General features: G+C 38.4%; 6 protein-coding genes across 13 annotated transcripts; 3 read left to right on the forward strand and 3 right to left on the reverse strand.

Annotated features, from left to right (window-relative positions):
• Nucleotides 1-1,935: 1,935 nt before the first annotated feature.
• Nucleotides 1,936-28,681, forward strand: myom1b (myomesin 1b). 4 transcript variants are annotated; one of them, XM_079471008.1, is made up of 37 exons: nucleotides 1,936-2,027; nucleotides 2,715-2,916; nucleotides 5,531-5,665; nucleotides 6,116-6,281; nucleotides 7,316-7,473; nucleotides 8,699-8,791; nucleotides 9,015-9,103; nucleotides 9,206-9,250; nucleotides 10,038-10,196; nucleotides 11,136-11,297; nucleotides 12,330-12,471; nucleotides 13,340-13,536; nucleotides 13,625-13,678; nucleotides 14,348-14,472; nucleotides 14,551-14,734; nucleotides 14,818-14,992; nucleotides 15,125-15,246; nucleotides 19,208-19,404; nucleotides 19,528-19,654; nucleotides 19,752-19,936; nucleotides 20,020-20,134; nucleotides 20,319-20,475; nucleotides 21,277-21,383; nucleotides 21,471-21,515; nucleotides 21,622-21,758; nucleotides 21,846-21,990; nucleotides 22,075-22,134; nucleotides 23,790-23,857; nucleotides 24,290-24,403; nucleotides 24,639-24,726; nucleotides 24,833-24,871; nucleotides 24,964-25,069; nucleotides 25,670-25,833; nucleotides 26,551-26,587; nucleotides 26,681-26,703; nucleotides 26,918-26,973; nucleotides 27,543-28,675. In XM_079471008.1, exons 2-37 carry the CDS (start codon nucleotides 2,774-2,776, stop codon nucleotides 27,816-27,818), a joined length of 4,395 nt encoding a protein of 1,464 aa, XP_079327134.1. In that variant the 5' UTR covers nucleotides 1,936-2,027; nucleotides 2,715-2,773; the 3' UTR covers nucleotides 27,819-28,675. The 4 variants fall into 4 exon arrangements, with proteins under 4 accessions (XP_079327134.1, XP_079327135.1, XP_079327136.1 ...); XM_079471007.1 differs by lacking the exon at nucleotides 1,936-2,027 and adding an exon at nucleotides 9,399-9,422; XM_079471009.1 differs by lacking the exons at nucleotides 2,715-2,916; nucleotides 5,531-5,665; nucleotides 6,116-6,281 and adding an exon at nucleotides 9,399-9,422 and having other exon boundaries at nucleotides 1,954-2,027; nucleotides 27,543-28,681.
• An 8,042-nt stretch (nucleotides 28,682-36,723) lies between these two features.
• Nucleotides 36,724-51,503, forward strand: LOC306912211 (phosphatidate phosphatase LPIN2-like). 3 transcript variants are annotated; one of them, XR_013788309.1, is made up of 21 exons: nucleotides 36,724-36,842; nucleotides 40,916-41,116; nucleotides 41,958-42,053; nucleotides 42,126-42,328; nucleotides 42,472-42,552; nucleotides 43,117-43,237; nucleotides 44,136-44,571; nucleotides 44,998-45,097; nucleotides 45,268-45,446; nucleotides 45,542-45,635; nucleotides 46,928-46,997; nucleotides 47,077-47,151; nucleotides 47,254-47,333; nucleotides 47,433-47,550; nucleotides 47,642-47,790; nucleotides 47,864-47,950; nucleotides 48,890-49,042; nucleotides 49,242-49,356; nucleotides 49,576-49,679; nucleotides 49,762-50,265; nucleotides 50,334-51,355. XR_013788309.1 is itself a non-coding variant. In XM_079488166.1 (20 exons), exons 2-20 carry the CDS (start codon nucleotides 40,925-40,927, stop codon nucleotides 51,379-51,381), a joined length of 2,487 nt encoding a protein of 828 aa, XP_079344292.1. In that variant the 5' UTR covers nucleotides 36,724-36,842; nucleotides 40,916-40,924; the 3' UTR covers nucleotides 51,382-51,503. The 3 variants fall into 3 exon arrangements, 2 of the variants coding, with proteins under 2 accessions (XP_079344292.1, XP_079344291.1); XM_079488166.1 differs by lacking the exon at nucleotides 49,762-50,265 and having other exon boundaries at nucleotides 51,348-51,503; XM_079488165.1 differs by having other exon boundaries at nucleotides 49,762-51,355.
• On the reverse strand, nucleotides 51,415-61,377 carry emilin2b (elastin microfibril interfacer 2b; the record flags this gene model as incomplete). Its single annotated transcript, XM_079463129.1, has 9 exons — nucleotides 51,415-51,731; nucleotides 51,824-51,955; nucleotides 52,030-52,065; nucleotides 52,512-52,559; nucleotides 52,646-52,822; nucleotides 57,307-58,737; nucleotides 58,817-58,998; nucleotides 60,572-60,697; nucleotides 61,232-61,377. 9 exons carry the CDS (start codon nucleotides 61,375-61,377, stop codon nucleotides 51,415-51,417), a joined length of 2,595 nt encoding a protein of 864 aa, XP_079319255.1.
• Nucleotides 61,378-62,667: 1,290 nt separating this feature from the next.
• smchd1 (structural maintenance of chromosomes flexible hinge domain containing 1) lies at nucleotides 62,668-96,597 on the reverse strand. 2 transcript variants are annotated; one of them, XR_013787040.1, is made up of 49 exons: nucleotides 96,098-96,597; nucleotides 95,889-95,964; nucleotides 94,131-94,289; nucleotides 93,961-94,043; nucleotides 93,507-93,640; nucleotides 92,846-92,960; nucleotides 91,932-92,051; nucleotides 91,683-91,849; nucleotides 91,411-91,501; nucleotides 91,111-91,324; nucleotides 90,727-90,844; nucleotides 88,954-89,137; nucleotides 88,777-88,848; nucleotides 88,475-88,600; nucleotides 88,226-88,339; nucleotides 87,862-87,968; nucleotides 86,379-86,461; nucleotides 86,181-86,288; nucleotides 86,020-86,097; nucleotides 85,715-85,834; nucleotides 84,771-84,915; nucleotides 82,397-82,490; nucleotides 82,008-82,080; nucleotides 81,142-81,284; nucleotides 80,516-80,650; nucleotides 80,148-80,378; nucleotides 79,629-79,774; nucleotides 79,409-79,494; nucleotides 75,516-75,634; nucleotides 74,766-74,927; nucleotides 73,660-73,788; nucleotides 72,589-72,668; nucleotides 72,338-72,495; nucleotides 72,138-72,253; nucleotides 70,691-70,752; nucleotides 70,448-70,535; nucleotides 70,195-70,326; nucleotides 69,966-70,106; nucleotides 69,689-69,815; nucleotides 68,493-68,612; nucleotides 68,178-68,258; nucleotides 67,938-68,060; nucleotides 67,682-67,863; nucleotides 67,496-67,605; nucleotides 66,710-66,780; nucleotides 66,455-66,629; nucleotides 66,223-66,381; nucleotides 63,008-63,121; nucleotides 62,668-62,889 (listed from the first exon to the last, which is right to left on the reverse strand). XR_013787040.1 is itself a non-coding variant. In XM_079462906.1 (49 exons), the coding sequence occupies exons 1-49, from the start codon at nucleotides 96,257-96,259 to the stop codon at nucleotides 62,882-62,884; spliced, it is 5,946 nt and encodes a 1,981-aa protein (XP_079319032.1). In that variant the 5' UTR covers nucleotides 96,260-96,597; the 3' UTR covers nucleotides 62,668-62,881. The 2 variants fall into 2 exon arrangements, 1 of the variants encoding a protein (XP_079319032.1); XM_079462906.1 differs by having other exon boundaries at nucleotides 68,178-68,263.
• Nucleotides 96,598-99,710: 3,113 nt separating this feature from the next.
• Nucleotides 99,711-102,769, forward strand: mettl4 (methyltransferase 4, N6-adenosine). The gene is made up of 9 exons (XM_079451114.1): nucleotides 99,711-99,793; nucleotides 99,891-100,107; nucleotides 100,219-100,284; nucleotides 100,478-100,835; nucleotides 101,004-101,073; nucleotides 101,572-101,746; nucleotides 101,831-101,931; nucleotides 101,998-102,083; nucleotides 102,185-102,769. Exons 1-9 carry the CDS (start codon nucleotides 99,732-99,734, stop codon nucleotides 102,373-102,375), a joined length of 1,326 nt encoding a protein of 441 aa, XP_079307240.1. The 5' UTR covers nucleotides 99,711-99,731; the 3' UTR covers nucleotides 102,376-102,769.
• A 35,291-nt stretch (nucleotides 102,770-138,060) lies between these two features.
• Nucleotides 138,061-142,107, reverse strand: adcyap1a (adenylate cyclase activating polypeptide 1a). Of its 2 annotated transcripts, none has more exons than XM_079454226.1 (7): nucleotides 141,723-141,984; nucleotides 141,309-141,404; nucleotides 140,952-141,083; nucleotides 140,688-140,792; nucleotides 139,952-140,083; nucleotides 139,133-139,253; nucleotides 138,061-138,587 (listed from the first exon to the last, which is right to left on the reverse strand). In XM_079454226.1, the coding sequence occupies exons 2-7, from the start codon at nucleotides 141,401-141,403 to the stop codon at nucleotides 138,579-138,581; spliced, it is 594 nt and encodes a 197-aa protein (XP_079310352.1). In that variant the 5' UTR covers nucleotide 141,404; nucleotides 141,723-141,984; the 3' UTR covers nucleotides 138,061-138,578. The 2 variants fall into 2 exon arrangements, with proteins under 2 accessions (XP_079310352.1, XP_079310351.1); XM_079454225.1 differs by having other exon boundaries at nucleotides 138,068-138,587; nucleotides 141,966-142,107.
• Between the last annotated feature and the right edge of the window lie 2,072 nt (nucleotides 142,108-144,179).

Below are 144,179 nucleotides of genomic sequence, written 5' to 3' on the forward strand. Positions count from 1 at the left end.
CCAAAAACTGCAGCCCATTCATTTCAGTGTCTCCCAAACTCATCTGCTGTACAGTTGGCGAAATAACGGCATGTTTATACATTTTAACGAGTAGATATTATATTCATATTATTCCACAGACAAAATGCTGCTATAAATACAGTCAACGTAGCATAAAATGTACAAAATGTGCTAATTTTATGCAAGTATAGTTGCTGTTGTCTGTCCTGCTAAAATCCATTCAATAGGTTAATAGCACGGATGTGTTTGGAACTATAAAGCGCTCCACGAACCACGTGACCACACGGAGGCGAGATTGAGTGTCGTAACTCTGTTTTTCAACGGCTCTGAGTTCAAGTGTTGTGTTTGCAGGTTGGACACGATGGAAATATATTGATTTCGTTTTTTAAGTAGTGATAATACAGAGCAGGGGATAGCTAGCCACTCTTTTTGTTGTTGTTGTACTCTTTGTTAATCAAACATATATCTACTGTAGCCTATATATAAATGTACGTACCAACTTCATTCAGGTAAATATTCATGCATTATACTGTATGGTCACAAGAGTGCGTACTTGTGCTGTTTTAGAAGCAACTCTTAACAGTATTTCTGTGTCCCATGCTTTTGTCATTTTGAGGACAGAGTTGCAGTCATTATCAAAAGGTTGAATGGTTGTTTTGTAGCATAGATGGCGCCTAGCAGAATTATAATCTTTAAAACGTTATGAGCAAAGTATGTGTAGTTCATGGTACATATAACATGATATGATGACAGCCATGCATATAGTTTCATTGCATGATATTTTGTAGTTTTAGGTCTCTAGGGCTGTAGTTGTTTTGTAGGCAGTGTGGAAGCCTTGTGTAAACACATGCGACCTCAGGAACAGCCAACATGTGTTCTTCCAATAATACAAAGCTTCTTTGATGAGGGACGAAAATACGCAGTCGTGACAGAATCAAACAGTCATATAAACTTTAACAGCTGGTCTGAATATGCATCTGTACACACAAAGCATTTTCCCTCTGTTTGATTCACAGTGATGTAACATTACCTGTTACTGTAATCTCAGGTGAATAGGAACATGTAGGTCTCATCCACTAACATCTCATAGTAGAGAAGTTAAGATCGAGTTTTGTAAACTTAAACAAGTTGCAAGTCACATTGCATGGAAAAACAACAAGCACGGACAGCATTGATACCTGAAGACATTGCAGCCATCTGTCCCATGATAGAAGATATGTGGTGCAATTGTGCCACACACACAGGCTGCAGATGGTATGCGTTGTATGAGCCCGAGATAACAATAGCAAGTCTATTGTTAGTGTAGACCACAGCTGAGATGCATTGTACATCTTTGAACAAGTGTCAGAGCAGCTTTCCAATCCAGACTAAACTATGTGACGTTTGTTGGGAGAAATGTTATGTGTAAGTGCTATTATGTAGGTTGGTTTCACAGGTGGTTAACAGGTCAACACAACAAAAACACACTAGGATACACTCATTCAACAACACTCAACTTGTCGGAAAGATTTGAGGAGAAACATTGAAACTTTCTTTAATATAGGGGATGTTTTTCTCCAGTTTAAAGCAGTTTGCTGTGTGTTTGCGTTATTTTGATATGCAATGTATTAATTTCTGTATAGGCCAAAGCAATGCTTTTATATTTTCTTTCAGATTTTAATTTTAGATTTGTTGACCAAAGTTTTATATTGTTTGATGGCGACTTTTCCTTTTCACTTAAAATAAAAAAACGAATCCTCCGACCAGCATTCACCGCAGTAAGAGGTGTGACAACTTGCCCCGTACAGCGCAGATATAACCTGTAAAATGCCTCGATCGTCCGGTGCTCTGTGTCTATATTTATCGGACTCTCTCGCCATAGAAGGTCGTGAGAGTAGCTCGGACATTCCTGACAGCGCCAACATTATTTTTGTTGTGCGGCCCGCAGCTCCCGTTGGGTGCGCGCTGCGCGTTCGCGCTTGGGTTCGAGTGCCTGACGCGCGTCTCTTTGCACACCGGCTCACTTTGGACTGCGGGCGTTTGGCAAGGTGAGACCCTCAAACACATATGTTTAATGATGCGTTTCAATTATGTAGTTTCAATTAATATAGTTAATAAAGTAGTATAGTAGCTTATATTGCGTCATGATAGGAGTAGAGGACTTACTTTTTTTTGGATAGGCACATACCTGACAATCTACTGTACCTTACAGTGTTGCAGTCTTAAACATTTTTAACATCATTTAAAAGATAAGGTTGATTTTTAGCATTGACCTTTTAGTGCAACTCGTTTTTATAGTATGGATCAGTCATTGTTGACAAGTTGGAACTTAAACTAAGAAAAAATACAAACAATAACTTGTGTTAGGAATGGATACATCTAAAAAACGAAAATATATGAAATATATCTAATTTCTTTTTCACTACATTAAAACAATAAAACAATTAATGAAACGGTACTAAAAATATATGTCAAATATTGAAAACATACACTGTGCTTACTGAATTATTAGTATGAACTGAAAACAAAATGGTATTTGTGGAAAAAAAACATTGTCCGGATAGTTTAGCTGCGTTTTGACAATATTGTATTATCCCCACTAGGCCTACATTGAATGTATACTAGTGTATTCTTATTATGTTCACTTGTACATCCAACAGCCAACACAAAAATATGATGATGATGTACATTTTCTGAAATCACTGGGAGTAATTATTAATATTGTGCGAGTTTAGAAACTTCAGACTAAAAGAGCTTGAGAACAGAGGACAGTGTCTGAGCTAAAGCGGACAATATGTCGGGATCCATACCGTTTTACCAGAAACATCACCGTCACTATGATCGTGGCTACCGTAGCCGGGAGACAGAGTCTGCTATTAGCCAATACCAGGAGAGCTCCAGCCGTTATTCCTCACGTAGCAGCAATAGCACGCAGGGGTAAGAGACCACCATCGACTTCTCAAACCCTCACCGCTTCTGTGGTCCTCTGACTCAACCCCGTAACTTCTCCACCCGAAGACCCGATAATATACTCTTATCCTTAACATCCATTGCTTTACCTCCGTATTGAATCTAATCATAACTTTTAAAACCACTTTTTAGCCATTATGTGAATTCTGCATGCACTTGTGAATCCCCCTAATGCCATTCTCCCTGAGATGTTATTAGTTTGACTAATCACACTCAGTAAAATGTGCATCAAGAGATATCTGGTATTGGTATTTTGTGTTTTTGGCAATAGTGTTGCTGCAAGGTCAGTTTTGAATATGCGTTGTCTTAAATAGTGCTGTTTAGATTCAAGCTTTTTAGGGGTTATGTTTCTATGCCTACATTTCTTTCATTGACTCTCTCTGGTTATGTGACCTTTGGATCATATTTGTCCTGGCAGTTATTCATTGGGTGGACGTAATCTATCTACTGTCTTGTTATGGTACGGCTGTACGACTGTACCCTCGTGACCACAAGATCCTTCAACAGCATGTTCAAATTGTCATGTTTAAAGATCCATTATGGTTTTATTGGTTTTCTAGCTTTCTTTATTTGAGTTTCATGTTTGCATGTAAATGACATTCGTAACATAACTTGGCACTCTGCGTTCTTGACGTCATGCGTGTATTTATAGCCGTTACATTAGAAGATCTGCTGCTGTTGCTTACAGTAATGATTGAGTAATGGATGATGAGTTGAAAATGAATTATATAATCTGTTTTAATGAGTTTTATTGCCAATTGTAGTCTCAATAAGTGTGGATTTTATCAATATGCCACAGATGAGCAGCCATGGCCATTTTAAAACAACAATAATGATAATATGTTTGTTCGCATTGTGCATTTTACATTTTGAAGTGGCTTGTTGGATGTGAATGTTTCAATATCCCATTTGGTATTCCTCCATAAAGCAACATCTGGAAAAGCAGAACACAGACAGATGTGATGGTTATCCGTTGTTATTTTGTGGCGTGATCTACAGCTGCTGTCTGGTCAACTCACATGATCAGACACACGCATGACCGACCCTGTCTTTAGCATGAACTGATCCCTCTCTTATGAGTGGAGGGTTTTAATCTATGTTTTACCTCCCAAGAACGTCATGAATCATGCCATCCAATGATTTATGTTCGATTATAATCTTTCTGTGTTAGGAAGAGAATGTTTATGTCGTAGTGTTGGATCGCTTTAGCTGCCCCCAATCTCTTCTTGACTCTTGAGGGTCTATTTATAACACATGCTCATGAGAACATGGAGATATGTGAAGAAGGTTATGTACGTGTTCTTTCGTTTGAAGCCTCTGATCTCTCCTGCGATTGAAGAATACTCAGAAAAGATTACGTACAGGTCTGAATGTAAGATTGTTGCTTCTGTTTTACATGTGTTCATTTGGCCACTTACAAATGAGGACACCAAATGGAAAAAGTGTCATCTGAGTCTCAGATGTTTATCTTGAGAAGGAAGAGTCAGAAATCTCACAAATGTCATTCGTTTCAGAAGAGATGTCAACAATGTGTCAAACTGAGCTCAGATGATTTTACCATCGGCATTCATTTTGAAGTTTTAAAGAAACTTGCTCATCTCTTAAATTACTTTTGTGTTCACCGAGTTGAAATATGTGTTGATATTATAGTACAATGGTCTGTTGGTGGGGTTTCATATTGACTTTGCAATTGTTCAGTTAGTAGTTTATTGGAAAGATTTTAAAATGTTTTTTTGAAGATTATGAGGGATTCGGATCGGATGAACAGATATATTCTGAAAGATTATTTCTTCTGCGAAAGAATAGACAACATGGAAGTTTAAGAAGTATAAGAATAATTTTGCACCCCATCATGGTGACAGTGCTCATCCGCAGAACAACACTTACGAAAGTTAAAGGGATAGTTAATGAAAGGGATAGAAATGTTAAATTCTATCATCATTTACTCGCCCTCAGATTGTTCTCAATCCGTATACATTTATTTGTTATGCTCAAACAGATTTCACTCCCCATTGACTCCCATAGTATTTATTTTCCCTACTGTGACAGTAAATGGGGGATGAGATCTGTTTGCTTACTGACATTCTTTCAAATATCTTCCTTTGTGTTTAGCAGAACAAACACATTTTTACAGATTTGGAACAACCCGAGGTTGAGTAAATGATGACAGAATTTTCATTTGACTGTAGTAAAATTGCAGATTATTTAGCATTTGTATAGCCGCAACAAATGCCATAGTAAAACTATGGTAAAACCGTAGGAAAACTGTGTTTGATTGTGGTTTACGGGAGAGACTTCTGGAGGCGATGTAAGCTTGTCAAAGTGTGTAGCAAGGTGCAAACATCCTTAGACCTAATAGGCAGTGAATAAAAACCGCTGGAGTGACTTTGACTCGTGATGTTTCTTTGAAAGGTTTTGATGCATCTGCTATGGAATCTCCTTCCAAGCCCTTACTTTAACCTTCCTCAATCTTATACCCTCTCTAAATAATATCCCTTCTCCGTGACATCACCCTCTTTCAAATATCTTAATAGTGTGTGGATACTCACCGATGTCTGTGTATGTTCCTACACAATTGTAGCTTAAGAGCTGCCACATACACTGCACTAGATGAGGGGGGCATCAGCCCCCTGCCCAAGAGAGCCAAACCCACCTATCTGGCCGTGGACAAGGAGAACCAGATCATCGGTTATGTGGTGCCCATCTTCAGGGGCAGGTAAAGCAACAGAATGATAGTGTTGAAAGCATTACACTCTTAAGAAAAATGTGCTACAAAATGTTCTTCGATGACATAGAAGAACCTTTTGGTTTCATAATGAACCTTTAACATCTGAAGAGCCTTTCTGTTTCACTGTTTGTGGCCAAAGGGTTCCTTAGATTATAAAAAAGTAAGAAAGAGATGGTTCTTCAAAGAACCTTTGGCTGAATGGTTCTTTGCAGAACCAAAATTGTTTCTTCTAAGGAATCGCTGTGAAGAACCTCTTAAGCAATTGTAATAACTTTGTTGTCAAACTGAAGAACCAAAGATCATTTATTGGTTCTCATGATGGAGACGTAAAATGGCATTCAGGTTGTTTTATGAACTTGCGTGTGTTTGCAAAATATGTGGCCGTTTTTAGTTCAGGAGATGTTTAAATGTGATGCTACAACATGGTCTCGTCCTCAGTCGTGGGTTTGAAAGTGGTCTGTCAGACACAGAGGATGCACGCGCTAAAGAGAGCGCCGGATATCTGGCACGCCGTGACTTCACTAGCGGCTTGGAGCGCACAGAACACAAGTCCCACCGAACCGTCATGAGAGAGTCTGCCGAGCGCATCTCGCTTAGCAAAAGGGTTAGTGGAGATCCTGGACCTGCTCATAACCACATAACCCCACATTTGAAGGTGTATGATGAACTAACAATGTGCTTTGAACAGGGTAAACATTTAACATTTGTGCGTCTTTTATACTCTGAAACAGGGGTTCTCAACCTTTTTGACTCCAAGGCCCCCCATTGTATTAAACAATATTCAAAGGCCCACTTTCAAAAAGAAAAAATTCAGAGCTTGTCAATAACTAGAATTTTTATTATTCATTATAAAAGTGGCCAAATAATAAGACATATATTGGTTTTTAGTTTTTTTTTTGTAATATGAATTATCTTGATGCAACTTTAGAAGTCAGCTGGGGCCCCCTTGTGGGCCCCCCCCCGTTGAGAATTACTGCTCTAAAACTTGTTTAACTATTGGGTTTAAAATGAACCTGTTTTAACCCATGGTTGGGTTAAATATAGACAGACCCAGCTGTTAGTTTGATAAAATGTCTTTAAACAATAAAAAACATGTCATGTGTATCCAAACATCCCACGTGCCATACGTGAAGATGCTTCTACACAGATTAACAGTTAACCCATAGACCGAAAATGAGCTGTGTGTTTTCGAAGAAAACGTTCAGCGAAGTTCTCTATTATTAGACCGAAAGAAAAATCGAAGAAAGGATTAAGACACTGTCTTTATTTAGTTCTGACCCTCGAGCCAGCAAATTATGCCACCCCGGTGCCAGATTTCAATGGTTGTAATGTTTTATGTGGATGTGTTGGAGTGTGTTAATCTGTTCGACTATGAAACTGCTGTTGTCAACAAGTGTTGTGCTGAGACCTCAAGGAGATTCAGGTTACTCTGACATCACTAGACGATTAAAACCTGTTATATCAATGAAGGATGTTCTGCTGACCGCTTACAACATTCAACACGTTTCCAAAGGCCTATAGATTTCACGAGGAGATTTTACTAAGCGTTTTGCATCATGTCATTTTGCAAAACGACCGTTAATGTGTCACGTTTGGTTTGCAGTGTATCGAATAACGCATTTGTGTGCACGCTTGCAGATTCATGAGAACGAGGAGTATCACAAGCGTCTGAACGAGGACAGCCTGATGCACACGCCCGAGTTTGTGATCAAGCCCCGTTCACACACTGTGTGGGAGAAACAGTGTGTGCGGCTGCACTGTACCATCACGGGATGGCCTGAACCACGCGTGGTGTGGTGAGCTGGATTGAAACGCACATCAATACACGAAACACACAAATGTTTACGACTAGTGCCATTTTTTTGTCTCATTATTTTCAAAATTAATATCTGTATGTGATCTGTATTATATCGTGACAGACTGTTCTCAACTTCTTTATTTTTTTTATTATAGTTTCTTTGGTCGTATTGTTTCTTGTTGTTTTAAACATTGAAATCGATCAAAATACCACATGACGGGCTGAATGATATGCAGAATTAAAACATGCGTCATGTTTTCGTTTTTGCATAGATTTGTTTGCATTTTTCAAAGATGACAGCATGATGTCACACATGTCCATGTTGACATCTACAGTATTTCATTTGGCTGCTTGTGAGCCACTGTAAAATGTATTTATGGGAACTTTTGTCTTGCTTGCTTGCAAAAAAAATAAAACGCACCTGCTTGAATAGTCTTGTTTTCAAAAACTATTTTTCAGTTAAGTTAAGTCCGTTTTTGCTGTTGTCTGTCAGTGAGGTAAGAAAAATTATTTTGGTCCCATTAAATCAGATTTGATATCCCCATATTCTTTTTCAGAAAACAAGCCTTAAAGGGACAGTTCATAAAAGTGAACATTCTGTCATCATTCACCCTCTTGTCATTTCAAACCTGTATAAATGTATTTGTTCTGCTGAACGTAAAGAAGATATTTGGAAGAATGTCAGTAACCAAACATCTCATCTCATCTCCCATTGACTCCCATAGTATTTATTTTCCCTACTATGGCAGTATGGAGGATGAGATCTCTTTGGTTACTGACATTCTTCCAAATATCTTCCTTTGCGTTCAGAAAAACAAAGAAATGAAACAACCCGAGGGTGAGTAAATGACGACCGAATTCTAATTTTTGGGCGAACTATCCCCTTCATCTAGCTTTGGCTTGAAGAAAGGTTTCTATATTTGAGGATGTTTAGATATTTGTACTGGATAAGAAGATCGTTTCAGTTACATCAACTAATTGAATTACGTTTTAAACCCGCAGTCAAATCTGCCTCAATTTTGTTGGCATCGCCCAACCTTCAACGATCCAGTCATTTCTGAACAGATGAAATCAAGTCATTATTTTCTAATTTCAGAAGTCGTTTCACTCGGGTATCTGCACGATAGGGAAAAAGACAACCGTTACTTCTTTTTTATGCCAACTTTAACCTTTTAAGTGCTGATTGGCGGTTTTCTTCTTTTTCAACTCACATACATCTTCAGGTACAAGAACAATGTCTCCATTGACCCCATGGCCCACCCAGGGAAGTACAAACTGGAGGCCAGCTATAATGTTCACTTCCTGGAGATTAACAGGTGAAAACATGCACAAACTCTAAAATACAATTGCACAAAAACGGTTTGCTTTGCACGTATGCTGCAATCTCGAGTTCAATATGCAGAAGAGTGTCATTTTAGACAAATGTCAAAGAAAGACCTAATAGCTGCAATCTCTGTTTGAAACTTAAAATTAATGTTCATTTTCATTTTTGAAATCATACTGTACATATTTTGTCTAATGGTTCATGTGTATGTCCAGGTGTGATTTTGATGACACTGCACAGTACCGTGTGTCCGCTATGAACAGCAAGGGCGAGAACTCTGCATACGCTTCCGTCGTCGTCAAAAGTACGTTGTTTATAATTTTTAAGAAGAATATGTTCAACTCTTGTCAATGTCAATGTCAACTCAATGTCCTAATTCATGCGTTTTATTTCATATAACATTTAGGGTTCAAAGGAGAGATGGATGAGTTTCTGCCTCCTCCCAAACACCGTAAGTATTTATAAAGTCGAGCTCATTTCTTTTTGTTTTGACATGTAATGTATATGAGCTTTGCTTAACTGTGGAGCGGTGAGCATGAGACCGAATGTTTAATGTCAGCTGGTTAATGGCTGTTTTGTCTCAAACTCGTTGGGTGCAGATAGCAGAAGGTTCGGATACGAAGGTAACCCGCGTGAAGGTCTTCATTTCATTTCCATGCTCTGTTTTACTCTCGTCTCGTCGCCTTCTGGATGTCCGCAGTGCATGATCATCTCTTATCACTCATCTGTTTTCCTTCTTGACCTGAATCGGGTCTTTCCACACCCTGAACACGCATCATACACACCCGTCGGACGTGTTTATACAGAGTCTCCTTATGTTTAGCTTTCTTTCATTTACTTATAATTTAATGTAGGAACAAAGCCTGTTGGATTGGATTTCAGTGTCCTCTAGGACATCAAATATCTTATATAAGATACAGTCTTATATAAATGTCATGTTTACATTTTTGTGTCCACAGTTCTTCAATGCATGCAAGTTTGACATCTTTCCTTGTCCGAGCATTCTTATTGCAAAAGTCTTTATGCACATTATAACCTCTACTTTCATCCTGTTGAATGTCGGTTTTAATGTATTTTGTCAGATCACATCTGTGGTCTCAATGTCTGTCTTATTTCTTATTTAGTAAATCAAATGTCAGTGTGAATTATGTGTATGTTGTGGGTATGTCACACAAGGTAACTCTTGGAGGCAGATATGTGAAATGTTTCCATAACTTGCGTGTGTTTGTTTGCTGTAGTGCCCTGTCTGGAGTACGGTGTCACCTTTGAGACGCACATCGTGGAGAAGTTTGGAGTGGCGTTCGGCCGCGAGGGAGAGACTCTGAGTTTCGGCTGCAATGTCATCATCTATCCATCACTGCAGCGCTTTCAGCCGGAGATCGAGTGGTACAGAGATGGTGAGATTGTGTGCCACACAATTCTGTAATTTCAAAGCAGGTTTGCCAGTAACTTACTGTAGATTTGATGTACAATGATAACACAATAAAAAACATGTTTATGAGTTATCTCATTTTGGAACCAAACTCTTCCAATGAAGACAAACAGGGTTTCAGAAGGACAGCGAAAATCTGATCCTGATTCCCACAAATCATCAGTGCAGGATATTTTGTTCGATGTATCGCTTTTAAAGGAATAGTTCACCCAAAAAAAGAATTTCTGTCATTATTCATTCAACCTCATGTGGTTCAAAACCTGTTGGCTATATGACTCTTTCTTCTGTGGAACACGAAATAAGATATTTTGAGGAAAGGTTTTGTGTGTTCATACAATGTCCAATTGTGGCCAATGTTGCTGCCTACCAACATTCTTCAAAATATCTTCTTTTGTGTGAAAGAAAGTCATACAGGTTTAAAATAACACGAGGGTGAATAAATGATCAAAGAATTTTCGTTTTGGGTGAACTTTTCGTTTTAAAGAGCACGACTGTGAAACACAAAGTGTAGTCCAGACATACACATGCACAAGACATCGTCAGCATGTCCGACAGTAACATGCCTAACACACTGATGTAAGTTATGTAGTGTATGTAATCATGAAATGAGAGATGAAAGTGCTCACCGGAGACACATTTGTTGACGTTTGTTGACAGCAGATGCACACTCAGTCTCGGGCGAATCCTTTGAGACAGACGGATGTTAACACCATGTGTAAACTGGGGTTCTCTGACCGGGTGCTTTCTGCCTTTCATGTCTATAACATCGATCTTTCTGCTAATGCATTCAGACATCTGGTTTCTTCTTTTTAAAATGCCGTGTTCCGGATACGTCCTCCATCATTTGAAGAGCATTGACACTCATGACAGTCATACATGAATGTGTTGTGTGTGTTTGTGTTAGATAAACTGCTGGTGCCGTCTAAATGGAGTCAGATGCACTGGAGCGGAGACAGAGCTACACTCACGCTCACACACCTCAACAAAGAGGACGAGGGGCTGTACACACTCCGCGTCATCACCAAATCTGGATTTGAGACTCACTCCGCTTATGTGTTTGTTAGAGGTGAGAACCAATATAATCATTGCAATATGAATCAGTATCACAAATTAACATAGTATTAGAAAAAGGTTTTACACAAATATTTAAAAATATTTAACCAGTCAAACTTTCTCAAACTTTTTCTTTGAGTTTGCTTGTGTGGCCCCCCAAATAAAGACTCATGATCTTAAACTTTTTATTAAACCAAAGACATATTCAATTCTACAATGCTGGAACATCAATTCTTAGTTTTTCAGATGTTTTATTGCTCAAAACATATGATTTCATAAAATGCCGCAAAAACTGGGGCCCCCCCTGTTCCCATCTTGGGGCCCCCCCTGGTCTAAATAATTCACATTCTCGTCGGCATAATGAATATGAATATTATACCTTACTGTTCAATAGTTTAAGAACACTTTCTCGTTCTCTGTTTTTGTCCACATTTAAGAATTATTTTTAAGAACTTAACTTTTACGCTAGCATGAAAAGAATAACAATGACCATTGAATGTGTAAATATTAAACAGTTCAAGGTACTGTTCAGAGGAATAACTGAACTTTCTTCTTGTGTTTTAATTCTTTGAACTACAGTAAAGTACACAGCACATTTGTGAACAGAGTTCTTCACTGTTTGCAGTGTGTGTCTCAGTGTGGGTTTGTAAATTTAGACCATTTAAATATGACACGCGCACACACACGTACACAATCTCAAGGTCAGAATATCTCACACACCTCCAGTTTATTTTGGAAAGTTTGCTTACGTTTTTCTTTTTCATAAATCAAGGACTAGGTTTTGTTTTTATGACTAGTTTTTTGCTATATGTGAACTGTCTTAAAATGTCACCTGCCAGTAAATGTTTCGTTCTAAATGTAGTTCCTGTAGTGTCTGTGTGAAGGTTCAAGTCACTATAATGACAAGAAGAGACCTTCTATTCTATATAAACTTGAATTACCTTCAGAAGGACCTTTAGTCACAGACCTCTGCTATAGCATTCATCGCAAGATTTGTATATTTAATATGAATTCGACATGGATTTTATTTGTGTGTTCCTGTTAGATTGTGATGCTGAGGTTGCAGGTGCACCCGGAGCTCCTTTAGATGTACAGTGTCAGGAGGCCAATAAGGATTACGTCATCGTTACCTGGAAACAGCCAGCCGTGGACGGCGGGAGTCCCATCTTCGGCTACTTTGTTGACAGGTCACTGCATCTCCAAATCATTTAGGTCAAGGGTTTTCAAACCTTATGATGCAGAGGCAAGAACCCTCAAATTAGATGAACCTTTTGTAAAGGACCCCCTTTCTAAAATACATGTCCATTTATACATTTATATGTAAACCGATACATCTAAACTTTGTTAGATAAAGTGTAAATGTGCTATTATTAAGACAACATATCGTTTCCGAACTTAAAGGGATAGTTCACCCAAAAATTTAAATTCTGTCATCATTAACTCACACTTAAGTTGTATAGATTTCTTTGTTCTGCTAAACACAAGGGCATATATTTGGAAGAACCAAACATTCATCCAAAAAACTTCCTTTTATGCAGACATTTATGCAGATTTGGAACAATCTTAGGGTAAATGACCCTTACATTGTAAATTATGACAGAATTACAATTTTGGGTGAACTGTTCCTTAAAATAATTGGCGACACTTTTTGAATGAACTATGAAGAGAATTTCTTTTAATTCATATGTATTTGAACTGTCAAAACTCTTATTTTGGGAGCAAAAAAAGGAACTGTGGTGTAAAAAAAACCACTAGTAAAATACAATTATAAACAATTCTGGAAACTATGCACCTAGCAAAGAAGAGAAAGCCTCAAAATAAAACAATTAGACATTATTTTATCGAAAATGTTCTGGGGACCTCTTGCAACCTTCTGGGGGTCCCCGTTCCCCAGTTTGAAAACCCCTGATTTAGGTTACACAAATCTTTCGGCTAAACAAATCTTTTAATCTTGGCTTTAATTAGTAATGTTTACTGTATATACAGCAGCAGAAATAGCAGATGGTGTTTATCAGTTTCATTTCAGTGTTATTCTCTGTTTGTGTTTTTCTTCAGATGTGAGGTTGGCACTACTCATTGGGCTCAATGTAATGACACTCCGGTGAAGTTTGCTCGTTTCCCCGTTACCGGTCTGGTGGAGGGACGCAGCTACACGTTTCGTGTACGTGCGGTGAACAAGGCCGGTATGAGTCACCCGTCCCGTGTGTCTGAACCGGTAGCTGCCATGGACCCTGCTGATCGTGCACGGAAAGGTTTGCGTGACTTGCAGAACGAAAACACAAATTAATTACAATTTTTCTTTGCTTTTTCTTGATTGCTTTTTCGTGTTTTGTCATCCAGGTACATCTGCTCCCTGGACCGGCCAGATTATTGTGACCGAAGAAGAGCCTGTAGGTGAGAAATGTCAAAGAATAAATAAAATCCATATCAGAATTCATGGAAAACTTGAAATGTGATTTCCAGGCTTGGAAAAAACATCCTTTCTCGATTTTTAAATGTCTGGTTTAATATAAATTTAGAAAAATTATACTAAAATATTGGAAAAATATGAACACATACAGTTAGGGAGTAAGTGTCCAAAGACGTTTGACCGGTAGTGTATATTCATGATATATAGGTCATGAAAATTGGTCAAAGGTTAAAAGTTGAAATCTTAAGAGTCGTGTAAATTGATGAAATAGTAAGTTATGGAAATTGATAACATTTTATATGATAAAATCTCTATAAAGTCTTAGAACTCATGTAAATGATTATTTTGATCAGATAAAATCAAAAAAGAGAAATTGAACAAAATATTAAGTCAATGTTACAATACAATATTTGGGACACAAATGAATGAGAATAATGATATAAAGACATTACTTGTCAGAATTTGTACCTGACTTACAAAATGAAATCTGTCCTATCAGTCTGTTTAAAATCCTTCTCCAGTATTCATGAATGACTGTATGTCTGTTTTTACTCTTTATCACTGTGAACATTCCTCTCACAGTCAATGACACGACACGGATCAGTAAACAGCCAATCACGACACACGCTTTGTTTTATCTTGATTGACTCTAGAGGGAGTCGTTCCCAGCCGACCTTGTGACCTCAGTGTCATTGAAGCCACTAAAAACTATGTCGTACTGAGCTGGAAGCCCCCGGGTGAGAAGGGTCATGAAGGGGTCATGTATTATGTTGAGAAGGTGAGATCCCCAAATATAATTGACCCCGAAATGATCCGTTCAGTCCGTTTTTAAATCATTTTTAATATGTGTGTGAAGTGCGTTTCTGGCACAGACAGCTGGCAGCGAGTAAACACTGAAATCCCGGTGAAATCTCCACGCTTCGCTCTCTTCGATCTGGCGGAGGGCAAATCGTATCGCTTCCGTGTTCGCTGCTGTAACTCGGCTGGTGTCGGAGAACCATCAGAACCGACCGAAGCCACCACGGTTGGAGACAAACTGGGTATGACCTCGAGAAGAATTAGGTTATTAGGTTAGAATTAGTATTTTAAATATTTTTTGTGTAATAAGTTTGTCAATCACCAGATACACCGTCAGCTCCTGGTCGTGTTGTGCCAACCCGCAACACGGACACGTCTGTGGTGGTTTCGTGGGAGGCGTCACGTGATGTTAAAGAGCTGGTGGGCTACTACATCGAGACCAGCATCGCTGGGAGCAATGCCTGGGAACCCTGCAACAACAAACCTGTGAAAGGCACCAGGTACAATAATAACAAATGATTAACACAAAACAATAATACAGCCATTGTTCATACAGAAACATCACTTATGAGCTTGTTAATACATTTCAATGAATAATAAATTATAATACATTTCTATCTTCACATGTGTAGGTTCATCTGTCACGGCCTGATCACGGGCGAGACATACGTCTTCCGTGTGCGAGCGGTGAATGCTGCAGGAATCAGTGATTTCTCACAAGAATCTGAAGCTATTGAAGTTAAAGCTGCTATTGGTGAGTCAGTGAATTCCTATTGATGTGACTTTTATACACTGTTTTTCACATCACAAATCACAAATGTCCAACTTTCACTTTTCCGATTCTGCCCGCCATACTTCACCACCCAGACTCACGCATTCCTCACGGCACTCCTGTGCCACACCCACCAAACTCTGAAGCCCCGCCCCTCCATTTCTCCCAGGAGGTGGGGTCAGGAGTTGTAGAGTTCCTCTAGTTTGGATCACGACTGATCCAACATAGCGGTGACTACAAACCAGCCCACCCGGTCTCTCACGGCCACCCCGTAATCTTCTCAGCCCTGCCCCTCAATTTCTTTAAACCTGTCCCTCTGCCCATCCTTCCCTCTTTCTTTACCCATGGTGCCTTTCTACTGATTCATGTCCCTTAACCACCATGAGACTTTGTGTTCAGCAGCTTGCTCACCTTTATGAAAAACTATCTGAGGTTTTCAACGGGGGGACCATGGCTCTCAAGGGGGCCCCAGGATGACTGATCATTTAAAATTAGACAAAATAAGCACTGGAATACATTTTAAAACAAACGAACTCTTATAAACTCTTATTTATACACATTTGGAACAACTCTCAAATGAATTCTTATTATTTGTACATTTTTATATTTTTATATTTAATCAACACCTTTCTAGTTATAGGGATACCTCCCCCAATCTGTCATCATTTACTCTCCTTCGAGTTGTTCCAAATGTGTATAAATGTATTTTTCTTGGATGAACATAGAGAAAGATATTTGGAAGAATGCTTATAACCAATTCTTCAAAATGTCATCTTTTGTGTTCAACAGAACAAAAGAATTATAAAGTATTTTTTCTGTTTGGTAGTCAATGGGTGTAAAGATCTGTTAGGTTGTTAGCATTCGTCCAAATATCTTTCTCTATGTTCATTCATTGAACGGGTCCTGTAGTTAGGTCGCAAACCGTCTGGTACATTGACATCTAGCGGTTGAGCTTGGTATCGCAGTCTAAATTCAAAATATTGGAGAGACAAGTTTAGCCAAGTAGCTTCAGGTTTCTTTTGCTTGATATCAGAAATAATCTACAGGCGCTCAGTTGTTTGTGAATGTTTATGGAAGTTAACTGCAGCCCACAGACGAACATATGAGCAGAATCGTTTTATTATGTTGTCACTTTGAGGCCGTCTAAAAAATAAACGATTGATTTATTTTACAGTAGAATGTACAACACAAACACGAATGAATGAAGTGTAAATAAAGTGCATTATTAAGTATAAAATGTAAAATTACAGTGTTTTTCATAAAGGACCAGCATGAAGAAATGCAAAAAACTAAACTGTCTTCTGTGTTTCTAAAATCTTCACAAAATCTTAAAGCTTCGTCTTTCTCTTGTTTTCTTTGCTTCTCGTAAATGAAATATACTTTAATAGTGCAGCTTGTTTTTGCATGCTTCCTGCTGAAGTTCACCTCTTAAAGATGTAAATATTAGACAGAAGTCAGTAAATGACTGACAGATGCATTGATTGTGTGTATTTTTGATCTGCCTGATGTATTTCTCTCGCTGTTTTCTCTGCTAACTGTAGGGGGCGGTATTCCTCACGGTGTGTGTCTGGAGTCAGTGGGTATTGGGGTGGCACTAACCCAGCACGGCTCTTGTGGAGTGGGCGGGCATGTGGCGTCTCACTCCTTCGCTGACGCACCTTTAACACGCTTAGCTAACGGTATTGAGGGGGCAGAGGGAGGGGTTCAAGTAGGGCATCCGTCCACCCTTAATGAGGGCAAACAGTGCAATAGGGGGATCGTAGGGCCACCCGAACCCACTAATAAGCGGGTACCTGAAATAGCAAAACGGTCTGAGAACTGTAGCCCTGAATCGTGCACACCCGACTGTATTGAGACGGTGTTGGAAACAGGATCGTCCGACAATCGTAAGTGCTCGCTTAACTCATCTGTGGAAGCAGAGAAGGCAGAAGAATGCTGGAGAGGACGAAGAGGATCAGGTGAGAGGATGAAGGTTATGTTCAAGTCCAGATCTCTGGATCATCATCATCATCATAAACACCCTCCTCAGAGTTCAGGCCTCCCCCGTCTCCTCTTTCATTCATTTCTTTGCATGATTAATCTCTTTCTTTTACTTTTTTCAACACTTCGATGTTGGTGCAGTTCATTGCAATCTGTGAGATTCATTCGGCTATGATTATTTTGCTCTTCATTGTCAATTTCTCAAATTTACGCGAGAGCTCACTCATGAAATGAGCATATTGCAGTTGTTTTCATACAGTTGTGATTCAGTAAAAATGTTCACAACATGGCAGAAACAAACACGTTCGTTTTAAGCCCTAAAGAGTCCCTTCACCCATAGACGTCTATTATACGGGGAATTTTATATTTCTTTTACAAACCGAGGGACGAGTTCCTAAACTCACATTAAACCAAAACATTCTTTATAAGGTAAGTTTTCTCTGTTATAGGTGTTTATTAACAACATCATTTTTTGTACAACTGCCAATATGCTGGACACCTTTCCTATCACACCATACGTCACCTGGTCACAGTTTGAAGAATACTGATGCACTACGCTCACCCTGCTCTCTAAAAACACAGAGACGGTGGCATGTGCTTTCTGAACATGAAGCTGTTAGACAGAGACGTTGTGTTTTGTACCAGATTGTTAGATTGTGTTTGGGAGCGTCACAGTGCCGATCAGTATTTCTACACTTCTGTGATGGCTTTGGATATATATATATATATGGCTTTGTCTGTGTGCCTGTGATTCTTAACCAGAAGAGGGCCTCAGAAAACTTGAGTAAAAATTGTATATTAAAAATAATCTATTTAGTGATATGCAACAAATAAACATGATATGTAAAATATTTTTGATCCTGGATAACGCTGCTGATGCTGTGTATGCACAAAATGGGAATTGTGTGCATTCTTATTTCTCGACTAATATATCTGGATGTATAAAGAAATAATATTTGGGGAAAAATGGCAAGTTGTATTACATTAAAATGATTAACCCAAAATTAATTTAATTCAATTATATATTACAAAAAATTGGACATTGAATAGGTTTTTACAGTATCTCAATGTTTAGTGAACTTAATATTAACATTTTAAATGTTGAATAGATTAGATGATAGTTTTTGGTATAACGACAGTCATTAGATTTAAATGATTTAACAGAAAATGTATTTGATAAACTGGTAAATGTAAAATTGGAATTTCTTTATATATGTATAGTAAATTTGATATATAATATTTATTAATTCAATATTTACATTTCAAATGTTGAATATATTAAATGTATGCAACAGGAAACTTATTTATGTAAAATATTAAACGAGTATAACATTTTATATTTCTTATAAAATCTGGGGCCTGTTGTACAAATGCAGTGTACAGTATGTACAAAATGGGAAAATTCAAATGCGCTCAATTCTCAACGAACATCTGGATTTATAAAATAAGAATATTTTTGGTGATCTGCCAAATTTAATGATTATTTCACAATTTTTTATAAAATGATGTATAAAAATATAATTGTAAAGGTTTAGTATCTGTGTAGTAAGTTGAGTTTATTAAATATTTAAATATTAAATGTTGAATGTATTAAATGTAAGCAACACGTTTAAACAAATGTAATATCATAAAAAGCAAGGGCCTGATGTTTAAATGTGTATGCGCAAAATGGGAATTAAAATGTGCGTATGCAATTCTCCAGGCCAATTTATAAAATAAATGAAAATATATACAAATACTTTATAATATTTTTGTTTAGTTTTAAAAACTGAATTTTGTGTTAAATATACAAAGCAGATCTCTAGATGATTTACAGTTGATAACTTCTGACAGCATTTCAGCAGTACAAGAGAGAAAACCCAAGTCTTTGATTTATTGTGTGTGGCAGTTAGAAAGGGTTGAGAAATACAGTGTTAAACTGTAAATCTGCCTCACTATTAACTCTCATCTTGTGCTATCCCAGCATCCCCTGCTCCTCCCTATGGCATCACTGTGTTGGAAAGTGTGCGGGACTCGATGGTGTTGGCATGGAAACAGCCCACTTTCATTGGCGGCGCTGACATTACCGGCTACTTCATAGATTACCGTGAGGTCATAGGTGGAGTGCCGGGAAAATGGCACGAGGCGAACATCAAGTCCATCAGCGAGCGAGCGTATAGAGTGAGTGTTACTGCTGCACTTTGATATAAATCTGACAACTTGAAGGTCATCTTGGAAACGTTTTGCAGTTCATATTTATACATAGTTGGAGATTTCTAACTCGCATTTATTCATTTTCTCCAGGTGTCGGACCTAAAGGAGAACATGCTGTACCAGTTCCAGCTACGCGCTGCCAATATGGCTGGCGTCGGCATCCCTTCTCTGCCCAGTGAGGTATTCAGATGTGAGGAGTGGACCATTGCTGTTCCTGGTAAAGAAAAACTCATTTAAAACATATTTAGGCAAGCCACAGTGTCCCTGTAAGATAATAAGATTGTCAAGAAGTACAATCTCTTTGTTTTTTTCAGGACCACCCCATGACCTCCAAATACAAGAGGTTCGAAAGGACTCTGTGGTGTTGCTATGGAAACCACCTGTGTACCAGGGTCGTGATGCTGTCAACGGATACTACGTTGATATGAAGGAGACCGATGCAGACTTTGAGATGTGGAGGGGTGTTAATGAGAAAGCCACTGATAAGGCGTACATGAAGGTTTGTGTGTGATGCAGCCGATGCGGTGGGCTGGTCGAGTTGTGACATCATTTGTTGGTCATTGCTTTTCTGTGCGGTTCTAGATCAAGGATCTAAAGGAGGGCGAGTCATATATGTTCCGTGTGCGAGCACAGAACAAGGCTGGTGTAGGAAAAGCATCAGAGGCCACAGAACCGGTCAAGGCCGTGACTAAACCAGGTACTACACCCGTTGGTGGAGGGAGATGTAAAAAGGGCAAAAGTATATTGTCTTCGTTCACTTCTCACAGTGACACGCAAGGGTGACAAAATGACGTTTATTGGCCTTTAAATGGTCAAAAAGAAATGAATTGGCAAAGTAAAAGAATATGAGAGTCATCACCCAGATCATTTCTTTCCTGCAGGTACTTCAGAGATCGTGGTGGAAGTGGATGACGATGGCGTCATTTCTATGAACTTCCAGTGTTCAGAACTCACCCCTGACTCCAAATTCATCTGGTCCAAGAATTATGAGGAGATGTCAGATTCTGACCGCATGACCATGGAGACCAAGGGCAACAAGTACGTGTGTGAAGTATATGTTTTGAAACAAATTGGAATTATTGAATTAAAAGTAATGGCTTCTAATCAGAGTTTAATTGTAGGTATTAAGAATTGAATTTATTTTGGTATTTTTAGTTTAAGTGTTGAAAGTCTGACATGTTATTTGGTAGTTCAGCTATTTTGTTTTGTGCTTTTTATCAATTGTATTTTTTTACAATGTTGCAGAGTGTTTTGGTAACAGTTTGGTATTTAATAACAATAATTTTTTAGATGATTATTTGAGTGACTATATAAACAATACAGTATATAATATGATTATTATATACTGTATTTAGAAACGTTTTATTACTTTAGTAATAATAATCCTGCTTCTGATGATTGTGCCCTTTTTTATCAATTACTATCGTAATTTATCAGTTTTTCCTGTTCTCTGTCAGTTCTCTCCAGTTTGTTCCCAAATTTTTTATACATTAAAAATGTATAAAAACCTTTATATTTTAACTCATTTACTTACTCATTTATTTCAATTCAAAATATATTCTTTATTTAAAAAAGGATGTGTTAAATAACACCACATTTTTGTGTTACGGGATGGAATTTTTACATAATTTTTACATACGTTTTTTGCACAATTTAAATCAATTGTAGTGTTGATTTTGTGTTAAATAAACACTAGGGACAATACCAGGTTAAATCGAAAGTAACACAAAATGTGTTGTCCTTAACTTGACACAGTTCAGGTAAAACGGATTGTGTTGTTTTTAACACTACAGTTGTTAGATTGTAATCTTTCAGTAATGGTTATGTATTGTTGTGCAGGTCTAAAGCGATCTTTAAGACGCCTTCAGAAGAGGATCTGGGGATCTACTCTTGTGTGGTCACACACACCGATGGAGTGTCAGCCAGCTACACAATCACAGAAGAAGGTAAACATCAGCATCTCTGTTTCATTTGAGAGTGTTTACCACAATACCGGTTGATCATTCATCACATCACATCACATGTTCCGACAGGTCTAAAGGATCTCTTGAAAATCAGCCACGAGCACAAGTTCCCTAGTAAGTCCTCATGTCAGTGTGCCCTTGCAAGAGTTCACATTGGAAATGTATATATGTAAGGATGTGGAGTAAACGGTGATGTCAAGGTTCTCCTGTCCTTCTGCAGTTATTCCTCTGAAGAGCGAGCTGGCCGTGGAGTTGCTGGAGAAGGGCAGAGTTCGCTTCTGGCTCCAGGCGGAGAAGATGTCTGCCAATGGAAAAGTGGAATACGTGTTCAATGACAATATGATTTCCCAGGGAGAGGTTAGAGGAAAATAAACACACGAATTAATACATTTGCACGAAATATATACAGTACATACATTTGAGGCTTTTCTCTGTATGTTGTAGAAATACAAGATGAACTTTGATAAAAACACAGGCACTATTGAAATGTTCATGGAGACTCTGAGCAAAGAAGACGAGGGAACGTTCACTTTCCAACTTCAGGACAGCAAAGCCACTAATCAGTCCAGTCTGGTGTTGATCGGAGACGGTACATATAAACATTCACGTGCATGCACAGTACACGTGTGTGATGTGTGAATTTACACTGATGATCAAATCTCATTGGTTTCAGTCTTCAAGCAGTTACAGAAGGAATCAGAGTTCCAGAGGAAGGAATGGCACAGGAAACAGGGTAAGATACAGTGTATATGTATTTTATAATAATATATGGGCTGTCAATAGATTACATTTTTTAATCGCGATTAATCACGCGCCTTTTTGTGCGATTAACTGCGATTAATCGCACACGTATAGTGAAATTAAACATACACTATTTATTTTGTTTAACATGTTTATTTTATTGCTGTCAATCGATAAAAAAAAGAATCACACATAGCTTTTATGTTTTTAAATACACTTTTACATTCTAATAATTTCACATTTGATCTGCAAATTAACTTATTTCTTTAAAAGACAACATTATAATATTGTTGGCTTTGCAACTGATGTCTTTTTTAAAATATATAATTTTTTTCTACTAATCAAAACCCATGATAATAAGTGTGGTAGGAAATAAAGTTCTCAAACACTTTACAGTCTTTACTGATTAAAACTGATCCTCACATTGATTTCTTCTTTTATTTTGTTCTTTGATTAACATCAGTGACGGGAGGTTTAAGAACGCGGCTGCTGCACTAAGCAGGTCGAATGCGCTTCCTATTTTCTCTACTCGCATTCATTTAAGACTTTATTTAACTCGTTGAAGACGTTTCTTGCGGAAACACTAGACAAAATGTGCTTTCTGGCATAACCTTGTGTGATTTTGTTCATTCAAGCATGACAGAGAAGTTAATACAGGTGCGCTGTCTGACAGATTTTGACACGGCCTTTAGCCTGTGTGTACACCAGATGGGATCACTGACGCGTTGAGCCGTGTCCCACAGCAAGAAGCTGTCAATCTGTACTGGACCGTGTCCATACAACCATTTCAAATTGTGCCTAAACAGTGTTAATGCCTTTATATAATCATGCTCTTATTCATATTATGTAACTCTAGTCAATGATGACAGAAAAAACAGATGTTGCGTTAATGCTGTTAAATATTTTTGTTAATCTGAAAAAAATAATTGAATGCTTTAACGCGTTAACGTTGACAGACCTAATATATATATATATATATATATATATATATATATATATATATAGATATAGATATAGATATAGATATATAGATATATATGGAGAGTTTCTTAAATGTAAATGTTTTTTATTTGCACAAGAAATCAAGCCAATAGCGTTAGTTCTGGCAGGTCATGTGAGTCAAGCTCGCATCAGATGATCCTCCTCTACCTATAGAAATATGACGCAATTCAGTTAAAAGAATTCAGATAATAGCAGCTTACGGCGTTGCTCAGGAGCAATTTACCCTCCTCCATCCCCAGCTCCACCTCACATTTACAATCGGGACTTGACTTCTGTTATTCTGAGTGGCAAATACACTTGAATTATGTGTTACACTTAAAGGTCTTTAAGAACTAATGACATACTAGTTCTGTTATGTTTACCATCGCTACGCCCCCTACTGTTATTCATGCTGGCTGCATGGATGTGCAGAGAGTTTTGCCCAGAACAGGATCATACCACCAATCTAAACTGTATGCTAATTGTCAATCATTTTTGACGGTAGTGAACCTGACAGAAACACTATGTAATGTGCACTTTACAATATTCCAATGCATGTTAAGTTTGTTTTTATGGTGAAAGTTATTCATTTTGCGATGATGTGATCCTCCTGTATACGTTGCTGGAAGCTGTGTGTGTTAAATCGATGTTGTGTGTTTACTATAGGTCCACACTTTGTGGAGTATCTCAGCTATGAAGTAACAGCTGAATGCTGTGTTAGACTGAAGTGCAAGGTGAGCTCTCTCGATCTCAATTCAATTTAAAGTACTTTTAGAAGAATTGTGTTATAATATTGAATTTTACATTTACATTTATTCATTTGGCAGACGCTTTTATCCAAAGCGACTTACAAGTAGTTTAATACAGTGTCACATTACTGCAGAGCAATCAGGGGTAAGGTGTCTTGCTCAAGGGCCCTTCAGTCATGACCTGCTGGCACTGAGATTAGAACCAGCAACCTTCTGATCACAAGACCAACACTCTAACCATTAGGCCACAGCTAACAAAATTGAATTCAAATAAAAATCAAGATACTGTATGTGACATGATATATAAAAGATAAAATCTGGAACAATAAGAGAAAGAGTAATAAACATGATTAAAAACCCAGTTTTTGTATTTCTCTTGCTCTCTGTTCTTTATTACTTACAAACTCCATGTTTTAGGTTGGTAACATGAAGAAAGACTCCGTGGCTCTCTGGTATAAAGACGGACGTGAGATTAAAGTCAATGAGAAACTGGATTTCTCTGAAGGAGTGTTGACTCTGGAGATCGCTCAGGTACTGTACGGCCTCTGACAATGTTTTATTAATAACTGAAATGAATAAAACTGGAGATTAAAGCTAGAATTGAATTGATAACTGTGAGCTCAGGATTAGGGTGTCTGTCAGGTGAGGTGCATGTAATGACGACTACCAAAGTAAAACTAAATAAATCCACTGAGATTTAAAATGATTTTATTGGTTTTGTGTGTGCACTGCATACTGTATGTGTTTGTTTGTTTGCGAACGGCAGATCTCAAAGAAAGATGGCGGTGTCTATGAAGTGGTTGTGAAGGACGACAGAGGCAAAGACACATCAACCCTCAATCTCACTGATCAAGGTGACATTCATATTTTATCAAAATAAATCTTCAGATTTTCTTCTGCATCATTCCAAAAACATAAAAAACCTGCTTGTTCTTTTGTAAAAGTTTGTTGTTTTTTTAGGATTTAAAGATTTGATGAATCAGGTCTTCAGTGTTATTGGTAAGACATTTTTAATATGTCGTATTGAACATCAGTCTTTACTGTATATTATAATTTAGATCAGAGTAACAGCCTATGTTCTGTTTGTTCAGCCAACTCTTCCACTCCCCTGAAGATTCAGAGCACTGAAGAGGGAATCAGACTTTACACCTTTGTCAGCTATTACAACGATGAGCTGCACGTCACCTGGCATCACAAGTGAGGCTCTGTTAAAGTCCCAGTGAAATCAAAAATGACAATTCTTATTTTTTCATGAAATATTGCTGCGTCTATAGTAATTAGCTTATCAATGTGGGTAATTTTCTTTTTACAATTCAAGTACCCTCGTAACCTTTAGTTAAAATCTGAAAATGCACTTCTGCCCTGAAATGACTATCCATCTCAAATGACGATAATTATACGTCTTAGAAGGAGCATCCATTAACTCCACCCTTTCAACTCTGCTGCCAGTTTCCTCTTAAAATCTATGCAACAGCTGTTTAAACACATCCAATCAATTTGCAGTAAAAAACGCAAGCCACGCCCACAAATGTTCTCTGAAATGCCTTCACACTCGGAAACGTGTCAAATACGGAAGTAAAAACTTCTCGGGGACATTTGTTTCCAAATATGAATATTTGTTGTGCAATTTGGGTTATAAAGAATTAACTTAAAAGTTTACTCTGAAGAAATTATAACTGAAGTAAAACTCATTCCTAATGTACAATAAAACTAATCAAAAGCAAACTAAAACTTGAATCACTTCGATCTGTCTGTGACAGCAAAGATGTTTATTTACTATGTGTGTGTTATTTAAAGGGACGCAGCGATCGCATTCACAGATCGCATTAAGAGCGGTGTGGTGGGCGAGCAGCTCTGGCTACAGATCTCTGAACCCACCGAGAAAGACAAAGGGAAGTACGCCATTGAGTTCTTCGACGGCAAAGGAGGTCTGCGCAGGACAGTGGAACTTGCAGGACAGGGTGAGGAGACACCACTAGCTGCAATGTCGTCTAGACAGCTGTCCTCAAAGACACCACCGTATCTGAAATGCAACCTAATAAAGGGATACTTCACCCAAAAATGAACATGCTGTCATCCTTTACTCTCCTTCGAGTGGTTCCCAATTTGTATAAATTTCTTTGTCATGATGAACACGTAGATAGATATTTGGAAGAATGCTTATTAGATCTTGACTCCCAAAGTGGGACAGCAAACCGTTCTGAGGCGCTTTAAACCAGCAGTGTTAACTATGTCCTACTATGGGAGTCAATGGGGGGCAAGATCTGTCTGGAACTCGAATGTTCGAAATGATGACAGCATTTTAGGTAAACTATTCCTATAAGTGACCATTCCTGTAGCTCAGTGGAAAGATCATTAACAGCGCAAGGTTGTGTGTTGGATCCCAGGGGATTGCAGACAGCTATGTATAAATGTATAGGATAATGCAATGTAAGTCACTTTGGATAAAAGCATCTGCTAAATGCCTAAATCTAATGTAAATGTAAATTTGACAAAGGACAGTAATTTTTACTTTTCCTGAAAAACTACGAATTTGGACATCCAAGGTTTTGGAAGGACAGCAGTGTTATGTTCGATACATCGGTTATGATGTCTAAACATACTCCGTCTCAGCTCATGTCCAGGTTAATGTTTGTAATGAATTTTCATGTGTGAATAAATGGATGTTTGTCTTTCAGCGTTCGATGATGCATTTGCTGAATTTCAAAGACTCAAGTAAGCATACTGGATATTAACACAAAGTTTATATAGGCCTAACTCAAATTAATGTTTATGTCTTCCACATTTAAAAAAAATGTTTTGTCGCAGGTCTGCAGCCATCGCAGAGAGAAGTGAGTAGAAGAATGCAGAAACACTCCTCTTCATCTTTCACTCCTATGAGATTCAAATTGAATCTTTGAATTAAACATTTGATGTCACACATTAAAGAAATGTCAACATCCAACATCAATATGGGCAAAGGCATATAGTTTTCCTGGTGTTGTGATCATAGTTTCCATCTGTTTCATGCTAACCGGATCTGTTTGTCTTTGTATTATTTCTCAGACCGCGCTCGTGTGGCTGGTGGGCTGCCTGACGTCGTGACTATCCAGGAAGGAAAGGTAGCGAAAAATTGCAGATGAGATCTCTCCAATTCAGTTATTTCTCCAAGAAATCAATGAGACTAAACACAGAGCAAATGGAAACTTTTGTTGAATTCTCATCTGCGTCTTAAATATTTGTCAGAAGAGATGTCAACAGTGTCTCAAACGGAGCTCAGATTTGTCACGCTTGCAATCAAAAGTCAATATTATTGAATTATCTCAATATGAACTCAAACATTTCTCATCCAATTGACCCAAATCCAGATTATTTTGCATCTACAATCTGCAACCATTTATACGGTGGCAGGGAAGAGCAAATCAAAACAACAAATCACAAAACTAATAACACATCTAAAAGCAAAATAAAAATACAAAAACACAATTACAAATCTTGTATACTCCTCCATACTCTTCATAGATTTCAGCAACTGTCCCATGTGTTATTGTTTTTATTTCCCCTAAGCAATATTAGGAGAAACATCTGAGAAACTGAGATACTAAACCTCCTGAAACTTCTGAGCAATAGCGTATCAACTTTAATGAATATGATTGTTTTACTATCTTCAGTATGTGTTTCTATCGTTCAGGCTTTGAATCTGACCTGCAACATCTCAGGAGATCCGGTGCCCGAGGTCACCTGGCTGAAGAACGAGCGCGAGATGGTTTCTGATGATCACTACATCCTCAAATTCGAGTCTGGCAAGTTTGCCAGTTTCACCATCACCGGCGTCAACACGTCCGACTCCGGCAAATACAGCATCCTGGTGAAGAACAAGTTCGGTACAGAGAGCGGCGATTTTACTGTAAGTGTCTTCATCCCAGACGGAGAAAAGGTGTCTTCATCACAGACGAAGAAAAAATAAAGCAAAGAGAAAACAAGTGAACAAAATGGGAGTTTGTTATTAAATAACTTAAAATTATATGTACGAAAAAAAGGAAAATGAACAAAATATGTAGAAAACAACCATCTCATGGGAATTCGTACATGCGAAAATGTGCGATTATTAGAAAAACGCATTTTGCATTTTGATGTTGTGTTTAAAGAAAACCTGATTCATATCATTAAGTGCATTTTGGTAGGTTTAAGTTAATATATTTATTGTTGACAGTAATGCCCCTTTATTCATTCATTTGCATTGCATTGAATATCTGAAGGTCTTTACTCGATGAAGAGTATCCTAGAATGCTGCTAATATCTTCGTTTTGCAAATAAAATTCGAAGTGTTGGTACAAAATAATGTCAAAATAATATCCCCATAAATAAGAAACAGAATTTCTGTATAGTTGCAGTTTTAAAGTAAAATTTTACAGGGTCATTTTCTCAGTTCCATGCCCGTATAGAAAGAACACAGTTCAAGTCCAGGATGTGTTGTGTTTTATTGTGCGTTTGGCTTTTCTTGTGTTATAGATTCAATGAGAAACGGATGCACTAACTGTGCATGAACCTTAGGCAGTCAGGGAGAAATGAAAGCTCTATTATTTCAGTTTATTTCCATCCTGAATATCGGGGATTCAGTCCCGGGTGGGATGTTGCACTCATTTGAGATGAAAGATTTCTGTGAATGCGTCACTAATAAATGCACTGCATGTGACATCACTCCCTCCCAAAATGGAGTCATTTTGTCAAAGCATAAAATCTGTGAATGTTACGACCTCACTTCCTGTTTTACCTCACAGAAAATCTCATGTCATTTCAAATAAATGGATCACACGTTCTCTCACCCTCCTCTCTGTGTGTGATTTCAGTGTCTTGTTGATGTTCTTTTCCCTCTGTCGTCTCCTTTTCTCCTTCACACTGCACATCCCTTCTTCCTGAATCCTGCATCTGAGACTGTGACGTCATCCTTTCACCTGAACCCTCGACACCCGACTGAACACAGTCACCAACTTTACCTTTTTCAACTCCACACCTAACCCGCACATACAATTCACAAATACGGTTGTTTTCGTAAATGAATAAAAAAATATATATTTAGGAATATAAAACTTTTATGGGAATCAAAATGGTATTGGTATAAAGGTGAAGTGTTATTTTTGTGCCACCGGTGTGCACAGTACATCTTTGCTATCTATTGTGTATTTACTCGTATAAAAAAAGAAAGTTTTCGGGATAGGGGCATATTTAAAGAAAAACACATTTTACTTTGACATAAACTCCGTTTTAAAGTTTAGGAATGTTTAATGTTTAAACACGTTTGTTTCTTTCATTACACAACTTTCGTAATGAAGGACTTGGACTGAATAGTGAACTAAAGTGAACACTGTAAAGAATTTCTGTAGAAATTACAGCATTACTGGCAACGGTTTGCAGTAACTTACTGTAGATAAACATGTATGTAATTTACTGGCAAAAGTGTGATCAAAGATAAATGATCATTAAACACTAACAAAAGTCTTTATCCATATAGGAAAAAACTATAACTAAAAGTCTCATGCACAGCATTCCGGGAACCAAAAATCCACATAAACCTTTTTCATTTTATAGTTTTTTTTCTGTAAAGATAAAGTCTTATTAATGTTAATTTATCTTTGAACAAACTGTGATAAATATAAAACTGGCAACTAGCTGCATAACTACAGCAAAAATGTTTACAGTGCAGGTTATAAGAGGTCAAAATAACACCTTTCCAAAACTAAAATGTGTGTAATTCCATAGTTTTTATGTGTTTAAAAATATTTTGAAGTGGGAAAAGTGAAAATAAGTATCTAAGTGACCCTAAACCTTTACATGAAAGTGTACATCTATGGAGTGAATAAGCATCTTTAAATGCACATAAAAACTCAGTAAGGACATTTATCAAAGATTTTTGTGACTAGAGAATCCTGTAAACGTAAAGATTACTTTCAAACTCATCCTAAAATCTGCTGCAAGTGTTTCTATACAGTATACTGTATATAATAAATGTCACAGTGTTTACACGGTGAATCGAGTGATAAGAGAATCAACTGATAAATAACTTCATAATAAATAACCAATAAGCTGTGATAGTAGAAACCGTTTTAAAGGGACAGTTCGCCCAAAAATGAGTCAGTATCAGTATAAATGTCTTTGTTGTAATGAACACAGAGGAAGATATTTGGACGAATGCGTGTAACCAAACAGTTCTTGGCACCATGGACTTCCATAGGAAAAAATACAATGGTAGTCAAAAGTGCCCCAGAACGGTTTGCTGTCCTACATTCTCCAAAATAAATGATTTGGTGTTCAACAGAACAAAGACATTTACACAGATTTGGAACAACTTGAAGGTGAGAAAATTGTGTTTATATTTATTCATTTAGCAGATGTACAGTTCAAATACAATTCTGTCACCGTTTATTCGTCCTCATGGCATATAAACTAATAAAATAAATGTATTTGGCTCTTGTGTCGAACACAGCAAAGTCATACAGGTTTTATGGGTGAATTATCTTTTAAGAGCCAAGTATAGGCATAGTTTGTCCAAGTTCATAGTACTTTACTCATTGTATATGTGCGGTAATTTTTTTCTATATATAATACGTACAGTAAGGAATAATTGACGGCAGGCCATTAAATTATTTTTTATTTCATTATTTTCCAAGAATTCAATGGACTGGAGTCGATTATTAGCTTAGGCTATACCACGACTACCACACCACAAGATGTTGTTCCGATGTCTTATCTCAAGACATTTGTAAGGTGTTTGTCCTGGAATGCATTTGTTGGTAGGACTAATTTCTCACGCATCTCATCTGAAGCCATTGCTTGAGCCTGCATATGTAGAAAACATTTGATAAAGCGATTTCTGCGCCAGCTGCGGTTCTCGCAGTGGCATGGAAAGCTTGTTGCTGTGTTTAAAGTCTCGTGTACCCATCCCACTGACTAATTTAAGCTGTTGTTTTTGTTATTTTCGTGTTATATGTTAAACACGCTGATTGTGTCATGTAGTTTCCTGTTACCTTTGATATAGGTCCTATGCTTTATGCTGGATTCACACGGTACGCGACAGTCGCGTCTGTCCAGTTCATTTTGAAAAAGGGAAACATGCGGTAAGGGGCAAAACGAAGGTCGCTTCGTTGACGGTGCAAATCGGTGCTCGTGCATACAAAATCCCGAAACTTCCTCGGGCACTGCTCTTTGCAGCCAAAGATACAAATATTTTCTCTTTGTGTGAACAGCAGCGTGGTTATACAACCAGAAATGAGTCTGCCGACCCTGGCAAATGTCATTCACATGTCATTTCATATAAGTGTATGTACTGTACCGCACTGGCCCAGGATCTGTATGTGTGTGTAATCTGTGCCACTTGCTCTTGCCAGATAAAAGTCACAGAGGATATGGGAGATTATGGGGTCATTTCATACCTGGCTGATGCTGATGGAAATGTGACTGTTGGACCTACAACACCTTTATCCACCAGTCATTCATCTAAACTTCCATCCAGATCAACACCCGCAACACTGACCCCAGTTGCACCAATATCCGCCTCAGTTACCCCAGCTACACCAACACCTGCCCCAGTAAACCCATCACCACCAACACCCACCCTAGTGACACCAGCATCACCAACACCCAGCCCAATGACCTCATCCCCACCAACACCCACCCTAGTGACACCAGCATCACCAACACCAACACCCAGCCCAATGACCTCATCACCACCAACACCCGCCCTAGCAACACCAGCATCACCAACACCCAGCCCAATGACCTCATCCCCACCAACACCCACCCTAGTGACACCAGCATCACCAACACCCAGCCCAATGACCCCATCACCACCAACACCCACCCTAGTGACACCAGCATCACCAACACCCAGCCCAATGACCTCATCCCCACCAACACCCACCCTAGTGACACCAGCATCACCAACACCCAGCCCAATGACCCCATCACCACCAACACCCACCCTAGTGACACCAGCATCACCAACACCCAGCCCAATGACCCCATCACCACCAACACCCACCCTAGTGACACCAGCATCACCAACACCCAGCCCAATGACCTCATCCCCACCAACACCCACCCTAGTGACACCAGCATCACCAACACCCAGCCCAATGACCTCATCCCCACCAACACCCACCCTAGCAACACCAGCATCACCAACATCTGCCCCAGTTACCCCAGCACCCCCACCCACCCAATCCATTCCCACACCAGAGGATCTAAAACAAAAGGCAATGACTGAAACAATCACATCATCAATGCGTAAAGGTGAGAAAGTGTGCAGAACAAAAAAAACATAAATACATGATAATCGTTATAAACAATGTGGTGCTATTTTGTTGAAGTAACGTTGTTTCGCATCGACTTTGCTGTAGAGTCAAAAACTGTTGAAGATCTCGCAGACTCCGTTCCTGCACCCGTGGTCACGTCTGCCGCAGAACCCGATCCAGAGGAGTCCACAGCCGCTCCTGGACACTAAACAATGAGCTGGTGTGAAACATTTAGAAAAACTTGAGTGCTAGAACTATATCATCTACATTATATGATCTAAATGAAACTGGTTGCTTTTGCTGTGACTGATGACTGTACCACACAAACAATAGACCTGCAGAAGCATATGACATGTTTCAGGACTTGTTGTGTACTAGAGAACATTCTGAGTCATTTAGTCATAGAGTACTTTTGAAAATAAATAAATAATCAGTTGATCAAAATGATATTGCAAACATATGATGCATGCAAGAAATCGTTTTTAGCGATTTATCTCCAGAGAATAAAGATACACCAGGTCATTCTCTCACTCAGATTAAGACACGCGTATCTAAATTAGTAAGTAGACTCAAAAGTTGGGTGTTTGGTAACATAAATTCGTTCACAAGCCAGCAGATGTTGTTTTCCGTAATTACATATATTTAACAGTTTGAGACATTTACAGCATGTAATACAAGTTTCTGTTGATTTAAATCTGTCAATAAATATTATACAACTAGAGACCATTTCAACATTTTCTTCAGATTTTCTGAATGTACTATTTTTAGGTATGTGTTTAGGTAAAACAATAATTTCTGTGAATTACTAACAATATTTCTTCCGTATTTTAAATAAAAATTAAAACTGGGAGAAACAATGGGCAAGTTAAACATTTCCTCAAATACTGCAATGAAAACAAGTTCATATTTACCTTAAAGCAATACAAGAGTCATAATTCTACACTTTAGGACAAATTAAAAACATATTTTTTATGTGTTAACCTTGATTTTTCTCACAATTTTCATACTTGCTGTCTTGCTGTCAGTCTTTCACATTGCTGTCGGATGACTTTGTCACTCCTAAGGTTTGATTTTGTTGACATTTAACAAACACTGGACTGAAATGGCCACAATACTTCTAGATATTATATTTGAATGAAATTTGGTCTCTTAATAATCTCTTATATTTTTCCCAAACATAAAGTCAGCTAACATTTCAAATGAGTTGTAGTTTGGTTATCAGTTTATGACATGATATCCTGAGTTCTCCATATGTTGGTTTTCGGCATAAATAAAAAGCTCATAAGTGTAAAAAAGGCTTCGGAAAGTCACATGAGTGCCTCAATCTCCTGACTTTATACATCTTAAGCATATACAGATCCAAACTGGGCTCTTGCAGCGATCGCATTTCAATTCTTTTTTTATCGTGATCAACTTTCTTTCTGGGAGTGAGATGCATCCTGTGAATCATCTTGAAATTAATCAGCTGGTGTTCAGGATTTTTAGATGCATTAGTCCATATAGACTCCCAACACTCCTGTCCATACTGTCTTTTGAGCCAACGCTGTTAACGTCTCTGTACCAAATCTTAACAATTGGCTGCTCTTTATAAGAGGCTTCCGAAAACACCAGGTGTAATGATGAAACCATGCCCCTACCTCGTATGAAGTTATGAGCTTATGTTAAGTGAGACGGGGAATACTAAAACCCCACCGGACACCATATGCACGCATTGCTGATCTCAGTCGCAAATAGAAGAAAAATGACCAGGTTACTGCACCTAGTAAGTTATATTGTGCACGTAAATAAGTAAATGACCGCAAACCATTGTTCACCCAAACATCAGCCAGCACATTGAACCCTCTGCCACTCCAGTCCGGGAAAACAAAAGGTTTATTTTCTTAGAGAAGTTTATGATTACGGATCAATGGAGAATGGGAAGGTCACTTGTAGTCATTGTGGGAAAACTTTGAAGCAGCCTGACAGATATACAGAAGATATGCGATTATTGGACCAGAACGTTTTTTGCACTGTTCAACGGAACATTAGACTAAATCAATCGCTGGAATGCCAAATTCAATTCAATTGGTAGCCAAGATACGGCTGAATCTGGATTTAACCATGCAAAATAAATGCCCAAAGCTTCAAATCTGGCAGTGCAAGTCCACCCGCATTTTTGTGTTGAATATTTGATCGTTCCAAATGAACGTAGAGACCAGTCTTTATAATTTAGACCAGTAATCTAATGGTGATTGCAGAAAAAACGAAAAGAAACCCGTGCTTGTAAAGAAAGGGGTAAGACCAACGAGTCCACCTCCACGAAAGTAATCACACCCTGGAAGTTTTTTAAAGCTATCGTGTGTAGACAAGGATAAATATCTAGTCAAGTCTTTGTTAGGTTTAGGTAACCATATTAGCCATATTTGCATTGTTATTAAAAGAACTGATCCCGAAAGAAAAGATCTAACTCAGGAAAGATTGACACCTTTTCATACGTATAAGAGCATCCTTCAACTCATCCAATGTAACGATGTAATGAAAGCGTCCAGAGATGTGGCCTCTGCTTCAGAGAGACGTTTTAGTGTCAAATCTTGAAGAAAGTTATCGCATCGAGTCTTTTTAAAGATCATGTCTGAACTGTATAGTTTCTGATAGAAATATTTTACATATATATTTATACTTTTAGGTTCACTTATTAACCCATTAGGAGATTGAATTGCCGTAATATTTAAGCATTTCTCATAATTCTTTAATCTAAGAGCCAAAAGATGACATGGCTTAGCATCATTAAATTTTATGTTCTTCTGACCTTATGCATTAAGAACTCAGTTATATGTCGTAACAGTGAATTTAGTTCTAAACCTAATACATTTATTTATTTTTGAACATCCTTAGAGTGGAGGTTTTGCTGATGATTCTCCAGTCTATTCAATTTAGCCTCCAAAGTGCCTATTTCTTTAAATCTAGATTTACTCAATTGGGATGCAAAAGATATAGAAAACGATCAAATGCATCCCGGTTGAAAAGAGGATCGTCCACCGTCCCATCATTTTCCCCTATAAACCAATTCAACCCTTCCCTGAGCATTGCACAGAAATCCTTGTTTTGTAACAATGTGGAATTAAAACGCCAACGTGATGCTTTATTAGGTGCAGACTCAAGAGTTTGGCTAAGACCATACTATGATCTGATAATGGACACGCTAATACATGTATTTCAACATTGTGTACTTTTGAGTATTAGAAATAAGAATATAATCCAGTCTAGAGTAACTTTTATGTCTGGGAGAGTAAAACGTATTTTGCCTCTTTGAGGGATGAAAAATTCTATATACAGTATGTCAATTAAACTAAGAGCAGACATAAACGTACAAAAATCAATCGAAGATAGATACTGTGTTGGATAATTGAACACAAGAACGAGTTAATAAGTAAATAAGTAAACAGTCTTGGATTAGAAGCAAAGTCTTGGTAAGGGTAGAAGAAAAAGATGGATCAAAATAAGAGAAATAAATGTGAAATTCTTGCCCGCAATGACCGTTTTAAAGTACGATACCTTACCTTCTTCACAACTATACATCTTTAAAAGGCTCAATGAGAGTTCATGCTTGAAACACGATCAAAGGACCCCTCGATTTACTATCAAAAGAAGAAAAACCGGCTATGTGATATAACTTATTGGAGCATTTTTGGATGTCCGATTTCTTCAGTTGTGATTCTTGGATCCACCTAATGCCTTTGCAAGTAATCCAAACATGTACGTGTTTATAATAGGATCTTATAGCGCATTAATGTTTCAAGTAGCTATATGGAGAATATCTGTTGTCATAGTTTAGCTGTAAAATAACAAAACATATTGGAATCACAGACATATAAAGTCCTGCAAAGGGAGAATTGGTAACACGGATATTATCCCTATCGCTCAGGTCCTCCAAATCTGTCATCTTTTCCTCAAAGGTCGTCGATCCGGCAGCACATTTTGTCGTAGTTTTACTCCGCCTTACCGACATGACTGTTCGAGCTGGAATATCTATCACATAGCTCTCTCACGCAATTAAAACATCTGGAAAGTTCTGACTGAATATTATCCAACTTGCAAAGTTTTAAAGTGCACATCGTCCTCGTCTCTTGCTCACCAGACGATTTGCCTTGACGGGAAGTCATGTCGTGATCCCCAACGTCAAATCATAAAACAAAGTGACGAGTAAATGTTAAAAAACATGGATGTTTAAGTGAAAAAACACTAAACTGACATCACGCTCACCGGCCATGTGACCCTTCCCGCATGTCGATCCTGAAAGCCAGTACCTTATCACAACATTGCATCTCTACAAGCCAGCCAGTTAATGGAGGTCAGGGCTTTTTAAGTATAAACAACCTCAATATACGTATAAGGTATACTCTTCATTCCCCTCATAGCGTTACCTAATAAAACTGCTGCTGACAATTTTGCTCATATTAAATAACCATGTTATTATTTGACATGAGTATACAAAGCTTGTGTCATGAAATGCAGCTCATGTATAATTGTTGTTCAGTAATAGCTCTAATCATGACTTAGGATCTTAATAATGTTGCTGTAGTCACATGCAGATTTACAGTCACATGCTTTGTGTGTGTGTGTGTGTGCGTGTGTGTTTGGTCGGTCACAGGATGCATTGAGCAGGTGCACTAAAAGTGTCTTTTATCATTCACGCTGGAGCTCAAACATCAACACCTCAGGTGAGCAGCTAATATCATTATTTTGCACGGAAACATCGCTGTTAAAATAAACAACCACGGAATTTTACAGAATTTTTCTGTTGCTGTTTATTTGATTTTTTACAGATTTTCCACGTAAAATGTAAAACAAAAAATACTGAATTTTACTATTTTTTTATGTATTTTTGAAATGCGGTCAAAAAACGTACAATTACAGAAAAAGACAGCAAATTTACAGTAACAAACTAGGGGAAATGTAATTTTACAGGGACATTTTTACGTTTATTTCTAGCGCCCCAGCTGCCAGAAAAGTTCAGTTTTTTAACAAGATTCATTTTTTACAGTTCAGTTGTTTTTTACTTGACTATTAAAGATAATCTGTCATTTCACAGGAGGGAAAAAATATTTTGCGTTATATTTCTGTTTCTCCAGCTTACAGAATTTTTTTAAGTGATTACTACAAACCATTAACAAATATAGCATAATCTGTATTTTGAACAGCGGCTGCTGTGTTGTTGTTGTTTTTGCCAGGGCAGAAGTTATGACTGTGCTATGGTCAAGCCACTAAGTTTAATGTCAATAAATAATGGAGGCAAAAATGTATTTCTGCCTAGAATAAAGAAGGATGCCAGTGTTGTTATAGGATACAGCATACAAACACATAAACACAGCCAAAAGCACAATCTGTTGTACGAAACTAGCTTACCCACGCAAACATCAGCCTATAATAAAGCATGGGCAAACCAGTCACGTCATAAAACACACTTCATGCTGCACAGCACATAGAAATCAACCCTAACGTTTCACATTCTGCCTGTGGATCCCCTTTAGGTCAAATAAAGAAATAACTGCGTGCATGCAAAACTCAGAAAGCATGAGGACGTTAATGCTCTGTAGAAAAAGTCTGAAATCCATTTGGAAAAGACCGCTCGTGACACTTGACCATCACTAACGCCGTGACGTCACCATGCACTTGTTTTGTCATTGTAACAGTAACGTTATTAAAACAAAAACAGTAACGTTATTAATGTTTTCAATGGATGTTATTGAAAAGACATTTCATTTACGGAGTGTCTATTTACACTAAGTACAAATAGCCCGCCCAAGGCAGCAATGCTCTTTACACTAACTGAAAATAGCTGTATTTTCTTTGGATTAAGCGGTAGTTAGATGCTATGGATACTTTTAAATAGTGGCAGATAACTTTATATTTTCACCTCAGTATTGTTGTGAATTAAACATTGTGCAATAATAGCAGAGTGTAAATTACATTTATAAAAATGATTACAATGATGGCAACTTATTGATATATTACATCACCCTAAATCTAAACTTTACAAATACAAATTTATTCTAAGTCTTAAATGAATTTTATTGAAAACAAATGCCTGATATTTAAAGTGATCAAAGAGCGTTTCCATCCACGTCCCGCTGCTATGGATCTGTATGTTTGTTGTTATGTTTCATTTGTTTGTGATGACTGTCAGAGAGCTCATGTCAGTTCATAGTGTTGTGGTGGAAACTATGGTTAGCGTTGTTCATATCTGACTTGTGTTTCAAATTGTGTTTTTGATTGAAGTTTTATTAAATGAACCGAGCTCAGTTTCCGTGTGGAAACAATTGAACAGAGCTGGATCTCAGTGTGTGTTGTGTTTGGTGTTTCATACACGCAGAAATGAGTTTGTGTTTCACTTCAGAGGATTTGCAGATAATCCACTAGAAAGGTATTAACCCTCCTGACCCGCTCCAACAACAACGGGGCAGAAGAAAGTGTGTCCTGACCGCTCACCTGACCGACACAAGCCAATCGAAGCCCTTTAAAAACTACAGACATGACTCACTGTTCTATTCTTGAATTAGTCCTAGAGCATCATGTCTTTAGTTTTAAAGGGTAAAGAATGAGCTTATTATTTCATACAGCACAGACGGGTGCTAGATGGCAGTTATTTCCATTGGCTTCCATTGTTTACTTCATTTGTAAGTCGCTTCGGATCAAAGCGTCTGCTTAATGACTAAATGTAAATGTTATTTCTTACTGTTATGCTATAAGCAATACAGAAGATCTGTCTTTGTCTGGTGTGAGATGGTTTGTCAGAGGATGTGGTTTGGTGTGTGTCTTGTTTCTGGATCGTGTCGTCTGTTGTGTCACGCGTCAACATGATTCATGTTTGGCATCTAGTGTATGTGAATCATATGGGTGTGCTAAAAGTATGCATGTGTTTGAATGAGAAATGTAAAAACAACTTTCTCAATGAATGCATGAGAACACAGTGGATGTCTTACTCTTCTTTTGAATACATTTCATGATTTTTCTCTATTCAGTCTTGTTCCTCAATTCAAGTACATTTTTATTGGTCGCAAAGACAACCACAAATTACATGATTCGACTCTATTCCAACAAGTTGAGATAAATGTTACATACCTTAAAAGACGAAAGGAGAAATAAAAACTGAGAAAAATTCAGAGAAATGATTGAACCGTAACTAATAATCTGTCAAGCATCATAAAACGTACGTTTTTGATATCCTCTTAATTATACTTATTTACGTTATACACACATTTACTGTTTTCTTTGGTACAAAATATAAATAATAATTCAAACTTGTGTTGCCTGTGATATAGGAACTACATGACCACACTACATGCATCAAGCTTTCTCGGTATATTAGATATAAAACAAACTGGGTTGAATAAAAACAAACAAAAATTAAAGCTGCGAGCAGCGATGTGCGGGCCCTCGGGCATGCACCGCAATCATGTTCAACCACAACCGTCGGCATGAGGAACAGTGAAATGTATGCAACTTGCAAACAGGGAGTTCCATTATAGGTTTTTCCGTGCCATATTTACTATTGCCATATGGTGGCGCTATGACTTTTGGTGAACACTGACGTGGATATGTGTTCAGGACAGGAGTCTCGTCGAACACGTGAAGTTTGAGGCCGGTCGGATATCGTGTGCCTGAGTTACTATAGCTTCATGTTTCATGGCGAAACATCAAACTTTGTCAGGCCACCACGGACATTGTTGTTTATTTTTACGTGTCATATTTCCTGTTGCCAGCTGGTGGCGCTATAACTCTATCTGAATATTACCATGTAGATGTACTCAGCCCAGGACTTTGAACAAATGTGTGAAGTCTGTGGCCTGTAGGACACTATTTGCCTGAGTTACATCAACTTCCTGTTCATGACAAAACGGCAAACTTTGGCAGGCCGCCAGGGTCACGATTCCCCATGAAAACTCTAGATCTCCGCAATTTAGCGTCGCAAAGGCCTTAAGATGAGAATGACACCAATATGACGTCGATCGGATACAAACTCTAGGAGGAGTTCGTCAAAGTACGACAGCTTGAAACTGCAAAATATTGCGCAATAACACAGAAATTTTAAGAGGCTTTTCTTCATGATCCGGGGTGTTACACGTGTCTACCAAGTTTGGTGCATGTACCTTTTGCGGATCGGTCTGGGCAGTTCTAGGTGGCGCTAGAGAGCCATTTGCCACGCCTAGTTTTAAAACCCATATCAAACGCCAAGTTCTGCAACGTCTGATGCGCGTGCAACGTATTGTGAGTTTTAGAGCATGTTTAGGCCTTCAAATTATCGATCAAAGCGGATTCGGAAGAAGAAGAATAATAAACAACACAGAAACAATAGGGCTCTGCACTGCAGAGCAAGCCGGTGGCTTGCTCTTTCGTGCTCGGGCCCTAACAAGTGAAAATGTCAAACATAATGTGTTCGTGCGGCTGCATGCTGCTGTGTTGACATTATTAATACATTTCCCGAGCCAACTTTAATATTGCCATCAGTCAGATGAATTTTACTAACAAATACTCTTGAGTAGAAATTTGGTTTCTGAAAATGTTCGCACCAAGTCACACCTATGGAAATATGAGATGAACACATCACCAGAAATAACAGGTATGAATATCAGATCTACCGTATTTATATACTGTACATTTATGCATTTTGTCTGTGGTTTGTCTGCATAAACATCAGTGAAATGGACACAATTGTCACTGGTTGCTTTTGTCCCTTTCAGGGAAATGAGTTTTGTCCGTACATATACTGAATGTGTATGTATGTGTGTCTCAGGTGGGCAGTATGAACTATGTGGGTCAGTTGGCCGGGCAGGTGTTGGTGACGGTGAAGGAACTGTATAAAGGTTTAAATCAGGCCACTCTCTCGGGCTGTATTGATGTGGTGGTGATACGACAGCCGGATGGGACGTACCTGTGCTCACCTTTCCACGTCCGCTTTGGCAAACTGAGGGTCCTGCGCTCTAGAGAGAAAGTGGTGAGTGTGTGTATCTCACAACATGCGGTGTATCTTCAAGCAGACATCAAAGTTTGATGTCTAAAAAGAGTCTGATAGCATTCATCTCAATGAGAGTAAATGAAAGTGGTCGGAGCACAAGTCTCAAACACTTTTCAGCAATATCAATTTTATGTTACAGTTACTGAAATACAGTATCAGACCAAATTTTGTGTTTAGTGTCACTTGCATTATTTATGATTAATACTCCTTAAACATAAATAACAATTACCACGTTCGATTTTTATAATAGATATATTATTACTGTCATTTTCTTCTTCTTCATCTTCTTCATTTTATATTAAAAATTGTATTTATTTAAATGACCTTAAATCTATATTTGACAATATATTAATTTTGTTTTGATTTTATATTTGTATTTCATTTAATTTGTAATGCACCCTTCTGAAACATGTTGCCACATGTTACGGAATGCAAAATAAACAAATTATAATACAAATATTATGGATAACACAAAATAACGATAATATAAAGTTTTTGCGACCTGGTGCGACGATCCCATTATAATAAGCCATTTGTTGCATCGCGCGGCGCCGCGTCTGGTGTAGACACGCTGTTAGGGTTTCTTATCACAACAGTTTTTGTTGTATTTTATGCTTTACATTATTTTGGTTCTTTACCTAAGTCAGGAGGAACATAAATATTTCTACATCATTTATGTATCGTTTGCCTGCACTTATTGAGGTCACCTCTAGTCTATCAAAGCAAATGGAGAAAATAATTCTGCAATGTAAATAAAACCGGCACTAGATTAAAATAAATGAAATTAAAATAATGAAATGAATGATCTCTTTTCATACAGGTCGATATAGAAGTCAATGGCTCACCGGTAGATCTTCATATGAAGCTGGGAGATAATGGAGAAGCATTCTTTGTACAAGAGACCCAGCAGGACAGTGTTAGTATATGATAACCTAATACTCATAATTGTTATCTTATTTCTCATCAATCTTTTTAATTCATTATACAGGAGTCAATTCCTGCCCATTTGGTGACATCACCCATCCCATCAGACTGTGACGCAGTGTTCTGGGGTGAAGAGTCAGCTGCGATTGGGTCACGCGTAGAGGGCGGGGTCGCGGAGGATGACAGCACTGTGATGAAAAAGAAAAAAAGGAAAAGAAGAAAACATAAAACGACAGAACAGAGGAAAAACCCTCCTGCGGCAAACCAGTATTTCTTTTTGACGTTAATTGAACACGAATGCTCACATCCCACCCAGAAAACTTCACATGCTCTCGTGATTTGTTAAGATTCACACAAACACACTAATAAAGTCACTCAAGGGATATCGTTGATGTGTTTTATGGTTTCAGGGTGTCGGGCGGTGAAGTAAGACAATCTCTCAGACGGTTCGACAGCTATCCTCTCTCTAATGGAGACTGGCCAACAGACAGGTGCTCATACTCATTTTCGGTCTATTCGCAAATACACAATGTGTGTCGTTCCAAAGCAGACTTTTCTAAAGAATAGTGCCTTGAAATTATTCCAAGTGAGGTGAAATAGAAACCTACAGACAATTATTTTCATAGTTATTATCACTAATGTGTATCTTATCATTTGTTTCGCAACAATACTATTTGTTTTACACTGAAAAACTTTGCTGTAGTTTTCCAGCAGGTTTGCCGGTAACTTACTGTAGATTTTTCCTCTCTAAGCATTTTTTCTTGTTTTCTTTTCAAATGTGTAAAACCTTTACAATACATTTACATAACAAGAAAAGTGACTGAGATATGAACTCTTGTTATATGAAAGAAAATATAAGAACTAGGTAAGTTTATGTTAAAAACTAAATTGTAAATTAAATCTACAGTAAGTTACTGACAATTGTTTTATAGTATATATTTCACAAATTCACTTTCATGCATTCGTTATTCTGTATGTCTCCGCACTAGTATGTATTATAAGTGCTATACACATATATTTTAATTGAATCATTGGTGACGAGTTATTTTTTTCAGAAGTATTCAGGAGGCCAGTTCTCCTATGAGTGATTCAGAACTAATGAAGAAATCCTCAGACAGATCTGATCAAGACTCACATATGCAGTGGACGTGGGGAGAACTGCCAGAATCTACAAAGGTATATATTAACTCTAATATCTGAATATCTGTGTGCGTTGTGTAGTTGGTCTCTGGGTGTAAACAGAATAGCTTAACACAGGTCAAAAACAAGAGAAAATCCACATATTAATAACTGATCTATATCTGCTCAATATTTGCTTTATTTCTTATGAGCTTTTTGTTTTTCTATGTATTTTTGTCTGAATAAGACCCCAATTCCATTCTGTCAAAAATATTTAAACGGAAATAAACTGTTAAATAATCGTTTTTCCTGTAAAATGACATGGTTTCCTGTTTGTTGTATTTTTCTGTAATTTTACGGTTTTTGGCCGTATTTAAAAAAAATGAACATTTCTAAACAAATATCAATAAAATTCAAGTTTTATGACATTATACGTAGAAAAACCTGTAAACAAAATAACGGGAAAATTCTGTAAAAACTAAAAAAATTCTGTTGACTTTTTGGCGATATATTTTTTCAAATAAATATCTTAACCAAATGTGTTTTTTGTTCATTTTGTACAATATTTCTTATTTTTACTCCATATTTAACATATCTGAATGCATACGCCATAAATATATATTGACTGAATCTATTTAGACTATATTTAAAAGCAAATATTAGTCACCTTTGGCCCCAGCTATATATAAAATATAATTATGGATTTGAAGATAGTGTGTATTGGGATAGATAATATACATCGCGTATTTTCGCATATATACTAAGCAAAAATAATAATTATGAACAGATGCATAAACTGTATTTCTGAGAAATCACAGTTGAATCTTTCAAGCTCTTATGCTTTTGTCAATTTTCAGTAGCTGCAATGTATAAAAGCAGTGTCTTACAGTCATTTTACCATGGTTTAAAATCTTCTTACCATTGCTTTCTCACTTCTTTGGCAAACATCATGCAGGTCATTCAGAGAGATCGAGCAGAATCCCTTCAGACCAGCAGCATTACTCTATCAGAGAACACACACTTCAGAGTCATCACTGATGATGTAATGACACGCGGTCTGCCGTCTACTGAACGTGTCTGTCCGATCCTCAGACCTCAACCCAGAACTCCTCAACCCCACACAAACAAACCACAGACATCTAATTCTGAACACCACACGGGACGTCCTGCATCACAGCATCAGACACATCTGAACACACACCTGAAAACACACCTGCTGGAACATCATCCGAACAAACTGACTCCACATACATCCAAACTGGAGCCTCACATTCCCAAAGCATCATCAGACCCGGTGGGCGGTCCTCAACCTTCAGATCATCCGCTGGGAGGCGTGAAGGAGATCTCACCTCAGTCTCAGAACGTCTCAGAAAAACACTGCAAGAGAAAAGGTAAGGATAAGAATATTGTCACTGCTCTTCTCTTCTGTGATGATATAAACCACGGTTATATATAGTACATATCAATATTTCAGCGCCCATTTCAAGTTTTGACCACACAATGGTCTTGTGTTTTGTATTTTTACTCATTATACCAAAACAATATTGAACAACTTAAAATTAAACAATAAAGATGGAAATTGACTGATACTATGATTGATTGATTTTTATTCAACTTAAAATAATATTGTTACCGTGATTTATTTTGTCCACAGTAATCCAAAACCCCAATTTCTTCATAAACATATTTTGCTGTACACCAGAAAAAAATAGATTTGTGACTGAAGAGCGTGCTAGAATTTCTGATCTCTTGTATTTGTGATCATGAATTGTGGGCTGTATAGCATATGTTCAGAGTAAGATGTGTGTTGTGTCGAGTTGTGAGGAAGAGAAGTCATCATCAAGGACCTGAAGACATTTACCTGGATGACCTCCATGGGCTGGAACCACACGTAGCTGCTCGCTACTTCCCCAAGAGGTACAAACAATGTGTTAATAAGACTGATGGATTCTACAATCTTCATTCGTTTCAAACCTCCATAGTCTTTATACAAAAGTAACTTAACATCCCAGATTTACTGTAAACATGACTCAGACTGTACAAAGCTTTGAAAGAGCAATCATGATGTTTTGGTGTTTTGATGTTAGTGATGTGTTTGGGGGACACTGGGAGGAAGACTGTGAACGCTCTTCATCTCCACAGTCAGTAAGCAGCGGCACAGCCGCAGACAGCGGAACAGAGTGTTCATCTGAACCGGCCGCCGATCTGCTGTCTGTGTCTCTGTCTCTGTGTGGAGGTCTGGGAGATGATGCACACATCAACAAGGGTACGAAAATCTACAACACACATAAAGACTGAAATATGAATCCACTTTAAAAGTCCTTAATGTTTGATTTGTAATGTTTGTATTGCCTTCTGTAGAGACATTTCTGGAGCATATAGTCACATATCAGGAGTTTGCAGACAATCCAAACATCATTGACAATCCAAACCTGGTGGTGAAAATCGGCAACCGGTAAAGTCAATCCTTACCTGGGTTTTACAAAACAAAACAAAACACATACAGTTTCTAACATAAATCCAAGCTGTTATTGTTAGGTCTTCCTTTTAGACTATAGACACTTAAACAAATCAATAGACTTCAGGAACGGCATAAACGTCTTTTAATGTTCACATTGCACTTGCATGTAGTTTTCAGAACACATCGCAGTAACGTCACTTTTTAGACTTTAGCAAGTTAAAGCAACAGTATGTGTGTCATACATAAGAGCTTTAGCATCTTTAAAGGTGGAGTGCCACAGTGTTTCATGCATTCTGGCGGATTCACATGTTAGACTCGTCAAAAAACGAGTTGGAGGTATGACGTAGTATTTGTGTCCACGATACACTTCCCCAGCGTTCGCAAAGTTTTTTCGAACATGAAAATCCGTTTCGTAACTTTTCTCAGTCCCTTATTGGACTATGGGGTGTATGCATATGGGATCACTTCCCTAACATCTCAGCCAGCTAGGTCACTTCCGCTCACATAGCACAAAGTGGATATCTCACCAAGTGATAACGATTAAAAAGCCATATAATTCGTGTGCCTTCATAATATAAAAATAAAATCTGAGAGTGCACTTCCTTCCTGAATGACTTGCCATTTTAAGTGACGTATTTTAGACGGCTTGGGCGGAGCATCTATTAACTCCTCCCCTTCAACTGTTTTGATCCATTTCAAAATGCAACGCCGTTTTATGCATCCAATCAAATCGCAGATACAGACGAGAGCCCCGGCCACTATTTTTCTCTTTATAAATTCCTTTTCAATCGGAAGTAAAAACAAACGCAACTTCACGGGGACTTTAAGTGCCTCTGTGATCTTTAAGTGCTCTGTGAAGTTCACTTTGCTCCTTTCATATTTGTTGATATGAAACGGATCGCCTGAAGTGCTTCTCCTTTATGGTCGATGTATTGCGAAGTGTTTGAATAATAAGACTCACGCTGTTGATCGTAATCCTTGTTCCCTATGGTGCCGGATGTAACAGCCTGGCTGGGATCTTAAAGGAAGTATGTCATCGGCTCATACAGTATGCAAATACCCGTGCATTTCCGCATTTCGGTGAAGAATGTTTTATAAACAGCGGATATAACGCGGGATTGGGAGATCATTTTTTAAAGATCATTAGAAACATTTCAGTCAAGCCTTTCCAAATTTTTGACTGGTACTGTATCAACGGTGTATAATTAAGACATAAACAAAATAAACTTTTTTTCATACATAACATTTTGTGTGTATTAACTGTATCGGATGTGTCCTGTTTACAGATATTACAACTGGATGTTGGCGGCACCGTTGATTCTCAGCATGCAAGCGTTTCAGAAGAATCTTCCCAAGGTTCGACTTTGTGATAATAAGAATGTACAAATAAAAATAATACATGACAAGCGGCTGATCAGATAATGTGTTTGTCTAGGCTACCGTGGAGGCCTGGGTTAAAGAAAAAATGCCCAAAAAGACGAAGGGCTGGTGGTTCTGGAGAAAGAATAAGGTCTGTAAAAGACTCGCAGTATATACCGTATATAAGTGCACAGCACATGCAAGAAGAACGGGTGCTTTTTGTATATTCACATTCAATCTATTCTTCTTTCAGTCACAATCCACAAAACAAGAGACAACGAATCCAGAGAACACAGGAGGATTTTACCACCCAGACGAAAACAGACCTTCACAGTGAGCTTTAGTGTTTTTATCATTCCAGTGTTCATATGGTGTAGTTACAAACACAAATACAAATCCATTGACGTGAGCTCAGATGGTGATGTTTCTCAGACAGGTGACAGCGGACAGCTCGAGTGAAGAGGAATCCAGAGAACTGAACCCAGCCGCGTCAGAAAACAATCACACTCCCTCGTATAAGAAATCCCTGCGACTCTCATCAGAGCAGATTGTGAGATCATTTTCACACACAACATCTCATATTCTCAACTTACACCTCTTACAGGCTCATGTCCGCATTTGTGCGTGTTTGTGTGTTTCAGGCCAGTCTTGGGCTCAAAGACGGACCCAATGATATTGTGTTCAGCATTACGACGCAGTTCCAGGGCACATGTCGATGTGAAGGAACCATCTACTTGTGGGCTTGGAGTGACAAGATCGTCATTTCCGATATTGACGGCACGATCACAAAGTATAAAATGTTTTAAGGAAATGATTGATCTGTGTGTGCTTTATTCAAAACCAGAGTTCTGTTTCCTTCACAGGTCTGATGTACTAGGTCAGTTTCTTCCTCAGCTCGGTAAAGACTGGACCCATCAGGGCATCGCCAAACTTTACCACACCGTACATGAGTAAGATCACACACACGGACAAATCCACAGTGTTAGAGACATAAAAAAATGCATGTGATCTATGTATTATTATGTATAGATTTTGAATGCATCACATAACTTGAATCAATTATACATATTAAGTACAGCCACAGATAAAATGAAGAGATTCAATCTTTCAAATCATCATTTCTAGATGTATTGTGGTCATTCCAGTCCACAGTTTCATTTCAACGTATTCAAACCTGTGACATGAAGTCATCCAAAAGCAATATGAAAGACCGAAAGCACGACAAGACACATGAATTCATGTGATCACATACGTTTTTAAATATTCCTAAATAAACTTATAAACATGACTGTTATATTGCTTAAAAGGGAATATTTGAACTTGTTTTCCTATATATATATGACATTTTTTTCTGTTATTATGACCCGTTTCTCAAGTTTTTATTTTATTTTAAATGTGGGAAAGATGTTGTTAATAGTTCACAGAATGAAATAAAAATGATAATTTTGCCTAAACACATATAAATAGTACATTTGGAAAAACTGAAAATAATTTAAAAGGGTCTCTTCATTTTCCCAATGCTGTATATGTACAGTTAATAACTAATGGAGAATGAAGGGACTGTTTACTAACTACTTTTTATAAGACAAGGTTTATTTTTATGTTTTTATCAAGTATAAATTGTTCTTCATCTTGACTTTGGTTTTGTTACCTGACATGTTGAAAGCAAAGGCCATTGCACATCGAGTCCGAAATTTGCGCATGTTAAAAAATAAATAGGTGTCAATCAGTTACACACGGACACCGTACAATTGAGCATCAAATACTAACAAACGCATACGAAACTGTATGAGCGAAGACATTTACATTGAAATTTTAGAAGAAACATCTAAGACTAAGTTGAAGCGACACACGGCTGTATGTATTTTTAACATGTACTATTTCTTCAGGAATGGCTATAAGTTTCTCTATTGTTCTGCACGGGCGATTGGCATGGCGGGCATGACCAGAGGTTATTTACATTGGGTTAATGAAGAAGGCATCATCTTACCAAGAGGACCCCTGATGCTGTCACCCAGCAGTCTGTTCTCTGCTTTCCACAGGTACACCGACAAGCTGGAGAATCTTATCAAAGGTTTTTACATTTCGCATCATGAATGAGGGCATGCAGAACATGTCAGCCGGTTATCATCGGAGATATATAAACACAGATGCTTTATTTGACACTTTATTTATACATTGAAATGACTGACGTGAGATAAAGTGCATTCCTCTCTCTCTCTCTCCCTCTTTCTCTATCAGGGAGGTGATTGAGAAGAAGCCGGAGATATTTAAGATTGAGTGTCTGACAGACATTAAGAATCTTTTCCCTCCGAATTCACAGCCAATCTATGCGGCCTTCGGCAATCGCCGCAATGTAAGCAGTTATTATGTACTCAATGAGAATGGCCTGAACCTTAGACAATTACAAAATTAGCAGCGTAAGATTATTAATAATGACCCTCAGATATCTCAGTATCAGTGACCCATATCGGGACACTACGCATGTACAAATTCATCTGCATCTGAGATTCACATTGTTTATCATGTTGTTGTAAAGTGGTTCAGATGTGGAATCTGTTTTTGTGTATTTCAGGATGTGTTTGCCTATAAACACACTGGTGTTCCTACATGTCGCATCTTCACAGTGAACACGAGGGGAGAAGTAAATCAGGAACAGTCCGTAACGCTCAAGACATCGTAAGATCACACCGCAACTTTCACTTTACTTTACACGTTTATTAAACATTTGTTGGACTGAATATTAATGTTTGTGTGTCAGATACAAGCGTTTGAGTGAACTGGTAGATCATGTTTTCCCCCTGCTGGACAGAGAGCAAACCTCAGCCTTCATCCACCCAGAATTCAGTTCGTTCTGCTTCTGGAGGGAACCAGTTTCTGAAGTTTGTCTGGACGATTTGCTTTGACAACAAAGAGGCACTTTTTTTCTATTTTAGATGTTGTATCCCTGATAGCACACAGCATACATCCGGCTTACGTCATGTCTGCATTTACATCTGAAAGACATCTGCAATACATAGTCTGCTCATCTGCAATACGTCTCGGAAACGTCTGCTGTCAGACGTCATGTAGACATCTAGAAGACGTTTAGGATTTAGAATGGATGTAAAGCAGCTCTTTCTAAGATGTTTGGCAGATGTTTTTACGCAGCAGATTTTTCCAGATCTTTAGCAGACGTATTACAGATGTCTCCGAGACGTATTGCAGATGAGCAAACTATGTATTCCAGATGTCTTGCAGATGTAAATGCAGACGTCAAATAGACGTAAGCCAGATGGATTGTGCTATCTGGGATGTAAATACAGAGCTGCTGGCGAAACACACTTATTGAAGCTCGTGGCAAATCTTTCCTATCACAACAACAGTAAAAAGACTGCTAGTATTGTAAACTAATACGAGCTGTATTATACAGATTATTCGAAGAATCACAAAACAAATACGCTGTTGTTAAAAGTGCTTTAATTTATAACAGGAAGCTTATTTGCAGCACTTATCATATCAATTAAAATGCCTTCGCTGGTGTACAAAGCCTAGCTGTACGTTTCTTTTCTGCACAAAATATATGAAGCTGTAAAGACACTATAAGAAGATATAAACGAGCATGACATTTAAACCAGAAAAACACATTTTGTCTGACTGGAACGATTGCAAATTCATGTTGTTTACAAAATGTCGATGAAAATAAAAATATGGAGAATCAGCAATACATTCTGCATACAGTAGTCTTGTTTGTGTACAAGTGACAGCACCAGTGATTAAATATTCAACATGACCTTATATATAAACACATAAAACATCTTTCATGAATTACTCAAATCCAGTATGTCATTCGTAAACAAAGAACTGGATGGATGGATGGATGGGTTTAAGTTATGAGTAACACTAGTAGTTTTTCTTTTCAATGGATACTCATTCTGTTAAGCTTCTGTTCCGAAAGGAAAATATAGACCACTTCGCAAGATGTAAACACTGATCAAGAAGCACTTCAGTGTCCAGATTTTTTAAATCTTACAGTATACATAAAACAAAATCAGTTTAAAACTGTTACGTGGTTATAAATCTTCTCATTGTTTGTGTAGTGTTAAAAAACAAAAACACTTCTTCTGGACCAGCGTTTCCTACGTCTCCCGAAGTGGTCTATACAAGGTCCATAAGACCAGGAGGCAGTTGGTGAAAAGGTTTCTCTTTCGCATTTTTTCAACAATGATGAAAAGTTTAAATTGAAAAACAAACTAAACAAAAAATTATTAGTTTTAAAACGATACGCGTTATTAATATTTGTTGGTTCATTCTTCTTTTACACTGACATAAACTTCACGACTCATGCCATTCAAATCTTTCTATTAGATTTTCAATCCCAGAATATCCGAAGTGGTTTTAGACGTCTGTCTGTTAAAGGAAGTGTTGCCGTTGGCTATCGTTTGGCCACTGTTGGGTAAAGCAACACGCCACTGAATGAAGACAGAATCTCACTAGACGCCGATATCGCCAGCTTCCCCGAGGTCAGCACAAGCCCCGCCCTCTGACCTCGCTTCAGATTAAGAGCAAGATTTACAGAGGCGGACCCTCCACAGATACATCCCTCACCGGCTCCGCCCCCCACTCCAGCGGTGTAGAGCTTCTGGATGCTGCGATTGGCTACTGAGAGATAGGCTTCCACTGGCTCTCCGGTCTGTGCTGTTAGAACGGCGCTGAGCAGGTACCGTCCATCCACTGGTGCTGTGAAAACACCTAGAAATGTGAAGATTCAGATTAAAATAATGATGTCGAAGATTTCACAGTAACGATTCCTTTAATGAAAACCAAGAGGAGTGTAAGTGCACCTGTTTTTGGGTCGTAATGACCTCCGTCATTTAAGAGAACGTTGTTAAATCGGATGATGGCCATTTCACCAGGAAACAGCAGAAGTGTCAGACCGGCCGAAAACGACACGCGTGTCATCGCTCGCACTTCACCTGCACAAACGCACACATTGACCGTCACCCAACGACAGATTTATTAATGTATTCTAGATAAACCTTAGTTGTACCTGAGGCTTTATGAACCGTCTTCAATGGAATCTGTGCTGTATGACAAAAAGGGAAATGAGATATTTTTGTTTCTATTGGATAAATAGAAATGTGATTTTTGTTTAGACAGTGTTGGATAGAGTACTGACCAAAGTCAGATGCAATGTAATTCAAGCGTCTGAATACAGAAAACTATATTCAAATACAAAAAGTAAATAACACTGCTAACTAGATAAACAACTCAAAGGGAATGTTTAGTAAACTGTGAAAACTCTCTATCCCTCATGGATTTGTTTACTGCCATAGTAGGGCATTTCAATATTACGGGAGTCAATGGGGGATGAGATCCGTTTGGTTACAGACGTTCTTCCAAATATCTTGGTACTACTGTAAAACAGAATCTATCTGTAAGGACTGACTAGCTTTCGACGAAATAAACGACGCTTTTAAAGGTTAACTTGGTTAGTTCCTCCCCAACACAGTCTTCGGTTGTGTTAAATACCGGACACAGAATCTGGACTGAGCCCACCCGAAGGAGACTGTGGGTAACCTGTTAACAACAACATGAAATGTTGTGAGATGACCAAATTCATTTTAAGTTTAATCGGTGGAATGAGTGCATCTGAACGCATGTACCAGGTGCTCCGGCGTAGCCCGTAACGTGCGTCATGCTCCCATTGGTGCCCTGAGGGGCGTGCAATGAGGGTTTGGTTCCAGGAGGCCCCGCCTCCCCTGACATAATCACGGGCCGCTGTGAGAGCGACAGGTCTCCTTCCATGGAAACATTTACAGCTGGTGTACCTTCATGAACACCTGGAAAAGAGCGATGACGGACAGAAAGGGTAGCAAGAAATGAATGCCTGACACTCTACAGGAGTGGCATACAACTTCAATTGCTTCAAAAAACTCCCAGCATTCAGCTGATCTGTTATTATCTAGAGACGGTCTTGGGGAAAGTTACAACAATACGTTTTTACAAGGCAATTAACATTTTTGGCCCGGTCGTCTTTTGTCCAATGGATCTAAATCTAACCTTAACAAAACTTGACAGACGAACATTTTAAGTGGATGATAACTTAAAGATGTCATCATTTGCTCTACTTACGATACTTTTTTGCTCATATTGGAATGGATCCACGTTACATCATACATTATAAAAAGAGTCAGGATATTCTTCCAACATTCATCTGTTATGAGGTTTCGAAATTTAAACAGGTTAAACATGTCACAAGGATGAGTAAACGATTACAGAGCCTTTATACTAAACTTCTTTACATTTATAGCATCACTACTTTTGGTGAGAGATTCAAATGTCACACCCTACTTGAGCTCGCTCACATGATGTCATACACGCGTGACAGACGTCTGGCACACAGCGGCATTGACTCATACACTGACATGCATATGTATGCAATTGATTCACTGAATCCTCTTCAAACGTTTGGATTTTATTTCAATGAAAAAGACAAAACAGTAGTGAAGACGGAACCGATTTTTTTTTTTATAAAGGATCTTGATCAGGTATGAGATGATTTCAGCTCATTGAACATCCACAACATTCTGCTGTGTGCATGTAAGGAATGCTGCACATACAACCCCCGTATAGCGTACACGATCAACTTGTAGCTAGCAGATCTATGCAGGTGGAGCTGGGGAAGGAGGAGGGTTTCTGAAGCGCGCTGCACTGCTACGACAATCACTTAACGCCAAGATTTAAACGTTGAGCAGCAAGCTCATTGGCTGGAACCAATCAGCTGGGCCGTGTGGTAAAGTTATATGTCCGATTGAGTTAGACTTACAGGACTGCGTCATCTAGGGTTTCGTGCCAGAACATATTGTGGAGGTAAAACAACCTGGATTTAATGAGAAATGTTCCTATTGTTCATATTGAGATCTTGAATAATATTGACTTTTGATTGCATACGTGACAAATCTGAGCCCCAGTTTGCGACATTGTTGAGATTGTATCTGAAAAAAGAATCATAGACCACACACACACACACACACACATTGTAAAGGTGTTTATCTTTAGAAAGGAATGCAATAAAGATGCCATCTGTCAATTGCAGAGAGAGAGAATGAGAGAGAGGCATTATGGGATGTCAAACAATATTGCAATAGTTCGTATCAGCATTCTGACGATAAACTAATGCACACTCTCCTAGAATAGAGCCTTCAGATAAAACGTATATAAATACGTGTATGTGTGAGCGATGAGACGGGATGTGCGGGAGGAAGTTCATCTCACAGGTCAAATGTCAGAGGTCAAGAAGAACAAGTGAGTGAAAACAAGAAGAGTGCTGTATATCTCACAGCTGCTCTCCCTCAAGCAGACACAGAACATTCATACACACACTCAGACTCATCCAAACCCAGAGATCTCAACATTTAGGCAACTTTTAAAGAAACAGTTCACCTAAAAATAGACGTTTTGTCATTTAGTCAGCATCCTCTATAACAGTAATACGGGATTGGAACGACGTGAGATTTAAGCGCCTTCAAAGTGATAGTTCACCTTCGAAACGAAAATTCTGTCATCATTTACTCACCCACTTGTCATTTTCAAACTGCGTGGTGTTCTGTCTTCTGCAGAACACAAAAGAAGATATTTTGAAGAATGTTGGTGACATAAAACCGTTGGTCCACATTGACTTGCATTGGTTTTTTGTGTTCGTACAATAGAAGTCAATGGAGACCCACAGTTTTTGGTTAATAACATGCTTCAAAATACATTTTATGATTTGGGGTGTTTGTTTGCGCACGAAACGTATCCTCGTCGCTTTATACAATTATAGCTGAACCACTGGAGGGACACGGACTATTTCAACATGTCTTTTCTCACTTTCAGCGCTTTGACGTTTGGTTACATTGCAGTCTATGGAGGAGACAGAAAGCTCCCGGACCTCTTCAAAACTATCTTTATATGCGTTCTGAAGATAAACTGAGGTCCTAGGGTTGATGAACGACTTGAGTGTGAGTAATTCATGACATATTCTCATTTTTCGGCGGAGTTCCCTTTTAAGGTTGTTAGGAGATGTTCTGGTCGTTGGAGTAACATATATTAAAGTTAAAGTTGCTGGATATTGTAAAGGGATAATTCACCCCAAAATGAAAATACTGTCATGAACTACACACTCTCTAGATGTTCCGAATCTATATTAATTAATTTGTTTGGTTGAACACGGAAAAGATATTTGGAAGAATGCTTTTAACCAAACAGTTCTTGGACCCCATCGACAACCACAGTAGGAGTGTCCCAGAAATGTCTGCTGTCCTATATTCTTCAAAATATATTTAATAAGTATTTTTTCTTACTATGGAAGTCAATGGGGTTAAAGGACTGTTTGGCTCAAATACCTTTCTTTGTGTACATCAGAAAAAATACATTTATAAAGATTTGGGACGGCTCAACGGTGAGAAAATGAAGACAGAATTTTTATTTTTAAGTGAACTATCCCTTTAATGTCTGACCCTGAATCAGTTTATGCCACCTAAAATGTTTTATATAAAGTACAGTAATGCAAAATGAGTTCAAATATAACTTTATCAGCGAATGCTCTTAACAGATATATATTGTAAACGTTTGCCTACTGTATTTGGATATCATTTTCAGCATAATTTTTAAAACCATCCTTGTTTAGGAGCAGTAACATATCATAAAAAAATCTGGAAATTACTCACGTAAAATAAGAAACTTGATCATCTGACAACCCCAGCCGAACAGAGATGAATGACTTCACTCCCATTGGGAGTCGCTCCCAACAATTACTCATTCACAGAAAAAACATATCTTTTAGCCAAATTCTACTGCAGAATTATATTTATCCTTCACGGCAAAGCCACAATACACCCGGAAAAGTTCACTACAGGAATTTAAGATGGCTGACAAATATATAGAAAAACAAATAAACTCGCACAATATTTTAAATTGAAATGGTACAATTGTGAGGGCTTTACAAATAGTAAATGATGCTTTCAAATGCAGCTGCCTAAGTACCTGTAGACAGCAGACAGCAAGGTCGTTCACTAGGTTTCAGAACAAAGCCGTAGTATGATAGCATTAACCTAAAACAGACTGGATTGAGTGTAAATAAAGGTTATATGCCCGGTTTCACAGACACGGCTTAGCTTAAGGCAGGACTATGCCTTAGTTAAATAAAGATATTTATGAAAATACCTCAGAAGAATACAATACTGGTGTGCATCTCGAGGTAAAACAATGGCAGAGATATATTTTAAGATATTTCAAGTTATATTCAGTTAAGACAGGTCACACATTCATTTTAGTCTGGGACCAGCCTTAAGCTTTGTCTGTAAAACTGTGCCTAAATCTGTTTGCCCCGGATGCTTGTAAACACTAAAGTCAAATGTCTTAAATGAACACGCGTGAATCATTGGATTTCTGTACTGAACACAAGCAAACACGAGACATATCCTCCAAGAGCCATTGTGTCTGTACTCTGGATTTACAGCACACCAAACTATTCTGAAAATCACTAGCGGTGCCATAAAAGTCTTTATTTAAACCCTGTCACCGTGTGTGTTGAAACCGTATGCATTATTCTCCACCATGGGTGGAACTCTGACTAATGTATCCAGAACATCTTAAAAATTGCCAACACAAAATCGGCAAATGAGAAGCAGATGCCCACATGCGCACACACACACAATGTTGTCGGGACAGGGGCCAGACGTTGCTCAATTCTGGAGCCCGTTCAGTTGTGACATGTGTGCATCATTACTAGACGAAGGGGAAACTCGACATCCCCCAGGAGTTACCTGCTCAAATACACACACATTCTTGTGTACGTAAAGCAAATCCCTTTGTAAACAGCAACATTAAGTACGATCGTGTAAAACACAACCTCATGTGTGGTGTTTCAGCCACCAAAACCCAGAGGAAGACAAAAACATGTGTTTTACTAGTAGCGCTAATACAAACAGACCGCGAAGCGTTCGACATCGGCGAAGACCAAGGACATCAGGATACTAAATAGTTTTTGGAAAGTTCAGTGAAGCGGTTTATCGCTGGAGAGACTTCTGCAGTTAGGAGCAGATGTGCTACTGCTGAAAAGCCACATTAAACTTCACACAAATCTATATAAACTCTCACATCGTGATGAACATCAAGGTTCTTGCACCTTATTAATCTTATCTGCGAAAGTTGCAAATTGACAATAAAAACTCGCTATTTTGGTCCTCAGCAAGACTCACAAACCTCAGGCTTCTCCAGCAGGACTGCCCTGCGTCTCCAGATGAAAGCATCACGGTTATTTCATCATCACCAGAAAACGTACCTGTATATTGTATCATGCTGATCCCGTCCTGCCTGAATCGTGATGAGTTGGCTTTAAACGTGTTAATGTCTCTCGTATGTGTGAGCACTGTGCTGTTAAGTTGGCGGACGCAGGTCCACAGGCCGTTCACGTGTTTGTTGAGTCCATCTTTAATCCGTTTCAGACTGTCTGACATTGGCTCGAAGCGGCCACAAACACCCTCGATGCTCGCCACACGTCTATCAAGGGCGTTGAGCAAGTCTTTCATTGTTGTCTCTTGTCTTTCCCTGCACTCCACCTCCAGTGTTTCAGCCTTTTGCTGCACACGTTCATTGTGACCCTCAAGAGTTCCGGACTGGTTGAGAACTGGGACGGCGTTCATCTTATGAGCAAGAGTGCCCAACTCATCCTGCAGGATTTGTGAGCGTCTCTCCAGGACTTCCAGCCGCTGGTCATGATCTGCTCCGTTCCGTTGTACATTATTGATCTTTTCTTCAAATGCTTGGTTTTGTTCTTTCTCTTCTTTAAGTCGTTCACCTCTCAACTTTTCCTCAAGGTTAAGGCAAAGTTTCTCCGCACCTCGTACATTCATCTCCAGAACACGGCCCTGTGCGTCGATCTGCTCAAGGGTGGCGTTTTGTTGCTTGATGGCATCAGTCAGGATCTGCTGGTTGTCCTTTAGCTGCTTGGTCTCAGCATTGTTCAGTCCTGGGGAGGAGGTTGTGTTAGGAAGAAGAAGACGCAAGTCTTGAATCTCTTTGCGGAGTTCGGTCTCTTTGGAGTCGAGAAGCTCAGCCAAGCTCATGTATGAAGTCTCTTGTTCCTCGCACTGCTCCTGAACCGACATCACCTTGTAGTCACATGCATTCTTCAGGTCTGATAGTTTGATGTCCATGCCTTCGAGAAGCTCTGTACGGAGGGCGGAAATCTTCTCGTCTATGTGCGACTGGCATGGACACTCATTGGGTGAAGCTGTGGAGGAAGGTTGATGTGAGGCAGTTGTCTCTGTTAGTTGATGAAGCTGTCCGTCAATTTTCTGGATCCAAACTCGCAGATCTTGGATGCTGTTTGCATTGGTATTGATCGTGTTGGAGAGGTGAGTGACTTGATTCTGGAGCTCATCTGCCACCGGTGACCCACGAAGGTCGTACGGGAGCAGGATGCTCTCAGTTCCACCCGTCTTGACATCCTGCGGTTGTCGCAAGTTCCCGAACATGCTTTCGAAGATCTTACTGGCATCTTCCTGTAATTCCATCCGCAGGTTTGCATTAGCCGATGGCATGGCAGCTTGGAGGTCAAGGACTGTCTGAGTAAGACGTTCTACTTCTTCCTCTAACACCTGAACTCGGCGACTCTCGTGTGGGTGCTGTCCTGTCTGCGTCAAGGGATCAACAGCCAGTCCGCGATGCCCATGAAGTGCCCATGGGTGTGTCCCAGAGATAACTTCTGGTCCTGAAACAACCAAGCCAAAAAAATAATAAATGATACAGTCGTACTTTTTTAGAAACCCAAAACAATTAAACATCTTTACCGAGCACGCTCTGTTGTTGTCCGTTGTTGGACTGACGTGGTTCCTCAAGGACGTGAGTTCTTGGTGGGACATCTTTCAGTTCGATACAGTCATCACCCTGAAACCCCGGGCAACACCTCCACTCCAGCTCTGTCACCTGTTTGTATCCTACTTTGTATATCGTCCTCAAACGAGTATGATACCTAAAAAAGCAATATGTTGTGATGTTAAAAGCTGGTTTGTTTCAAACCGTGGTCGGATCAAATGTAGAAAAATTTAAACGTTGGTTTAAATGAAGCTAGAAATGTTTCATATTTTACTCAACCATGGGTTGAAACAAGCCAGCATTTTGTAGAGTACAATTGTATATACTGTATATAAAAATATAATATGAACCATCTTTACAGATAAGGTTCATATTTCTGTGCATCAAATAGAAAGAAACAAACTGCTAAACTATATTTCAGCTTACCTACACTACATGCTAAATGATGTTTTGTGTACTATGCAAGACACCTTTGATGTACTAATTTCAGTGTACTATGATTTGTGACACGCGTGTTGACCTGCTTCAAACCTACACCCCATCTCAGGAAATCAACAAAGGCAGTTTACATACTTTTATCTACACGCTAATGATTTGCTATATGACGCATTCCTTTCTAGCGCCTTGTAAACAAACATTTCAGTGAAATAACAGTGAAGAATTATGTGCATCATTTATTGTGATTTACTCTTGACAGCTACACACATCTGGAGTGCAGCATTGGATTAGCTTAAGCATGTGTGCAATGTACAGCTAGAATCGCAAAACAGTTCGGAAGGGTTTCATTCAAATAAGCAATAAAAGAAATGTGCATGCAGTTTTGGGTAAGTTACTCTGAAAAGTAATTACTGGTTACTAATAACATTAGTGTAATTAGATTACTGCACAAATTACTCGCTCCAAAAAGTATTTATTACTTATTACTTTGAAATATCCAATATCAACCGTTGTTAAGTGAGTGACAAGGCTCTTAATTCATTCAAATATTATATAATATAAATAATATATAAACCACAAAGTACTGTTATTAACTGACTTAAGGTTTGGCAAATTTGAGAAAGATACATTAATGCATGCATTTTAAAGTTAGACTTTGAATTTTAATGTAAATTCCAGCAATGTATACATTGCACAGTATTTAGTTCAATTACATCCAAAGTGACTGTACTTTACATTTTTAAAGGAATAGTCATTCAATTACAGTTACTAATTACTTAGTAACCAGTCACACCCAATACCAGTATATGTACAGAAACAGAATTCCCATGGTTGACATTATTGATTTTTGAGAAGTGCTGACACATTCATACAAAGACTGTTGTCTCAGCAGCCTCTGGCAGATCAACAGTCATAAATAATTTGGATACTGATAAGATGCCCTGAAAGTCACTGGGTAGGCCTACAATTGAACTGCATTGCTTTTCCAAGCTAGAGCAATGTCATCTAATCTGATCTCTGGTCACTTCCTCTAATAAAAATACTGAAGTCTGGATGTGTGTGCCAGACACAGATCAGCGAAGATAAATGGGTGTGTGCGCGCACGATCATGAACCAACGATAGTTGGCTTCCATAACTACATATTATTTAACTGATTCACCAAACTGTCGCACCACATTTTCCAGCATTTAAATCATTTGATCAAAGGCTTCAAGCATCACACAGCCGGACGGGTTCCTTGCTGACCAGTAAAAGCCCCTCCGCCCACCGCGCGCTCCCTGGAGACACTTACATCACCCGCTGCGCGCAGTCCGGCTGATGCGGCGCGCAGGGCGCGTAATGCGGCTCCATGATGTTTTCAGTAGCCGCCAACACCGCGCACGACACGTTTCTGTGCACCACGAACGCGCACCAGTTTCTGTGGGAATCAAACATAGCAAAAAAATATAACAATCCAAATACTTCGTGTTTAGAAACTACAAATAATACACAAAAAATACATAATTTCCAACTAACCAAATAAGTATAGTATTTTAGTAATTATTATAAATATTATTCTTATATTTATTTAATTAATTCAAATCCTCTCGGATCCGAACAACCCTGAAATATACAGATGACTTTAACTCGTTTTCTTCAGTAATTGTTGGCCCAATTCATGTGCGCGTCTTTAAATAACTACGAGACCAAAGGATGCCAATAAGACGAGTTTGAGCACGTTATTATAGAGATGCTGAGTGTTCATAATAACGCAAATGGGAAGAAAAGAAGTGAGAGGGGACTGGGACCAAGTTTATTCAAATCCAAGGGCCAATTTAAGGGCCAGTATGAGGCAATCTCACGTTACGGTGCCAGCTTCTGCAGTAATATTTCAGATCCAATCGCACATACACAAAATAGCTACATCTTAATACAACCGAAGCAAAAGCTCCACTTTAAGAGGTGCACTTACTTGTTTCTTTGTCGTGAGACCGAGCCTGAATAGGGATTGCCCTGAAACAGACTGAACCTCGACGGGCTTCCATAAACCAATGGAAAGGTAAGAAAATGAATAATCCACGCACAGATGTGCACGTAGCCTCCAAGAGCGCACTTCATTTTAAATGATCTTACAGGAGTGAGCACGCATGCATTTGTGATAAACTGAAATGTTTAAACAAAGTTTCTTGAACACTTTATGAGAGTTTCAGTGATGGTAGTGAATAGAGAGACTGGCACCCCGCCCCTCAGAGCGCGCAGCTCTCCAGGGGACGCGCGTCTCGGGTTTGCTGGTTACTTTATGGTCTCCCAATAAACTTTACATGACAAACTGATTAGATTCAAGCCTCTTTCTGTTCTATTGAGATTATGTCCCACTTCCGTTGAAACCATTACTATTAAGGTTAAAACGCAGTATGTGGGATCAAGTAACAACATTTTACAACAACAAAAAACCATTCATAACAAATAGTTCAAAATGGGATTATTTGATTTGATGAATGGTGTTGAAAAAATACAATAAACCCATCACAGAAATCCAGAAAACAGATTTACTGGTTACAGTGGGTATTGTATTAGTTTGAATGGAAACAATAATGGTCTCTACTGGTAATCTTTTGGGTTATATTGGTGGGATGGGGTTCAATAGAACACCATTAAATCCTATTGGAATAAGGCATTTTTGACATGGATCCATTACTGTGCGTCTAGATGTCGTGCCGCGCGCAGCTCTCCATTACGGCGAGGTTCTGGCCTTCATTAAAATCTTCGTTTTTCGGATGTCCAGGAGAGTTATAGCGCTACTAAAGTAAAGCTGCAGTTTTTCTTCCGTTTGATGTGGGAAATTCTCATCCCATTGCGCTCCGGGCACGACAGGAATGCGCGCAACCGCTGTGCCTCGGGCAGGTACCCGCGCAACAGCTGATATTTAACTCAATTTAAAATGCTGTTTCTTTTTCATTACCTTGATCTAAATAATAAGTTAATGTCATTGTTATTTTTAGGCTACCTAATTGTACTTCATAAATCCCATCAATATATACGTTAACATGTATAGTTTGTTTAGGCGCTCAAGAGAGTTTTGCCCTAAAATTCTATCAAAGTAATTTATCTAACAAATGTATTATTTATTGATGTTTGCTCTCTAAACCCAGAGAATTTAACTACGGAGTTGATTTATTATGAGCTACAGCTGCAGAAAATGAAGAACAAAGTAAAACATAAAGGACAGTAATTTTCCTTAATGGGTGGTAATGGATGGCTGCCCTCGCCCCTCTATGACATCACACAGCCCACCACCATAAAACAATTACTGGTGGGATTGTTGTGGCTCCAGGCCATGTTTTATTTCACTTTAATAAACAGGTTTGTGCACTCAATGAACTTGTGATTAGTTGAAGACGAGCCGAAGGAGGTCAAGTCAGATTTTATTTTACAGTATAAAACATTTTCCTCTCTTGAAAAAATAGATACAAAATATATGGACACAGTCCTCTTATTTAAAATAAAACAAATCTTCTGTAAACCTAAGAGTGAAATAAAAAAAGGAGCAGGCAAAAAAATTGAAAAGTCTGTTTATGATGCTCCGAAAATTCCTTGTAAGACAAGTTTTGCAGCAGTTGTTTTAGGAATCTGCAAAACAAAATAACAAAACAGTGACAAATAACTTTATCGAAACACAAAAGCAACAAATACACATCAAAACGATGCTGTTATATATGTGCAAATGTTATATAGTTAATAAATATACCCAGTTTTTGTGTTCTGCGACGGGATCTTTTTGGAGGGATGGGGGGCTCTGGTGTTTCCGGCGCTAGACTGCGTTTCACAGTCGCAGGACCAGACGTGCGTTCAAGTGTGCTGGCTGCAAACACAAACACACACAACATGTTCTTTGTCAGCATAATATGTGCTCGGCATCACTCTGGTGTAATAAACCTCAAGTATCCAGGGGGCGATAGAACTCCCCTAATGTCTGATCTATTAAACCAGGTGTGCTTTTATTCAGGTAGCTCAGGCCTAGTCCACACATACACGGGTATTTTTATAAACAAAGTTATTCCTTCTTCCATAAGAAAAAGAAGCGCTGTCAAACGCATGCCAAACCAACAGGTGGCGAAATAAGCGTAACCATAAAGCATTGTTGGCCAATCAGAAGCAAAGGAGATGACAAAGGAGATAGCGGTGGGCATTCCAATGTCATACGCCAAATCTCCGGTATCACTGTATCCACGACTACACCGTAGGTTTAAAAAATCTTCACCCTGGCTAGCCGTGGATTATCCCCCTAATACCAGTCATTTGCCAAGTTAAAGCTGTTATTGATGCTTAGTGTGTCATTTTTTATCAAACGGGTGAAATGACTTCCGTTTGTTTAATTTCAAACATTGATCAAACGGACTGGAACTACCTGTGCATTAAACGGTTTAAATGCACACCTTCCAGCCAATCAGAACCGAGTATTTGGACAGACTAGGGTATAGAGATAATTGGGCTGAACATTCAAGAGTAGTGACAGGTTTGACCTCGAATGTCTAGAGTGGGATTTATAGCGGCCACTAGCGGTGAGTTTGAGAATTGCAACCGATCTCTCAGTACATTTACATTTACATTTATTCATTTGGCAGACGCTTTTATCCAAAGCGACTTACAAGTAGTTTTATACAGTGTCACATTACTGCAGAGCAATCAGGGGTAAGGTGCCTTGCTCAAGGGCACTTCAGTCATGACCTGCTGACACTGAGATTAGAACCTGCAACCTTCTGATCACAAGACCAACGCTCTAACCATTAGGCCACAGCTGACCCCCAGTACAAACACGACGGTGGGCACCACATTACAAAAAGATGTAGTCGGCTGAGATGGCGTTTCTTAAAAAGTAAAGAGAAAGTATTTATTACATAAAATCCACAGACCTTTTATTGTAAGTATAAAAAGGAAGGATTAAAGTCAGGGAGGAGCTAGGGTCTGCGCTAATATTATAAAGACTTTCCAGCAGAGACGCGTTGGAGAGAAAGATCGTCTAAAAATCATTCAATATATGTAGGCTTTATGTCTATAGAAATAGCTTATTCTAAGGTAATACAAACATAATGTATAATTATATCGCTTATTGCTCCCTGAATTCTTTGCAAGTTGCTTGGGATAAATGCGTCTGCTAAATGACTAAATGTAATGTAATGTTATTACGTAAGGTGTTTATACACCTCTGAAGAAATCGTTTTTAATATTATATTTTGTCACTAGATCCTCCTAAAAAATCCCACATTGCTCCTTTAATTGTCTTTACTATACAGTATAACACAACTGAGGCAGCTCATCTTTTTATTGTAAATGGTTTACCAATGTGTGTCATCCTCTTTTTAAAATTTGTGTGCCCTCGTAATCTTGAGTTAAAATCTGAAAGTCCACTTCAGTCCTGTAATGACTATCCATCTTAAATGACATATGTTAAGACGGTTTGGGTTTGCCAGTTTCCATTTCAAAATGCAACGGCTCTTTTATACATCTAATCAAATCGCAAAAATAAGACTTTAATACTAAATAAAGACTAAATACGAATTCCACGGCCACTATTTTACTCAGAAATCCGTCAAAATAAGGAAGTAAAAACGATAGCAACTTCCGGTTTACAAACTTGAGAAATTGTTTTTGAAGGCTCTAAAAACAAAACGATGACATTGATATCATATAAAAAATATAACATGTTTAGTTTTACAATTTAAAAAAACGTGTCGCATAACATTAATTTTTCATAACGTAATAAAACGTAAAATTTAACAAAGAGACTGAATGATACAGGTAAGGGCCAGATTTACTAACGCCTCTTCTGCCGTAAAAAAACCAACGTGTGTTTATTAAAGACACGCAGTGAAAATTAGCGCTGAAACGGCGTGGACATACAGTAGATGTTTTTGCAACTGACCTTATTGCATTTATAGCAGTTTCCTGTTCAGACGCACACTTAATATTAAAAATGTATATTATTAGTATTTAATCCAATCACAGAACTTGATTTATTAAAGTTTGCACTTGTCATTGTACTAGTATTTGCGGTTTAAAAAGCATGCCTTAAACACTGTGCTATTTTGCGCTGCTATTGGTAGATTGCGTTGGTCACTATGGGAATGAGGTATTGCGTCTGTGCTTTCTAATGTGCACCTTGTCCAAATCACCCGCAGAAATGTTAACTCCTATCTGGGCTTTTGTTGAAATATTTGATACTGTTTAATAAACCTGCCCCACTGTATGTGTTCTTATGAATAAATGACAGGCTACATTAAAGGTGGAATGCATGATGTCTTAAATTGCTAACTTTAGCCTGCTAGCACTAAAATCATAATCCCACCCCCCCATGCGAATCGCTTCCAAAGCCACGCCTCCCCCAAAACACCAATACATTCTTATCGAAGCATGTACATAACTGTCCAAAAGAAACAGAGCAGCCGTGGTATCGCAGTTCATACCCTTTTCCTCCCGGAGCTGTCTCAATCGCATAAAAGTTGCACCGATGTTAATTCGAGTTGTCTTTTGTTTTTTATATTTACAAGTTGGGGTTCCTCCAACAAGTCAGGTTTTTGCTGCCTCTCCGCCATTCTTTCTTTATTGAAACAGCGGACGTGAGCGCACTGATGACATATGTCTGCGTGAACTCGGTGCGCAGTGGGATGCAAATTACGTTGGATGAATATGTAAACAGGACCGGTCTCAACCAATGGCTATCCTCAAAACGTTTGGCCAGAATGTTCTTATTGGTCGAACCTTTTTTGGTCCTACGCCTTTCACAGATGACATAAATACAAAAAATGATTTGATTGCTATCAGAATGTGAGGAGATTTCCAACCAGCATGACAAAACATTTTTCTTAACAGAATCATGCGTTCTGCCTTTAAGCTTTATTCTACGATATATAAAAGTACGGTAACTTGTCAAAATGGCTTCATCAACACATGAGAGAAACAGACCGATGGTTTTCTCGATGTCTCCCAACTCGTCCTCCTGCTGCTGGAGCTCTCGCTGTTTCTTCTTCATCTCGGGACTCTGCAGGTACTGTAGATGACTGTTATACTCGGATTGGACCTTAGCAGCCTTCTGAATCGCACCCAAATACTGCTGCAACAGCTCTGCACACAAACACGGGCACGGTTAGTGACCTCGAGAGGTCTCCTGCGGTAAAGTCTTCGAGGAGTGTGTTACCTATCTGAGTGCAGATGCTGTTGTAGTCTTTGGGTAATGGAGCTCCAAACACTTGTCCTCTGAGCTTCTCGATGGAAGGAGCTTTGTTCTGCAGACCTCCAAACTTGCCGTTGCTGCGTATCCTCTCCCCCTGACGCGTCAGGATCGTCGGACAATGAATCTTATTCTGGACCACCTGCCAAACGTTCCCAAAATCACGAACATGTGTACGCAGCACGTGAACATTCACGAACACACAAAAACGCGCTCTCTTACCCCCCTGCGGTAATGATTAGCAGAATCTAAATCATCCACCAGGATGGTGTCTCCCAGAAGGCTCGTGAACACTGCGAAGAGACAGAAGACGTCAGTTCACCACAATGCATGCCAACACGCTTCATTCACAACGATAATCCGATCCAAAACACACACACGACATTAGTTATTAGTTCATTGAAGTACTGCAGGATAAGGAGCCGCTCTGAAGCATTGCAAATAAGACAGATTTTCACTTAAAAGGAATTTCCATGACATCATCCCATGATGCAATACGCTGGTAGATTCATCTGGAAACATTTTAAATAAAGAAATAAAAACTCAAATGTAACAACTATAAGGGATGTAAAACGACAACAACTCATCACATTTAAACACTCATGTGTCATAGTTTCATCTTCAATGTGTCGATAACCGATCGATTTCTGAAACATCTGTTTCTTATTGCTTAATGTCATGTGTTTGTATTTCAGCTGAATAACCAGAATCCAACATTAACACTCGGCAGGCAGTAAATGTGAAAACGGGTCAATGGCGAGGACGGAAAGTTTGTGTTAGGGTGTGCGACGCAATCACAGTGTAGCAATAGTGTATAAACACTTACTGAGCATCATGAATTCGCTGCGATGTTTAAAACATTAACAGAAACAAATCGTTAGCGGTAATTAAATAATACTTATGGAGGGTAGATGTTCTCACTTCACGCACCACTGGCACGTTTATTTTGTCTCCAGATTCTTTGTGTCGTTTACAGTTGCGGTTAAAAAATGAAGTGTGAGGACTCGCCTTTATTGCAGCTCTCGACGTGCTGAGGAAAAATGAGCAGATCTTTGACAAACACAGGATTCCCAAGAGGACTGAAGAGAGGCGAGCCATTCTTAATGTGCGGCAGGGGTCTACAATAACACATACACGCATCAAGATACACAACATGGCGCTTTCATTCTGCGAGTCTATTTTTAAAATGAGTACCTGTTGTTGGGTCTCCAGAAGACCGTCTCGAGGGGAATCACCTGCTGTCGTCCGTGTGTGTCATCGTAGATCCTCTTGGCCGCGGCTGTAGTTTCGGTGACCACGCAGTCCATGTCACCCAGCACATGCCAGGACAGGACCTTCGCTGCATCATCATCCTCAACCTGTGCCAGGTGTGCTATCTACACGACAACACACGAACAGATTAGAAACTTGCGGCACGGCTGAGATTTTCATACAGAAAATAAACACAAACCTTTCCTAGAACATCTGGGCTGCCTTTAAAAGGATCGGGAATGGTGCATCTCCGGCGATGTTGATTCTCCATCTTGGTCAAAATCGTTTTTTTCACATTTATTTCATTATCTATTGCTGCGACCTGGTACACAAGAGACACACATCTGTGTCGTCAGAAATCTACAGTAATACACGCCTGTACAACAAGAATAAAACTGTTATACATTTTATTCATGAATCAAAAAATACTCAGACTTACAGCGGTTAATTCTGACACGTTTAATCCGTTTTTTAGCATCTCAGCTTTCAGCTCGCATAGTTTGTTAGTTGCATCTCCCACCTGACCTGAAGAGAAAAGACGACTCTTTGAAACATGTGTGAGCGTAGACGTCTGAAGAGACGAGATGGTTTTCATCCAAGATGATCTTTATTTCTCACTAATCAACCTTCAATCGTTTTCATTGCAAACCTCTCAGAAACACGCACAGCTTGTAATACTGCATGCAAATACACACACAACAAAAAAATCACACATGCACATCTGTTGATGAAACTAAATATATGCAATGCTTACATTTCAGTTCTGACGTGAGCTGCTCATTGGTGTCGAAGATGTCTCTGTACATCAGAATGGCTTGAGAAAGAACATCTTTCTTCTTACTCAGAGTCGACATGATTTTCTGACGTTCTGCATCTGAAAAACAGAGGTGAAACAAAACATTTATGGCTGACTCTCCTGTAACATTTTCTGAGAATATGAAAGAAGATGAATCCGTATCATCGTAGACAGAAATATTACCGTTTTACTTTAAATTATTCAGAGTGAGGGACAATAAATATAGAACGTTTTATTGGACGTGCGCACCTGGACTGCATTTAACTTCCGGTCTGTGTTTGGCTAGTGTCTAATAATATAACTTTTTACATTTAATTTGTTAACATTAATTTATATTATTATGTTACTGTATAATAATCGTATTAAGTAAAGGATTTATTGAATGTTGTTTTATGTTCATTTAATTAAATAAACAATTTGTAGAATGGGTCCTGTAGTTTTGATGTCGTATGGTACACTGACATCTAGCGGTTGAGCGTGGTACCGCAGTCTAAGTTCAAAATATCGGAGAGACAAGTTTAGCCATCTAACTGTGTGTTCACACCAAACTTGAATGAAGCGTTAAGCGCGAGTGATTTACATGTTAAGTCAATGCAAATACGCGATGACCCACTTTTGGTGCAATTCGCGTGAATGAGGCGGAAAAATCTGAACTTTGGCGAAAATGCATGCCGCGTTAACCAATCTGGAGCTTTCTCTAGAAGGGCCGTGATTATGACATAGCAAGCAGAGGCAGAAATCGGAAACAACAATGTAGGACTGCGCCTCAGAATGAAGCGAATTTCACGTGCGAATGATGCAAGTAAACTCAAAATGTTCAAGCGTCCAACTACACGCCAATAGCGTGATTTACCGCGTAAAACACCATAACGGTTCTTCTCGGTTTCTTTTACTTGAAATAATCTACAGGCAATCTATTGTTTGTGAATGTGTACCGGAAGTTAAGGGCAGTCCACAAACGCGCGCATGAGCAGTAACGTTTGCTTCTATTGCCGTTTTGAAACAGTCAATAGACACTAAAGATCTAAACATGTTAACGTGGTGCAGGCCTTGAAGATTTTAAACGAATACAAATTTATCAAATTGACACGCATTTGCAATATTATATACATAGTCTTAAAATGTTTTCCTATATTTATTAACAACTGACTGACCGTTGCAGAATCGGAATGCAAGACTATATGAAGTGATGGTCGCACTGGACATCTTTAGCTCCGGCTTGAAGTGGAGAACATATTCAGCTCCATCCACACCTGGACTGTTCTCCAAGATGGCCAAATCCTGCAGGACACAAACAAACACATTCACCCACGATCACTAGTAAATCACTCTGTCGCTTTTAGATCACGGGTGCCATTTTAAGTCATTTTACAACGATGTGAATATTTAAACATCCTCATGAATTACAGGTGATTTTCATAACACACTTACAGTGATGTGAGCCTCTCCGTTATTGAGGCTGTATGTCACACTTTCATCTCCATTCTCGAAACGAGGAACTTCCACGTCTCCTGTAACCGTGACAAACACCTGTCCTTCCAACCCTTCATCTGCAGTGTTGTTGTAATTATCCTGTACACACACACAATCATGAACATCATAAATATTTGAGACGGAGGACAAAGTTTGGAAAACCCTTCTTCACATGCTTATATCTCACCATGATCTTTAGACACAGGCTGTCAAGCAGCGTTCGATTGACCCGAGTATTCCCGTTGGACACTACGGGCGTTGAGGGCGGGACCTCCGGGGCTAATTTCGCTGGTTTATTGGGAACTACATGAATTGCAATCTACAACAAAACAAGAAATGAGTCGAAGGATGATAAATATACTTCAATTCAACTACAGAAGAGTTTAATTTCTTTACAAGCTAATAAAATAATGATGACACATTTGTGTGTGTGTTTCTACCTGTTTGCTCCACAGATACTTGGTTTTGTCCAAAGCCAAAACAAACTGGATAACATATTTCCCTGCTAGCTCTGGAATCTGTTTATCCCTGAGACAGTATTCAAAACACCACACGGGTCAATTATTAATAACATTGAAGTGTCAAGTTTTGAGAAATAATGTTTTGAATATTTCATTCATGTTAGTTTCTTACTCCTCGACTATAATGACGTGTACAAATTGCAAATGCGTTGCATGTATTACCTGAAGCAGAAGTAGCCGTCTGTTTCTGATTCCTGACGTTTACTGCACTTTAAAGTGGAGGCCTTTAATGTGAAACACACCAGTATTACTCGCATAACAAAATATTGGTTTGAAAGACTATTCCCCATCCAGACATGTTTTAAGAGTCAGGTCTGTTTGTCATATAATGGCCCCTTTAAGGCAAAATGTTCAACTCGGGGGCACCTGTTTAGAATACAACTAAGTTAATAAACCAGTATCTTACCAGTACATTTGCTGGTTTTTTATTTACTTTTTAGGTCTACTTAAATTTCAGTAGTATTTATAATAAGTACTCATTTCTTTATTTAAAGTCACCATGAAATTCTATATTAACATTTATGCATTTGGCGGCTGCTTTTATCCAAAGCGACTTACATTGCATTGTCCAATACATTTGTTTCTATACATGTGCAATCCCCTGTGATCGAACCCATGACCTTGGCGTTGCTAACGCCATGCTCTTACCACTGATCCACAGGAAAGCTATTCAAATAAAATCCCCTCCAGGCCCAGCTTGCAAAAAAACTAAATTAATTAAAAAGGAAAGGCAAAATAAAGCCCCGCCTACATTTTTTTTCAAATTTCAGAAGCTGATACACGTCACGATAAGTTTAACTTACTAAAATAAATAATATACTTAGTGGTAGGCTTGTTGCGATAGTCTGTCTCACCGGTGATACACAGTGTCCACCAGCCTACCGATTACAACAGTTGAACACAACGACCCGATTGTCATTTTAAAAGTAATAAATCACTTAGTTTAGCCAAAGACTATAGGCTTTATGTGTGCTGTGATTATTAGTTTTGTAAGGTCTGTGTTTAGTATAAGCAAATGCCATTGTACTTTTTTAAACGAATAAATGAATAAATGCAGTACATTATTTTTGCGCCCTTGTGTAGTGATACACAGATGCTGCATGACCCTTCCCTCTTTCACTCACAGACATCAAATATGTATGTAAACCGCATCGGAATATTTCTAATATTATTTATAGCACAATAGAGTAAATGCACACACTAGGTCGCTTAAAAAAAAAGGCAATAAACTTTTGCACTTACTCGAGACATGATCAAAAACGCATTAAGCAATGTTGTCGGTTCGCTGACATTTAAACGTTTTCTTCCTAAAATGAAAAATGAGCGCAATGAGAGCAGAAGTGGCGTAGCTGGCTGGGATTTTAGCAGTAGTACGTCATCGCCCCCTATGCATATACCCCATTAACATTTTGTTAGCTGTTCGGCACTACTTTCTGGGTAACAGATTCGGTGTCATTCTGCGTTATACAGCAAATGCACTTTTTATGCCTTGATTTAGGTTTTACACTCAATATATCGTCTTTTATGTTTTTCTACACCATCCAAAAACAAACGCATTAATCATCCCAGTTAAAAACATAACAAATGCGTTGACACAGCAGTCACTTACGTCAGAGGATGGTCGAGACCCTGCCGCCGAACCCTGCCACAAGAGCATCGACAAACTGGCTGGGCAGATATTCTTCACCGGACCGCCCTCTTCAGACAACACGCCCACTGTGAACTCTTCAGAAACACCACAAAACAAGAACGAGTGTGACATTCTTCACTAAACAAATGACTTGAACGTTCCACTGCGTTCACACAGACCTGGAAAGATGTGTCCGGCACATAACATGGCGTTCTTGTCATATTTGATTTTCAGTGTGAAGGGTACGTTGGGATCAGGAATAACATTCAGTGTCACTACAGGTCCTGAAATACTGTTCCTGCTAAAAGATCCTCGAAATTCCAGCTGATGTTCTCCTCTATAACACAAAATAGTGTTTTCGGCTGAATATACTTTCTTTTCTTTATACTTTCTCGTAGCGTACGCATCTTTTGGTATTGCTTATACTCACTTTGGACCATTTATTTTTTCTAAAATGAAACTTGCTTTTCCTTCAACATCTACAGGCTGAGACGACACAGATGATTTCACCTACAACAGACAAGCACACAAATTCACATAATAAACACAAATATCAACGCAGTATAACTGAATTGTTTTATACATTTGTGTATATTTTTTTGTCATTTTATAATTATTTTGTTTATTTGTTATGTTGCTATATAAGATTAGTTTTAATTAGAGTTTGTGTTCCTTATTATAATTTTAGCACTTTAAACTTTATTTTTAAGGCATAACTTCATTTTCTCATTAAGTTATATTTTTGCGCTGTCCACGTTAATGCTTTAGCGCATGCAATACATTTCATAAAATTATTTAATGAATTAAAATATTATATAGAATTCTTTTTTAGTTTTGTCTATTTCAATACTGTGTACAAAAAACACACAGTAATGGTCAATAACCTAGATTTATTTAAAGACATTTGTATTCTGAATTAAAGATACCATGCACATCATGATGGCACATTGTGTTATAAATTGGACAGTCAAAAAAACTTTTTTCCAAAAACGGACTATTTCTGCTTCAGGTTCTAAGGGGTTAAGCGTGATTTGAAACGTTCTGTATAGATACACAGCTTCTACATGTTGGATGCGACAGAACGCAACACGACTGCCGTCCAGTCTGGTGTATACAGTCACGGGCTAAAAGCTGGGTCAGTGAATCTCTGTCAGACATCAGTATTTACATTTATGCATTGGGCCGACGCTTTTATCCAAAGCGAGTTACATCGCAATGTATTATACATTCATTTCTGGCTATGTGCAATCCCCTGGGATCGAAACCCATGACCTTGCCGGACAGTATTCGACGGTGTCGCACACCAAATCTTTTCTTCCTTGTTCAGTTTTCGTAACCAGCTGTCAGTTTCTCTTTCTATGCTTGTCGATGAATAACTCGATTCAAATGCATCTGCTTTGAAAAATGTTCACGGAAATGTCTGTTTGGCAGACATGCTCTGATTGGCTGTGCTTTTAAGGGCTCTACTGAAAAAGAAAGAAAGAAACAGACGTCACAGTACCTTCAGCTGTGGGGAGCGATTCTTCATCGCGATGTTGATCCTCTGATCTGGTGAAGGATTTCCCCATTCATCACAGAGCTGAAGAGTGATGGGCGTCTCCAAACCCTGGCCATTCAACACCTGCACAGGCTGGAAACAAATGGGTTTAAATCCAACTACAACATTTAGTGTCGATCCTAAATCAACCTACATCTGATAGAGATTAGAGATGCACCGATTGATTCCGGCCGGTCTGTCTCGCATCTTTCCGATTCCAAGCTGATGTCGCTGGTGTGGAAGTTCTTCGATGTTAGTGTAGACGACACAAAGCTCGCAATTTTTAATATCTGGCCAAAATACCCCGTGGTGGAACCACCGCAAAAACGTTTGGTACAACAAACCAAATAAGACACTTAATATCGCATCACACAGCTGAATATGCCCAGTTTGAGCAAGGGAAACCGAGCCGGAGCTCTATGCCAACCCATTTAGCAGCCTCTCCTATCTTTCATTGGTACGAGTAGGGAAAAGACTAAAGCAATTACGAGACAAATTATGGAATTCATGGCCCTCGATGACCAGACGTTCTCCATTGTTGAGGACAGAGGCTTCAGAAATTTGATGCATTATCTAAGCCCAGAACAAATTATACAGAGTCGGCGGGACTTTCCTGATGTCGTATTACCCGAGTTGTTTCATGTCGTGTCTTGTTATTCAGATATTACCCACCGCACCTATTATTACGTTATTGTACATATCTGTTATATTCAGAAGAAGGTCCATTTAATGACTGTGTTTGTTATATACAGGAATTTGTTTTCAGTTGTATGTTCAACTGTTATTTCTACCAAGTCACAGAGCACTTTATTTTGTTAAGGTGAAAAGATCCTGTAATTAAAAAATGTTTTCATTAAAGAAAAGTAGATTTTTGTTCGTATGTGCTTTCAATTATAAAACAAAATCCGAATTGGCAGGTCACGCTTACAAAAAATCTGAAATCGGCCAAGACAAATGCAATCGGTGCATCTCTAAAAGATGTTATTCAAGGAACACATTCTACTTGTAAAATCTTGTTGGCTGAAACGTTTCACCCCATGAAGCGCTGTTAGCGTGTGTATGTGACGTACCATCTCCGGTTCTTCCAGCAGAATGAGTCTGGTTGGAGGTCCAGCGGTGACTTTTATCCGCACAAATTTCTCCATGTTCAGATATTTAAAACTCAACTCTCTCGGTCCGGGAGGTCCTGACGCAAACCGAACACCGCGTACCGATAACTGTGCAGTACTGGCCTATAAAAAAGCGTATAAAGACACATTCAGCCTCAGAAAACAGCTTGGATGAAAGCAAACGTGTAAGAGAAGTTTTGTTAATAAGAGTTAACAAATAATATAATAAGTAATAAGTCTTTGTTTTATTGTTGTTGTGTTTTTGTTCAAAATAATAAGGACTCCCAAACAAAGCATTCGTTTGAAAGTAAAGGGGAGAGATTTTTACAGTGAATTTGTCAGTGTTGTGTTTTCCATTAACAATAATAACAAATCAAGCATAGGTTTAAAAAAACATAAGCTGACAAACATCTTGTGACTCGGTAACACCGATGATGTAAAGTGCATGAATCTGTAAGAAAATGTCTTGACCGTGCTACATTAAAACTTTATTTAAGTTGAGATTTCAAGTAAAAATAAGTGTGTCATGCTATATAATGTTACGGTGACTCATACGGTGATGTAAGATTTTAGTCGAAGCATCCACCCTGACGCTTCAACTTCAATACTGCCGTCACACGTACGAATCACAAGTTTGCATTAGAAGGTGAAATATATTGTTGCTATAGTATAATCCGCTTCAGACAGCTGTCTGTGTTTTGTTCAATTTACCTGCCAGTCTATGAGCAGAGCTTCTTTATCCAGATCATCTGCAGACACAGTCAAACCCTTCACGCTTTCAGCACTCAGAATGTCCGTTTTATTCCCAAACTGATCGATCACCTCCACATCTGAGAGACAAACACAGGTTTGACAGATTGACACGTTACAGAAGTGGTCTTAAACAAAACCTGAGAAAACAGATCGCAAGCTCGGTAGATTTTGGTCTGACATTCACGAAATCCTACAGTACACATCTGGTAACACTTCTGAGATGTTTGAGTTTGTTTTTACTCTTTAAAATAAATTAAAATATTTAATACAGAGACAAGAGAAAGAAATGACAATCGAGCATGTCAATTTTTGTGTAATAATGAAAATAAAAACCCAAATGAAATCATGTACCCGACAACTTGTTGCTTTCTAATGCAACCTGCACTGAGTTAAACAATTGCGCCATCATGTGAGCAAATCGATGGTCTGGACGTTCATTTCTCCTCACCAACACATGCCGAAAAAGTGACAGGTTTAACTTAAACATTTAAAGGGAGAGTTTTCCCAAAAATCTGTCTGATTTCTTTATTTAGTTGAACAGAAAGAAAGATATTTGGAAGAATCAACCAAACAGTTCTTGGACCCCATTGGAGGAAATGACAATGGTAGTCAAAAGTGCCCCAGAACATAGTTATAGTTTTGATTTTAGTTTTATGCAGATTTGATATTATTTTAAATAAGCTTTTATGTTAATTTTAGTAAAAGTTTTAGCAATTCTGGTTTTGCCATTTTATAATCCATCCATCCATTTTCTTCCGCTTATCCGGGCCGAGTCGTGGGGGCAGCAGTCTAAGCAGAGATGCCCAGACATCCCTCACCCTAGACACTTCCTCTAGCTCTTCCGGGGGGACACCGAGGCGTTCCCAGGCCAGCCGGGAGACATAGTCCCACCAGCGTGTCCTAGGTCTTCCCCGGGGTCTCCTCCCGGTCGGACGGGCCTGGAATACCTTCCGGGGAAGGCGTCCGGTAGGCATCCGGAACAGATGCCCAAGCCACCTCAACTGACCCCTCTCGATGTGGAGGAGCAGCGGCTCTACTCCGAGCTCCTCCCGGGTGACAGAGCTTCTCACCCTATCTCTAAGGGATCGCCCAGCCACCCTGCGGAGGAAGCTCATTTCATCCGCCTGTATCCGAGATCTTGTCCTTTCGGTCATGACCCAAAGCTGACGGCCTTAGGTGAGAGTAGGAACGTAGATTGACCGGTAAATTGAGAGCTTCGCCTTGCGGCTCAGCTCTTTCTTCACCACGACAGACCGGTACATCGATCGCATTACTGCAGAAGCTGCACCTATCCGTCTGTCAATCTCCATCCTTCCCTCACTCGTGAACAAGAACCCAAGATACTTAAACTCCTCCACTTCAGGCAGGAACTCTCCACCAACCTGAAGTGGGCAAGCCACCCTTTTCCGACTGAGGACCATGGCCTCGGATTTGGAGGTACTGATTTTCATTCCAGCCGCTTCACACTCGGCTGTAAACTGTCCCAGTGCATGCTGAAGGTCCTGGTTTGAAGGGGCCAACACGACAACATCATCTGCAAATAGCAGAGACGAGATCGTGTGGTCCCCAAACCTGACACCCTAGAAATTCTGTCCATAAAAATTACGAACAGAACCGGTGACAAACGGCAGCCTTTTGCACTGGGAACAAGCCTGACTTACTGCTGGCAATGCGAACCAAGCTCCTGCTTCGGTCGTACAGGGACCTGACAGCCCTTAGCAAAGGACCAAAGACCCCTTACTCCCGAAGCACCCTCCACAGGATGCTGCGAGGGACACAGTCGAATGCCTTCTCCAAATCCACAAAACACATGTGGATTGGTTGGGCAAACTCCCATGAACCCTCCAGCACTCTGTAGAGGGTATAGAGCTGGTCCAGCGTTCCACGGCCCGGACGAAAACCACACTGTTCCTCCTGAATCTGAGGTTCTACTATCGGCCGTATTCTCCTTTCCAGTACCCTGGAAGGCTGAGAAGTGTGATCCCCCTATAGTTGGAACACACCCTCCGGTCCCCCTTCTTAAAAAGAGGGACCACCACCCCGGTCTACCATCCCAGAGGCACTGTCCCCGACCGCCACGCGATGCTGCAGAGGCGTGTCAGCCAAGACAGCCCCACAACATGCAGAGACTTGAGGTACTCAGGGTGAATCTCATCCACCCCCGGAGCCTTGCCACCGAGGAGTTTCTTGACTACCTCAGTGACTTCGACTTGGGTGATGGACGAGTCCACCTCTGAGCACTCAGCCTCTGCTTCCTCAATGGAAGACGTGACGGTGGGATTGAGGAGATCCTCGAAGTACTCCTTCCACCGTCCGACAACATCCCCAGTTGAGGTCAACAGCCTCCCACCTCCACTGTAAACAGCGTTGGTAGGGCACTGTTTCCCTCTCCTGAGGCGCCGGACAGTTTGCCAGAATCTCTTGGAGGCCAGTCGATAGTCCTTCTCCATGGCCTCACCAAACTCCTCCCAGGCCTGAGTTTTTGCCTCCACAACCACCCGGGCAGCAGTCCGCTTGGCCTGCCGGTACCTGTCAGCTGCCTCAAGAGTCCCACCAGCCAACCAGGCCCGATAGGACTCCTTCTTCAGCTTGACGGTTTCCCTTACTTCCGGTGTCCACCACCGGGTTCGGCGATTCCTGCCTCGACAGGCACCGGAGACCTTACGGCCACAGCTCCGAGCGGCCACTTCGACAATGGAGGTGGAGAACATGGTCCACTCGGACTCAATGTCCCCAGCCTCCCTCGGGATCCGGTTGAAGCTCTGCCGGAGGTGGGAGTTAAAGATCTCTCTGACAGGAGACTCGGCCAGGCGTTCCCAGCAGACCCTTACAGTACGTTTGGGTCTGCCGAGTCTGTCCAGCTTCCTCTCTCGCCATCGGATCCAACTCACCACCAGGTGGTGATCAGTTGATTTTATAATTGTATTTATGTTAATTTTCGTTTTTGTGTATTATTATAATGTTAGTGCTTTAAACTCATATCAGTCTATTTATGTGGAAACATTTACATTTTTCCATTAGTTGCATTTTTTCCAATCTTTTTTGGGTCAATGTTTGATTTGATTGCAATGAACGGAAACGTTTAAAACATTTTCGTAAACTTAGATGACTTTGCCCCAGAACTCTTTGCTTTCCTACATTCTTCAAAATATCTTCTTCTATGTTGCTAGAACAAAGACATTTATAAAGAAGCATTTCCTACTATGGTAGTCAATGGTGGTCTTTGATCTGTTTGGTTACAAGCATTCGTCCAAATATCTTTGTTTGTGTATATCAGACAAAGTACATTTATGCAGATTTGAAACGACTTAAAGACTTGAACACACCGGGACGATAAACCACTCGTGCTTATCGCCAGCGTTTTTTTCGCGTTTTTTTTGCCGATCATACCCAAGCGATTTTCACTGGCGATGAGCCGTGTGAATGTACTAATTCACTCCCTTGACATGAAAATAAAATACAGAAATAGTGCTGCGCAACTTTATGCTTCTGACACTCGCTCACACAGAAGAAGAATGAATCTTGCTTCCTCTTCGTCAATGTGTGCTGGGAAAGACCGTTTTCTTACTGTAACTTCAGCAGCTCCAATCACGTGAACAAAAGCGCAAATCTCCTTGATCGGCCTGTTTTTAATGAGACGTGTCAAACCCAAAAAATGAAACTGACGCTTTGACGCCACTGTTAAGCCGCGAGGCGTCAAACGTCCCATTGTGGACAAGCCTTGGGAGTGAGTAAATGAAGGCAGAATTTTCATTTTTGGGAATCCGGAAAAAAATGTATGCCACTGATCTCAGGTTATAAATGAATGAATCGTACATGCCGATGGATCGGCGAGTTTAAATGTTACTTACAAATGTTCCCTGCCAGAGTTTCACCCATTTGGACAGCTGACTCGCTGAGAGTAACCCAAAGATTTTCTGGTTCATCTGGACGAGTCCTTTACACATACACAAAGAGATTATTTCTCTCTCAACAACATCATTTCACCGCCCACATGAACTAGATCACAGAAGCAAAGTGTGTGGATGTATAATAAAAATGGGACCTTGGAAATGATTGTTGCTGGCTTACACTATGATGAAGGAGGTGCTGACTATGTGCTGGTCGTGGAAAGACACGCTGTAGAAATTTCTTTGTTGTGCTTGAGTGGGGACAACCAGACACGGAAGTTTTCCTTCGGAAAGCTCATCGGCGTTTACCTCTGGCGTCCAGTTCAACTGCAGAAACATACGCTGATCAGACATGCTTTCATCTGCATATGAGATTTGCTGTCTCATACAGCACACTGGAAATCAAACACGTTGCATTATGGGATTGAGTAGTTTCTCATTTTTTATTTAAAGAGTGCCTAAAATACCTGCATAATAACTGACAATATACATTTGAATTCCGTTACTTCAAGCAATGGTAAGATTGGGTAAGTGAGACGATGTCTTCTTAAGATAAATAAATATAAATGTCATGTCTTTGTAACTGAAATGAGCCTGTATCAAACCTCTTGTCTGCTTCAAGTAGTACTTCAACAGGAAATGAACGTGAATGAGAAAACATACAGTATGATAAGCAGAACGGATCAAATACGTCCCACACCTTAATCTTGTTGGTAAGTTTTGGCGGCAAGGAAACCAGCCTATCGCCCTCGTCGTACAGTCTAAAGTAGAGACTTCCAAGCCTGTCACCAGCCGTCCAATCGATGGCCTCCGAATTCTGCAGCACCATGATATCAGAGCCCTTCTCCTTTCTGTAGACCTCCAGACGGGCCACTCGTGAGCTGGGCAACACACGCAGCTTACGCTCCACACACGCCACAGTTTTATGGTTCTGTGGACGATTGCGAACCACGTGACAATTCACCAAATCCCAGCGATACCAGCAGATTCATGCTTAAATGAACACAAATCTAAACGCGATCAGATTTAAAAACGACAGATTATTCAATGAGCTGATCCAAGTCTTACAGGAATGTTGAATCTAGCGGTGTAGGTTTGTTGAGCGTGTACGTTCTTCAGCTGAAGAGGTTTGGATAGCAGAAATCCAGATCCCGTGTGACTGCAGTCCACCACATCTACAGGAAGATCCGGAGCTCCCAGCAACTACGAACAAATCAAAATCAGATTATGTTCAGCATCTATTATTAATAATATTGTAGATTACCTTTGCTTATCTGATACTGTTGTGGTTATTTCTAATGCTATGAAGAATCACTCTCACAACTGTGGGTTCCATTGCCAAAAGATAGATAACATATTATCAAAAGATACAAAGCCGAGTTGCCTGCAGAACAACTGACTTCTCTCTCTTTGAGCCATTTTAAATAAATGCCTTCTCACGCACGTGCCACTATTCTTTATTGTCATAGAAACAAGGGGTCCTTGTCTCACAGCTTAATTGGGTTATACACATGTGAGCGAACAAGGGGCTTCTTCTCTCACAGTCTGATGTGATTATAAACATGTGAGCGCGCAGACCTTCCCCCACCATCCATAGAAAAACTCAAAGACATAATGGTTTATACATATAAACCGGGGATTATTTTTGGGTATCTTTTTTAGTAATTGTGTCTGGTGTCGTGTGACATCAGTACCTGATAGCGGACCGTGAGTTTGGGATGAGTGGTGATGTTGTGATACTCATCGTGAACTTCCACTCGGATGTTCGCAGGATTGCCGTTCTCGACAGAAATCACATCGTCACCTTCAGGAAACACAACGAGTGTGTGCGGAGGGCCTGGAAGACGTGACAACACCAGGATTATTTTACATTCTGTCTGTGGTCTATCTTTAGGTATAAAGACACTCATTTGGTGTGTTATGAGTTGCCCATTCATGTATTAGACACGTAAAATTGCAAAAATGAACATGTCAGAACAAAAGATGCATTCTGTCTAAAAGCGAATGTTACTCTGTAAATAACTCTGGCAGCGGAATTTGGCACATACTGAAGCCTTGTAATAGATTTAGCGGGCAGACCGACAAGGAGCGAGTTGCAATAGTCAAGACGAGAAGTGATCATGCGGTTAATTATAGTTCAAGTGTATTTAGTGGCTGGCCGGACGAGATAAAACAGGGACGAGTACAGAACCTTGGGGAACCCCTTGTGAGAGTAAACAGAGAGAAGATTCGAAATTGTAGAGAGTTATGAAAAATTGTCTATCAGTGATATAGTAAACCAAGACAGTGCCCTACCCGCGATACCAATAGATGAGAATTTAGAATATGGTGAGATATTGTATCAAAGGCAGCAGTTAAGTCCTGCATTATGAGAGCAGTAATGCAGCCATAGTCAGCAGAAATGAGTAGGTCATTAGTCATTTTTAACAGTGCTGTTAACCAGACTGATATGGATCAAGAAGATTGTTAATACAGAGATGCGCATGCAGTTGTGAGGCCACAACCTTCATCATTGTGATATCTGTGTGTGTGTGTGTGTGTGTGTGTGTGGTTCTCATACCGGGATGAACAGCGATTTGAAAGGACTGAACGTTCTGCTTCAGCCCTGGAATGTGAACCTTCACTGTGTGCATCTGTTAAATAAACATGAAACATCATTAATGATGAAAATCAACAACTTTTCAATGATATTCACAAAAACAAACCAAATCAATGCAAATAGAAAACAATATTTTCATTTGGAATTTGAAAGAAATGTTGTCACTAGTTCACAGAATTAAACTTATTTTATTTTAAAACCTAACTATTAAAGGGACAGTTCACCCAAAAAGAAGAATTCTGTTATAATTTACTCATGAGTAAAATAATGAAATACTTGCCAAAACAAAATAAAATCAGTAGAAAACATATTTTTGAAGAAACGTATGCATATATATACACATCCCTGACCTTGCTGTGTTGACTGAGTTTTCCCTTGGCTTTCACGTCCTTGATGGCACACATGCACCCAAACGCCATTCCATCAAAACTCAACTCCAGTGAACTAACAAAATAAAAGCAAAATTAGACGATATTAGTAAACTATTGACTTGAAAGACAAATAATTAATTCAATAATAAAACTGGCCAAATACATAATGGTAGAATGTTTGTGTGTCAAAGACAAAAAAGGGTTTAAGTATAAAGACAATTAGTGTTATACTGATTTAAATTGTTGTTAAAAAAAATGTAATTGCATATTTGCTTTGTTTTTATCAGCAAAAAAATCACATACATTGTCATTCAGTGTAACAATCTTGTCAGGCATATTTACAACACAAATATTTTCGCCATTACAGCGGAGAAATCGAGCCAAAAAAGGCGAGTTAAGTTAACAGTCTATATTGTTGTAGTGTTTAGTTACTGCTTCATATGTTATTTCTTTGTTTATGGTATGTCTTGAAAATATTTATTTATTCAGAATTTTGCGTTCATGATAATTTCCACTGATATGTTTTCATTAAAGTGCTTTAGTTTGCTGTATTTTAATTATTTGTTTATTTACTATTTATTTTATATTCTACGTTTAAAATATTGCTAGAATTTCATTTTTGAAGAAAATACTTTTTTGCGATCTGATCAGAGAATAAAGGTTTGGTTATGTTTCCGTAGGCCTTTTAACTAATGTTTTAGTTTGCCGTTTAGGTTCGTTTGCCTAAATAAATAAATAAATGTAAACATTTGATCGTTTTGTCATCATGTTTTTCGTTTGCTTTTGTCAATTTTTAGAAAGCTTATACATAAGTTCTTTACACAATAGCCACCCTGACTTTTTGTTGTATTTTCTTTTTAAATACAATCTCCCAAATAGTCAATTCCCCACATACTCTCTAAACCAAGATGGATCCAGGGGGGCCGTAGATTGTGTGGCATTTTGTAAAATATAGAAATGTATTACATTTATGCAATCAAACATAAATAATTAAGACCAAAATAATTGGTGTTCCACTATTGTACAACTGAATTTGTTTTAATTAAAATTCCAAGCTTAAGATTATAATGTTTATTTAAGGGGTCCACAAAGCGATGCATCCTACACAAAGGGGGCCTTACAACGAAACATGTGAGAACCACTGCTCTAAATGTCCTTCAAGTGAAATTTACTTAAGTGTTTCATATCCAAAAATGTCAAACAACCATATCAGCAACTAGCCACTTTTTCTTTTAAGTAAAGCTAAGCTTTCACATTTGTTTCATTTTTCCAATCATTTAGAATAGATTCATTATGCATTTTTAGAAGTAGATGTATTGGTGTGTACAGCTTTCCTCGTTTAATCTGCCGTGTTACCAGTCCCTTTATTTACAGGGCTCATATGCGTTCATACTTTGTCCCTTTATATTCAGGGCTCATACGATTACTCACTCTTCTCAAGTGAGACGTCTCTTCTGTCATCCACACTTAAGTGAAAGTCCAGGAGGGAAACGCACCCACCGTTCACAAGATGAACACTTTATTTCTCTGCTCAGACATGCTTACACAAACACAACCTCCCACAGAAGAACCAACTCAAATACAAAACCTGTCAGTTTTGCTCTCTTCGTCCATTGATACACTTCCCTAACACGATGTAAGACAAACCCTGCATGATTTTTGCCTACCCATACAGTCCTGTTTTACGGAGCGGTATCCGCGGGACCTTCAGGCGCTTCCCTTAAACTACGACTAAAACCTAAATTTACAGATTTTCAATCAAGGCCAACCTAACAGCTAATACAGATCGATATATGCATTTATTATCTTTTGGAATCAAAACCCTTTTTGTTGTTCTTTAATTTTAGAGGAGTTTTAAGTGTCTTATTTCTCTGGGCAAACAACACAAACGAATTATACGAGCGAAAACTGCTTTCTTTTTATGTGCCCACTTGTTTGTGTTGTTTGTCCAGCCTGCCCACTGTGCTTTTCTCTCCTTTGCTCCTTTCCAATCCAGTTTGTGACGCCAATTGCTGTGGTTTCTCCGCTCTTTGTGCGTTGAAAAGACTCAGGTTTGGATGCCAAAAGATAGACTTTATTGTCATAGACAAAGCAAAGCAACTGACTTCTCTCCTTCTCAGCCTGCTTATATACACATCTTCTCACACGCATGCTCCCTTTGTTGTTATTTGTGGTACGCGAGGCCACCCTCCCACAGTCCAACATGGGTTTCATTATATCAAAAACAAATGTGAATGAGAGGCTAAGTCCTACATGGGTCTCATTGCATGGATTAACCGAAATACACAGTAGTAGAATACGTTTTCTCGAGGATAAAATCTTCCACAAACTCTTGTAGTGTGTATATTTTTACCTGCACTCCAGCTGGGGTTTAATGTCAGTGGGTGGCTGGGTGGGATAATCAAAGTCATCCCTAAACTCCAGAGGAACAGTGAAGGGGACACCGATCTGGACCGGAAAAGAAATAACGCCCAACACAAAAGCTACAGCTTCACCCTCTAGGAGAAAGAGAGAGTATTATATATACTTATTAAGACACCTATGGAGTGACTTGGAGTTGACGTGTTTTTGTATGCAAACACCGGAAGCGAGTTAGCATTTGACGACTTCTGGTCCAATCGGCCCAAAGTCTATACATTTGTTTAATGGGTTTTTGCTAAATCGCCTGAAATAAGGTCGACAGCCAACAAAACCTCAAAATACATTCACGTTTTTAAATCTATGACATAAAACACACCAGTTATAACAAGCTTGTGATTTTTTCAGACCTTTATGGTGTCTTTAAAACGGCGGTTGCTAACAAGTTGCTAAAAGCGAACAACTTTATTTTTGCCGGGACGTTGGACGTCATTGAAATGAATCCCCAACAATGATTTTATACATTTGTTCCCATGTTGCATTATTTGTGAGCTTTATATGCGTTCACGGAGTAATTACTTACGGGGGAACAAGCTTTTATAAAGTTTGAGAAAGCTGTCTAAGTATTGGTGGTGGGGACGATGATATCGAGCGACCATAGTGAAGTGTGTTTATGGCATCGTGTTAGCTTTTTAATTCTCAAAAATAGCAAATATTGGGTTGATCTGTAAAGATTATCTTGATAATCTTATAATAATCTTGATAAACAAAACGTGTAAACACCATCAAACAAATGCTTTCGGTCGAGGGAACCAGCACGGCGCTTACCTCCGGGTTAGCCTCCAAAAATACGTCATCCCAGAGTTAATACAATTACAGCTAGTTTACACCTGGTACTAAAATCAGATCACAAGCAAGCAGTACATCGTTGTGTTTTACCTTTAATAGTGAAATTGAGGGTGCAGTGAGGTAATCTTTTTCCAGCCCATTCATTGGCCGAGCTGTCGCTGATGATGGTCTGCAGGTGAAGTGTGTACTTGCCCAGCTTATTAAAGTTTTCTACAAGAGAAAAACTCTTCTTTCAGCACATTTATTTTCGTAATAGAGAAAAACATGTTTTTATAAGTAATTTTTTTTAAATATATTTCCTGCATTACTTTTACTTTTTAGAACATACGTGACCTTTATGTGAGTCTTTAAGAATGCGGCAATAATAAAGCACACATGATGTACTGATTCTTTACCCATAGTCTTGAACCAGTATTCCCACTTAGCCGAATGTACACAGATGTGAGAGTTGGTCTGCACATCTCCTTTAGGAGCTGAATGGAGAAAACAAGCCTTTTAAAATACTACAACAGTAGTACAGTACATGTTTTTAAAAATGAGGACTGTATATACATACAGTGCCAGACGACTTTCAGGTTAATGGACAGTTTCTTGCCATTGCCAGCCAGAGGAAGCCGAGACATCGACTCTCCTTTCTTGTTCAAAATCTCCACTTGAATGGGACCTAAAGGATCAGAGTTTTCATTTCAATATTTATACTGAAGGATAAATGTAAAGGTTTGTGAACAAAACATGTGTGTGTGTGTGTGTTTACCCATGGGTTCGCCTGTTGGTCTGACGTCTTTATCAACCCACGGGTTTCCCTCAGGCCACACTAGCCTCAAGCGATCAGGAAGTCTGAACACAACACAGTGATATCAGTCACAGCAAGATCTCTACGGTTTTATTGATCAGTTATTTATGAGAAGAGAAAGAAAATGAACAGTGACACAATACGTTTCAGTAAGTGCTGTAATTGTTTGTGTGATCACTATAGAAGGTGTGACAGCAAATCATCTCTGTTGCATAGATGCATTTCTCCAGTTGCTAAATATGCTAATAAAGTGAATATTTCTGGCGCTATGGCATTTCTGCGCTGTCTTGGAGATGCTAGCGTGTCACAAACATCAACCCTGCACGATCAAACGTGTTGTGTCTTATTAATTAATTAAACTGTCATTCAGCGCAAGGTATAACGTTACGGTTTTAATGGCGGTAGGTCTTTCTTGTTTTCCAATGAAACTCCATATGACATGTCGGAGAAGGGGTTTATCCTAAAACTGAGCCGAAAGCTTATTGGTTGCCCCGTGTGTACTGTCCAATGGCATTATTTTGGCTCGATTGCCAAATGGATAAAAAAAAAAGAATTTGTCAAAACAACAAAGAAAAATAATTGGCAAATAGAGAGATAAAAGCATTTGCCAAATGCTTTATTAAAAAGCAATTTAAAATGTGCATAATACAACTTTTTATTGGTTTTTTTTACGTTTTAAAGCATGGATTAAATAAACCGTTTTAAATGTATCTACATTTAAAAATGTTTTTTTTATTTAACGTTTAATTGTTCAATAAAATTACCTTTTAAAACACAAATTAAAAAAACCATTTTAAATAAGTCTATTACTTTCTCAATTTAAAAAGATATTTATTTGTTTACATTTTAAATTTTTATTTATAACATTTATAAATGTTTTCTTCATTTTATTTCTAATCGGCATTCCCGGTCCTCCATATCATAAGCAGAGTAACAGAATTCTATTTGAATTATTAACTTAGAGCGTCTTTGCTATAACCAATCACATATTTAAAATATACGAATTTCTCTCTAGAAATGCAATCAAAAGCTAATAAAAGTTCAAATTAAACATACTTTTATACAAAACTATGCTCCAACGTGCATTTCGGTAGCCATTTAATTTTTTCCCCACTTTTGCAGCCCTGGTCTCGACCAATCAGGTTCCTCGCATGTTGTTATGGAAACTCTGTCATTGGAAAATTGTACTTTTTTCAACCTCAAAAAACACTTTGAGCAGCAGAAGACGCTAATGAATTTTTTAAAAGAGACGCTTGCAGCTCCAAAAAAGAAGTAATGTGTGAACATGGCCCAAGGGCTATTTTAAGGGTTAAGATGCATTACTTTTTTTCTTTCTGTCATTTTAAGGGGAAATACCAACATATCTACAAATTTTCTTAGAATTTTGTCACTAGGAGCAACTCTTTGCGATAAAATTTTTCATGAATACAGGCCCAGATCTTACTTGGCCACTTCATCCTCAATGTTCTTTTCAATGGATGCGGATGTGGCCTGTCGGTCAATTTTCGAGATGGGAATGACCTTCTCTTCGCCATACAACTCCTTTGGTTCCTATTGTGGCACAACACAGAGTTAAAGCAATAGTCATTCTAACACACAACAAAACACAGAAATTGCAAAATAAAAAAAGCTTATGTGTATCATGTGACATCTTTAGATAATAGAACGCTAATACAGTTTTTATTTGTTATATGGTTTATTAAGCACCCTGTTTTTGTAGCTTTACAAGTCTTGTGGACGAGCAGCATGCACATTCTGCCGAACATGTAAACTATTTCTATAACAACGAAATGGACTCATTTTCTCACCAGTACAATCTGGACGTCTCCACCTGTAGCGTAAACATCTCCGTCATGATCTCCATACAACAGAAAATGATCTATAGATCCAAACATGATGGGCTGCGTTCTGACAGATTTCACCTGAGGAGGAGAAAAGAATCCAATTGAAACATTTACTATTCAACAGGCCAAAATATTATATTACATACACAGTGCACAAAAATGTTATTGTTGTATTTTAGAAGCAAGTTGTATGCGTGATCTATCAGATCTCACATATTGTCCTTTCACGTAAGTCTTGCCGTCCCACTTCATGGATTTAAATGTGGCCCAGGGATACTGCAGACGCTTGGTGGCCACATCTGGACGTTTCGTCACACCTAGAAACCCCTTAAACATGACCTGCAAACGCGCACACACAAACATGCATGTTAAGTAAATACAAGATGCACGATAAAAAATGATCTACTCTCCAATTTTTCCGTCAGGAAAGCACCATATTATTATTGACCAGTTCTGCACTGGAAATAAACTTATTCCTAAATTTATCATTATTTTTACAGACAGATTCTACATACCTGCTTATCAAAGCGCTCATGACATTCCTTCAGCCAGTTGATAAACTCTCTCTGTATCTTCACTCGCTGCTCCTGGATGAACCAGTACAGATCATGTTAAAACACAAATCAGATGTAAAGTACAGATGGTGTCAGGCCATCAGGTGACCATTAGATTTCAGGTGTGTGTTTCTCTACCTGACCGTTGTGCACTCGGGTGAAAATGGTTTGTTTGTCACGCAGTCGATGTTCGAGGTCCATGAAGGTCAGTTTGTTTGTGCTGACCTGAAACCGATCGTTGGCGAAGAGAACTCCTGAAATCCGGTTATAACACTCCAAAGGAACGGTACCTACTTTCTTCGGCCTCATACACCATTCGAACCTTACGCACACACATACACACAGCATGTATAATCATACATAAAATGGTTTTATTGATAACGTCATTAATTAAGCACTCTTCGGGACATTTTGTTTTTTAATTAGAAGTTGTGCTGTATATAGTTAGACAGCAGAACGTTTTACTCCGGGACAAAAGAAACATGGAAGTGTGACGGTAGTAAGACGGTAGGAGACATTAGAAGGATTTACTATCAGACAGTAGCGAGAGGCTAGTGAGACAGGAACGAGACATGAGATTGTATAAGTTTTAGCTCTGTATGAGACTGTATGAGTTTTTACTCCGAGACAGACATGAGACAGTATGAGTTTTTACTCCGAGACAGACATGAGACTGTATGAGTTTTTACTCCGAGACAGACATGAGACTGTATGAGTTTTTACTCCGAGACAGACATGAGACTGTATGAGTTTTTACTCCGAGACAGACATGAGACTGTATGAGTTTTTACTCCGAGACAGACATGAGACTGTATGAGTTTTTACTCCGAGACAGACATGAGACTGTATGAGTTTTTACTCCGAGAGAGACATGAGACTGTATGAGTTTTAGCTCTGTATGAGACTGTATGAGTTTTTACTCCGAGACAGACATGAGACTGTATGAGTTTTTACTCCGAGACAGACATGAGACTGTATGAGTTTTTACTCCGAGACAGACATGAGACTGTATGAGTTTTTACTCCGAGAGAGACATGAGACTGTATGAGTTTTTACTCCGAGACAGACATGAGACTGTATGAGTTTTTACTCCGAGACAGACATGAGACTGTATGAGTTTTTACTCTGTATGGACTTTATGAGTTTTTACTCCGAGACAGACATGAGACCGTATGAGTTGTTACTCTGCATGAGAGACCGTATGAGTTTTTACTCTGTATGGACTTTATGAGTTTTTACTCCGAGACAGACATGAGACCGTATGAGTTTTTACTCTGCATGAGAGACCGTATGAGTTTTTACTCTGTATGGACTTTATGAGTTTTTACTCCGAGACAGACATGAGACCGTATGAGTTGTTACTCTGCATGAGAGACCGTATGAGTTTTTACTCTGTATGGACTTTATGAGTTTTTACTCCGAGACAGACATGAGACCGTATGAGTTTTTACTCTGCATGAGAGACCGTATGAGTTTTTACTCTGTATGGACTTTATGAGTTTTTACTCCGAGACAGACATGAGACCGTATGAGTTGTTACTCTGCATGAGAGACCGTATGAGTTTTTACTCTGTATGGACTTTATGAGTTTTTACTCCGAGACAGACATGAGACCGTATGAGTTGTTACTCTGCATGAGAGACCGTATGAGTTTTTACTCTGTATGGACTTTATGAGTTTTTACTCCGAGACAGACATGAGACCGTATGAGTTTTTACTCTGCATGAGAGACCGTATGAGTTTTTACTCCGAGACAGACATGAGACCGTATGAGTTTTTACTCTGCATGAGAGACCGTATGAGTTTTTACTCCGAGACAGACATGAGACAGTATGAGTTTTTACTCTGTTTGAGAGACTGTATGAGTTTTTACTCTGAGACAGCAGTAAGACGTGATTGAGAAAGGTTTACTCTGAGACAGTAGTGTAGGGAATCAGGCGCCCATTCCAGAAGCACTCAAAGATCGATCTCTTTCCTCGACCTTCAGGATTCAACACCACACAATCTTCATCTTCATCATCTCCTGAAGCTGAAACAGCCACAAACCAAATCATAAATATTGGCATATTTTAAATTGACTGGCTTCAACGATGATCATTATTAGTGGTGTTTGACAACATTGTTTTAATTCACACTTGATTTTAACACACCTTTGACCCTGTGTATTAAACTTTTATGAATCTGTACTAGGGACATAAATGGCACAGCAACGCCATGCCATCCCCCACTGAATTAAACAGGTGATCTAAACATCGAAAGCACATGAAACTTGAGGGGATGTCTAAAATTCAACACCTGATGCAGTGTATGGATCCACTGGGTATGTCTCTCTATCAAAGAGAAACGGATGGTATCGGATTATTCCCTCCACTAAAGAGTCTTCAGCGCCGGTGGCTTTAAACTCAAACGTTGACACGCTTGAGTTCACATAGAGAGTCTGCATGTCATTATCCACCTCTCTCAGATTAATCACACGTGGAATTCGAGTGGAGCGCTCGAAGAGACATATCTGACAGATGAGACAGATATAGAAGGAATGAGAGGTTACAATTCTGTCCCCAGTATCTTATTGAACCCACACAAACCCACATCTACCTGAATGTCGATGTTGGCATCAGGGCCTGTCGCCTGAGGTTGTGTCCTGTTGTTCCCATCAATTCCGTGTATATAATAATGGTAGGTGTGCCTGTAACAGTGCAAATGACATGAAACCAAACAATTCACCAAACTATAACGCACAGTTCGGCAGGTTATCACATCACCGCCACACTTAACTAAAATCTTTTCATGTTCCACAGCAAAACAAATCATGTAGGGTTTTGAAAGACTTCAGAATGAAATGTGTTTAAGAGAAAGGGAAGACGTACGCTAACTCTCGGGTCCACAGGTGGAAGTACTGTTTGAGGTAGGTGACGTGTTCTGGCTGGACTCCGGTTATGACGACGGCAGTAAAACCCTCTTTGCCTTCCTCCTCAAGAACAATGGAGCGCAGAAACTGCTCCTCGCTCACATTCAGATGCGTGCAGTCACCAGGCTGGGAAAGAGCGAGAAGGTACATGTAACGGCTAAATCCATAGACCAGCGATGAAGTGTGAGACAAGATGCGTTCCTCTGACCTTTCTGTTTCTGATAAAACCTGAGTAAATGCGTTCTCTGTTCTTCTCCTTGCGCTCAAAGTCGTCTTTGGAAATGATAAATTCATGAACATCGGGGGAACCTGTGGGTTTGCTGATCATCTGAAAAGATTATCATTTACAATCATATATATGAAAGACCACTTTTTTTAACATTCAAGGTGTTCATTTAATGGCTGTGTGTTTTCTGGAGATGGGACACATGGTGTATGATCTGCTAACACAACTTATTTTAAGTTACACAGTTGAATCTATGTTAACATTATTTTTGTCATTATGTCTATGGTTGCTTTTGTAATGATAATTCAGACATTACTCCTTTTACCACCACTATGTTTTATATGAAAGATTGTATCTCAAATACACTAAATAAAATAAAACTTTGTCTCCTTTATGTGTTTGCAGGTGTTAAAGGAGAACTGCGCCAAAAATGTAAATTCTGTCATGTATTACTCACCCTTAAGTCATTGGACAATCCTAGGAACACAAATCAAAAAAGATACACGTTGTGGACTGACGTGGAAGTCACGAAATTGTTAAATATAGTCGTCATTTTTGTTTGTTTGATCACAAAAAGCACCCTCGTGGCAATATATAGTTTAGGCAAAAAGCTCCCAGACTTCATCACATCTATCCTAATTTGTGTTCCAAAGAGGAACGGAGGTCCTAGGATTGTCGAACGACCCAGGGTTGAGAATTAAAAATTTTTGGCAGAGTTCTCCTTCAAGATGCAAGCAATGATGGCAAGAACGAATAAACTCAGCGTTAACACACCACTTGGGAATCTATCACAAATGCATATTCGTTATAGTTGAAATATGATACAAATATGTACTTGCATATGTTCTTCCTAGAAAAGTCACTGAATGTTTTGAATAAGGAGCATGCAAACGTACCCTGACGCTCTGGCCAATGTAAAACACGGCCTGTTTGCCACCCACTCCAAAATATGAGATGTCACTGTTCAGACTGCGTGGAACCGTTTTGGGCCGAACGTAACTGGTGTGATCGCTGCGGTGACAACAGAGTGGATTATTTCACTCCATATGACACTTATCCACTTGGTGACTCATGAGGAATCACATGCAGTATATATTTTAATGAACCTTAGTTAATACTCATTACACATTTATATGTGTAAAAATTCATTTCAATTTTTGTGGTGCAAAATTCTGTTAAACTCTTGTGGAGGAAAGTTTTATGTTGATGCATTTGCAAACTTGTGTTTTAGAATATGCATTCATTACTTCTACTAACACAGATGTGAGATTGTTAGCGCCTTTTTAGGAGTGTTCCAATGGTTTATCTTTTTTAATGTAGCAGAACAGAAGTCTAAGGACTCAAAGGCTTCTACAATGAATGTGCATGGCCTTGGAGCTGTGGATAAGAATGAAACATATTATGGGATGATGTGACAAATCTTGGTCTCATCTCGCAGGAAGGTTTCCACAGCACCCTTTAGCATTGGAAATCGACAAGCAAGAATTATGGATCGGTCCAATATCATAGTAAAAAAAACCAGGTACGAGAACATGTATTTGCTAGGAAGAGCATTACCCTTCAGATACGCGGTTGTTTCGTATGAATTTGGACAGACGATAAACAGCCCAGTTGTTCAGCTGTTGAGATGTCATTCCACATCCATTATCCATCACCACGACGGCAGGTCCTCCTTGAGCCTCATCAAACCACTAAAACAAACAGACAGAGAGGAGAAAACATCTGATGAACTACATCACCTGTCAGGTCATCAAGCATCTTCATGCATCACAATATCGAAAGGTGTTTCTGGCACGTAAAAGTTTCTTAACAAATCATATTCAAAAATGCATAAAACTTGAATACAATAGTTGAATATTGAACGTACTGGAAACTGCCCTCAGAAAACATTGTACTGGAAAACATCCACAACAAGTTTTTTCTTAATTTATTTTTGCCATAAGCTCGGGCAGGTGACTTCGAGGGCGTTCAATAGTGGATACTGAACAAGATCAATACATTAAAGACTCACCAGTCTGATTTCAATGATCCTTTTGCCGGTGTTACTTGCCGTGGCTGACAGCGCGTTATCAATGAGTTCGGCAAACGCGTAGGCTGCAACACAAAAAAAAACACGCTCCATATTATAAGAGGACAATCTATGTGCGTGTTTGCCCAGCACAGGTGGGCACATAAACTTACGCAGTGCTTTCTGTCCCTCGCTGGCGTAGTACTCATACATGCCACACTGCACCAGGGTGTGATAGTGGGGCAGATAGTCGATGCGCTCTTGAGTGGCCACACAAAGCTCCTGATCCACAGACTGCAACAGTTGCAGGGTCTTCCCATCCTGCAGCTCATCTGAAACATCACGACACACACATTGATCAACTTTGCAGTAAAACCACATCAGCCGGAGCTTACGGAGAACAGCCGGTTAAAATGACAGATGACCCATTAGCCTTCATTTCTGTGCTTTTTTGGCAGTGTGTCCGTGCATTGCAGTGGCTTTACAGAGATCCTAAAATTACGTTTTTACCAAAAACATAACTCCCATAATTATTCGTTTTTTACATTATATTATTTAATTTGAGAGGTTTATAGAAAGAATATGTCATGTAGCTGCTTCACAGAAAGTTTTAAAACAACTAAAAGCTTCAATATAAAATCTAGAATTAATTGAAAATATGAATGTATGGACAACTAGGATTTTGGTCGTGATGGTGCAGCTCTACTTAAAATGATCAAATTGTGCACCAAATAAATCAGTATTGATGTGTTTATTACTCTTCCGGTGTTAGCAAATCTAGTGAAATACATCTTTGTATCTCATACGTATTGTGTCATTTCTGGGTGGTTTTCAGTACGTTTCAGTATTGTTACACACTATTGTTAACCTCCTATATATTCAATAGTTTTACACAATGTTATTAACAGTGTATACATATTTTAATAGTACACATGTATAATCTGGGGGATCTAAAACCACATTTAACCAAAGATGAATGAGATTATGCGGTTGATTATACAATGATTTAAATGCGATGATCAGATGGCTTGAAAACACTGTAACTTCAGATGCTTTGGGAAGATCTCACTTTGTTTGGCCTGCGCAAATAAAGTTAACTTTTTGACACCTGGATCCTCCTGTCTGAGCAATTTTTGGAAACTGCAAGAACAACTTACGACAACATGCGTAGCACCTAAACTCTGGAACAGCCTTCCTGATATTATTCCCAACATAAATCTAGATTAAAAACGCATCTTTTCAGCCAAGCATTCACTTCATGCTAAATAAACCACCGGGAGACTGCTGACATTAGACATTATTTACTAGGTGTTTATATAACAAGTTAAACTATTCATGTACTGCGTTTTACCTCTTTTGTGATTTTCCCCTGTAAAGCTGCTTCGGAACAATGCAAATTGTGAAAAGCGCTATATAAATAAAATTGAACTCAATTAACATTGGTCATTTACCGCTTACAAATCTGTATATTTACAAAAAAGGTGCTATTTAGGTTTGTTTTTATGAACAACTTGAAAACGAGTCCCATCGAACCAAAAAAACACGTTAATGTAAATGTTCATCGTTTTTTTGTATTATTGCAATATTGCACGCTTTACTTTTGCTTAATGTATAGCATTTTCAACTTTCTTATTGGTTCGAATGTTTAGAAACCTGTCAAAAAAAGACGACAACACAAATACTAGTTTTCAATTCAATACCAGCTTAAAACCATCGCATATCCCTTAAGTGTGTTTTGGGTCCTTTTCCAGTAGGATTTAATGGTCTTTTATTAGTACATTGCCTGTAACGACCCCAGAGACCATAAATGTACATTAAAACCAATACAATTCCTATTAAAAGCATTATTTCCATATGCTAACATTGTTCTGTAGGTATTATGCCATGTTGTTATGTTTACCGTTTGCACTGCAAGTAAACGAGACTCTTACTGTAAAGCTCTTCGTCGATCTGCCTCCTGTCGGTGGTGCTGATAACGAAAGTTTCGTTTTTCGACAGTGAAAACTCCTGCGATACAAAATAACGAACAAATATGACACGCCAGTCTCCATCTGTTTAATCGCTTCATCCGTCACACAGATATTCTGGGTTTAACACGGGTAAAGGTAAATAAACGCAGTAAAAAAGCACTTGCTCGTACCCGCATCACCGCCTGCAGGAACGCGCTGTAGTCCATGTCGGCGACGTCTATAGCCCGCGCCGCCTCAGCGCTGCTGTCCGGACGACAGTCGAACATTAATATCGATCTCTGATGCGGTTTCTCCCGGCGACCGGGATCGTTTCCCGTTCCGGCATCCGCCATGTTCGTATCGATACACAGTCAGCGGTATCTGAAATACGCGTCCCCCTCCGGCGAGCTCACCGCTGCACCTCTGCCATCTTTATCCACCTCTGCGGGTCTGTGGCTCGGTGTCAACGCATTAAACGCTCCGCGAATGCGATGTTTTGCGTGGACGTGCGATTTCAAAGACTTGGCGCCTCATGAATTCCGATTTCACTGCGGCGTCATGACGCTCGAGCTGCGTGATACAGCGACTGACGAGAACCACGCGCGGACCAAACAAAGGGCGTGTCCAGAATAGTCTCGCGCACTACTCGTGTTATCTCTGTAGTACGCGGTGACCGTAGGAGACGCTCCTCGATGCCGACATCCGACTTGTATACTTTATATACTAATCCGCACTTTGGAGAGTTAAAGTTGCAAACCGTGGTCGGTAACGTTTGCTCTTATAAATCTCTCACCCTAAATCTGATAACATGTCATTAGAAATACGTTAACAGATAAAGTTTGTCTTCAGCAAGTTTGTTAGTTAATAACTTTAGCTAAAGTTGTTCTTGCAGTTTAATGAAATCAAATTTTTCTGATCACATTCCAAACGCATAGACGTAAAAATAAAACTTTATTCGCAAAATATTACGACGTCATTCTTCTAATTTTGTCTAAAATTAGCTTTCGTATTTAGTTATCTTTACAATATTTGTCGTGGAAAGTTGTTCTTGTAGTTTCTAAAAATTGCTCGGTCAAGATGGTCCAGGTGTCAAAAAGTAAACTTTATTTGCGCAGGCCAAACATAGTGAGATCTTCCCAAAGCATCTAAACATACAGTGTTTTCCAGCCCATAGTTATAGTGAAATCCCTGAAAGGAGGAGTTTCTCTTAAACCAATCTGACCTGCTCCTGTTACCTCCTTTAACTTGTCTTGTCATTCCACCAATAGATTGATGCATTGGTCAAGTTTCAGAACCTACAGACATTGCTGGTGTTTACTTTGCTGTGCTCTTAATACGTGTAAATAAATTATCAGATATAGTATTAAATCATACACAACCGTCTTTGGTTAAATATAGCTCACTCAGATCATAACACTAACACATAATTATTCTAGTTTCTACTAAAATATATATGTGGTTTTGTAAAATAATTAACGGCAATATATGTGAATATGTGATATATTGAAATCATCTAAACATTTTGAAAACAAGTATATATGTGGTCAATAACAACGTGTGCAGTTTTAACCGTAAAGCGCCTCTTTACCCTTCTCTGGACACCCTTCCTGACCTTCTTGACCAAGTCCAGGTGTCCAGATGCAAAAATTTGTCAAAACAAATATATCTAATCCTGCTCCTCTTTCATGTCCTGGTAAAAACAAATATATCTAATCCTGCTCCTCTTTCATGTCCTGGTAAAAACAAATATATCATGTCCTGTGTCCCGTAACACCCTGCAAGATGCTCCCCTGTGAGCTGCTCCCATGGGAGCCCATATATCTCAAGGGCCCCTTTTCATGATGCTCCATACTCAATGTGAGCTCATATATCTGCAAGATGCTTATTACAGATGCCCCTTAGATGAACGATATGGCCCTTAGATGCACCATGTGAGCCTGCCAGCCCATGGCCCCTTGCAAGATGGGGACAGCTCAGAAATTAGAAAACAACTCAGAAATAACACAATACTATCTAAAATGAAAAAGTCAACATAGACTTTTAACCTCTAGTAGCTCCTCACTGCAGAACGCGAGATCCAGTCTCCTCCCACTGCGTCTTGATCAGTGTTGTAAATTAATTACTTTTCCCTTAAAAAAGTAATCTCTTATTTTTCTGTAATTTAATAACAGTTAAAAACAGAGCTGTTTTCTGCTGTTTTCTAATTTCTGAGCTGTTTTCTGTGTTGTTGCATCTTGCAAGGGGCCACAGGATCGCAAGCTCACATGGTGCATCTAAGGGGCTCCTGGAATAAGCATCTTGCAGTAATATGAGTTTGCATGGAGTGTGGAGCATCTTTCTGGACATAAAAAGAGGCTCATGAGATATATAGTCTCCCAGGGGAGCTTCTTGCAGGGTTATAAGGGGCACGAGGCACATGACATATACATATTTTGACATATTTTTAATTTTTTGCACCTGGACACCTTAAGGGTGTCCAGAGAATGGGTCAGCTGTGGCATTGTGGCAAGAGCGTTGGGCTTGTGGTCAAAAGGTTGTTGGTTTGAATCTGACTGAAGTGCCCTTGAGCAAGACACCTTACCCCTGATTGCTCTGTAGTAATGTGTCACTGTTAAATACTACTTGTAAGTTGCTTTGGATAAAAGCGTCTGCCAAATGATTAAATGTGAATGCAGAGAAGGGGTACATTAAGAGGCGCCTTCTACTGTTACAAGTTAAAGAGGCGCTTGCTACGGTTAATACTGCACATGTTGTTATTGACCACATATATACTTGTTTTCAAAATGTTTAGATGATTTCAATATATCACATATTCACATATATTGCCGTTAATTATTTTACAAAACCACATATATATTTAATAATTATGTGTTAGTGTTATGATCTGAGTGAGCTATATTTAACCAAAGACGGTTGTGTATGATTTAATACTATATCTGATCATTTATTTACACATATTAAGCATGTTTGTCATTTATGTTTTAAGAGCAATGTCTGTAGGTTCTGAAACTTGACACTTGACCAATGCATCAATCTATTGGTGGAATGACAAGACAAGTTAAAGGAGGTAACAGGAGCAGGTCAGATTGGTTTAAGAGAAACTCCTCCTTTCAGGGATTTCACTATAACTATGGGCTGGAAAACACTGTATGTTTAGATGCTTTGGGAAGATCTCACTATGTTTGGCCTGCGCAAATAAAGTTTACTTTTTGACACCTGGACCCTCTTGACCGAGCAATTTTTAGAAACTACAAGAACAACTTTCCATGACAAATATTGTAAAGATAACTAAATACGAAAGCTCATTTTAGACAAAATTAGAAGATTGACGTCGTAATATTTTGCAAATAAAGTTTTATTTTTTACGTCTATGCGTTTGGAATGTGATCAGAAAAATATATAATACATTCATTATTAATAAACCAAATGAAAACTCACCACAGGTTTTTTATTTGAGTAAATAAAAAAATAAACGTGTAAACGTATTCTAACGTACACTAAAGTGTAATCTTTATTATGTATTTTTCTACTTTATTCTCGTATATTTTATTCCCATAATACTACGACTTTAATCTCGTGATTTTATTGAACCTTTAACGTGCCCATAATCCTCAATCGCAACTTCACATAAAAATAATGAAATGTTACACAAATTTTAAATATCTGTCACCACGAACATAATGTAAACACTTGCTGAGTAAATAATTTACTAAAGTAAGTTCGTGTAAGAATAATATCACACATTTAAACATTAATGCATATAACATGATCATAACATGAAAAGATTCATTCGACTGAACCGTTTATGCGAGTCGATTCGGCACAATGAATCAAACAACGGTGACGCAACTAAAAAAACATGGCGGCGTGCTGTCGTTCTCGTGCAGGTTGTCTAATAAAGCATATCTATCAGAGAAATGTATGCGATTTTTGAACATTTTGAGTTGACTATCTTACATTAATGTCTATCGTTGTGGCCAACAGTTGGGGCTGGCTGTTAGACTCCGGCTCGCTCAAAGATCAGAGCTGTGTTTGCGCATGTGATGGGACCAAGGCGGAATACTTCAAATGTACTTTTAAAAGAGAATATTTTAATATATTAAAGCCTCACATTCAAGTCAAACAAGATGTTTTAAAGAACCCAGATACGCGAAGTGCTGAGCGTGGCGAGCATGACAAAATTGATCTGAAAAAACGAAAGGTGGGCATCGCATATTTCTAAATAACGTTATAAATCATATAATCTCACAGTGAACACGTGTTTTATAATCTGTTTTAATGGGCTGCACGATGAATTTGCATTTATTTGCAGAAGCGCAAGAGAAAAAAGTCTGATCTCAATACTGGAGAGATAGAGGCACATGACTATCATGAAAAGGTGACAGTACATTTACTCAAACCATAGGAAAGGGATTTGTTTTCTGTGTTTCATTGATTCATTTATAGGTTTTGAACCACACGAAGGCAAATAAATGATGACAGTATTTCTATTTTTGATGAAATATCCCTTATGGATTGTGTCCGGTAGTAATCATTGAGGATGTCTTTCACAAATATTGATCATTTCACAGATCCGGTCAGTGGTTCTGGAAGGTTCTCGGGCTTTGGTGGAAGCCGGCACTCTGTGTGGTTACTGGACAGAAGTTTTGCCCTCGGTGACCTCTGAACCCGTCCCGGTACAAGAGCGCCAGCTGGCTGCATTCTGTGACATGGCCAAACTGCTTCCGTTAACAGATGAGTCGATACCGGCACCAGTGCAGACACTGAACAGAGACGACCGGGACGCACCGCTTGACCTATTCAATTACATCACAGAGAATCCGTATGACATCACTTATGAGGTCACATTAATGAGCGAGAGGTATCTGCTGCCCCCTCGCAGTCGCTTTCTGATGTCTGACGTCACACACATACATCCACTAGTCAACAGTGAGTGTATTTTATCATTATTGATCTTCAATGAAAAATATTAATTTGTTGTATGTGGATACTATTTGACTTATTTATTATCGCGTTGTATAAAACGGCCCTCAGTTAAACCCTCAATTGACCACTTTTGCATATTTATCGAGAGTTGTTACTTTGATTTGCCCGCAGATGGAGACAAATATGACCTTATAGTCCTTGATCCACCATGGGAGAACAAATCGGTAAAAAGAAGCAACAGGTGAGTGTTTGATATCTTCATATCCATATTTTGATGATTTTATTGTATGTCTTCATATTTTTGCTATTATTAAAAGAGGTGATTTTGTTTTGCCCTGATACACAATACCTCTACTTTTATTTAAATGAAAACATGTTTTTGCTGCATGAGTTGATGTTAAAGACCCTGCGATTGACTTCCTGCCATTTATATCTTTAGTACGTTGTTTCGTGTCTGTTTTCTGAAAGCCAAACCACCCCCATATAACAAATTGCGCATTCTTTTTGAGGGTTAATTCATCACACACTCACGTGACGCGCGTCTCTTTCCACATCGGTGGAACTTGCAGTAAACAACCGAAATGGCCATCTTTGAGACATTAATATACATTTTCAATGAGATTTGATATTCACAATTGTTTGAATAATATCGCCAATATTATCTAGTAGCAAATAGAATCTCTAGTTGTTATAATGGCATGTTTAATGAACTGAACTCATGTGACGCTGTAATTGACAGGTATAGTTCCCTGCCGTCCTCTCAGATCAAGCAGCTTCCCATGTCGGCCTTGGCCTCTCCGGGTTGTGTGGTGGTGACGTGGGTAACTAACCGGGCACAGCACCTGCGGTTCGTCCGAGAGGAGCTCTACCCTCACTGGGGAGTGGAAGTGATAGCAGAGTGGCTTTGGGTCAAGGTACAAACACACACACACCGATCACTTGGGCAACATTGCCCAAACCTGTGTGGCCGTGACGGCTGATCGGCTGTATGTGTGTAGGTGACCCGGACGGGTGACTTTGTGTTTCCACTGGACTCCCAACACAAGAAGCCTTATGAAGTGCTGGTGCTCGGCAGGTATCGCACAGAGGACGCTGTCAGGTAACGTATGCGTGTGTCCATCTGTCCGTGTTTATAAACTATCATTAGTATGACTCTGTGTTTCAGGTCTTCAGCGCAGGATGGGATTCCATCTCAAAGACTTCTGCTCAGCGTTCCCTCAATCCTCCATTCCCATAAACCTTCGCTGTCAGGTACACGCACCTGTAAAAAAGCATGTATAGTCTAAGCGTAGATAGTCCTAAATAAAATGTCTGCACTTGTAATGGAGTTGGTTCTCTCTCTGTTTTTTCAGCTGTGTTGAAGCCTTACATTAGCTCCGTTCCTAAGTGTTTAGAGTTGTTTGCTCGAAGTCTCCAATCTGATTGGACCAGCTGGGGAAATGAGGTCATCAAGTTTCAGCACAGCGGTTATTTTAGCAGACAGAGAGTCGAGGGACCACACAGCACGTCTGAGACCGCAGGTGCAACGCAGGGATTCTGTTAATGAACACTTTAATAAAAGTGACATAATGTTAAAAAAGTGACATAAGAGCACATGCAAATGAAAACTCTGTACACCAATTTAATTTGAACTTTATCTAACATCGTGTATACCATTAGGACCAGATTTTGATGACAACCTTGCACAACAGATTAGAATACACTTTATTAAAGTTTGATATCATCTTTGTGGAAATGAAATTTGCACATCTGAACTACGTTCAGTGTATTTTTTTGTAACTTTCTTAATCAAAATATGACATTCAACTGCAGACTGTGCGGTTGTTTAGGACATAAGCAATGATGTATTGTACGAATGTACAGTATATTATCGATCCAAATGTTTTAAATGCCATTATACCGTTTTTTACATATTAAAATTGTTTTATACAAAAGTGTCTCGTTTTAAGATTGGAATTGGACTTTAGTTTTTCAAAATTCAAATTTTAGACTTTGCTGGAGAACTTTAGCTTTTGTGTTGATCATATTCCTGTTTGCTGTCATTGTTTTTGTAGTCAATGCCTTTGAAACAATTTTTTTATTTATGCGTCCAGTGTTCATGCAATTAGAAATCAGTCGATCTGATGCATCATGCCCCTTTACTCCAGTCACAGGTATATATGTGTTATTGCAAAAGGTGCTGTGACCTGATGACTGGGGTTAAATTATGGTTTCTGCCGCCATCTGCTGGTGTGATGTTAGTAAGATCTGTCTGGACTTCATCTCTCAGGTTCAGTGGCTCTCTGTTTGAGAGAAAACGTATGACTTCATGCAAACCTCAAAGATATTTATCTGACCCCGAGTTTAATCCATATGTGCATTTAAGCGTTTCAAGAGCTGATACATCAGTAGGTAAAAAGAGAGGTGGATCATAGATGACGTTATGATTAATCACATTTATTTAACTAATGCATGAAAGTCCATCACAAGTTAAAGTATTGATAGTGAAATATAGTATTTTGCACACGTTTAATAACCTATTAAAGAACTTAAAAGGTATTTTCACACCGTTGGTGGAAATCCAGTATATTGATCTTTTTGAAAGCCTGTTGGAATGTTGCTCTATTGGAGGCCACGTTGACCTCTACATCTTTGTGTGTTTCTATGGAAACAGAGGTTGGTCTACCTGGGAAGCGCACATTGACTTTGGCACTCCCTGTGTGTTCCCATTTATATCATTAGTCACCTGTGCCCCTTTAGCAAAAAATAACACATCTTCTAGAAGATTCACTGGATACCTAAAACGGAAAACGTACTAATTGTAAAATTAAAACAGGTTACTTTTATGACTGGAAAGCAAGAAAGCCTCTTTGTTTGACAGAATTGATCATAACCTTTACGACTGAATGTTCTTCTTTTTGTACAAATGAACACTTGATCGTCTGACCCTTTAACATCATGAGCTACAGTAAGTCACAGATCGTCCTAATGTTCATCTCTCTGGACTCCGGTCACATCACACTGTAAATTATTACTGTTTATTGTCATCACATCCCACATGACATCACTGTTACAGATAATGCGCATGATGAAAATGACCAAGATACACTGGGGGGACACTCCAGACATTTTTTTCAGATGCAGAAAATGTATATGTACTGTATGAAATTGGCATAATCTTTGGCGGCTACCATATGAGAAAGAAGTATTTCTCTGTAGTAGTAAAATTCCTAGATACTACAGTGTTTTGAACCTTGCCATAGTAAACATCACACTACAGTTTTTTCTACAGTTCATCAAATAACTACAGTAAATATTACAGAATATACTGATACTGTACATTAGCAAGTAATAGTTACCATAATATTCCACGGTATACTATAAAACAACAGTTTACTATATTCAATTCAAATGTATATTACTGTGTTTACTACAGTTTCTCAATTCACTCAACACTACAGAATAATGTCATGAATGTTATGAAATTGTAGTAGTACATATACTTCAATTTACTGTAGTAAATGCTAAAGTGTACTATGGTATTTACTAGAGTTAATGAATTTATCATACTAAAATAATACTACAGAATACTGGTCTATGCATTAACAAAGTGTGGTAATAAATACTCTATAAATTGCTACTTCAGTATAGTATAATTCCCTCCAGAACTGTTATGAAATGTCATACATATGTTATGAAATTGTAGTAATCAATTTAATATACTATATTAAATGCAAATGTATACTACCGTGCATACCACAGTTTATCAATTCACTATAGTTATTGCTTCAGAATATTGTATGTTATGAAATTCTAGGAATCAATTTAACATACCACCTCAGTTCACAATAGTAAATACTAAAGTGTGCTACGGTATTGGCTACAGTTTATGCATTTATCATACTACAGAATTCTGCCCTATACATTAAAAAAGTGTGGTAATAAATATATATACTTCCATTGAATACAGTTTACTATAGTAAATTGCAAAGTATACTACTGTATTTCCTAGATTTGGTCAGTTAACTATAGTTTCTATATGTTATTTTCTGCACGTTGAATATGACTTTTCACACATCCTTTATGTTCTGAGTGAATATTCCTACAGTGTTTCGACGTTTGGTCTGAATAGAGCAGGATTCTGAATAGTTTCAGAAAGTGAGAAAGAAGAGTTCAATGTAACTGACAGCTCCTGATATTTCAAAGGACGAGAGAGACTTTGCAATTTCCTTTCAACGTTGGGACCTTGAATCCACATCAAACCCCACTGAATTATTTCACATTCATTAATTTTATATTTGGTCATAAATCAAAGGTCTCACGTTTTGTGTAATTATAAATACATATTTTGCCTTGCATATCTTGAGATTATCTTCAAGAATTAGCATGCATCAAAAAACTGCATCAAAAAAGATGGTTGGGCATCGAACGTGGAATCTTCAAGTTTGACTCCAAAATAAAAATGACTGCGTTGTTTTTCTGTTTATGACAGAAACGAGTTTACAGATGATCCGCTCTTTGGCCAGACGTTTATGCATCCTCACAAACTATAAATATCATATCGCTGTTCAACAAATGCATGAATGCCATATAAATGAACCTTGAAAATGTTTAAAATATGTTGGATTATAGGACACATAAGTGTGTTTAAATCAGCCTTCATCAAGTTGTAAAAGTCTTTTTATTTTAAGTCTGGAAACGTTCATGCTAAACGTGTTTCTGTGGCTCCTGACATTCTGTCAATGTATCTGAAGAAACATGTGGACGTGGAAATGTTACGTTAGAGGAAAAACCCAATAGATGTCTGTCAGAATGACTGGATGAGCGCGAAGCTGGGATGTGTGAGTGACAGCAGATCGTGTTATTCATTCAGGTGCATCGTGTGGATTCTGCTGCGCTTCATCATTAGAAACCATCACACTTACGTTTACACATTTCACTCGCTCAGGTCACCATTATTTGCAGGTGACTTTTATAAAATACAGACCGATTCAAATCAGCTTTACAGTAATACACAGGAAAACTACTTCAGGTCAATGAAAATGTTAAACAATCCACACACAGAACTGATTTGCTGTACACGTCCTCTTTAAACTTGGAATGTCCTTAAGACTTCAACATCTAGGATCAGCGTTAGACATACTGGACATTAACCGATTGGTGAAAAATGAGTCCCCTGTAAGCCAAGGCATTACTGTTTTTAGTCCGTTTAACACAATGCAATTGTGTTTGAACATAAAACCTCATACGAAGGTGTTAAAACTAATTGTTCAAATACTGATCTGGCATCACGTGTGAAACCTGATGATGTGATGTGATTTCTAAAAAGCACAGGGCACACAGCGAACGACGCACTTATACTGGTTGAATATGGGTTTTGATATACTGTACTGGCAGAAACTGTAAACCTCATAAATGACATAAAATGTGTAGGAGTCAGTGACCGTCGCTTATGAATGTCACGGCTATAAATTACCACATTAACTTTCTTTCTCTGTCACTTTTCTTTTACTGCGGCTGTTGTTCGGTGAAGGCACAACACAGTCCTGTGGGGCTCTGAGAGTCGACCTTCAGTCTCGCTCTTTTCTAAAGCTCTTTCTCTCGCCTCTTTCCTCTTTGGAGATGCTGTCAATCGCTCGAAACATTTTAATCATGATGACAAAGAACCGCAGGATGTGTTTCAGCCAAAGGGCAAACCAACAACAACAGTTTTTAAACCAATATTAACATGCATGTATGGCAGTGAGAGGGACAGACTTTATTTAGTATCCCAAATGTATAACTGCGAATGTCAAAACTGAAGTTTAGAGGCAAAGTTAGACGGCACACATTAGCTTTCAGTGTGTCCATTTATTTTGCCTTGAGAAATGGAGATATTTTGAAAATTCTCCGTCTAACAACCACACTTTTGGTGCCAGGGTTTAGGCAGCTGATGGAAAACAAACAGTGCCATTTCTCACATTAGGCTGCTCTGTATTTTGCACCATGTTACTGACCTCTTGGTATGTTTTGCTACTTTTGGATTTGTTGTTGGATTTTAAATGCAATATACACTTCTCGAGCGGGCTTGAGGGGTTCATCGAGGCAGCTGTTGAACATGACCTTAAATTCGGCCTTGTTGAACCCAGGGTGGCCCGTGGCGGTCAGGAAGTCCTCACATCCGCCTCCTTTTGTCGAGGCCAAAAAAGGACATTGGTCTGGTAGCTCTGTAGTGCCGACAATGACTCGGCCGCTGCTGTCTGCTGGGTCCCTCCTTGGTAGGCAGTTTGATCTGTCATGATACAACAAGGATGGGACCCAAGTGCAGGCAGTGTTGAACACAAACAAAGCTTTATTAAATAATAAGCCCACAAGGGGGGAAAAGGGCAAGCAGAAAACTACCCACGAGGGGCCAATAATTACACAGGGCAGGTGAGGTGAGGTGAATGAAACACTAATGGGATGCTAAAAGGGAAACAACCGGTGGGGCCAAGAGACGAAACCAGAGGACAAAGTCAAATCAAAGGCCACGTGTCTCCACACATAACATACACACAAAAGTCACAAAACCCTGTCCACAGAATCTAGGAAACTACTGACAAGAAGGACAGGATCATGACAGCTTAAATTTTTAAATACCTGCGATACCGTTAATTGTTTTTAAACGATAGTATTGAATAGTAATAATCGCGTAAATACAAAATGTTTCATTTAGATTTGTGCAAATGAGCTTCTCAAGCTTAACATGGTCAACATGTTGTCAAAAGGTTTGGCCTTGCATTAGTAATGAAGATCTAGTGTAAAAAAACACACAGGAGTCACAATATTGATGACAAATTGGTTAGTAAATACTGACACGGCATGTCCTTTAACAGCATCTCACCTCACAACCCATCTGAAAAAACGAAATTAAGGAATGAGCGATAGATTGGTGGGAGACGACAGATTCAACATGCTCAAGAAACAATACATTCCGCATGTTCAAAAATAATCGTATCCATAATAAGAAAGATATGAGAAACTATTTTAACATCACCAGTAAGTTCATGTCTATATCCAGTCGATATGTATAAATCACAGTGGCTCGTAAACCCACTACAGCTTCCACATGACTGAAATCTCACACACACAGAGGACTTCACAGTATGCCAAAAAGACTCTTGAAATTCTGATTGATGTTTATGCGTGCGTATATATTCACAGCACACAGAGCTGTCTGTGGTGGAGATCAGAGATGCTTAATAAAGAACCAGCCCATCTGCCTCAATCTCAAGATACAGACGTGATGTGAAAGAGGAACACCAGGAGAATCCAGGACGTGGAGATGGATGCTGAGAGAAGCTTGCGGCCGGTGATGATGATAAACCTACAACCTACCCATTTTTGGGTGAACTGTCCTGTTTGACGAAGAATCATTTCTGTTACCAACAAGAGTGTAACATAGATTTTACTTAAATTATTTTACCGGATGAAATCCATATTCTACAGAATTCAATTCATTCCATGCAAAAATGTTATTAGAAGAAGCATTAAAGTTACATGACGATGGTTTTTTTTTTTTTGCGGATGTTTAATTCTCTCTCTGGATCTTTTTTTCATGTGTTGTATGATCTTGAGTGACAGGGATTATGAAGGTCTGACTCAGTGTGACTGTGCATAAGTGTGAGATTCTGCTCTCAACATGAGGACCTAAAAACCAGATGAGACCTGAAAACAGGACCCCACTCGAACATGATTCTGTGATGTGACCGCTTCATGTGAATCAACCTCTGAGATCCGTTAATTAACAAACACTCGACCGCTGAAAATCTTGAATAATGAAAAAGTTTCATCTGTGTTAAAACAGTTTTGCATGGCCTGAAATAAAGATTTGTCACGGCTTTGCTCCAGTTCGAAGTGGACTGGAGATGTTTCATGGAGAAACATGAAATGAAGTGCATTTAAATGTTTTTAAAGTACTCTTACAACACTGACCATGCTATGCCGTGGGATCACTGACCTATAAAAATGACTGGATTGCGTACCTAGAACGCTAAACCAACGGCAGGAGGGGAAGCCACCGGAAGCTTTCACGCCGCCATCTTGGTATGCCCAACTGACAGAGAGCGCCATTGACTTACAGTCAAAATGATGATCTAACCCGTTTTTCAGGTGCGTTTGTAGTTCACATGTGTGTTTAAATGAATTGCTCCTTTTTTCCAAAGATTTTCTTTATTTAAGGCAGAATTGCGACGTATAGAAATCAATGTTGTGTATGGCAAACTTTTCGTGACTTGATGACTTAAAGAACATATACAGCCAGTACCTATATTAGATTTCAGAATAAGCGCATTTGTCATATGTTGAGGTTTCTTGTTAGCCTCACTCAAAAAAATATTTAACCCCAAAAGTTAAAACTTATGTATTTCAATTACATGTCAATTTTCCATCCAATTTAATCACATAAATCCAACGCAAAAGTTCTCATTTTATATAAACTTTACAATCACGTTCAGTTTATGTGAATAAATTAAATAAACATTATGTGAACTGATGAACTGTGATTTATGATTGTGTTTTAAATAAACTTTACTCATTTTAAATACATTTTTGTTACTTGTTTTATATAACTATCTTACATTTCCTTATTTCTATTAAATTAATTGCCAAACACGTTAAATTCTCAAACATTTATTGTGTGCAAAAGAATCATCAATGACAAATTTTATATAATCCTTTTTCTTTTACATACAACAATATAACAAGTTTTCAACACTTTTAACATATAACAAAAAAACAGTTTTTTTAACATATAACAAGTTTTCACATTTCAAGGTATTGTAAATGTTACTTTTAAATGTACACCCTTTAAACACACAAGTCACAGTTTCATGTTTGCGCAAATGTTCATTTACATGACTGAAAAAATCTCTTTTGTTTGATTCAATGCATGCACACAACTGACATGAAAAGGTGGCTAACGGTTCTTGTTTTGGAGATGACTGATCACGGTGGGCACGGTATATGTGACTTAGGAGATTACTCCATGATTTAAAAGTGCAAGGAAAATTTCTGTATACACAAGGATGCCTAAACCTCGCCCCAAAATGGCCATGTTTAAGCTTAGAATGTTTCAATAACTCATATCTACTGGATAATTCTGTGCCACACACTTTACATTGCCACATTCCCAAAACTCACATATCTGAAATAAAAAAAGAGAGAAAACAACAGTCATCACACTTTTGCAAAGAAATTTTATTACAAATAAAAAAATACACATACCGTAATTGACTGGTTGTTCCAAACGGGAGCCAGAAATGTGGGAATAGTGTTTCACATCGTTAAGGATTCTGAAATAGCAAACACAGTTTTATTTTTTTTATATTGAACTCAGCATGAAAAAAAAGTATGTTCCAATTAATGGAATCCTATAAACATTTGCATGTATATAACTTTCATATAAAGTCGATTAATTATGTTTTCAGTGTTTGTTTTAGCATATTCAAAGGATTTTTCAAGCAAAATAAAATGTAAGCCTAACTTGCATCTATATATGACAGTTGCAATTCAAAATGACGCGCATAATAAGTTAGTCAGTTGATTCTAGGCCTAACGCAGGGCTATTCAAATACATATACAGGGGGGCCAACCTAGGAAATGGCAAAATTTGTGAGGGCCGGACAGACAAGTTGATATCAGCTAAAGGAAATTAAAATATACTAGGCCTATATATGCTATTCGTTATATGAAATAAAATATAAGGTACAATTTGTATTGATTAGGCCTACAACAAACTGCAAAACTACACAGCTTTTACCCTTAAAACAGTAAATATAAGTTTACTATACCCCCCCCCCCCCCCTCATTTAACGTTAGTTTACCTTATTTATCAGTGAGAGTAACGTTACGTGACTCCAGAAGTGACAACGATTTGCTTTTTCATTTGCACAGTAAACACACACAAGTCTATCGGTCTCTAGCTTGCATGCCGCAGTTGGCACAGTAAATAAGTTCTTCTCTGTCCATTCACTCTGAAACTTACAGATATGCGGTTTGGCTTGGACAACGCCGTCAGCGTGAGAACATCAAATCAGCGAGAATGAGTGTTTGTCACCATGGAGACGACCTGCTCTGCTCATTGCTCCGCTCTAATCTTTCCTGTGTTTGCACCGCGGCAGATTCGTAGATTTTATTAAGACTTTTTAGACCTTTTTTTGTTTTAGACTTTTTATATATATATATATATTACTTTTTTAAATCAGAATAAATTTCAATCGGGCCAAATTTGCTATTTGAATAGGCCTGGCCTAACGTTACCTACTGGTCTAGCTAAAAATAATCAAAGTTACAAATGTGTTTTTAGATATTTGTTTTAACGATAATTTCTATACAATTTTAAATGCAACCACGCTAACTTAACGTTAGCACTATACGTTAACATTAGGCCTGTAAGTTATAACGTTAGTTCGATTCACTCATTACAAAAGTGAAATGCACATCAAGATCATGAAACCGTTATCAAAAATCCTAAACGTAATCTGCCTAAATTCAAATATGATGTCAATCGAAAATAAATCTTAAACATAACAGTTAACATTAACTGGAAATGCAGGAAAAAGTGCAGTACGTCACGGCAGAAATAAGATATTTACAAAATCAGATCGATTAAATGATCAAGAGTCTAATAGCCTTGATGTTCAAGTCATAAATATATAAAACATATCTTACCTTGTCGAATATTTCATATATTCATGCAGATTGCTGTTGTTGAAGGATTCTTATTTTGTGCCTCCTCGTGTACCCTCTTGACTTGCCGCCTTCAGCTCAGAAAGTTTTTTTACTCCAGTGCGCACGCGCAATATCTGCATTTGTCCCTTACGGCAACAAATTAAGTATAGTGTATGTAAATTGATCACTTTGGCCTTGGATCCATTACAATCATGTTGTGTAAGAGTAATTCGCAATAATAATGGTTATTTTAGAAAAAAATGAATATATTTTATTTAAATTGTTTGCTTAAATTCAATTAGTGGCAAGAATCGTTTTTTTGAGTGCTGCCGTGTACGCTACTATAATGAAAATGAGCGTAACTCACTCTATAAGACGGGAAACGTTTCCAGCTTTAAATAATTAACCATTTACATGCTTAAGACATTTGCGTTGTAAGAATGTGCTGTGAGGCTTTAGAAATAAAAACGGGGACCGGTATCATTAATATGTGATAACTCCCTATTCATTTAATAGAACGTTTGGGCATACCAACATGGCGGCGCGGTTGTTTCAGTGTAATGACGTCACGATGAAATCCCGTCATTTATAGAGCTCAGTGGGTGGGATCCATTAGGACACATTCAGAACCTCTGGATTGATCAGCAGTGAATCATACATGTCAAACCTCAAAGGTTTTTGTGACTCCGAGGTGTTAAAGAACGTCACTCACACGGCTGTGTACAAGCGCCTGTGCGACCTTGAATTTAAATGAATAAGTAAATTAGCCATGACCATCTGGGTCATAAAAGTAGCCAGACTGATAGTGTAGATGATGAGATAGAACATAGGGTTTGACCTACACACACGCAGACCCTGAGTTGCTCTCTATATGTCTGTCTGTCCCACAGCTCACGTCAAAAACGCTTTACGAGCCGCTCGATCAAACCTGCTGGACAGAACGCCTCCTCTCTCTCTCTCTCTCTCTCTCTGATTTTCAACCTTTTAAGACTCAGGACCCCCCAATGACTTCCAGCTCCAAAGACCACCAAAACAAAAATCCTTATAACACTTTATTATCCGTTATGAACATTAACAAATATTACTACTATTACAGTTTTTCCTCAACTGTTTAAACTGATTTTAAGTTCAGTGGTCTAAACCAACCAAGTGATGAATACATCACTTACCATAAGTTCAGACACCATTTGTAAATCTCATGCGCACTTCCAAAATGATCTTTTTTTTAAAGGTGGACAGTACAGTATGTTTTCAAGCATCTGGAAGGAAGGGCAAGGGGTGACCAAAAATCGATTTCACGAAATATTTTTATTTCACGGTAACAATCTTCCATTATAATTCTATATCTTCAACCTCATTTTTCTTAATTTGTATATTTATTGCAGTTCATTTAAATGCTCAACCTAGTTAAAATGTAGGCAAGTTATGAAAATGTACAAAAGGTATCAAATCTAGTTCTGACAATCCGATTTATTATTTATTTATTATATATATACTTCTGGCTATGTCATTTGTATACTGAAGAAGATAGACAACATGTAGAACAATGAAGTAGGAATTTATGCACAAACAATGAGAGTTTATGGTGTAAATGTCTGGTGTTATAAACTGGGGTTTATTAGGTCTGGACTGTAGGACTTCTATTAGATGCCCACTTTTAGAGTATACATCTTAAAACTATTATAAGCTTTACAAAGCGCTGAAATACGTATAATGCGCCGGTATGGAGCGGATCATAAAACTACAGATTGAAAGAAGGTCAAAAGAATAATTTATTAGTTGATTTGTTATGGTTGCGGTCAAGGTTTCAGTTTTAATGCCGGCATGTACATGAACGGTAAAAACAGAGAATAATTGAATTAGACGGTTCTGCATTTTCATGCAAACAAGCTTATGAAAGCTGTTCTGATGAAAAACAAATATTTGAAATGTTAACTCTCAAAAAGACAAGTAGAGATCAATTGTAATTTTGACAACGTAAGAGTTTTTAAAGTTTAATTTGGGAATCCTCATAGTGACAAACAAAGAGTTACCTCAGTAAGATTCCATCATTCTTGATTGGCACAGTTCACTCACCGGTTGTTCATGTTTCAAAGAAACTTGATTAAAAATCTGCGGGGCTGAAGGGCTAATATCCCACCGTCTCACTGATTGAATTTTGACGGACAGCTCATAGTTTTTATTCACCCGTGCTATGGAAAGTGAGTCACTTTATGAATTAATCGCTTTAAGAGTCATTCAAAGCGAATCCAGCAGTGGATAGAGTGCATTGAAACACGTCATTCACAACTCAAATGGAGAAGACAAAAGAAGCATTTTTAAAATTGTGTCGAAGCATTAATTTGTTTGAAATCATCTGTATGTGATTAATCACCCGCGTGTGTTTGGGTGTGTGATGACAGAGCTGACAGGCGTCTTACTTTCATCGTAGAAGGGCAGATATCCCAAATGTCCCAGAATGCCACTCAGCGAGATGTGCTTGTCAGTCTCGCTGACCTACGACCCCATGGAGCTATTTCGTCTGAGAAAATAAAACTCGTCTGGGCCCTGAACGCTGTCTGACGTGTCCCCGCGTCAAAGACACATTTCCACACGGAATATCTCAGTCACTTTAACCTTAGACACTTCCAGTAAGTACACAAAGAGAATACACTGAGATATTCCGTGTGGAAATACTCACACCGAGATATATCTCATAAATTATGAAGTCCCGTTTAGGGTGAGAGAGTCTTACTGATGCTTTGGGGGGCTTCTGATGTAATCCGTCCAATCTATACTGGACCCAATGGGACCAGACTACAACTACTATCTATATAATTCAACAATGATGAATTTAACAAAGATAAAGGGGTGTTATGATGATGCATGATATACAGGTATTATACAAATTACAATGTATATTTAAAAAGAAAATTCTGCTTTATAAGAGATTTTATTTTAGGGTTAAGCTTCTGTCATTTCTTTCTTAAAATGTAGTTATATTTTTTATTTGAGAGACTCATTTAATTTGTATTAATTAACATGTTCAATTAAACTTTAATTAAACTTTGAAGGTCAAAAAGATTTGTTAATGTTTTGAATACTTATTTAAGTATAATTTATTTTAAGTCACATAAACAGCCATTCCAAGTACAACATAAAAAACAGTTAAATGCTTATATATATATATATACCCTAATTTAGTGCACTATATGAGGGGATATCCATTTTTAGTGGTGTCCGAATTTATAGTGGACAGTATTGAGTGCACTCATTCAATCCCATGATGCATCATAATAAACGAGGAATAGTGTATGAGGGTTTAGTCGGAGATTTCGGACACAGCCGTTGTCATGACAAATTCGGTCCCCGTATGAATTGTGTCCACTTAGGTGGACCCAATTTAGTAGGTAGTTGTAATGCCTGATCACAAAGTTGTTATCTCAAATTGTTGTTGTATGGCTAACCGAAGCTGTGTTAGCTACTAGCGAGCTAAATACGCTGGGTAAAATAAAAGCATTAAAATGACATGTTCAAATTTAAGTTATGAAAGACATATGAACAGCTTGATGTAACACACATGCCAGTATTTCTGGGTCAACATTAGGGCCGGCTATAGATTCTGATGTTACGATTCCATTCCGATTCACAAGCTCTCGTTTCGATTCTCGTTTGACTCAATGACTATAGATTTAGTACAAATCCTATAGATATTTAAAAAAACAAACAGTAAATATCAGATTACAATGAAATGAAGAGCCACACATATGTATATTAAATTTAAACACACTTCAGTACATTGGAACAGAACAGTCGCAGTCGGTTATTTTAAGTTTAAGATACATAACAAACACAATTTCACTAAATTAGCTGTAAAGAGAGGCTGCAATCATATGAACTGCTGCCTTTTATGTGAAGGTGATGTTAAATTCGACGACACATCCGCATCCGCCATGTTTAAGCAATGAATGAACGATACACTTCATAGTTGATAGTAGCAACAACATTCACGTTAATGAACGTCCAGTGCTTGCGGAAATATAAAAGAAAAATACTTGATTCAAGGCTTTTGAAAATCGATTTTGATTCGATCGCATTTAAAAAAAACTATAAATCGATTGCCCAGCCCTAGTCAAGCTTAACAAATAAAAAACAGCACTTTTGATATTTTAAAAACACCATGATTTTTTTTATAGTAAATAACTAAAACAGTAAGACGGAGATTTGTTTGATTTCACATCCCAACTGATGTTTTTTTTTTAAAGTGTGCGTTTTTGTTAAAATAATTGAAACCGCAGGCGTAAACGCCTCTGTGGACACAGCCTCTTGTCATCACGCTGGGTCCTAAAGGGGACCGGTTTCGAGAGGGGACTCTCTTTTCATGACACCGTTTCTTTTTAAGACTTCGTGGCTGACAGCTCGGCCCACACAACGATCTGATTCGATGCAAGTTCTGTGCCTCATGAATATTAATCGGCAAACATGGATGAGGACAGGCTATATACGTTTGTTTACAGAGAAAAACTGTTCTGATTGGACTCCCATCGTTTGGTTGCGGTGTACGATTTAGACTCAACAATAACAATATACAGTCTAGAGTATTTACATACAATAAACAAGACCAAACAAGTCTAGTTTCATTAAAAAAATGTAACATATCATTACACTCCTAATTTATTTGCATATTTTTAGCTTAATTGAAACGAAATTCAAGCGAGTCATTTATTTAGCTGTCATCTGTCACATTAACATCATGTCTTTCAATTCTGTTCATTTGGGAGGTTTATTCAGCCAGAATTAATCTGCATGATTCATTTGACTCGTTGGCATTTCATGTCCTCTCTTTTCGATGAACAAGTTTAATGGATTGACATCTGAAGCATCCGACGGATGAAAAGAGAGATGGTTTTATTATGAATGAATATGGATCGGTTTGTTTTGACTGTAACATGGCTCTGGAGGAACTCTGGCTGGGGTTGATGAAAATACGGTAGCGGTCTATAGTCGTGTAATGGCTCACACGTTACGTGAATCTCGGCTCGGGCAGACGGACCTGATTGAGGATGACTGCTCTGAAACAGAGAGCCACCATTTCAATTAGATTTCATTCAGACATAATTAAGATTTGATGTATGGTACACGTAATGAATTGTGATGGGTGCGAAGAGCACATCTCCGCCTCCGGAGAGCAAATTTGCAATAATTTAATTTGTGGTAAGTGAAGGGTTTCATTTTTACATTGTGGATAATTGGTCTGCAGTGAACGGCGTGGGACTCGCACTGAGCTCGGGGTCAGCGACACGACAATTTAAAGCCCAACAACGCTTGAAATCAATATATCGTAAATAAATTATAAATATTCTTTGATTTCACAACCCACATCTTATCCTGTCTCTGTAAATAAAAAATGAACGGAATGCCTATTATATTGTATACTTTACAATGCAAGTGAAGATTTTGTCAAACAGGTGTGAACTTTACTTTTAGGCCAAGTATTCGACACATGTCAAACTGTCCCTGTTTTTCTGTCCCGAATGTTCCATCCGGGCTATTTGCTTCCAAGTTGACAGATGAAATGTAGCTCACGCCATCTGTGCCAAACTGTGAATGTTTGTGTGTTCAATTTGAGTGAGTCTTGATGGTGACAGTTTGTAAATAATGTTGCCAGAACATTGACTTTGGTGAAGTACAACATGTGCAATAATGTATATACAGTAGTTATTAGAAACAGTCCTATTAAACAGCTGTTATTGACACACGCATACTTACACAGAAATGTATTTTCTTCTCTACCACACACACAAATACACAGACAAACACACTCCCACACACACACACACACCCTAACGTCACAGAAAACCTTTTTCATAAAAAAAACAAATCATCATTTACTATGTTTTTTAGCGATCTAGTTTACGAGGACGCAGGACCCCCCTGTTAACCATTACGTTGTTATACACATTTCTTGTAAACCATGTAAACAAGCACACACACACACTCACATAAACACGCATCCACACAAACACACACACACACACTCAAAGAGGAGTGCACACTCATACTTCTCTCTCACACACATACAGGAATCCACACACACAAACTGAGAAAAAGTTGCAGTCACACTCCTACACTCACAAAGAAAACACACACATAAACCCTCAATGACACACACACAAACACAACATGCAGACACTCCAAAACACAGGAAAACACAGACACACATACAGAAATACTTACACGTATAAAAACTCAAACAGATGCAGTCACACTTCCACACACGCAAATATTAAAACACACACGAGCGTGCAAAACACTCCCGAACACACCGAAAACAAACACACTGACACACACACAAAACACGCACTTTTTCAAACAGAAATGCTCAGACAATCGCACAAAGACGTACACACACACACAGACTCAAATACTTGCATAGACACGCACACACACACACACACACACACACACACACACACTCTGTTAGTGTGTCGACACTTGGCTTCACTTTCAGTGTTAATTGGTTTTTTGGTGATTCTGAGTTCATAGATTCTATCATCACCATCATCTCACCGTCCTGCTGCTCTGAAGTCATCACTACTCTCTCTCTTTGTTCCTGAAAACTGCCATTTTGTTCAATGTAACAAACGGAAATGGTTCTTCTCATTACACTCATTACAATCTTGCAACTCTTGAAAATAAAATAGATGAAAATGATTCTTTGCTGTGCCACAGAAGAACCATTTTTTGTTTCTCAAAGGACCTTTCAGTGCCTTTAAAAGATCATTTTTTCTTACCTTTTGATAAAGAACATATGTCCACTATAAATATCAGATATCAATGGGACCTTGTGGAACCACACAGCCCAACAAAGAACTTTTCAGGAACTGATCTTTTTTGAAAATGCACAGCTTAAAATAGCAATGGCACGTTTGTCCACCATCCGTTTTCAAATATAGATCAAACCTATGCAGTCCTAATAAAGCACAGATTTTCTTCATGTAAAACAAAGTATCTGGCAATACCCTCACGTCTACATTCCAACTTCAATTAAATGATTAGATGACGCAAATAACAACACACTGCCACGAGGATGGGTGTGTTTATTGAGGGTGCGCGGCTCCCGCCTGGTCCCCAGATCCCCCAAGTGAGGAAAGCTCTGAATGTTTTATTCACATTTGTAAACCAAAAAATCTTGATTTTCCAACACAGTCAAATCTGCCAGGATTTATTTCTGTTGCTAATATTTTTAGCTTCGACAAACAGACTTTCTTCCGAAAATGTACGAATCCAGTTGCCTTTAATCTCATGAGGAACTTTAAACTGGACTGCAAGTCAATACAGCCTCATGCTTAACCAGTATTCCCATCATCTGCTGCCTCACCAGTCCAGAAAAACATGCTTGATCTGGGACCGTTTACTACGAACACTGAAGTGTCCATTAAATCATTTATGCATGGAGAAAAATAAATCACGAGCATGAGAAAATTAATCTAATCCCATTATCTCACCAGTTACACTCCCCCAGTATGTCGCTCTTCGTTGTGTGTGTGTGTGTGTGTGTGTGTGTGAGCACGCGTGTCAGACAGACCTCTCAGACATCTGCTCACATCTGATTTCATCACTGAGAACAAGCCCTGAAACAACATTATCCATCTGCATATTCACTTATTCAGCCCCTCACAACAGCTGAGCAACATCACCGCTGTTTCTACATCTATACATCACTCCTACATACACTTTTTTTCAACTGCTAACAAGCATTGTTCAAGACTGAAGCCACATTTTCAAAAGTCTTCACAAAGTTTGCATTACCAACATGACTGTTCATCTCACCTCCGAAACTCACTCAGAACAACAAAACACTTCATATACGTCTCAAAATAAGCTCATTGCAACTGAACACTCGCGACAATTCTCATTCAGAAAACATACGTTTCATCCATAACACGCTGACCTAAAGAGGGAGCATTACATTAACTATGGACTTTTATTTTTTAGGTTTGAATATGATATTTTATATAGAATTGATACACTATAAAAACATGGGGGGAAATCCTGAAATTCCAGGGTTACTGTGAAAATTACTGTAAAAATAATAAAAGATAATAAGATAAAATGTCAACACAACAACACGTGTAGATGTTCGTTCATTGTAAATAACTGTGAGGGTTCTACTCTCTCGCGTTTGGCCACAAGTTCTCATCCACATCACATCTGATGCATCTTGAAAAATACACTGTGAATATCTAATCCAACGCTTGCAGTCTTCGGGAGAAATGTCTTCACAATCACATTGATGTACAGTAGAGTCATCTAGTCAGGTAAACGGTGGTCATACTGTAAACAAGGCTTGTTAGCCGTTGAAAAAACTGTTATATGTGTATTAGTATATGATGATTTAAAGGGATACTTCACAGCAGAGAATGTGTCTTCAGATGTGTGTTTATCAACATTCAGGATTGATGAATTCATATGATATCTGAATAATTGGTAAAAGGTTTTTTAAAACCTGGTAAGTATGGTACTTTAGACCCATATGTAATGTATCTTAGTCATTTGTGCATACCTGAAAAATTCATAACTCGTGAAATGTTGTTTCATTTGCTCAAACTATTGTGACTCTGTACACTGAATGGACACTGAGAAATCATCCACTATGATATCAAGCTATTTAGAGACTACAGGACTCCATTAAGCAACATTAGAAAGCCTTCTCATTTCTACATTTATAATATCAAGTGAAATACCGCAGGAATCCAGACTCTGAACTTTCTCCTTCCCATAAAAAAATGATTTTTATTTCTGGGTTATGTTTTTGTTTAATATTGAGGCTTTGACCGACACAAAGCCCCGGTCTCAAAGACACAGCTTATCTTAAACCAGGACTACGCCTTTGTTTAATCTCTAGACAAAAGAATGGCATATTTCTGGGCAAGTTATATTCAGTTAAGCTTTCCTGTAGCTATAGAACAGGATCATAACAAAGATTTGGGTCCTTTCGACCTGAACCCATTGGCAACCACACAAATCTGCCATCTACTAACCACCCACAACATAAGTATCAACCATTAACAACTATTCACAACGCTTCATCAACTTCAGAGCAACGTCCCAGAAACCATAGAGATCACCTTTGCTTTATTATGATGCAGCACTCACATTTTCTCTTAGAAAAATGTCGAAATGGAAAGCAGACAGATTTTAAGATATACAGCCGGAGGGAAGTCATGACTTGGGTCTTGAGGAGAAATATAAACTCCCTGTTCACACCGCGGTGGGTCTTATAGCTGCAGGCTGTGTGGCCTTTACAGAGCATCCGAGAGCCATACAATTGATACGAAGGGTTATCACGAAAACACATCACTACGTACCCGAGGTCCTTAGGAAAGAGTCCGGTGGGATTCTGAAGAGGGAGAAAAATCGAAAGTGCTTTGTTTGCTGTTACTCATCTAGGACATGACGAGGTCCCTTCAATCTGCAAACGACCGGTCCTCCATTTTTTTGCATAGAAACCTTCTTGACAAATGTGTAACTGTGTTTCCAACAGCACCTTGAGTTTCAAAATCAAACTAACATTTATAGTACAAAAACTATGTAAAAACATACAAATGAGTTTGAAACCACAGAATCAAATATGAATAGAAAACATACATGTGCTTAAGAAATCTTATTTTCCTGCTGTGATTTGGAAACACAAACACAGGTTTGATTGAGTGTTGGTGGGCTCCAGTCATACATCCTTCGTCCGCCATCTGCTGCATATCCAATCAAATCAAATATTCACCCGCAAAATAACATCAATTCTTCAGTGTTCAATCCATCTTGCCATGTTTCCTGCCTTTGCCCCATAAGTTGAGATGATTTATGGCGGTTTTGTATGGAAACCCTCCACATTTGCATACGTGTATTTGTTTATAGTACATGGCAAAAAATAAATGTCTTACTCGGTATTGTCTGGCTTTTCAGTACAAATATATCACTACTTTTCAAGATTAAAGATGGTTCCACCAATAACCCTATTATGAGCAACAGAGCTTTGAAGCACCTGAGATACAGTTTGAGGTTCTTTGAGTACACAAGGATATTTGAGGCACCTTCAATTTTACACTGTAGTTTCACTCATTTTTCTCCTGGAGGACCAACAGCTGCATCATCACGGGATGTGGAGGATGAGTCATCACGCAGACGCCAGAATAAACAGCAGGACCACCTTAGATGAGACTGCTGTTCTCATAAGTTCGGGATATTGCTGTGAGAAAACACTTCATTAAGATGAAGGGACAAACAGTAAAGGAGACGCATGTTTACTGGGTCATTTCTGCATCACTGGTGCTTTCTAGTCGTTTTTGTGCCATAGGGCAGACAATAAAAAAATAATGTTATTGGTTGTGCATTGGTTGTTATTGATGCACATTAATACTATTCAAGTCCAGAGGCCAGTCCTAAAGACTATATATAGACATAAAGACATAATATGTCTTCAGACATAAAGAACTAGACTGCACATGGCATTAAAAATATTAAAGCAATTATGTGGTTAGGCATTTATTTACATTCACTCATTTAGCAGATGCTTTTATCCAAAGCATTTAACATTTTGTCAAATCTAATTTACCTTCATTTATACAAAATAATATTTTTTTTTTGTTTGTATAGTAACTAATGAGGTGTAAGCCGATGTTTGAGCTCAATGCATGACATGGATGTGTGAGTGTGTTTTTATAACCTCACACTGGCCACGTGTGACAAGTTCTGCCCACGGGAGACTAATTGGCTAATGACATTTAACACACTGTTCAGAATAAGCTGATGAACACAATGCACTGTGGGATATCGAGAAACAAAACCCGCTGCATCAGCGGCAGAGCATGCTGGGAATGGCCCTTACGTGCAGCATACGCTGCAAATCAACTGACAGGGCTAAACATCTGTATCATTAACTGTTGTTATTATTAATACGGAGATTAAGCTATTGAGACCTATAATAAATGTAAACTCTAAGGCCCGGTTTCACAGACACAGCTTAAGCCAGAACGACGCCTAAATTTTATTTCAATATTTATGTCGCTTTAATAAATATGTTTATATGGTGTGCATCTCGAAACAAAAAAATATGTTTAAAGACATTTCTGGGCAAGTCATATTATATTATATATATAAGAACACCTAAAAATCTGTAATACAATGGTCGTAAGAGAAATGATGCACACATGACATTGAGCATTTAGCAGTTTCCCTACGACCCTATTATTTATCAAGAGAGTTCCTTCAGATATTTGTATATTCATCAGATGGCCAACGCTGATATGACTCGATTTATAGAGAAGTCCCTGAGTATGTAACTTCTTTTACACGTTATATGAAATCTTTGGATCTCTGTAAAGGGAGCGAACAAAACTTTTTGTAGAGCTTCCCTATAGTAGGTACATCTGACCATAATGTTGTTGTAATGAAGTTCCATAAAATGGAAGGAAGGAGGCAGGACATTTAACAAAACTTTAATAAAATAAAACAAACAATAAACACGGAAGTAAAAGACCGGCAGCCACCTCACGGTAGACTGCCGGCCATAAAACATAAACACAAACTTGTCCGGGCTCGGTCCTCTCTCGTCAATAGTCCTGCCGCTCGTCCTCTTAAGCTCCCGATCTCCTCCGTGAGATATCCGCTCCGCTGATTCCAACTATCACTAACACCAACGGCCCCGCCTCACGGCTCTCGTCCCGCCTTCCTCAACACAGTTGTGCACTTGGTTCCGTTATCAATCGTTCCTGAAGGAAACAAAACCGGAGCAGTGTTTATTTCCGGTGTGGTCAGAGAAATCTATACATTGTCGTCAGGACTGTTTTACTTGTACCGATTGGAATGGGTTTATAAATGGTTGTGATGACTTGGATGAACTCACAGAGACCGTGGCTGCTTCTCAATTCCAAGAACGCAAAGAACAGACTTGTGGAGTCTTGAGAGGGAGCCTCGGAAGAACGAACATGGATGGACACGCTGCAGTGACTTCATGGACTTCATGCCGAATCCGTAGGCCCACAAGGCTGCATACGATGCATCCTTGATATTGAGAACACAACAGGGTACATTCATGCGTTCTCTGTTCTTGTAATTCTTGAGTATTGGAACCGGAGCGAGAACCTGAGGACACCAGACCGCTGTAGAACGCATATTGAGAAACGGCCCGGGCATGAAATAATAATTAACAAGCAATAATGAGGAGACGAGAGGGCGGGAACAAAGAAGAGACCGGAGAGAGAGAGTATGGCAAGCCACAATAACAATAAGATGTCTCTCTCCACATAAAACACGTGGTCTGTCATTATTCTGCCACAAGACTCAAAGAATGACAAGAGGGGCAGAATCATGACAGGTTGTGGTCTTAAATCTCTTCCGGAGTGTAAAAAAGAGAGAAAAGTCCTGGCCTAGATGGTATTAGTGTCGACTACTGTGCAGAATAAGTTAGATCCATTCCAGTTTGCTTATAGGCCAGGCAGAAGTGATGAGGATGCAATACACACTTTACTTTATATGGTTTTAAAGCAACAACGAGACGTTTTTCGACCTTAAAATAATCTCTGTAAATTTATTTTAGTGGTAGGACAACTCTTAACTAGACGAACTAGCCCATCACCTGCTTTACGGCATATGGCATTTGTTTTACAAACAAATAGGCTCTGTTACTTTACTTTTTTATGGTAACATGGGCAACTTTACCTGATCGGTGGACATAGTTTCAAAATGACGAGTCTGCGTACGCCGGTTACACAAGCTTTGTAAAGAAATTTGCGTGTATCGCTTACAAAATTTGTGGCAGTATTCATATTATTATTAGTAATTGCGCTTATCAACCACATGGGGTAACCATACACCAAAGCGGCTCGTTGTTGCTTTAACTCATTTTCAGGGGGAATGACATTTGCACCATTCGTTTTTATCGACATTTATCCAGCTTTTAATTGCATTCAGCCGCATATTCTAGCAAAGAGACTTTTTCTGCATAATATTGACTCTGGGACGATTTGCTGGCCGATAGATTTTTTATCTGATAGGCCAAACGTGTTAAGGTAAATGGGGTTCTGTTTTCGTAGACTTTATGGATTGGTGCAATTCGCCATTCTTGGACATAAATGAATCGAAAACCAAAGAGAGGATTATAGATTTGAGAAAAAATCCTACAACCATCTCTCCTGTGGTCATAAATGGTCAGGCTGTGGAAGTTGTAGATCAGTTGGTATTGAATTGGATGATAAGCTGACCTTCGAGGCCCATGTAGATGCGCTGTGAAAGAAAACTCATCAGAGGATGTATTTCTTTAAGGAAGTTACATAAACATTACCATTTAGTGTGGATAGTACTTTTATGAAAATGTTTTATTCTTGCTTTGTTGAATCTGCTGTTACTTTTTCATTAGTGTGCTGGTACGGGTCATTGAACCTGAAAAGTAGAAACAGACCACTGGAAAGTGTTAAAATGTGCGGTAAGATGATTTGTACAAATCCAGGACTTTGTGTAAAGTTGATCGAATTATTAGTGACCCTAGCCATCCACTTCGAAATGTTTTTAGGTTTCTCGTGGATATCACATGCCACTATGCCGGACAAAAGGATTTATTTTTGCTATTAGATTTTGAAGTGTTTAAAAGTAATTGTGTCTTTATTGTTTTTCTCTGTATTGTAAAAGTATGTCTTTTTACTGTGGGCTGTGAAACAAACTACACCATGGGAATAATAAACCTTACCTGGATCTTGTAAACAAGACGGGTCAAGAAGCACTTCCTGTCTTAAAATGTTAATTCCGCATACAGAAAATAATCATGTGTTTTGTTTAAAACTGAAAACGGAAACAGGAAGTGCTTCTGCACCAGTGTTGTGTATGTCTAGGTAAATATGATAATAAATATGTTAAAGTATATAAAATATTGTTCCAAAACATGCACGAAACAAATGTTTTATATGAAAAATATAATTATGATAAAGTTACCACGACGTACATCGTGTGGACCGGTAACTTAACTTGAAAATCTGAAAGGTTGTGGTGTAAACGAGTGATGCATCTGCCTACTCCATGCATCGTACTGCAAAAGTGAACAGCCGTTTTGCGTCATACAGACGCAACATCGAAACACCGTATCGTCCAATCAGCTTCCAGGACGATGTATTTTATAACAAATGGTTTCTATATGGCACTCTGAAGACTGACCTCATTACAGAACGTGTTAGTTTGACTCGTCTCCGCTTTCAGACCGTCGGTCTCAGACTTACACACATCAGATGAAGTGTGCGTGCTCCCTCGTGACGACAGCTCCCTCGTTTCTGCCCTCATGACGACAGTCCTCTGACAGCGATGAAAGATTTACACATTCGCCTCCAGAGTACCTCGCCTTGTTCTCACAGAGACCACCATCAGACATACCTGAGCCGCAGTACAGTTCTAGAAGTTAACATCATTTCTTATACAACTACAGATTATACAAACAGACAACAAGGATGTTGAAACAAATTCTGCATTTGAACTTCAAGTTGCGTTCAATTCCCACACCATCATGAGGTCAGTTTATCATCAAAGATTTAAGAGAAAACAAGTTTGCAGAAATGTAAACTTGTAAACTTGAAATGAAAAGTCTGCTGTTTGACTAACACACAATCTTCGGCTCTTTCATATTTGGGCTTTATGCTTTAGCGTCATAGAAACCTCAGCGTTTATGATGATGCAGAATGGATCATTTAAGAAGACTTTTAGCTATGACAAACACAAAAGGAACACAGAAGGCACCAGCATCGTTTTCCTCATCCAAACAGCGTGTCACTAAAACGAGGATCAGGGCCACATAGTAAAGTCTAGATAAACAAATGGAAAGCTCAACATGTAAAACACAAGAAACACCGAAGATGTTTGAATTATTAACTGATGTGCAAAATTAAACTTTTAAATGCATCAACTGTGTTAAATAAATGTAGTGACTTCAGTATCGATTCTACCAATCATTCCATCGATGAATCGAGTATAACAAGTACTTTTTCTTTATTAGAGAGCAATACTAAATGTACAAGGGAAAATAAGACAGGTCTCTAAAAATGAGCAACTCATTTGTTTCCTTCTTAGAAAAATTAACACATTTATTGCTGAAATTGCATACATTAATATCTGTGAAAACTAAACCCATTTTGTTCATTCCATTGCCATATTACATTCAAAACGCAATATAATAAAATATATAAATAAGAAATGAATAAATGAAAAATAGAAAGAATAATTTCAAACTTAAACCTAAATTTGTATTTTTTTGTATTAAATATTAATATTACAATATTACTATTATCTTCATTTCTAATTATTAACTTTTATTTTACAAGGAAGTCAAGCTAATAAAATCCAACGGAACCTCGACCATTGTTTGTAGTTACAAAAGCTTTATGCTTCAGATGTTTGTGTGCATGCCTTTTAGAAAGAAGAGATCCCATCAAAAATAACAATATGATGTGCGAAGTGTGATTTATGAAGTATAAAGTATTAACCAATCGGTCTCCGTCTAGCAATCTACAGTCAGAGCTGTTCAACGATTTTTCACATCCGAAATAAAAGTTTGTGTTTACATAATAATATGTACGTGCACTGTGCACATTTATTTTGTTTAATGAACACATACCACTACACATACATATGGGAAATATTTGCGTGTGCGTAATCATATTGATTTAGAATTTAAACTATATATACACATTTATTAATTTTCACATTTTATATTTGTATATGCGTTTATAAATACGAAATGAATATGCACAGCGACACAGACATATATTATTATGTAAACACAAACGTTTGTTCTGGATGCGATTCATCGTCGAACAGCCCTCCTACTGCATAATAAAACAAAGATTTGACATACACATATTTAACAACATTTAATTTACTTAAATTAAATGATAACAGGGTTGTGTGATGTGTCAATATTTAACAAGAACACTGAGTCTAAGAAAAGAAAAATTCGCAAATGTGAAAAGAAAATGATTAAAGCGTGAGATGGACAAAAACAGTTGAAAGTACAGACAGTTAGAGAAAGAGCGGTAGAGAATAGGTCTTGGTCATTAGAGCTCAGCTTCTTCACTTTGAATGTTTCACCATTGACATTTCCAGCAGAATGAGTCTTTATTCATTTATAATGACCTTCTAAAGGTTAACTAGTCCATTGAGTCTCAAATCCTCCCCTGTAATTTCCCGAATCAAGCGTCTTCTTATAACAAAGCTTCAATGAAGGCTCTCTGCACACCTATGAATAATCTTTCTGCCCAATTAGCTTATCAAATGAAATGCTTTCATATAATGTTTTACAGATAACTCGTATTGGTGTCACCCTGTAAACAGCACCGTAAAGCATCTCCATTTGACTCTTTCTCTGTGTTCGATTATTAAATAACAGTGAAATTATACTCGATGTTTGTGTGTAGTTCATGCATCAATATCTACTGTTTGCTCTTCATCAAGATTCGCATTGATCCGGCCATTTTATTGCACTGGACTTTCACAGGCCATAAAGAACGCTGTCTCTGCTTTAACAGGATATTACATTAAGACACATTTAAAACTTGTTCTTATAGTTGTGTGTACAGTACATAAGTTTGCTGTTTACACTTACGGCCGTAAAGTTTATCATTGACACCTATTGAAAATGTTGAACTACACATTTTCACTTGCTGTCCTGTCCATTTATCATTGACTTTTACACAACACCCGGCCTAGACAATAAAACGCAATAGGCTGGAGTAAATGTGATCCTTTAAAAACTTGCATCATTCAGCACTTTCTAATAATAGAAGCATATTGCTCCATCCACGAAGGTTAACAGACACACTGAAGCATGCACATCCAATCTTACATCCCCGATACGACTTATTAGCATATTAGCCGATTCAAATTAATACAATATGACTTTAAGATGACAATGCACATCTGTGTTTTGAAAATGTGAAGGTAAGCACAGTGTTATAATATCAGCAGATGACAGTGAGAAATAAAGAAAAGATTCAGTTCTTCACAGTGATGACGTAGAGGAAAGATTCTCGTTCGAACCGTTTATTTCGTTTTGTGATCAAAATATATTTTGTGTACACAAATGTTAAATAAACCCTCGCAAATGTTCTCAATATGCCAGTTTCAGATACAGGACTTGTTCAAAAGTATTGTCTTTTTAAAACGTCAATAACTTTATATTCAAAGTCTGTCCGAACATTAAAAAATTCAGTCCTAAACTTTAAAGACTCATTGTGTAGTAAGATTATCATTGACAGAATAAACAAAAGAGAGAAACACTTTCACATGCATTCATAAAGGTCAAAGATAAAATGGCATTTTCAATGAAGCGCCAATGATTTGGGCTTTTTTCAAAGAATTTTCAAAGCCTAATTCCTTCATATTTTCTAAATAGTCAGTCAGTTACTATAGTAACGGCTACTTAATGACATCACATACGCAGTCAACACATAGTCTGCCATTGTTTCTTGTAAACGACATGTCAACATTTGCAAAATCTGACACAATGACATCATAACACAATGAAAAATTGTGCAATCTGGAGAGGCCATAAGAGTATGTTTTATCGTTCTTCATTGTCGATAGTTATTGGACAGGACGAACAGTACACATTGTTTAACTTTTATGCTTTAGCGTTCCTTCTGAATTTTCAGCTATCAAACTGCTTGTAATGATTAAAACTATTAAGTGTTGACGACCAAGGTCAGAACTGTATACTTTAACAATTTTATCACAATCACACTAATAGGGATCAAGATTAAATAATCTACATTCTCTGCACTCACCAGCCGTCCATCTGAGATCTCTGGAGTATCAGGTCGGTCTTTGATGCTCCTGTTACTCTGTGATGAAAGAATGAAAAGCATGAGAAGATGAAGCACACGTTCACAGAAATACAGACAAACATGCAAGTACTGATTCTAGAGAGACAACATTTCTTTGAGGGGTTGGACATGACGTTTCTGCACCATACGCGGGGCATGGCAGCCCATTAAAACTAGTTCATACACATCTCAAAACTGCTGAGGATACACGCAAGTACACAACGAAGCCAAAGGCTCATTTCCACTGCGGTCTTCTGTGATCACAAATAGACTGAAATCAACATTACATCAACTTGCATGCATTTACATTGGAAGACGCAGGCGTATAAGGTTTGTGCGCCGAACGCCACTTGGGGTTTGCAAGGTATTTTGGTTTGTTTTTCGCACAAAAAGCATCCTCGTCGCTTCAAAGAAATTCAACTGAGCCACTATGAGCAGATGGACCAATTTACCGTTGTCTTTGGTACTTCTCTGGACCTTGGCAAAAACTGACACCATGATGTCTACGAGGAGGCCTGGAAATCTCTCGGGTGTCACTTAGATATCGTCACTTGTGCTCTGAAGACGCCGGAAGTTCTCTAAACGTGTTTAACATCATTCGTCAAGTAGATTTTTGGGTGAACTTCTCCTTTAATTTCAGCATCTCACAATACATCTGAATGGTGAAAAAGTATATTTTTATTTCAATTCAAAGCAATAGTACTAGTGCATGTTCCTTATTTCATTGTTCAGTTTAAGACAAATGTGTTTCCTTAAGTCCTTATAATAATTAATACTCGTCTTTGTAACTATCAAGACTTTAAGTAACTGGATACAGAATGCTTTGTTCTCTGTAGATCAAATTTGATAATAGAAATTTGTTATGAAATGTAAATTACATCGTGCATATTATTCAGAAAAAACACAGCTCCCTCAATCGCTTCTATTGTGTTTATATAGGGCAGTCTGCTGTATTTTGCCCTTGAAATAGTGATTGTATGTATTTCAATGGGCACCTGACGCAAGCACATCTGCACTTGACCCGTAAGCAAACACCACACCAGCGATTAAATATCGTCATTTCATCATATCAGCTCTGTCATAATGTATTGTTTACTCTACTTAACTTATGTCCACGTGTATTGTGGTGTTTAATGAATTACAGCCCTGTCGAATGGTCTTAAAATAAATAAAGACTTTTCTGGTCCCTCATAAGACGCAAACCCGTCGTCGTTTACGACGTCACAGCGCCCTCTACATTTCTACCGCCAGAGTTACAATACAGAGAAGAACAATTTTACTTTGATTGAAGAATATTTTTTAACCATTTACGTTATATTATTTTAATCGTACTATCCAAATGAAGCCATCACCGGGTGAAATTGAAATATTATTCAGAAAGGTTTGGCTTTTCAAAACTTCTGTTGCATGTCATATTGTTTATTCAACAGGCCTGTTAGGATACATATATCAGTTAGGTTATAATATACATTAAAAAGAAATTCACATACAGATCAAAAATATATATCTATTAAATACTCACAAAGTCTTTATTCCTTTTTGGTCAAGTAGTCTGTAATATACTGGTTATGTAGAGCATTACTTCTGTCAATGTTTTCAAAGTTTGGTTTCTCATGATTAAACTTTCATTTATGAATAGAATTTGTATGTAAACCTGAGGTCTGTGTTAAAAATAGATGATGAAAGTTTGTTTCACAGACAAAGCTTAAGGCTACAGTCCCAGACTAAAATCAATGTGTGACTTGTCATAACTGAAAATAATTTGCCCAGAAATATCTTAAAATATATCTCTGCCATTGTTTTGTCGCAATAATGTATTCTTCTAAGGTATTTTTATTACCGTAAAGCGAGTATCTTAATTCAGCTGAGCTGTGTCTGCGAAACATGGCCAATAACTTTTTTATTGACTTTCAAAAATCACAAATACAACATACCATTTAAAGAAGCGACGAACACAACAACACTAGCACATAAACAACGGTGAACAGGACAACATAAATTCCCATGATTTATTAATTGCGCAGTGCATGCTGGGAAATGGAGCCCCACCCGCATCACCACAGACATCACTGTTACCCGGGGGTCTGACCTTTTACAGACCATAAACCCTTGGTGAAGACATACATTATTTATATATGTGTTACCGTTAATTCTGCCCGTGTACATACGACATGCGACGTACATTGAACGACAGAGTGTGGTCAGGATAAATGAGAAGAGTCACGTTCCTTTCAAACTTTATTATGCGTGATGTTGTGTGTATTAGAGTGTCAACGCTCTGGTCTATATTTGGAGTGCTAATTAACTCTGTTTTCCTGTCTGCGCAGACGTCACGTTGTTTACTCTTGACACTTCCAGACTTCCATTTTTCATTCAGTCTCCACTCTCATTTCCACGTCTGGCACTCTCTCTCTCTCTCTCTCTGCTTTATCGGCATGACAAATACGTACACGTGTATTGCCAAAGCATTTACAACCCAGCATACAAACAGTGCAAATCAATAACAACAGTACAATACAGAATGTAAGAAAAAAGGTATTTGATGTATAGGACAGGCGAAAGGTAAAAAGCAACCCACTAAAGTAACCCGTGAAGAAAACATCTCTAAAGATGAGCTTCACTTCAGTCTTTTCGGTCAAGAGTCTATTTCTATGATACTGTTAAACAGTGAAGTTTGAGAAGTGGTTGCTAGGCAATGATGTACACTACCATCTGTTGACTCTTTGGTACATGAGGAATCACCAATGAAGAGTGTCAGTATCTCACTCACAAATATCACTGAGAAGTTTCGCCGAAAACGTTTTGGTCAAGCTGCACCTCGACGCGTTGGAAAGCAAAGCTATTCTGTCTTGTAAACAATCATTTTACCAAAATTAACCACTTTTTAGAGTTAAAGTGTACTAGTTACCATGCTTGTTTGTTGTATTGATTATGTCTATACTTGAACTGTGTAGGCCTACATGCTTCAACTACGGTCACGGCCAACTGTCGTGATCGCGAGTGGCGAGACACGGACAGAGAACCCAGGTGCAGACAGCGGGTTAACACACTTTAATAAATACAAAACAAAGACCCACGTGGGGGTAACATAACAAAACATGACATGGACACAGGAACATGGAATGACTAAACTAAAATAATAGTTTTTTCTACGTAAATTCTTCTTCTTAACAGACCAACCAAAATGTGAGAAAACATACATTTTAAAGTTAGACTTATAACTATGATGTCATTTCCACTGCTGAATATATTACACAGTATTTAGTTCAATTACGTCAGAAGTAACTGTAAACACGAAAAAAATGAGAGCAATCCCTTACTTTACTTTGTCAAGGGAAAAGTAATTACATTACAGTAACGTATTACTTTGTAATTAGGTGTTGTTAGGTCAGAGTCATTGCCAATACAATGAACGGGTTCACATTAGAAACAGAATATAATTCTTGTTTTTTTAGATGATGATATGATCTGTGAAGATGCAATTAGAAACTCTTAATGAATCAATACCAGCGTTCCTGCGAGACTTTGTCTGGTCCCGACCAAAGACATTACCATAACATACACACCTCACACAAATATGATCGTGCAGACTGAGATCAACTGTTGTTGTTTTTAGGTAGCTCATAAAAGGCCTCAGAAACCAAAGAAAATGGATGTGTTGATGTGTGATGTACTGGTGGTCTTCAGTACCCATAATGCCCCACAGGGGAATCTTAAAATGTGTCAACCATCGAACATAATTGAATAAAGCAATTAGCAGTACATTCATGTGAACCGGAGCATTGTCACCTCTCACACAACAGCCAGTGAAGTTCTTATCGTTAGACCATTTCACAGTTTCCTCTTGCCTCGTCCATAAATCTTACTGTTGATGAAAACCTTCAAAGTGTTTTCAAAGCTTGCGTCCAACATTTTGCTATTAGTATATTAGATTGGAAACATCAGTTGTCAAAGTCACATCGTATTTGCAAAAGAAGATGAGTCAAGTGAAGTCGAAGTGTTGTTGGAGATGAGAAAAGAAATAAAGGAGAATGACACTATAACAGGTGTTGTGTCTGACCGCCTGGTCAGAATCAATCCGATCCTCCGGGAGACTGACAGCTGGGATATCACAGCATCCACATACCTGCCGACAAATGATACGACGCACACACTTCACTTTAGTGGAACGGCAAAAGAAATGATTTTGTGATTTCACATAAATGCATAACAAGGTCATATCTGTATTATGATGATGTCTTTATAAATATCCTTAAGTCAAAAATTCTTTCAACAGGCAGATTATGACAGTATACCTTTGTGGAGGTCATACATTCAACTTCTAGAGATCAGACACGCCGAGGACATAGACGTAAGTCTCTTATGCCTTATTTAACATAATCAACTGACTAATTGAATTTGTAGGATTTATTTACTTACAATATATAATATTTCGTGTGGCTCAGCGGTTAGAGCATGACGCTAGCAACGCCAAGGTCATGGCTCCGATTCCAGCAGGGTTACACATAGTCAGAAACAAAGTGTATAGTACAATGCAATGTTAGTCACTTTGGAGAATAGCATCTTGCAAATGCACAGATGTAAATGTGTCTATTAAAGGAACAGTTCACCCAAAAATGAACATTCTGTCATCTCTAGTTTTTCCAAACCTGCATAAATGTTTCGCCTCCAATGACGGCCATAGTAGGAAAAATGACAATGGTAGTCAAAAGTGCCACACAACTGTTTGCAGTCCCACATTCTTCAAAATATCTTCTTTTGTGTTCAACAGAACCAAAATCATGAGTAGTATTTTTCCTACTATGGGAGTCAATGGGGTCCAAGAGCTGTTTCGGTTTCAAGCATTCTTCCAAAAACATTCGCCGTGTTCATCAGAACAAAGAAATGTATACAGATTTTGAACTACTCAAAGGTAAGTAAATGAAGACACAACTTTTATTTGGGGGTGAACTGTCCCTTTAAATATTCAGATTGGCTTTTGATATCCATCCAGCATTCTCTGTGATGTGATTAAGTAAAGTGCATCATCCAATATGAAAAAAAACCTCTAAAGATCCCACAGATCCTGCATTTTACTCTGTGGTTTTGTTTTAAACGCATGGCATTCTCAAATATAACGACATATATAATAACAGATAAAGAATTAAGAGAATGCGGATAGCGGAACGAGCTGCTCTCATATGGATGTATAATATAACCACAGCGTTTTAAATACAAAGTGAAGAGTTTGACCGCTCGTGACACCTCATACATTTACCAATATTATATAGTGCACTACACACAGACCTGACAGCACCCACGCGCCCACAAACACACACGGTAGCTGGAGATTAAATATTAAAATTCTCATTAGACTGGTGATTAGAAGAGATGAGATAATGGCATGAGAGAGGAAGAGGACGAGGCAGAGAGAGAGAGAGGAATAAAGTGGAGAAAAGTGTCGCTTTAGAGACAAACCTTTGGAAGTCCTACAAGAGGAGATGAATCATATAGAAGTAATAAAACATCAATTCAGTTTATATTCAGATGAATATCTTGTTACGTTTCTTTTTTATACAAAATCTTGAAATGTATTTAAAAGGACAAATTCTTCACAATATCATATTTTGTGTTTAACAGAACTTAAGAAATTATACAATATGTCAGTCAACGGAGCCCCAGAAATGTCAGTTGCTAACGTTTTTCCATATATTTCCATCAATTCATACAGTGGTGCAAAAATGGGGTATGCAGTGTACGCAGTGCATGGGGCGACGCTCAATGGGGGGCCATTGTGCCAAAATATCATTTAATGAAATAGGCTAATATGTTAATGATATACAGTTATATTAAACGTTTAGTTGACATTTATTTAATAATCAAGTTATTATGTCAACCGCTCACTCTGAGACAGTCACGTGATCAAAAGTGAAAAGTAAAATGAGATGACGACAACATCCGAGTGGATTAATATTGGTAACGTTATATCATGTCACCTCTGTAAATCTTTAAGATATTTAACGTTGCCCGGCACCTTCACATATCTCTGTCGCTTATAATATAAATATATGTTTGTTAAGTCTCCCACTTTCACGCATGTAAGCTAGTTGTCTGGCTTTTCATTAAATGTGTCTTCTGCAAACAACACGAGGTGACGCGATGACTGTCAGAGACAAGAGCGCAAAACAACGTTTGTCAAATGTGAGTTTGTCTTTTTATAAAAGACAAACCTGTTTTAAAGTAAGGGCAAAATCCAAAGATCTTATATTTATGTGTTGTAATACACAGTATGTCTTATTTCCATTTTCAGGTTTTATTTTAAAGTTTCAGTAAAAGTATGTTTAACTATTAACAACTATTGTTGTGTTTTCATTAATGAACCACAAACCAAGCATTCGTTTTACAATAAGTGGGAAAACAACAGAAGACCTTTAGTTTATTTGTGTTATACATCGCGAGTATATCAGGGCATGCGTCTTACTCGTTTGGTAATAATGTTAATACTTTTCAGCCAAAACTGACCTCGCGCCCCTCAGGAAATGTGCAGTTGCGCCCCTTGCATACATGTTTGGAACAGCTTGATGGTGAATAATTCATGACAGAATTTTCTTATTTTGGGGACGAACTATCCCTTTAATGCAGAAGACGGTAACCACGTAAAGCCCAATCGCTCGTTATTAAACCGACCAATCAGGTTGAATGTAAATGATGCAATGTCTTTAGTCTAAAAAAAGGTTATTCATTTATATTGCTTTATTATATATTTAGAGCCCAAAAGAAAGCCTCATGGTCTCCCAGTTCTCTTTCTATTTTGTGGATGATCATTGAGACATGGAAATATTGACAATTTATAAGATGACCATAAGACATGATCAAAGGGACATCGTTGACAAGTTTAACCTTTCTATTAGAGCAACTCAGGATTAAAATGATACACTTACCAGACAGAGGAATGTTTTATTAGTATATAGTATATTTTTATTATATAATGTTACCCCCTTATAACCCTAGACGTTAGGAGTCGTAACATATTATGGATTAGATGATTTTTATAGCATTTGAGTACAGTCATTACACACATATAGTTATTTCTAGATCTAAATTGTGTTGAAAAGAGAACATAATGGCATTATAGAGCGATTTCTTTGATTTAGTCTCAGACACCAGGGCTATTTATCATGTTTGAATTGAACAATTGTTCGTGTTCAAGCTTGTTCATTGACCTGACCGGTCAATGTTTGTGTGCATGTGCATGTATATTGGCACATACACACAAAACATCAAGACATAAGGAACAGTGAACATGCTGCTTTATCACACACACACACACACACACACACACAGAGACATTTTATCTCAGGAAGTCAAAGGGCTTTTGTGGTGCCCGCTTTATTTATTATTTAAGATTTTAAAGTGATGCTGTGATGTGCTGTAGCTGTGTGGTAGAGTCATTTCATAACCACCTCTCTGAGGTCTCATTAAACTAATTCAACAGTGAGATACTGTAGGTCAGGAGTGTCTCTATCTGTGTGTGAGAAAAACCATATGATTCCTGCCATAAAACCTACTGTATGTGTTCACAGGTAAATGGCCTCAATTTCATCAAATCACTGCATGAGTGTCCATGCCGTTGTTTTCTTGGGACGCGTTGCCAGGCAACAAATTCTGACGGGGTCTTAATTAAAGATTTGTGTGTTGGTTTGTCTTTAGCGTCAAAGCTTTTCTGTCCTGTATACATCTGGATTTATGAGAAATTGCGTTTTTAATATCAAATCTTTCAACAGTTCCTGAACATTTCAGTGTGGATTGTTTCATGAGTCACAATTCTGGATCCACATCTCTTGAATGTGTTAAAGGCACAGAAATAACTATTTCAAAATCGTGAGAAACAAAAATGACTTTATAAGTACACCTTAGGGAAAGCATGGATAAAAATTGTATAATACTTCCCCATAAAAAGGAAATAAGTTTAAAATGCTTCCTTTAATTGTCCAACACGTATTAAACTCCAATGTTTGCAAAAGCTCATTTCTTGTCCCTATGTTTGCATAAGATCAGTTGGGTTGAACAAACGCGAGTGTTCTTGTTTGTCCGTCATTGTGAGGACCGGCCAGCACGAACCGTAGAGAAATTGATTATTAAACAAACTAAATGATGCTTCTTTGAAAATGCAAAAAGGTTTCTGTAAGGGTCCGTGTTTGGGAATAGAATATCGTTTTTATAGTTACTTACTGGAAAGTCTCCACAAAACATACAAACCCAGCGTGTGCGCGTGTGTAAAGGTCAGTGTTTGCTCCCGCCGTGCTACAGTGATGCAGGGGTCCGGTGTGAGGTTATTAGCTCTGATCTCTTCTGACGGACACTAAAAGGTTCCTCTTCTCCTGGTGTCTCTGGTCTGTATAACACCAGTCGCAGTCTGATCGGAGAGCACACACGAACACCCCGTCAACATCTGCAGTACACACACACTTTCCTCCAGACTATACTTGTTTATATTTTACTACAATACAGAGCATTAGCATGAAACTCTAATTTATGAATAAACGGACCGACAGACAGACAGACCGACAGACTTTCATTGTATGTTGTAACAGACTGTTCAATGTCGGGAATCTTGACAGACAGATTCAGGCTTAATTCATGTGTGTATTTTATATTTTATAATGTTTTATAGTTTGATAGTGTGTTTTTCATTCTCATGTTTATTTGAGGTGACTATGGGAATAGAATTACGAAATAAAATATGGTTTTGAAATGATGTTTATTTAGGGTGTCAGGGTATCATCTGGCACATCGTTTTCATCATAACTCACTATAGCTTCAAAGATTAGACGAAAATGTGTTGTTTACAAAAATTTATTCATACAAATTTTACAACACTGGGTTTTATTTTTTGACATTTATAATGGAGACCTTGTGCAGTTTCCATACGATATTAAACTAATGATCAACACAAGACACAGATTTATTCATCTATAGATTTATCTTTACGTTGAAGTAAGGCTTCAGGCACTGTCAGTCTCTACACACAAAATGAATCTCAGTGAATGCTATACAGAACACAGCGTGTATAGTGAAGCTCAACCAGATCAGGGAGTGGAATGAAAACATGGTGTAAGCAAACGTTACGCGATACTAATGATCCAATGAAATAGGAGGCATGAGAGCAGGCGATTGCAGCATTGAAGGGCCACTAGCGTGCCATCTGAAATTGGTGGCCATTTTAAAGACGAGGAAAAGGCACCCGAGCCGCCCTCCTGTGTCACAAAGCCTGCAGGAGAATGCAGAATTAAACAGATTGATTTCACCACCCTTTGACACACGTACACACTACAAACACGTACACACTTCACTAAAAAGACCCGTTTGTCGGTTTATTTTCATTTCATAGGCCTCCGCCTCAAAGTTAGAGAATTATGATATCAGCTCTTTTGAAAATAAACCTACACCTTCCGCACCTTCGTAGAAATAGATTGAAATATCATATGGATTTGTGCCAAGCTACTTTTATCAGTTCTGACAAACACACACATTCATCAACGGAGATGTTATGTCTTTTTGAGAAGTTGTACCAAACACAAACAGTGTTTCAATCTGAGAACATGTGTTCTTCGCCATCAGCAGTTTTGGGGATGCAGGGTTAACAGAAGTTTACATTAACAGTGAAAATAGTCAATCAGCTTTGTGCAAGAAAGACAGAAGTATGAAGAGGCTTGTAAGACGTAAGCCACAGATGATAGTGTGGAGAACTTGACGGGAGTAAAAGAGCATGGAAGAGGCAAGCGACGCCGGAAACCGAATCATGTGCAAACTCACCGAGAATTCAGGCGGGAACTGCTTCAGCCAATCCAACAAAAAAGCCTCAATCTCATCCCCATCCGGGAGCACATCAAAGTCTATGTCTTGTAGAATTTGGTGCAAATCTAAGTCTTCGTGGCTGTTGTAAATAAAAACACTACACTCTTAATGTCAGGCGTGATAAATGAAGGTAACATTCAATGCAGCCATTGTCTTTGCGACTATTTATTTACACAGATTCAGACTGGTGCGTTTGAGAGACAAGCATACTGGGTACAATCACTTCCTTTATTTAAATAAATAAAACAAACAAGCAAACAATCAAACAGGTAAATGCTATAGTTTGGTCAGACTAATCGACTGGTCCACAAGGCAGATTTGTTGAACTGTTTAGGTGCTTCAGTACAAAAGAAAGACAATATTATTATCAAAATATTCATTTTAATGTCTTCGTACATAAATACACGGCTAACACTTTATAATAAGATCTCATTTGGTAACATTAATTAATGCATGAACTAACAATGAGAATTTCATTTCTTACAGTATTTATTCATCTTTGGTCATGTTTGTTCATTGTTTGTGGATATTTGTTCATGTAACCAGATATATATATATAAATGCTGTATATGTGTTTTTCATTGTTAGTCCATGTTACATAGTTAACAAATGCAACCTTATGTAAAGTGTTCCTAATACAGATTAGCTTTAAAGGACACATGGTGTGAGTGACTTGCAGCAGGAGCTGTACATACAGAATCGTTTTGGGGATCTATATGTGAAAAGGGCTACAAATAGGCGAGCCGCCGTCCTTTGCTTCTATATCTCTGTCTATACCTTTTGCCCAGAACTGCGGCCAGATACTTCTTGACAGCCATTTGCTTCCGATAGCGACTGTAGCTGTCCGTGAAAACCCCGTCCGAGTGGCGCTTGGACAGCGGCTCGTCCTCCTCTATCGTGTTGCCTCCTCTGCGCAAAGAAAAGACAAACGCCAACGCGTCAAACTCCAACATTTTTACATACAGTACTTCCTTAAAAGTCGCGTTTGTGCTGGAAATGCGCCACAGAAAGCAAAGTAACAATTGCGCACCGTCCGCGCAAGGTGCGCTTTTTTGCGTATTTGTGCAGACGCGTCAGAAGGACGTCTGTGGTCGCGTTTCAGAACGTGGGTGAAGTTTAAATGTGTACATCTGTTTAATATTTTAACTATAGAGTGCAATTTTAACGTCTTGCGCTCTGTTGCGTTCGTCTGTTTGTGAACCCGCGCGCTCTGCGAATAACCATAATACGCCATGTAGCCTACTTTATTTTTTAAAGAATATTCTGAATTCTTTCATTTGACACATGCACACTTTCTAAAGCACATATACATTGTAATATTAACAACAATAAAAATATGGTAGAGTAAAGGGGCTTTTTATAGTCTTTGGAACTTTTTTCCCACTACTAATAACATTTGCGCAATAAAAAGGATAAATGAATGTAAATGTTCTCTCTTTAACTACCTTAATTTTTCAGATTGTAAGCAAAATCATGGTGTCAGACAAGGAGCTGGAAGGGATTATGTTCTTACCCCACGCGTTTTGCCATCAGGTTATGCAGGTATTTCCTCACCCACATCTGGCCGAGCTCTTTTCTGTATGCATTATGAAACATCCCGTCAGCGTGCCTTTCCATTCTGCGTGACACAATGCCAAACAGAGAATGTCCAGTCATTTGGAAACATAAAAAGACGCACATCATATCTCTCAAAACTCATTCATACATCTTAAAAACGCAATCGTCGCTTAGGGCGCAGAGAGGCTCCCGTTTCGGGAACGAGAGTTCTGCTATTCACCTTTTCGAGGGAGGATAATATATCGTGTACGTGTCGTCAGTAACTGAAGGAGAGCTTGCAAAAGAAATCTGGTCACTGTCAAAGCTTAGATCCGGTAACGAGTTGCCGTCCTCGAACCTCGCCGGCTCCATTCTGCAACGAGACACTGTGTCATTTTATACATAAGTATATAACAGCCATAGCACGGATATAAGACCAGACTAAATAAAAATCGAACAATAGCATGTATTTAAACGTGTTTTAATGCATTGCCAACACAACACACTTCTGGTAATAAAACCCATATAAACCGAAAAACCCAACTAGCGCCAAGGGCGCACGGCACGGGTCTGGTGCTGTAGGTGAGGCAGCTCTTACCTGACGTTTGGATAGCTGAGAGGGGAACATACGCTGCAGTGAACGAGGAGTCCGTAAATGAAGAAAGCTAAAGTCGTTTTGCTGCTTGTCATCATTCTGCAAGAGAAATGCATACATTAGTAAACTATATAAGTAAACTATATAATTGATTGGAATCCATCAATTAACCTAAGAGATCACCATAACTATGCGATCCTGCAAAACTGTATTACTGCCCACTGTTGCAATGACCTTCTGTTATCACTTAACTGCAGCAGCAGGTGTCTCTAATATCATTGCGCAACTACGAGTTCGCCAAATTATTGCACGTCTTGGAAAAAGCACAACTACTCGTAATTCTTTATCAGACTGTAAACGGTCCCATGTCAAAGGAAAACATGAAAACGCCCTTTCAGTGAATAGTACATCACATACCCACAGCAGCGCACGGATGCTGTCCAGTGGAGACTGCAACCAGAGGAACGAGATCAAATCTCAAGATCGGTCTCTCTCGCTCTCTTACTCACTCTCTCTCTCGCTCTCTCTCTTTCTCTCTCTAAAACTGATCTTTCAACTTTTCTATGCGCCCTTTAAATCCGTGTGAAGCACAAAACTCAAATAGGGTCCTTTCTCAGATCTGCGTAATGAGAGAAGATCGGATAGAAAACGAGCGCTTACTTGTCTCCATCTCTCACATGTGTTTCATTCTTCAGCCCTTTTCATTCCTCACGTCGGGCATCACGTCGACGTCATCGTCCCTAACTATGGAGAAATCGCTGTCCTTTTCCCTTCCTCGTGTCATAAAGTTTATTTTTGGCCTCTAGGGAAAAAAAGAAGGAAATCTCAGGTGAATATAAATATTTGTCAGGATGTGAGTTGTGGACGTCTCGATTGGCCCTTTGTTGTTCTTCATAATTCATTCCTTAAATGGTGGCCTATTATTATTTTATAAATTGGAACTTTTAGGAAAATGAATTTAATAAACCAGAGCAAGAGATTAATACTTTCCAAATGTGTGTTACATTTGTTTATTTGCATGAATGTTACGCGATGAATATACATGTATACGCAGTGTATCAAAGCTTTTAGAAATGTTCACTCTCATGTGCATCAGTGGATTACGTGACATAAGTGAAATAAAGCCCTTATCAATGCAAATCTTCAAAGCTGAAAGTTTAGGTGAGTTGTTTATGTTCAGCGCGTGCATGAATCACCCTGCGTGTCCAGACGCGTGCTCTGACGTCATGTGAAAGTGAAATGACGGCTCCAAAAGAGAAGTGCATTTTAAAATTCTACACAAAATGTACCCTTGCAATTTATCTTTATCTAAATTTATGGACATTGGTGATACGTGTTCTTTTTGTAATATGCAGGAGGAAAACTTGGCCCATTTATTTTATAACTGTCCTGTAACCCTTAAATTCTGGTCTGACGTAAGCTCCTTTTTATTTGCCCATAAAAATATAGTTTATATGTTATCTCTTAAAGATATTAGATGTTCATATACCAATGAATGTAAAATGTTTGATTACGTGGTGAATTTCTATATTTTACATGGCAAATATTATATTCATAAACAAAAGTTTGTAAAATCTGCACTTAACTGCAATTTATTTTTGTTAGAATTGGAGAACTCAAAAAAAATCTCTTTTGCTCATAAACAACCAAAAAAATGTAAAGTTGTTGTTAAAAAATGTAAAAAAAAATTTCAATTTAATATCCCGTCTATTTTTATGGATGATCTTTTGTTTAAACATTTTTTTTATATATATATAATTTTTTGTGGATTTAGAATGTGTCCATAGGAAAGAGGAGAAATACTTGCTGTTATTTTCTGTATTTATTTATTTTCATTTGTTTCTTTATTATTTATTAATCATTTTTCCCCTCTTTGTGTGATATCTACAATATTGCTTCTTTCAAAGATTTCTTTGAATAAATAATAAAAAAAACATTAAGGAAGAAAAGAAAATGTCCACCGATGAGTCGGAATGTGACGCACTACCTGAATAAACTGAGGTGGTGGTGTGCGCCACCAAGTGTTTGAAACTGGAAAATGCTAAAGTAGGGACAAAACACCTCTGACGATCACAGATTGCTTTAGTTTAGAATAGTTTCAATTTGTGTTGAGTTAGTTTGAGTGTTAAGGTTACTTACTCATAAATGTAACTTTATAATTTATATTGTGACTAAACAAATAGCTAAGTCATATTTAAGCACCTAGTCAGAATTTACAAAAAAGTTCTGGTCACATCTATAATCAATTCAATTCAATTCAACTTTATTTCACAATTTGCATTGTTCCAAAGCAGCTTTACAGGGGAAAAATAAAACCCCCCAAAAAAGGGTAAAACACGCTACATGGTGTTTTATATGGTAAATTAAATTATTCTAGTAAATATTATCTAATGTCAGCATCTCCTGGTGGTTTATTCATTTTATTTTATTTTCATTTGAAACATTTTTAGCTCTTTAATGAAAGAAACAACTATATACGCACAATTGCATTTAATCTATAAACCTTTACTATAGTTTAGGTTAGTTTAGTAAAGTTTAGTAAATTAAGCCCCTGAAAAGAAATTGAGTGACCGTTCTATTTGCAGAAAATAAACACTGGACAAACATTTGAAAATAACAGAAGAGATGCTGTGCATTTTTCAGATCTCAAATACGGCAAATAAAGCAAGTTCATATTCACTTTTAAGAAATACAACTGTAATACTTCTACATGCACTATAGGAAAAGTTCAAAAACTATTGTTTGTTTTCATGTGTCTTTTCATGCTGTCAGTCTTTCACGTTGCTGTTGGACAACTTTGTCACTCCTTAAGTTTAGATTTTGTTCTAGTTTAATGGACACTGGACTGACCACAATACATCTAGAAATTCTGAT

This window comes from Barbatula barbatula (genome assembly GCF_947034865.1).
Source record: "Barbatula barbatula genome assembly, chromosome: 1".
Taxonomy (NCBI): Eukaryota; Metazoa; Chordata; class Actinopteri; order Cypriniformes; family Nemacheilidae; genus Barbatula; species Barbatula barbatula.

Bases quoted from the DNA above. Each gene is read 5' to 3' on its own strand.
- myom1b (XM_079471007.1), top strand. From the start codon at position 2,774: ATGTCGGGATCCATACCGTTTTACCAGAAACATCACCGTCACTATGAT. The intron at 13,679-14,347 runs GTGAGAAATGTC...GATTGACTCTAG, and splicing joins GACCGAAGAAGAGCCTGTAG to AGGGAGTCGTTCCCAGCCGA. The intron at 21,384-21,470 runs GTAAACATCAGC...ATGTTCCGACAG, and splicing joins CTACACAATCACAGAAGAAG to GTCTAAAGGATCTCTTGAAA.
- LOC306912211 (XM_079488165.1), top strand. From the start codon at position 40,925: ATGAACTATGTGGGTCAGTTGGCCGGGCAGGTGTTGGTGACGGTGAAG. The intron at 42,329-42,471 runs GTATTTCTTTTT...TTATGGTTTCAG, and splicing joins AACCCTCCTGCGGCAAACCA to GGTGTCGGGCGGTGAAGTAA. The intron at 47,791-47,863 runs GTATAAAATGTT...TTTCCTTCACAG, and splicing joins ATTGACGGCACGATCACAAA to GTCTGATGTACTAGGTCAGT.
- smchd1 (XM_079462906.1), bottom strand. From the start codon at position 96,259: ATGGCGGATGCCGGAACGGGAAACGATCCCGGTCGCCGGGAGAAACCG. The intron at 70,753-72,137 runs GTAAGTGACTGC...TTCACATTAAAG, and splicing joins GGTCTCGACCATCCTCTGAC to GCCTCCACTTTAAAGTGCAG. The intron at 70,107-70,194 runs GTGAGATATAAG...GTGTGTGTACAG, and splicing joins GCCTGTGTCTAAAGATCATG to GATAATTACAACAACACTGC.
- mettl4 (XM_079451114.1), top strand. From the start codon at position 99,732: ATGAATCAAACAACGGTGACGCAACTAAAAAAACATGGCGGCGTGCTG. The intron at 99,794-99,890 runs GTTGTCTAATAA...TGTGGCCAACAG, and splicing joins GTGCTGTCGTTCTCGTGCAG to TTGGGGCTGGCTGTTAGACT. The intron at 101,747-101,830 runs GTACAAACACAC...GTATGTGTGTAG, and splicing joins CAGAGTGGCTTTGGGTCAAG to GTGACCCGGACGGGTGACTT.
- adcyap1a (XM_079454226.1), bottom strand. From the start codon at position 141,403: ATGATGACAAGCAGCAAAACGACTTTAGCTTTCTTCATTTACGGACTC. The intron at 141,084-141,308 runs GTAAGAGCTGCC...GTCTCGTTGCAG, and splicing joins CTCAGCTATCCAAACGTCAG to AATGGAGCCGGCGAGGTTCG. The intron at 140,793-140,951 runs GTGAATAGCAGA...TGTGTCACGCAG, and splicing joins TATTATCCTCCCTCGAAAAG to AATGGAAAGGCACGCTGACG.